We start from the raw sequence: 144,179 nt of genomic DNA on the forward strand, positions 1-144,179 counted from the left end.
AGAGTTCACTCAGACTCATGTCCATCGAGTCGGTGATGCCATCCAGCCATCTCATCCTCTGTCGTCCCCTTCTCCTCCAGCCCCCAATCCCTCCCAGCATCAGGGTTTTTAAGTGCATCTTACAGAGTTGATGTTCCATAGAACATGTTTTGGGAAATGCTTTCACATGCTAACAAAAAGAATTGTGTACTTGTACAATAGCAAGTTCAATTCTGGTTGACTCTTTTCTTCAGTTCGTAAATTAGACACAGCTTACACAAAGAGCAAGGACACACACATCACATACATCAAAGCACTGAGCTGAAGTGGGTCTGGACTTCCCGAGTTTGTGCTGGGAAGTTAGGGGTCAGATTCAAGTAACCCTCTCCCATACACTCACAGAGGAAAGATGACTTCACATAAGCCAAGCAGAAATATCATCCACAATATTTGTGATGGGAATACATTTCTCTGTGACACTTTGATGTGAGAAATGACATGTTCCTTAATTTTTTAAAAATCTTCACCTAGCTCTTTCTCAGCAGGACTGGTCTTTCTGGGAGACCACCACTCTTTTGGATTATTCATGACACCATGGGACTTATTCAAGGCCCAAATAGCTGGTCTCTAGGGACTGGTCATCTTCATCACTGCTGTGCTTTCTGGGTGCCTTCACTGGGTTCCTGAGAGGTGCCCCGCCCCCCGTGGTGCTCTTCTCCGCTGACCTCATGCTCAGCCTAGGACTCTCAGCATGGCTTCCCAAATCTCTTAGCATCTGCCTCTGACAAGCAGAGCTAAACCCAAACTCCCCTTGCATGTGGGTGGCGCAATGGAAGGCTGGGGTAGTCCCATGGAAGCCACATCCCCTCCCCAGGATATGGGATTCCAACCCCACTTGACATTGAGTCATTTCTCTTTCTTACTTCAAGGCATCAATACCTCCATCTCCTCTTCCTCTGGTTCTTAGTGATCCAGCAGTTGGGGTAAGGGGAGTGCAGCTCAGTAGTGGAAGTTCAGTCTCCTGCAGGTTTTGGAGCTCCCAGGGTGCTATCTGCAGAGGTTCTGATTCAGTTCCAGAGCGGTGGGGACCAGAACACACTGTCAGAGAGTCTGATCCAACACATCTTCTGACCATACTTGATGGGCTGTGTCCTCATCTTGGGGACAAAAACCAGACAAGTCTCCTGGGCAAGGGTAGGGGGTAGGATAGAAAGAGTTCCGTCTTTGGAGATGTCAGAACTGGTCTCCCAAAATGGACAGTGTGCTTCTAAAGGAGCAACATATCAAAACAACCCATATGGTTAAATTTCCATATCCTCATCCAATTTGCCATGACTCACCTCTGTAGATCTGTGTTTTGGAACTCCCCATAAACACAGAGAAGAGAGCCTCTGTGTTTCTATCATGTCTCTGTTTCTCTGTGTCTCTGTTGAAGCCTGGCAGGTATCAGCAGGACTTTGGCCGAGTGCCTGGGTTGCTAACTCTTAGCGTCTGACAGGCCGCCGGCTTGAAATGGGGGTGGGGGCGGTGTCTGTGTCCATGGGTGTGGCTTGTCTTCCCCAGGGCACAGTTGTGAATCTGTCATTGATTTGGGGATCTTTGTGACTTTCAGAAGAGGTGTCTATTTTGTTGCCAGCACCCTCTCTCTCCCAAATCCCACGCAGGCACCATATTTCTACTGTTTCACAAACCCTGGTGTTCGAGAAATGAACGGCTGTCCACAAGCACTGCAGCAACCTCCTCAGCTCAGGAAAGGGGCAATGATTGCTTTTTAACTCCAAAACTTAAGGCCTGGTGGTCACTTCCACGCTTCAGGATATTTTCCTCTAGAAAGCGGGAGGGTTGGGCCAAATCTATTAATTCAAAGATGAACATTTACTGAGCTTGATGATGCACTCGGCTCTGTGCTGGAGGGATGTGACGTTAAATAAACCTGATGCATGCCTTTGTAATGACGCTTTCCAAGGTCTTCTGGCACGCTGGCATTCTGTGAGTCTAGGAGCGATGCCTGCTCACAGCAGCCCTCGAACACTGCTTTCACACACATTATCACATCTGCACTTGAGATGAGTCACCCTTCCTACTGCGTGGGGGTCGAGTGACTTGTCTAAGGATACACCGTTGTGAAGCAACAGGGCTGGATTTGAATCCCGAGTTTCTGTTTCCCAGTCCTGTGCTCTCGGCTCTTTAGCTTGCTGTCTGTGACTACTCCTTCCTTCCAGATTTTTTTCCACCCAGTGAAATAATAGCTATCATTTGAGAAGCGCTTACTTTGGGTCCTGCTATATACATTATCTTGTGGAAATCTCACAGCACCGTTACTAGGTAGTTATTATTACTGTCATTTTACAGAGGAGGAAACCAGGGCTCAGAGGTTGAGAGCCTTACACAGAGTCACACAGCTTGTCAGTGACATTGGATCCCAGGTCTGTCTGGGGCTGCTCAACTGTATTGCCTTCTGGGATCATTGAGAGAGAAGACTGGGAAGACCCTGGACCCTGTTCTTTCCTAGAGAATTGAAGGTTGGGCCTTTGTGTCTTCCTTGGTTCCCTCTGGAGAAAACTGAGAAAGCCAGAGGACTTGAGGGAGTTGTGAAGAGGCCTTGGTCAGTGCCCCCTCCTGGGCTGAAGGTCCTGAGTTTGGGGGCTTCATGGGGAAATATGACAGACTTCCAAGACTCCAAAGACATTCCAGGTCTCAGGCCCAGAGGCCCCCGTAGGCATCAGCTGAAAAGCAGGAGCACCCTGTCATTTTCCAGAAGGGGTGATGTGGACTGGCTGGGGAAGACGCTTCTGGGGTCTTGCGGAAGCAAGGTCCTCCCTCCCCCCCAGCCCCGGGCCTGCCATTCTGGGCTCCCTCTGCCCACCCTCAGGACCCCAAAAGGCCTTTCCTCTTCCTGAAGCCTGCCTGTGGTGCTCCCTTCATCCAGTGCTTGGAGGCTCTGGAGGCAAATTAACCTCTCGCTGGGCAGTGCCCTCACCTCAGGGCTTCTGCTTAGCCTCATGACCTTGTGGGAAGGCTGAAAGTAGTAGAGTGCACTCCAGCAAACAGATGAGGAGTACGTGTGGGCTTAAAGGGGAAGGAACTAGCTCAACTCACTCACTACCAGCAGAAATCAGGCCTGAAGCGTGGACTTGGTTCCCAAGGGCGGGGTGCAGAGCTGGCCCCCGAAACCTGGGGTAACCATGGCTCACACCTTAGTTTATTTTTTAGGTGCTTAACTCATCTACAACCACCCAGGGAGGCCAGTAGTACTGTCTCCATGCTACAAATGAGGAGCCTCAAGCCTGGAAAGGTTAAATAACTTTCCCAAGACCACTTGGCTAGAGAACTAGGGAAGGATTCAAGCTCAGGACCCTCTGAGTTCCTCCGCTGCACCTCACTGTCCCCTCCCCTCACTGCCACCCTGAGATTTTCCTGACTTCCGGTTCACGGTGTATGCACGCCAAGTCGTGTCAGTCATGTCCAACTCTTTGTGAACCCATGGACTGTAGCCCCGCTAGGCTCCTCTGTCCATGGGATTCTCCAGGCAAGGATACTGGAGTGGGTTGCCATGCCCTCCTCCAGGGGATCTTCCTGCCCCAGGAATCCAACTCAAGTCTCTTCTGTCTCCTACATAGAAAAGCGGGTTCTTTACCACTAGCACCACCTGTGTTCAGGTTCAAGACCCTGATGCTGGGAAAGACTGAAGGCAGGATAAGGGGACAACAGAGGACAAGAGGGTTGGATGGCATTATCCACTCAATGGACATGAGTCTGAGCAAACTCTGGGAGATGGTGAAGGACAGGGAGACCTGGTGAGCTGCCATCCATGGGGTCGCAAAGAGTTGGACACGACTGAGTGACTGAACAACAACCAGCACCTGGGTTCACAGTAGGGAGCAGTAAACTGGACATGAGTGAAGCCTGGATGGGTCCTTATGGAGGTTGGCTGGGAACTGGAGGACTAACTACCAATTGAAAGCTGACCCTACAGGCCCTGGATTTTAATTATCAGCAAGCAGCCAAGACAAGCTTAGACTCATTCCTTAGCAACAGGAAGTGTGTGGGATGTGCAGAGGCTTTGGAGGGACCACCCGCAGCTAAAGGGGAGTGAGCAGAACTGCCTAGAGACAATCTACTAGCCGCAGGGCCCCAGGAGAGGAGACTCTGACAGCTGGTGAAGTCACCAGCGGGGGACAGATGCTAATGGACAAAGGTCACGGCCTCCGTGGAGCTGGGCATGAGGCATGCATCTGTGAGTCACGGTGGGAGAGACTCACAGGCTTACTCCCAAACTCAGGGACACACACCGAGCTGTCACCAGAGCCACCCTCCTATAAAATACATGATTAATTATGACAAAAGCTTCTTACAAATGAGAGGCTCCAAGCTGGGTTTGCAATTAGCATGAAGAGAAGGTGCTTCACGTTCAATTAATTTTAATCTGACCTGCCTGATCTCCCGGCAACAAAGCTCGCCTCCCGCTGCTGTACGGATTCGGTTCTCTGCCAGGGCCGGAGGGAGCTGCGGCGCCGGGTCCTCCCGGACTGGAAAGCAGTATTTGTGAGACGAGCAAATGGCGCAGATGGTGAATACTGAGCGTCACTGTCCTCTGTCCCACCCCCTGGAGAGCTGGGGAGGTTTAAATAGAGCCTGGTGGATTTTTTTTTTTTTTAATTTGAAAAATAAATCAGGTGGCACGGTTTTTGTTTTTTTTTCCTTCAAGAAAGCATACTTTTTTTAGGGGAAAAATTCTCTAGTATCCAGAGATGATGTTGACCCTGTAGTGGCAGAGTGAGGGGGGGGGGGGGCGGTAGGGTGCACAAGCCCTGGGTTCCTGATGTTTTGTGGGACTTCCTGACTTTGATAGGCCGGGGTCTTGGTTTCCCCCTCCCCTGCTCCCCGCGGAGGGTCCGGCTCGCACGCTGGAGAGCGGGAGGCTGGCACCAGGCTGCGCGCGGGCTCTGAGGGAGAAGCGCCGCCATCTTGGAGCGGAATTGCGTCACTGGAGAGAGCAGGGAACGCTAACGTGACCCCCGGGGTGGTTTCCGGGTCTGAGCGCCCAGTCCTGCAACGTCGTCTTCGTCATCCTTATCGGGGAGGACTGGGCGGGGGTAGTGGGGAGTGTCACAGGAACCCTGAAGCACTGGCTCTTGTTGAAAGTAGGTGGATGGGATGGGGGGCGAGGGGCGGGGGCGTTGGGATGATGCTAAAGCTGAAACTCCAGTACTTTGGCCACCTCATGCGAAGAGTTGACTCATTGGAAAAGACTCTGATGCTGGGAGGGATTGAGGGCAGGAGGAGAAGGGGACGACAGAGGATGAGATGGCTGGATGGCATCACTGACTCGATGGACATGAGTTTGAGTGAACTCCAAGAGTTGGTGATGGACAGGCAGGCCTGGCGTGCGGCGATTCATGGGGCTGCAAAGAGTCGGACATGACTGACCGACTGAACTGAACTGAACTGAATGAAATTGTTCACTAGAGAGAAAAATCCCAGGGCTGGTTTGGATGGTGCTTGAACGGAACGCCAGCATTTGGGGCCTCTTTTATTCAACCACGGTACAGCGGAATGCCACATCCTGGGAAGCCCGGAAGTTTGGAGTTTCAGGATGAAGGGTTCAGAACTCTTACTTCCTAATCACATTTTACTCAAAAAGCTTGAGTCAGATCTGGTTCCACACCGCCCCTCTCTCCTTCCTGTTGAGTCATCCTGGGGAGGTTATTTAACCTTCTATCTTACCCTTATAATATGAGGGTAATAAATATCTCCCTGTTAGGGCTGAAGTGAGAGTCAGATGGAATCATGTTGTACCAGCTTACCCAGCTGCAGGGGTGTCCTGAGGCCTCCAGCCCCGAGAGACTCCCCATTTTCCTTGATATCCCAAAAGCCTTCCCTGAGGTCCAGTCCACAAGGCTGTGGCTCCTCCCATCTCCCCTCCTTTATGGCTCTCAGCATTCTTGGGGGAGTTTTGTTTGTCTCCTGATGATTTCTCTCTCTGATTTCCTGTCTCTGCAGAATTTTCAAGCCCTTTCTGCAGCTTTCCTGCTGTAACTGACCTTCTGTGACTCAGCACTCTCCTTCGCCTTTAGTTACTAGGAAAATGATCATTAGTCTAGGTGGTTGTGTTTACTGAAGATCTGGGCCTAGTTGGGCCTGATTCAAGAGAGTTTACAACACAGTCCAGAGAACAACCTAAAACTGAGCAATAGGTAGGACCCTTCTATTGTCTCAGCCATTCCACAGGCCATCTCACTAGTCATCTGTATCAATTAGCTATTGCTGCACAACAAATTACCCCCAAACATAGTGGTCTCAATTCTGTGCATTGGCAACTGAGGATCAGCCATGTAGTTCTGGTTTCATCTGAACTCTGATACAGATCATCAGTTAGCAGTGGTCAGTTTGCTGTTCCTGGTTGAATTCTCACATGTCCGGGAGCTTGGCTGGGATACGTTGGTTCTATTTCACGTGGTCTCTCAACTTGTAGCAGTTAGTTGTTCATATGGCAAGTGAGTGGAAGCATACAAGGTTTCTGAGATGTAGTCTTAGAAATGGCACTCCATTACTTTTACTGCATTCTGTTGGTCAAAGCAATTCTTAAAATCAATCCAGATTCAAGTAGGGGAAAATAAATATATTTTTGGATGTGAGGAGCTACAGATCCAGATGGCAAAGGGTGTGGATGGAGGGCAGAGTGAAGTACTGTATCCCTGTTTTTTTAATCTCCTGCTCCATCTTTTCCCCTCAGGGTCTCTCCTATTATCTTATTGTTGGATCTTCAGTCCCTCCTCCTGGACTGTCTGGATCTCTTTCCAAAGAGATAATTTCTCCCTCTTCAAATCCCTCTTCTGATTTAAAGAAGACTCTGATTTCCTGTAACTTTATTATACAGAATGTTTATTTTTCTTTATTGACAGTGTTTTCTTTTCCAGTCACATTCTCACCAAAAAAAATGATCCTAAGTGTGTTGATTAAAGTATACCACTGGTGGGCATCAGAATCACCTGCTGCTGCTGCTGCTAAGTTGCTTCAGTCATCTCCAACTCTGTGCGACCCCGTAGACCTGGGATTCTCCAGGCAAGAACACCAGAGTGGGTTGCCATTTCCTTCTCCAATGCATGAAAGTGAAAAGTGAAAGTGAAGTTGCTCAGTTGTGTCTGACTCTTAGCGACCCCATGGACTGCAGCCTACCAGGCTCCTCCACCCATGGGATTTTCCAGGCAAGAGTACTGGAGTGGGGTGCCATTCAGAATCACCTACAGTGCTTTTAAAAATTACTGATATCTTTGGTCCCACCCCCAGGTCTGGGCTAGGTTTTGGATGTTGATATTTAAAAAAATTCTCTCTAGGTGGTTCTAATATGTAGCTAAGGTTGAAAACCACTGGAATAAACAAAAGAACCATGTATCCCTGAAGTGGATTTTACTCTATCTTTAAAATATGGGCATCTTAGAAGCTGTTTTTTTTTTTTTTTTATGAGCAAATTCCCTCTTCATGTTACACTGTGTAGTGTCCAGTGCATTGAAGGTACTCACTAAATATGAGCTATTATCACTGTTACTATTGCCATCAAGGATAAGACTGTGGTAGTAAGGAATGTGGTTTCTAAAGTCAGACCACTTCACCTCTATCTGCCTCAGTTTCCTCATTTGTAAAATGAACATAATTAAAATGATTACTTCATTAATATTTACTTACCTCCAGGATTGTTATGGGGATTAAATGTCTTAATGATTCAACTTCAGCACGGAGTAGATGTTCAATAAATGGTGGGTACTATGTAATTATTGTTTTATTATTTCAGAACCCCATTTTTTATTTTTCACAAAGCACAGTTTTCTTTCTCTTTGGACCAGTTTGTTTCCAAATAAAATATGATGATAGTGGATGGGGAGAAGTGGTGTAGTTTTACTGGAGCGTGCTGGGGTTGGGAAGATAAAGAAGAGAGCTTGCTTGGGGGAATCTCTCAGATCTGCCAAGTCTAGATTAGTCATGGCATTAAGAAAATTCTCTGGCAAACCTGGGAATCTTCTTTCTTTTCCAAGCTGAAGTTTTCCTCAGCCCAAACATTCATTTTAATGGAGGCAACTTCAAACTTGTGCAATTACTTGAGGAGTGCATAATTAGCACATTTAGCTCAGTTCAGATGTCCTGGAGATAATAGATGTGAACAAGGATGCGAGAATCTGTTAGGAGCCTGGACCAGGTCTGAGTGCCAGCCTGGGTGGTGGGGGTGCAGTCAGCACACTGAGGGGGTGGTGGGTAGGACGGAGGACATCTTGGAATCACAAAGAGAGTCAGTGGGGCTCTTTGATGTCTAGACCCACATAAAGGAAAAAGAATCAAGCATATCTAGAGTCACATTGCTTGCTGGTGACGTAGAGCTCAGACTAGCGGGATTTTAACTGTTACTGTGTCCTTTCTTGTTCCAGGCTTATGTTGGGTCTTCATCTTTACTACTTCAGTTGTATCTCACAGCTTTAGAAAACAGGGAATATTGTCTCCATTTTATAGCTGAGAAAACTGAGGCTTCAAGAAATTACGATGTTACTGCAACTAAATTAAAAGTTAAATCACCATACGGCTAACCTGTGACAACACAGGGCAGTTTAAAGCCATTGGAGTGACTTAAAATTTTTTCTATAAAATTTCTATTCCCCTTTCTGAAGAGGCAGAATGAGATTAGCTCCACAGTATGATTTTAGGAAGACTCTAAGGGGGAAAAAATTCTTTCCAAAATCTGAAAATCAGAAAACCCAAATCTTACTTCAGTTTCCTCTCACCTTATTCACTCATATGCGAAAATAAATTGGAGCTTAATTTAAGGTTTTAATTTCTGATACAATGGGATCATTCTTGAAAGAAGCTAAAACTCAACATGACCTGAAAGAGGCAACATAGTGTGGGGTAAATGAGCGCTGTGATCTCATGTTTCAAAAAACTAATCTGGCTTCAAACTTGGCAAGCCCAGTACAAGTCACATATATGGAAAATTCTGGAAGAAAGGGCACAGACAAGATATTTGCTGGACAGAAGGCCAAATTATAAAATATTTAGAAAATATGCAATTTTTATTATTTTCTATATTATACACCAATGCATGTGATATTTTTATGCAAAATGAGATGGGGAAAAAGAAAAGAAAAGTCTCAACAGCCTTATTAGTGTCTCATAGGCATAAAAAATTTACAAAATTAGGGTGCCATGTAAGTAGAGTGGTTAAGTCTTTAGACGTGGGAGTCGTACTTCCTGGTTTCATATCCTGGTAGTATCATGTTACTAGTTGTGTTACTTTGTGTAAGTTTACTTAACTTCTCTGGGCCTAGTTCCTTATCGAGAAAATAGTGCTAATGATATATTCCTGCTTCATAATGTTGTTTTGAGATCTGAATGAATTAATGCCTTCCTGTCTTCTTCCCAGTGCAGGATTCTCTTAATAGGAATCCTCTCTGAATTATTGCCTTATTGCCAATAACACATTTTTTGAATTAAGGCAACTGCGTTCCTGGTTTCTGGTTATTATCTTTGTATCAGACTAGGATTACGTCTTGTCGACTTAAATTTACCACTTGCCCATGATTGCCTTGGCTTAGTTTGACTGCCCTTGCATTATTTTTCACATAAGTCATGATTTGCAGAGCTTTGGCAAATGTACACTGGCCTACTGTTGTAGCAACAGCAGGGGAGAAGGCAGGATCTCCTGTTTCACCCCGCCAGAAGGTGGCCACAGCAGATCCGCTTGCTCTGGATGTGGCTGTGGTCACGCTCCACAAATGGGTGTTTTATTTTCATGTCCGCACCCAGCAAGCTCATGACTCTACCAAGCACTCTGCCTCTTACTCCTGGTCGTCCTGGAGACCAGGCACTGGACTAAAGCAGGAATACGGTTATCTGGGGGCCACAGGGAGAATACAGAGATAGACTGCTTTCCTAGTCCAAATACCAACACAAAGTTTTTAAAAAATTGATTTTTAGTGGAGTATGTGTACTTACTCACTCAGTCATGTCCAACTCTTTGTGACCCTTTGGATTGTAGCCCACCAGGCTACCCTTTCCATGGGATTTTTCAGGCAAGAATACTGGAGTGGGTTGCCATTTTCTCCTCCAGGGTATCTTCTTGACCCAGGGATTAAACCTGTGTCTCATCTCCTTTGTCTCCTGCATGGCAGGTGTATTCTTTACCCACTGAGCCATCAGAGTTGATTTAAAATGTTGTGTTAGTTTCTGCCGTACAGCAAAGTGAATTGGTTATACATAAATATATACTGACTCTTTTTTCGATTATTTTCCCATATAGGTGATTACAAAGTATTGAGTAGAGTTGCCTATTCTATACAGTAGGCCCTTATTGGTTATGTATTTTATATATGTAAGTGTAAATGACAGTGTTAGTCACCCAGTCATGTCCAACCCTTTATGACCCCATGGGATGGTAGCCCATCAGACTCCTCTGTCCATGGAATTCTCCAGGCAAGAATACTGGAATGGGTTGCTATTCCCTTCCCCAGGGGATCTTCCCTACCCAGGGATCGAACCCAGATCTTCTGCATTGCAGGCAGATTCTTTACTGTCTGAGCCACCAGGGGAGCCCATTTTATACATAGTAGTGTGTATATGTCAATTCCAATCTCCCAATTTAGTCCCACTCCCCATTACCCTTCAGTTCAGTTCAGTTCAGTCACTCAGTTGTGTCCAACCCCATGTCTTTGCAATCCCATGAATTGCAGCATGCCAGGCCTCCCTGTCCATCACCAATTCCTGGAGTTCACCCAAACTCATGTCCATCGAGTCGATGATGCCATCCAGCCATCTCATCCTCTGTCATCCCCTTCTCCTCCTGCCCCCAATCCCTCCCAGCATCAGGGTCTTTTTCAGTGAGTCAACTCTTCACATGAGGTGGCCAAAGTATTGGAGTTTCAGCTTCAGCATCAGTCCTTCCAATGAACACCCAGGACTGATTTCCTTTAAGATGGACTGATTGGATCTTCTTGCAGTCCAAGGGACTCTCAAGAGGCTTCTCCCACACCACGGTTCAAAAGCACCAGTTCTTTGGTGCTCAGCTTTCTTTATAGTCCAACTCTCACATCCATACATGATTACTGGAAAAACCATAGCTTTGACTAGATGGACCTTTGTTGGTAAAGTAATGTCTCTGCTTTTGAATATGCTATCTAGGTTGGTCATAACTTTCCTTCCAAGGAGTAAGTGTCTTTTAATTTCATGGCTGCAATCACCATCTGCAGTGATTTTGGAGCCCAGAAAAATAAAGTCTGACACTGTTTCCACTGTTTCCCCATCTATTTCCCATGAAGTGATGGGACCAGATGTCATGATCTTAGTTTTCTGAATGTTGAGCTTTAAGCCAACTTTTTCACTCTCCTCTTTCACTTTCATCAAGAGGCTCTTTCGTTCCTCTTCACTTTCTGCCATAAGGGTGGTGTCATCTGCGTATCTGAGGTTATTGATATTTCTCCCACAACCTTGATTCCATCTTGTGCTTCTTCCAGCCCAGCATTTCTCATGATGTACTCTGCATATAAGTTAAATAAGCAGGATGACAATATACAGCCTTGATGTACTCCTTTTCCTATTTGGAACCATCCCCCTTGGTCCAACACAAATTTTTATAAGTAAACAGCACACACAATTCTGTTACTATCCTCCTGTTATGTAACTCCAACTGAGTGTTTCCACACTCAAAGCACCCAGCCACAAACAAGGGTGATTCTGAGCATGAGCTGAAGACAGATGAAGACCTGATGTAGGTCACCCAGGCTCTAGAAGGGGCCACCTTCTAGATCAAAGTGCAGCCTTGCCACCAGCTGCCTGCCTCTGAGCAAGCAGGTCTTTGGATTAGCTCTGCCACAAGCCATGAGCAACCGTTAGTCTAAATTTGGGGTTGGCAGAGATAAGAGGCCAGGCAGATGGCCTGGATGAGAGCCTTTCCAGGGCCTCAGTAAGAATCTACAACTGACAATTGTCAACAGGCTTAATGGACTGGAAACATGGGCATGTCCTGCTAACAAAGGCATCCCCAGATCCCTTTAGAAGAGGAGGTATGGGTTTCAGTCTACAGGCTTGGTTGTTTACCCGAGTGAGTATTCCTCCCCATAAGACCCCTAAACAGAGATGAATAAGGGACTAGCATGGCATATTGCACACTTACCATCACAGGTTTCTTCTGTTAGAAGCATTTTTCTGATTTTCTTTCTTCCCTTACCTCTTGGGCAGCATGAAGAGAAATCACAAGTCATGTGGAGGCTAAGGACTCCAAATGTAGGTTTAAATTTAGGTTCTTCTATTAGCTGATGGATGCTGGGGCAAGTCACTTAACTGAAGAGTTTGTGAAAATGGGGTTATAGCAATATTTACCTCGGAGATGCTAAAAAAAAAAGCATTTTAGATAAATAGTGCCTGTTTTCTGAATCAATGGATTATTTTTATCATGAAAGAAGAAAATAAATCATATCTTGAAATTGATATGCTGATTGTCTCATCAGACAAGTAGCCTCTTTGGAGGGCTCCAGAAGACCCCTGGTGCTTGGCATTATGACCTAGGTACTTCCTTCCTCACTTTGTGATGAATCATGATCAAGTGTGCGTGCACGCGCGTGTGTGTGTAAGAGACAGAGACTGTGACAGTTAAGGGACAATTTGGTTGTGCTGTGCCCAGATATGTTGTCAAACATAAATGCTTCTATGAGATTGTTTTGAGATGGGGACAGGGAGGCCTGGCGTGCTGCAGTTCATGGGGTCGCAAAGAGTCGGATACGACTGCACGACTGAACTGAACTGAACTAAAATTTAAATTAGTGGGATCAAATAAAGACAGTTGCTTTCCCTAGTGTGGTCAGCCTTACTCAATCAGTTGAAGGCCTGAATAAAACAAGACTGATTTCCCTGGGTCAAGCATGAATTTTGTCATTCAGTTGGCTTTGGACTTGAACTGGAACATTAGCTCTTCCTGATTCTCCAGCTTGCTGACCCACCTTGCAGATTTTGGGTTTGCCAGAGCCATAATTGCATGAGCCAGTTTTTTAAAAAAGAAGTCTTTCTGTTGGTTCTACTTCCTTGGGGAACCCTGACTGATTCTGGTGAGACAAGAAGACTATCAGCATTCCCTGCTGGCTTATATCACCTGAGAGACTTCACTTGTCAAACCTGCTCACAGCGCTTTTTTTCACAGTGATTCTGCATTTTAGAAATACTGCAGTGTTTCTGTCTTGTGCCTGCTTTTCATTATTTTCTTATTTGGGATAAATTAAAAGTGTAAAACAGGGAATACAATGGTCATTACTTGACTGTACTATGTTCAAGGGAATCTTAATTCAAACTAAGACCAAAGACACACACCCACTCCTGAAGACAAAAGACAATACAAGATAGTTTCTGTCAACATAATTCTATTATAAGGACCTACAAAACAAGGATTATTTTAATAATTATGATAGTAATAACAATAGTTGACTCTTAGAAAGAAAATGAAAGTGAAAGTCGCTCAGTCCGTTCCAACTCTGTGACCCCAAGGATTATATGGTCCATGGAATTCTCCAGGCCAGAATACTGGAGTGGGTAGCTTTTCCCTTCTCCAGGGGATCTTCCCAACCCAGGGATCGAACCCAGGTCTCCTGCATTGCAAGCGGATACCAGCTGAGCCACAAGGGAAGCCCTTACCAGTTATTGGCTATATACAAGAATTTACATGTATTATTTCCTTAAACATGATAATAGTGGTGGGAGGCCTTCCCAAATGTACTGGAGAATCACTGCAGGCCCCTAAATTTTAGTGTTTAATTTCTCCCTGCAAATGATGCATTTCTTTGAATTTTATTTAATTATTTTTAAGTTTTGACTGTGCTGGGACTTTGTTGCTGTGTATGGGCTTTCTCTAGTTGCAGCGAGTGAGGGCTGCTCTAGTTGTATGTGGACTTCTCATTTAGGTGGCTGCTCTTGTTGCTGAGCTCTGGGACACTCGAGGCTTTAGGACACTCGGGCTTCAGTAGTGGTGGCATGTGGGCTTAGTTGCCCTGAGACATGTAGGATCTTTCTGGAACAGGGATCAAAACTGTGTCTCTTACATTGGCAGGTGGATTCCTAACCACTGCACCTCCAGGGAAGTCTTAAATGATACATTTTGAAAGGACTGTTTCTTGGTTATTTTCTGCCAGATTCATTCCGTTCAGTTTTATCTGTCTTCAACTCTTCATGTGGTAGAATAACTATGTACGGTGGAGGCTGTGTTTATCATTATCCAGTGGCAGAAAAGCCAGCATGCTCAGAGAGCATGTTTATTCTGGGTAATCATGTATTCTGGTTATATAGATTTCACATAACCATATGCGGCTGAACAGTTGTCAGATACATTTAATTCAATAGGATATATTTATTGCTCTGCCTCTGGAATGTAGTAGCATTTTGGTGGGTCATAAACCTCTTGAGGATATCTTTCTGCCTCTGGGTCATCTTCACAGTCATCAGTTCTCACTGTATGTATCATTACTTTCTGGTTTTTTTTTTTTTTTAAATTGGAGTATAGTTGCTTACAACATTGTGTTAGCTTCTGCTGTACAATGAAATGAATCAGCTATATGTATACACGTATCCCTTCCCTGTTAGAGCCCTCTCCCAGCCTGCCCCCATCCCCACCCATCTAGGTCGCCACAGAGCTTTGGGCTGAGCTCCATGTGCTATATGGCAGCTTCCCATGTGTCTGTTTTCACACACGGCAGTGCACTACTTGCTAATCAGCAGGACGCTAAATAAATGAGACTTTACTGCATTACTTGCCACAAGAGACGAAGGCTGCATGTGTCTATAAAATATCATTTGTGGTCAATTTATTTAAAAGTGATAGAAGGTGATGGGAAAAGGAGCTGTGAAACATACTTTCTCCTTTCTCAGTGCCCACCAGCCCCTGCCGGGTTTTCTGGCTGTTTTTGTCCTGCATTTGCTGCCCAGATAAGTGACTGAGGCATCAGTTGTCTTCTGAACTCATTCGCCTTTGGTAACAGGTGTTCATCCTTTTCCTGGTGGTGCTGTTGTCCTTATTTCAGTGGGCAGGATTTTCACACAGGAAATGCTCTGGGCATTGGTGCCCACAAAATACCATCTGCAGCCTGCCAAACCCAGACAGTGGGGGAAGGCTTTTGAAGGCCGAATTCCCTAAGTTAGAGGACAAATGAAGTCACTTGCTGGCTGTGTGATATTGAGAGAATAACTCAACCTCTCCGAACCTCCTTTTTCTTACCTGTAAAAGTGTGGTGGTAATGCCTGTGCCATGGGAGAGGGGAGACTGTAAAGATTCACGGAGGAAATGAATATGAAACACTTAGTACTTGGTCTGGAATGATAATTCATGAATGGCAGTGGATCTAAGTGCTTGTAACCCTGCCATCAGCTCAGATTTCTCTGACCATTGGAGACACAGAATCTCAAGTCTAAAGACACCCCCAAGATACCTGCAGATGACTGAGACCTAACCTCAAGTCAGACAACCTGCCCCTTCCTTCTGCACCCCTTTTGCTTCCAGGTCACCAGCTCCTGTGTCTACAGATGTGCAACTTGTGTTTCACGCTGTGTCCACTGGTCGAGACCCTTATATCCTTGAGATGCTAACAAAGGAGAACAGTTCTTATGTTTCAATACTAATATTGTAGTTCTCTAAACTCCAAGTTTACCTTCCAATTCAGGAGGCTTCATTTACGTTTTCTGAAAGGCCAGGTTCAGAATGTGAAATGAGGGCCAGCACATGGTGTTGTGGTGAAACTGTCTTCTCTGGAAACTGTCCAGTTGAGAATGTGCTCAACACTGTCTCTACAGAAATACATGCCTCGATGGTTTGAACAAAAAACCCACCACTCACCCCTTATTGACCCAGATCCTTTGCTCAAAACAAGAATAAGAAGTTAGGGAAAGTCAGGGTGTGCCTGCATATGTGTGTGTGTAACTAAAGTGTTCTCATTTTAAAGTTTACTAATAGAACATGTCAAAATAAAAAAAAAATAGAATAATGTAATAAACTGCCATGTGGCATCATTGCCCAATTGCCTTGGTACTTAGCTTGTGCCTAGTCTTGTTTCATTTCTGCTGCCCTGTACCACACTACCTTCCCTTACAACCAGAATGGATTCTTGCAAAGCACATCTAAGACAGCAAATCACTTCATCCATAGCTCTATACATATCACTAAGTAAGAACCCTTAAAGAACTGAAACCACATCACCATTTTCACACCCCAAAATGGAATTTACCTATTTATAGAACTTTTTTTAAAAAAGAATTGGTTTGGGGAATTCCCTGGCAGTCTGGTGGTTAGGACTCTGAACTCTCACTGACCTGGGTTCGGTCACTGGTTGGGGAGCTAAAATCTCCCATGCTGCATGAAAAAACAAAACCACAACAGAGAATTGGTCCATGCCTTCTTTCAATTTTCTTTTAATCTATAACTGTTTAATCTTTTTTCCTTTTCAATTTATACATGGAAGAAACAGAGTCATCTGTCCTGGAGTATTTCTATTTTGCAACTCCGAGTGTCATTTCATCTGTAACTTGTTCCTCTCACCAGCATTTCCTGTAGACTAGTTCTTTAGACCTACAGTCTAGAATGGAAAGTTTGATCTGCTGTTTCTATTGTACCTATTAGATACAATAGATCTGCTGTATCTATTGATAGATACAATTTTCTATCAAGAAATCTTCATAAGCATACTTCTTTCGGGGGCAATGGTGCGACATGTTGTCTGTTTGTCGTAGTTCATCATTTTGATAGATTCATTTTTCACTACAGGTTGCAAAATGATAATAGTCTAATTATATCATTCCTTCATTTATCTGATGGAAGTCTTCTATAAAGAGGAAGTTTCCCTTAAAACTCTTTGGTTACCCCAAGGTACAGTTTGCACAGTAAGGGCAGGTTAAATCCTTTATTCTTATCTATCAGAAAATGAAGATCATGGCATCCGGTCCCATCACTTCATGGGAAATAGATGGGGAAACAGTCGAAACAGTGTCAGACTTTATTTTTTTTGGGCTCCAAAATCACTGCAGATGGTGACTGCAGCCATGAAATTAAAAGACGCTTACTCCTTGGAAGGAAAGTTATGACCAACCTAGATAGCATATTCAAAAGCAGAGACATTACTTTGCCCACAAAGGTCTGTCTAGTCAAGACTGTGGTTTTTCCTGTGGTCATGTATGGATGTGAGAGTTGGACTGTGAAGAAGGCTGAGTGCCGAGGAATTGATGCTTTTGAACTGTGGTGTTGGAGAAGACTCTTGAGAGTCCCTTGGACTGCAAGGAATCCAACCAGTCCATTCTGAAGGAGATCAGCCCTGGGATTTCTTTGGAAGGAATGATGCTGAAGCTGAAACTCCAATACTTTGGCCACCTCATGCGAAGAGTTGACTCATTGGAAAAGACTCTGATGCTGGGAGGGATTGGGGGCAGGAGGAGAAGGGGATGACAGAGGATGAGATGGCTGGATGGCATCACCGACTCGATGGACGTGAGTCTCAGTGAACTCCGGGAGTTGGTGTTGGACAGGGAGGCCTGGCATGCTGCGATTCATGGGGTCGCAAAGAGTCAGACATGACTGAGCCACTGATCTGATCTGATTCGTAATGATAACTTGGTTCTTAGTCATCCTCCAAGGGTGATCAATGAGTTTTTGTTGTTGAGTATAATTATAGCCTCATGGATTTAAACATGTTTGATGTCTTTCAGTTCATTTCAGTCATTTTTTGCCTCTGAGAGCCTCTTTCTGTTTGCTGAATTCTTTGAATACAACTCCAGTGGGTTTTGATAACTTCTTTGCTGTCCATTATGACAAATGTTCTAGGTACATTTTGTACATTTCCTGCTCCAGACCAAGAGTCAGCAATTTCTTCAAGGAGACTTAGCTCTTTTTGTGAGAAATGATGTTTAAAGATCACAAGATGGCTTTAGGGCTGCTCATTGCTTATGAGCTGGTCATTGTTTCTAGGCTGTTTCAGTGGACAGAATGATAAAAATTATTTAGGAGAAAATACATCATGAGTTCCTGCTAAAATTTTGAATTTGGACTTAGTATTGTAGGACTGCTATTTAACTTCTTTGATTTTGTATTTGTATATTTTTGCTCTTCTGCCTAAAATCTTGACTCCAAGCAGTATTAATATAATTACTTTGGCTTTACTATCTGTGTTTCAGAATGATGATATTAATATCATTGCTAGCAGAATGATTTCTGAAAACAGTTTAAGATTTTTAAGGTGATTTTTGTTCTTAGGATCTAACCCACCATGGTTCACAGTGATATTGCTGTTTTTAAATTGTTTGAATTGTTTCCTCTCAGGCTATGCTTCTCATTCAATACATAATGAATTTTGTTTGTTTCATTTGCTTTCCATTTAAGAGTAGCTTTCTTTTAATTTTGACCTAAAGTTGTTTTGTAGTTATGTAAAGAATTTGCATGGTTCTAATGTCAAATCTATACAGTTATATTCAGAGCAGTTCTAGCTTCTGTTCTTATTCTCTCCACTTTGATCTCTAGCTTCCCCTATGATAACTATTAAACAAATGTGCTTTATCCTTCTATTTTCTAAAGTATAAGTAAATGTATATCTGGATGTGTTTATATATGTGCATAATTATATAAATTATATGTATATAAATAAATATATGAATTAGTATCTTCCCCTTCTTCAGTATTAGATAAATGCTTCAGTTCAGTTCAGTTCAGTCACTCAGTTGTGTCCAACTCTTTGCGACCCCATGGACTGCAGCATGCCAGGCTTCCCTGTCCATCACCAGCTCCCAGAGCTTGCTCAAATTCATGTCCAATGAGTCGGTAATGCCATTCAACCATCTCATCCTCTGTTGTCCCCTTCTCCTCCTGCCTTCAATATTTCCTAGCATCAGGGTCTTTATCAGGTGGCCAAAGTACTGGAGTTTCAGCTTCAGCATCAGTCCTTCCAATAAGTACTCAGGACTGATTTCCTTTAGGATGGACTGGTTGGATCTCCTTGCAGTCCAAGGGACTCTCAAGAAACTTCTCCAACAAGAATCTCCTCCAACAAGAATCTCCAACACCACAGCTCGACAGCATTGATTCTTGGGCGCTCAGCTTTCTTTATGGTCCAACTCTCACATCCATACATGACTACTGGAAAAACAATGGCTTTGACTAGATGGACCTTTGTTGGAAAAGTAATGTCTCTGTTTTTTAATATGCTGTCTAGGTTGGTTATAGCTTTCCTTCCAAGGAGCAAGTGTCTTTTAATTTCAGGGCTGCAGTCACCATCTGCAGTGATTTTGGAGCCCCCCAAAATAAAGTTTCTCACTGTTTCCATTGTTTCCCCATATTTACCATGAAGTGATGGGACCAGGTGCCATGATTTTAGTTTTCTGAATGTTGAGTTTTAAGCCAGGTTTTTCACTCTCCTCTTTCACTTTCATCAAGAGGCTTTTTAGTTAGTCTTCACTTTCTGTCATAAGGGTGGTGTCATCTGCATATCTGAGTTTATTGATATTTCTCCTGGCAATCTTGATTCCAGCTTGTGCTTCATCCAGCCTAGCATTTCACTTGGTGTACTCTGCATATAAGTTAAATAAGCAAGGTGACAATATACAGCCTTGATGTACTCCTTTCCTGATTTGGAACCAGTCCATTGTTCCATGTCTGGTTCCAACTGCTGCTTCTTGACCTGCATACAGATACCTCAGGAGGCAGGAAAGGTGGTCTGGTATTCTCATCTCTTTAGAATTTCCCACAGTTTGTTGTGATCCACACAGTCAAAGGCTTTGACATAGTCAATAAAGCAGAAGTACATGTTTTCCTGGAACTCTCTTGCTTTTTCTATGATCCAACAGATGTCAACAATTTGATCTCTGGTTCCTCTGCCTTTTCTAAATCCAGCTTGAACATCTGGAAGTTCACAGTTTATGTACTGTGGAAACCTCCCTTAGAGAATTTTGAGCATTACTCTGCTAGCATGTGAGATGAGCGCAATTGTGCTGTAGTTTGAACGTTCTTTGGGATTGCCTTTCTTTGGGATTGGAATGAAAACCGACCTTTTCCAGTCCTGTGGCCACTGCTGAGGTTTCCAAATTTGCTAGCATATTGAGGGCAGCACTTTCACAGCATCATCTTTTAGGACTTGAAATAGCTCAGCTGGAATTCCATCACCTCCACTAGCTTTGTTGCTAGTGATGCTTCCTAAGGCCCACTTGACTTCTGACTCCAGGATGAGCCCTAGATGAGTGATGGTAGCATACTATTAAATATATACATTTTCTTTTGGTTTTCAGTTCAGTTCAGTTCAGTTCAGTCGCTCAGTTGTGTCTGACTCTGCAACCCCATGAATTGCAGCACGCCAGGCCTCCCTGTCCGTCACCAACTCCAGGAGTTCACTCAAACTCATGTTCATCAAGTCGGTGATGCCATCCAGCCATCTCATCCTCTGTTGTGCCCTTCTCCTCCTGCCCCCAATCCCTCCCAGCATCAGAGTCTTTTCCAAAGAGTCAACTCTTCGCATGAGGTGGCCAAAGTATTGGAGTTTCAGCTTTAGCATCATTCCTTCCAAAGAACATCCAGGACTGATCTCCTTTAGAATGGACTGGTTGGATTCCTTGCAGTCCAAGGGACTCTCAAGAGTCTTCTCCAACACCACAGTTCAAAGCATCAATTCTTCGGCACTCACCTTTCTTCACAGTCCTTATTTTATTTTAAACTTTTTATTTTGTATTGAGGTATAGCCAATTAACCAGCAATGTTGTGATAGTTTCAGGTGAACTGTGAAGGGACTCAGCCATACATATAGATATATCCCTTCTTCCCCAAACTCCCCTCCCATCCAGGCTGCCACATGACGTTAAGCAGAATTCCATGTGCTCTACAGTAGGTCCTTGTTGATTAACCATTTTAAATATAGCAGTGTTCTGGGTAGCAGCAGCCAAGCAAAGACTCAGCTGCTTGGTTAGAGCCTGAAAGTCAATTCCTCTCAGTTGTTGAATTTTCAACTCATGAATTTCTGTGGTCCAGAGAGCAAAAGTTCCTCAAAATTGTCTACCACAAATAAGCAATGTTAAGAGTAACTTGCATGGTGCCTCTTCAGACCCTAGCTCAGACAGTTTTGGAAAAAGCCTCCAAGAGCCCAACCAGCTCAAAAGTAGAAGAGCTGCTATTCGTTGGATGCCAGTCAGGTAGAGAGAAAAGCTGATGTAATTTTATGAATTGAGAAGCTTGGCCTATAGTCCAGGTGATGCAGGATCATTTGACTTCTAGTAGAGTTGACCATAACCTTGACTAGACGGATCTTTGTTGGCCAAGTAATGTCTCTGCTTTTCAATATGCTATCTAGGTTGGACATAACTTTCCTTCCAAGGAGTAAGCGTCTTTTAATTTCATGGCTGCAGTCACCATCTGCAGTGATTTTGGAGCCCAAAAAGTCAAGGCTATGGTTTTTCCTGTGGTCATGTATGGATGTGAGAGTTGGACTGTGAAGAAGGCTGAGTGCCGAAGAATTGATGCTTTTGAACTGTGGTGTTGGAGAAGACTCTTGAGAGTCCCTTGGATTGCAAGGAGATCCAACCAGTCCATTCTGAAGGAGATCAGCCCTGGGATTTCTTTGGAAGGAATGATGCTAAAACTTAAACTCCAGTACTTTGGCCACCTCATGCGAAGAGTTGACTCATTGGAAAAGACTCTGATGCTGGGAGGGATTGGGGGCAGGAGGAGAAGGGGACGACAGAGGATGAGATGGCTGGATGGCATCACCAACTCGATGAACATGAGTTTGAGTGAACTCTGGGAGTTGGTGATGGACAGGGAGGCCTGGCGTGCTGTGATTCATGGGGTTGCAAAGAGTCAGACACGACTGAGTGACTGAAATGAACTGAACTGAACTGAACTGAGAGTTGACCAGAAGTCTGCTTCTAGGCAAGACCAGTATTTCTTTTTTCCTAAGAAGTCAGTTTGAATGCTCTAGGGTGAGGGATCAGGCCATGTGTTTCAAGGGAAGCACAGATGGAACAAAGCTGGACATGAGCTGTTAACTGCTAAAGCTGGAGGTTGGTACATGTGTTCATTACATTAATCTCTCTACTTCTGTTTACGTTTAATTTTTTCCACTGCAAAATGTTACAATAAGAGAATTCAAGTCGCGCGCACACACACACACACACACACACACACACACAGCCTGACTGAAGCATTTGGTATCCAACCATAGACTACAGATACTCCTGTGGGCCTTCTACATCAATCCTTGAATCAAATTAATCACCAGCAGAAAGATTATCCTAGATGGATCTCATTAATTTAAATTCCAGCGGAAAAGCCTTTTTACTAAGTTAATTTTTCATGTTATATGCTTTGCTTTTATCAATGGTGGATGTAAGAGATACCCTTATAGAGAATGTACATCTTTTATACAGTCAATGCAAAAAGATATTACATTGTTGGATGTACATTCTAGAATTGAGGTTTAATCTGATTCAGGTATATTTTCCCAGGAATAATCCTGTATAAATGGTATTGCATACTTCTACCAGAAGGCATCTAGTGACCAGTTTGCCAACATGTGATGGGACAGTCTAGTCTTTACCTAGACTCATTATTTCACTAGGCATTTGAAAATGATAACATTCAGATTATATCATCATCACTTCATTTGTTTGCTGGAAGACATCTATAAGAGAAGCTTTTTCTTATCACCCTAGAGTTCCTCTGCTCGTGGAATGGCTGGCATGCTTTAAGCCTGGAAGATGCTAAGAGTGGTTACCACCTTCCTCAACCTCAGCAGAACCTTAGTAAACTTCTGAAATGGAGAGGATGGCATTTGGACAGAGCAGTCTGGATGAACTCATATAAATATGTCCTGGAGGGAATATAGAAGTAGATGAATAAACAGGGCTGGTTTAACATTGCCTACTTCAACATTAGTGAGTTTGCCCAAAGTAACAATTTTGGCTTTGATGTAAGTTCTCTAGAACTTTTTTTAAACTATGTGAAACAGTTAGTTGTACACTAAGGCCTCTTCTGTTTAGTTGAGACACTCAAGTCCAAGTAATAGGAGAAAGGATGTGGTCCTGGTGTCCAGGGTAGAAGCTGTGACTAGGACACCTCTATAAATCAGGAGCGGTGTTCACAATGACAAAGATCCTGAGTTATCTGAATCCAAATCTTAGCTCTGTAACCACCAGTTATGTGTCTATGAACAAGGTATTTGACTTCCTTGAAGCTCAGTTTCTGTAATTAGGGTTGGAGACTGTGATCTACCTTTCAGTCTTGCGTACATTAGAGATAAGATAAGCCAAGCACTTTGCCCAGCATCTGGCACAGAATAGATACTTGCTAAGTAGACCTCATCATCATTTAGAAGTAATTCAGAAAAAGGCAAACAACATGTGATACCACTTATATGTGGAATCTAAAATATGACACAATGAACTCATCTAGCAAAGAGAAGCAAACTCACAGACACAGACAATAGTCTTGTGGTTGCCAAGGGGGAGGTGGGGTGGGAGAGGGACGGACTGAAAGTTTGGTGGTTGGCCAGGAGGGAGAAGGAGAAGGTGTAAGTAAACAAATAAATGGAAGAAAGACAAAGGAACTGCTTAATGATCAGACTAAATAGTCAAGTCGGAATTGGGGACCATCCCTAAATTCAGGGCTGAACACAATGGGTGGCAAAACAGCTTCTGGAGCAATCACAGGGGCTACATTTGAAAACTGTGCAAGGTCCCTACTGGGGAGAGTTGTATGTCCACCAAATCCAAAGACATTGCTGCAGGGTTGTAAAGTCAGGGCAACTCTCTAGTCAGCTACCCATAGAAATCAGAGTTCTCACTGCACTTTCAGAAGCCATTTGGTGAGAAATATGTCCAAATGGTGTCTGCTGAGATGCTAACGACTTCTTTCAAGCTTTCTCACTGATGTTTGCTGTATTTTAGCTTTTAAAATAGAAACTTAAATGAGAATTTGAACTTAGCTTTCTGTGGCTTCCTTTGTATTTGGTTTGCTTATCAACGACACCAATTTTAGTTTCCTAGCAGCCTTTGCAATACCACGAGATTAGGTTGATTAAGCCTTCTAGGCTTGCGGTCAGTTCAGTTCAGTTCAGTTGCTCAGTCGTGTCCGACTCTGCGACCCCATGAATTGCAGCACGCCAGGCCTCCCTCTCCATCACCAACTCCCGGAGTTCACTCAAACTCACATCCATTGAGTTGGTGATGCCATCCAGCCATCTCATCCTCTGTCGTCCCCTTCTCCTCCTGCCCCCAATCCCTCCCAGCATCAGAGTCTTTTCCAATGAGTCAACTCTTCGCATGAGGTGGCCAAAGTACTGGAGTTTCAGCTTCAGCATCAGTCCTTCCAATGAACAACCAGGACTGATCTCCTTTAGAATGGACGGGTTGAATCTCCTTGCAGTCCACAGGACTCTCAAGAGTCTTCTCCAACACCAGGCTTGTGGTAGATGAGGCTAATTGCTGTTGGTTCCTGGTCTGAATGAGGTTGGGAGGCAAATGGCAAAACACTCTCAAGGCAGGTAGAGTAGGGTTGAAAGGCTCCTTAGAAAAGTAATTAATGGAAGATGTTGGAATCTCCTCTTTCTACCTTCAGTATATTCTTACGTATCTTGGTACCATTTTTAAGCAGAGTTCAGAGCTCCCTACAAACACCCCTATTGCACCTTAGTTTTTTTAACCCCTTAATTGTGCCACTGCGGTTATGAGCACAGAGTAGGCGGTTCAGTTATGGAAGGTCTAGTCTAAGATTTCCAAATCTTTGTTGGCGATAAATATAGGAGTCAAGAATAGCATTGGAATTGGGATTCAGATCCTAATTTGCCAGTCCCCAAAAGCTGTGGTCTTAAACACTCTGACTCAAAGAAGAGTGTGCATATGTTAGTCTCTCAGTCGTGTCCGACTCTTTGTGACCCCATGGACTCCCCACAGGCTCCTCTGTCCATAGAATTTTCCAGGCAAGAATACTGGAGTGGGTTGCCATTTCCTTCTCCACAAAGAATAGTAGACTAATAGTTCATTAGGGAGCTGACTAAAAATGGGGAGAAATAAGTTCTCATTGCCCGTGTCAGGCTCAGGAAATGTGTCCTTGACCCTGAGAGCCCTGGGACTGGCTCTGTGGTAATTCTCCCTCCAGTCTTTTCCTCATGATCAACAAAGAAAAAGACCAAAGGGTCCTCTATTCCAAAGACAGAAAATTAATTTCAAAGTCCAAAGTGAAACTCACTCAGACTCTTTGCAACCTCAGGGACTATACAGTCCCTGGAATTCTCCAGGCCAGAATCCTGGAGTGTGCAGCCTTTCCCTTCTCCAGGGGATCTTTCCAACCCAGGGATCGACCCCAGGTCTCCCGCATTGCAGGCGGATTCTTTACCAGCTGAGCCACCAGGGAAGCCCAAGTCCAAGTCAAAGTCCAAGGCCCCTGTTAAATTCCAGAAGGAAAGTCAGCACATTGGCAATGTTGTACTGGGAGCCATGTGATACTCCAGTAATGGAGAGGATGTTCAGTTATTGGGGGAAGGGGCTTCCCAGGTGGCCCACCGATAAAGAATCCACCTGCCAAGCAGGAGATGGTGGTTGGATCCCTGGGTCAGGAAGATCCCCTGGAGAAGGAATTGGCAACCCATTCTGTACTCTTGCATGGAAAAGCCCATGGACAGAGGAGCCTAGCCTGCTGCCGTCCAGGAGGTTGCAAAAGAATCAGACAAGACTGAGTGACTAAACAACGAACAATATGTGAAAAACCCAGGAAGTCAGGGATAATTGATTGACTGCTGGGGCAAAGTGCACCTGGCCGCGTGTCTAATTCTTTGAACAATATTGGCTTCTGGGCTGGGCTGGTCTGAGCTGAACTCCAGTAAAGCTAACCACTTCCTCATTAGCTCTGAGACAGGGTGACCTTCCTCCAGACCAGCTGAGACAGAGACTGGATCCAAGTCGGCCAGGTGATGCTCTCCCTCCACGCCGAGAAAGGTCAGGGGGATGTCTAAGAGGATACCAGCTGGGGAGGAGATCTGGGTGGAACGTGCTCTAGGGGGTAAAGTAGTTGGTGTTATCTGGGAATGGAAATGACACCAGGGCAGGTTTCGCGGCCAGGGGAGGATTCCCAGGGAAGGAGCTCTCAGAAAAGGTGGGGCGAAGGGACAGCTGGTAGGAATGATGTCGGGGTGGGAGTGTGGATGTTTGGGCTGTGGTTCTGTGAGCTGATGCGTCTAAACTGCCTCTGATTCTGGTGCCTGGTGGATAAGTAGAGCCGCATAGGAGAGGCACCCTGCGGGTATTAAATGCTCTCAGCCCTGGGTAGCTATGAAGTGCTCTGATATATATATATATATATATATATATATATATTTTTTTTTTTTTTTTTAATTCACACCTGGATTCAAGCCTTGCTGAGTCTATTTTTATCTTCTTTTTTTCTCGGTTTCTTTATTTGCAAAGTAATACAAATAATGACCTCACAGCATTGTTGTGAGGGTAATACGCTGAGACCAGTTAGGAAAGTGCCTGACAAAGGGCAGGCCTTGGATCGGTGAGTCTCAAGCTCAGCTGAGCCTTTGGTACCAAGGAGAACATAGAGATGGCTATTGTCAGATTATCAAACGCCAATCCAATTAGAATCACTTTGCTTCTGTGCAGCCAGGGTTAAGAAGCTCAGTACTAAAAATTAATTGTTTTCGGAAAGCTCAGAGGATAGAAAAGAGTGGTGGTTTTTGGTTAACTTTTAGTCAAGTCCTGTGTTGTTAACTGGGATTAGTTTGCTTTTATATAAAATGGTAACTTGGAGAAGGTACAGCCACCTCTGGCTTGTAAATCAATCTGATTGGATATAGTGCTGGTTCTAGGCGATCCCCTTTGCTTCTCACACTTAGGAGCAGAACTGGGAAGATATGGGAGTAAAACAGTCTCTTTGGAGCCTTGCCTCTGGGACTCACCGGACAAGACCACAGGGTTTGAAATAGGGGCACTGAGTGAGACTCCAACAGTTTAATCAAAGACGGTCTGGGGCCTCCCCATGCTTTGTGAGGGGACCTGGCATAACCTGAGCACTCATTGGTGACCCTCAAGAATCTTTCCCCAGTGGCTTCCCTCTTTCCTCCTCCTTCAGGCTTCTCCTGAAGAACAGCAAAGTGGATCTCAGGTGTGAGATTTCATTCCTGGATTTTCTCATGTAGCAACTGGAAAATTTCAGGCTTAAGAAGAGAGAGCTTTTCCAGAAATTCTCCTGCGTTATTATTGTGTGCGTACGTGACCCTAGGCTTAATATTACCCTGAGCCGGAAGACCAAAGGGAGAAAAAAATTTCTCTTTTGTTTTCCGAGTTACTAGATTTGGTCACGTCGAAAGAAAGTAGACTTCCCTTTTTGGGGGGCAGTGAATTCAAAGAGTTTCTCTAGTGCTGAACTGACTGACCTGAAGCGCTAGGAGAGAGACGGAAAGGCCTGTGGTCGCCTGGTCCTCTTTTCCCTCCTTCTTTGCTCAGGGCAGAGAACTTTCAAGAATGGAAATGTTCTTATATACACTTTTAAAAGTAAAACATAGAAGATGAGATCAAATAATAAGTAAAATAAGCAAAACAAATACACTTAGGTGAGACTAACATGATTAAAATCCCTCAAATCATCTATGATAATAGAACACAATGAATTTGTTCTGAAGTTCTTTGTTTGAGGTAACTGGAAATGTTTAAGCCTGTGTCTTGTATTTCATATCAGGGTGAGTTTGGCTGCAGGAATTACCTCTTCCTTTTTTTGGTAACAGCTTTACTGAAATAAAAATTAATGTATGTAAAAGTTACCAATTTAAAGTCAGAACTCAATAGTTGTTTTTAGTATATTTACAGAATCATGCAACCGTCACTGCAACCAATTTTAGAATATTTTTATCACTACGAAAAGAAACTCCATATCCTTTAACATAAACTTCTAACCCCATCGACCCACTCCCTGACCTCAGGCAACCCTGAATCTACTTTCTAGCTCTATGAACTTGCCTGTTCTGGGCATTTCACATGAATGGAGTCATACAGTGTTTGGCCTTTTTTGTCTGGCTACTTTTACTTCATCTATGTTATAGCATATGCCAGCTCTCCATTGCTTTTTGTGGCTGAAGAATACCCTATTACCTGGATACACCACATTTTGTTTATCCGTTTGTTGGTTGAGTGGACATTTCGTTGTTTTCACTTTTAGTTATTATGCATAATGCTGCCATGACCACTCATGCACCGATTTTTATGTGGACATATGTCATTTTTTTCTTAGATACATACCTAAGAATGACATTGCTAAGTCAGATGGTTTAAGTTTTTGAGGAAATTTCCAGATTTTTTTTTTTTCCAAAGTGACTTTATCATTTACATTCCCACTGAGTATACAAAGATTCTGATTTCTCTATATACTCTCCAATACTTGCTATTATATGTCCTTTTTGTTATAGTTATCTTAATGAGTATAAAGTAGTATCTTACTGTGGATTTGATTTACATGATGTTTATGCCTAATGATGTTGACCATTTTTTCATGTGTTTGTTAGCTATTTGAATACCTTCTTTAATAATATCTGTTCTTAACCTTTGTCTATTTCTGATGGATTTTAATCTAGTTATTTTTGAATTCTAAGAGTTTTTTTTTAAAATGTGTTCTAGCTACAGCTCCCTCCTCAGATATGTGGTTTACTCTCATCCTGTGGTGGCCTTTCCACTGTAAAAAAATAAAATTATTTTTCTTTATTTGCTGCACTGGGTCTATGTTGCAGCACGTGGAATCTGATTATAGTTGCAGCACGCAAACTCTTAGTTGTGGCATGTGGGATCTGATTCCCTGACCAGGGACTGAACTTGGGCCCCTTGCACTGGGAGTGGGGGGCCTTAGCCACTGGACCACCAGGGAAGTCCCCCACTTTTAATAGTGCTCTTTGAAGCACAAATTCTTAACTTTGATGAAGTCCAATTTGTTTATCTATTGTTGTTTGTGCTTTTGCTGTTATGTCTAAGAAACCATTGCCAAATCCAAAGACATTCAGATTTACCACTGTTTTCTTCTAAGAGTTTTATAGAGTCCCTAATTTCAGGTCTTTAATCCACTCTGAGTTCATTTTTCTGGATGGTATGATATAGGAGTTTTGACTTCATTCCTTTGCATGTGGGTATGCAGTTATTTCATCACCATGTGTTGAAAATACTATTTTTCTCCAGGAAATACTTCTTAAGAACAACATTTTCAGAGGCAATTCCAATGTTTTGTTTTCCCATGAGAAACCCGTAAGTAGAGAAGGCAATCCAGAGTTCACTGAGCCCTCGTGTCCAAGTCACGGAGTCCTTCCTAGGCAAGGTGGGTGATTCCCAGGCGTATTCACTGCCAGCCTCCTATTTGTACCCATGGCAGGAATTACCAATCAATCACAGCACCCTGGCTAAGGCTTGGTGACTACCAAGGCTAACATGAAGGGGTAGTGTTCCAAGAGATTCAGTTTGGGAGAGAGTGAAATGGTGAGGTCAATTTCGGATATGTTGAGTTTGTAGTGCATTTGGGACATATAAAGGGAGCTTTGGCAATAATTGGTTGGTGTAAAAAGACTGAAACCCAGGCCGGGGGTGGGGGGGAATCTATGCTGAGAGACTTGAGACTTTGCTGTACAGATGGGAACAGATCCAACCTTCTAGAATGAGTGATAAGGTGAGATAACCTGGCATTGACCCAAGGAGTCTGGTGAGGCTACAAATGGGACTGCCAGAGACTGGCTCGAGAAGTAGAAAAGAAATCAGAACAGTATTTGAAAATAAACTAAGGATAAAGGGCAGTTCAGGGAAGGCTATTGATAGTGTCACATGTTGTGAGAGATCTGGTAAAGTGCAGCGTTTCTGATTATCAAACGGGGTTGTTATCGCCTTTGTGAATGCAGCTTCCATGGGATACTGGAGGTGGAAATAAGATGCAATAGTCTGAGCATTGAACTGGATGTAAGCCGAGACCAATGCTGGTGAAATCTGGTAAGAGATACAGAGATCAGACTCAGAAAAGCAACAAGATTATTGTAATTTCTTGGAATTAAGAAAAAAATTTGAGGTCAAATGAAATGTTCAGTAGACTGTGAAAAAAATGTCTGAGGCAAGATAAGCATCTTTGTGTTTGCCAGATTCAGTCTACATGGACGACATCAACTCAACTGCAGTGTTGTCTGAGACAGGTCCTGCAGAAATGGTGGGGGAAAATTATTATCAAGGACAGACCTTGTTAAAGAATATTTACTTGCAGATAGAGCACAGAATCACTAAGCTGTGTTTCTCAGAGAAGGGTCCATGTGATTACTTGCATCAGGAATCCCGAGGGGTTTAAAAAAATATTGATCCCTGGGATGCATCTGTGATCTCCTGAGTCAGGATCTCATCATAGGAGGCCCAGTTTTAATAAACTGCCCATAGTCAGAAAGCTCCAGAAAGCATTTGTCCAATCTATGTCTGATGTGGATAGTTATTAACCATTCCAGTCATAGGGTTCTCCAGAAGTTTCCTGATGGGGTAACTGGAGCCAGATTAAGGACCTAGTGCCTATTAGGACCAATTGCCTCCTAGGCAATTGTCAGAAGTAACCCTCTATAGATGGAGTTAAAGTATTCCTGAAATAAACAAATGCAAACCGGATCCACTTCTGTCGAAATTGAAAACAGGGAAAAAACTTTTCATTAGCTTCAAACTGTCTTTTTTGAATATTTTTAGGATGAGCACAGGTCATAGCTAAGATTTTGAAACTTCATTATGTATGGTTCAGTGTTTTTTCCTTGGCGTTAGTGTTTTATTTTAATATCTAAGTCTTAAATCACTTAGTAATTCCTTAGAGTGTTCTGGTTTGGGAAATTGCCTGAAACGATAACATGAAAAACAATAAAAAGCCCAAATTCAAACAAACTCAAGGACAAGAATAAGGGCAATGTAAGAGTGGGGGCTATGTTGCTTACATTTATCAGAAAATGGACACTGCCTTGGCCGGTGAAAGGAATTAGAGAAAATTCTGCTTTGGTCTAAAACATTCACCAGCAGAAAATTAGTTTCATGTCATTCCACTAAATAAATGTGGAATAAAAGATGTAAAACATAGCCTTGAGAGGATCCAAAATCATTCACGTATCTGGGTTCCCATTAGCCTTGGTTGGGCCTGCATGCAATCCTGACTATTTGGAGTTATTGAATTAAATAACTCAAAAGAGTTTAATTCTAAAAAGTATTTACTGAGAATTTCCTGGTGGGCTAGTGGTTAGGCCATTGCACTCCCACTGCTGAGGGCCCAGGTTCAGTCCTTGGTCTGGGAACTAAGATCCTGCAAACTGCATGGCTTGGTCAAAAAACAAACAAATAAAATAATAAGAATTTATTCAGTGCTAATGGAAGACAGTTTCTGCCACCAGTAACATGGGTAAGACAGATATTAAGTAATTAAAAGTATTATTATGTATATGTATTATATAACTCCTATTAGATGAGGCTCTATGTTGATAGATGCATGATAAAATGTTCTTAAAATGCATGATATGTAATGCAAATAAAGTCCAAGTTAAAGTGCAAGCAAATGAAAAATGGAAAAACTTAGCATTCATAAATTTATTTTGAGCTTTAAATAATAAGAATATTAGAAATGTAACATTCTTTGAAATTTAAGAACCATTTCCAATTTTCATCAAGCTTTTTTTTTTAATTTAAGTTTATTCATTTCAATTGAGGCTAGTTACTCTTCATCAAGCTTTTGTCTGGGAGGCTATCCAAACTTTATTCCTTGCTAACTAGCTAAGTAGCACAGTCCATAGATCAAACACTGCTTATATATTTTCTATGGCTAATGTTGGAGGAATGGTTGCTGCTGCTGCTGCTAAAAAAAACACTATTAATATTAATTGTTAATATGTTCTAATACCATGAAGCTGTTAGTCAGAAGTATTTATCCTAACTTTTCCAGTTGTTCACTTGTTTCCATCATATAAACAATTTATATCTACTTTGCTCTGATAAAAGGAATTAGTAATCTTTATCACCAACCTAGATAGCATATTCAAAAGCAGAGACATTACTTTGCCAACAAAGATTCGACTAGTCAAGGCTATGGTTTTTCCTGTGGTCATGTACGGATGTGAGAGTTGGACTGTGAAGAAGGCTGAGCACCGAAGAATTGATGCTTTTGAACTGTGGTGTTGGAGAAGACTCTTGAAAGTCCCTTGGACTGCAAGGAGATCCAACCAGTCCATTCTGAAGGAGATCAGCCCTGGGATTTCTTTGGAAGGAATGATACTAAAGCTGAAACTCCAGTACTTTGGCCACCTCATGTGAAGAGTTGACTCATTGGAAAAGACTCTGATCCTGGGAGGGATTGGGGGCAGGAGGAGAAGGGGATGACAGAGGATGAGATGGCTGGATGGCATCACTGACTCGATGGACGTGAGTCTGAGTGAACTCCGGGAGTTGGTGATGGACAGGGAGGCCTGGCATGCTGCGATTCATGGGGTTGCAAAGAGTCGGACACGACTGAGCAACTGATCTGATCTGATCTGATCGATTAAAATTTTCTTATTATTACTGTCAGTGTTAAACTATTGAACTGGAAATGCCTCATTTTTACATAAGAATGGGTTCCTAAAATGCAAAGGTGTTCACCCTGAAACACAGGGCAGAATTTAATCTAGAATTATAAATCCAGATGACTTTAATCTAGAATTGTAAACCCAGATAATTTTATAACTTATAAATTTAAATTTAATGTATGAATGGTGAACACACAGCTCTGAAAACTATGCTAACCAATTATCATGGAGAGCACAAGAGAAGCCTTTATAATACAGAGATGTAATTACCTGTTAATTTCTCTGATGGGTGGTTTTGGCCTTTTTAGAATTTAATCAATCTGACTTGAGAAGCTGCTGCTGCTACTGCTGCTGCTAAGTCGCTTCAATTGTGTCCGACTCTGTGCGACCCCATAGACGGCAGCCCACCAGGCTCCCCCGTCTCTGGGATTCTCCAGGCAAGAACACTGGAGTGGGTTGCCATTTCCTTCTCCAATGCATGAAAGTGAAAAGTGAAAGTGAAGTCACTCAGTCGTGTCCGACTCTCAGCCTACCAGGTTCCTCCATCCATGGGATTTTCCAGGCAAGAGTACTGGAGTGGGGTGCCATTGCCTTCTCCGGACTTGAGAAGCTAGGAACCTAGAACATAAAATATATAAAGGGAAGCCCACTTTAGGAACCTGGCTATCTCCCATCAGGAACTGGGTCACACAAATGGATTTCTTCCTAAATGGAACCAGAAGAAAAACAAATTGGCAAATTCAACAGCTGTGGTGGTGAATAGGTTAGGCTTTGAATCAGACAGACCAAGGCTGGAGTCCTGATTCTATAATTTTGATCATTGCTAAGAATCAGTGATTAAAAGTGGTACATATATACACATTCTTTTGAAGAAAAGCTTATAGATTTAAACGTACTTTTTGCATACATTATTAAAAAGTACCACAAGTTTCTGAAGAAGAAGCAAAGTCTGAGCAACACCTTGAAATTTTTGTCATTGATTCAGGAAGTAAAACACACAAGTGAAAGTTCTTTGATCTTGTGGAACAAGGTCATTTGATTTGGTTCACGGGAGGGCAGAGGTGTTAAGAATGTGAGAGTTGCTTAGCCTCACTGACCTCATTTTTCTAAATGTAGCTATGTTGTGAAACAAAGGAAGAAGGATCCTTGCTGGGCCTGCCGGTCCACCGAGCATGCTGACTGCTGACCCACAACCAGGTGATTTCACTTCAGGGTCCCCAAGACAAGTGAGGCTTAGTCTTCTCAAGGGGATCAAGAAGGAAGAAGCCCATCTAGACAGTGGGCTGTGCTCTTGTGCTTTGACTGTACCAGATGCACACTAGAGACAGATGGAGAACGCAATGCAGCTCAGGAGCGGCCCAGAAATGAGTATCAGAATGACTATCACATTTGACATAAAAGCGACCTTGATCCACATCTTTAGTGTAGGTTTCCAGAGTGACTGAGGGGTGGGAATGAGGAATCCATCAAAAAGAGCCCTTGACTTTGGAAAAGGCCATAGGCTTTTATTGTTTAATTGGAAACCTCATTTTGAGTGGAAAAAGTGGTAACTTGTTCTTAGTAAGTCCAATCTCAGAGAGTGAGAAAAAGGACTTGATTTGTGTTTTGGGGGAAGGGTACTGCTGGCTGTTTCATGCAGACTTTAAGAGGACCCTTGGGCTTCAGAAGCGGGTGCTGTCAGATTGCACCCTGGGTTGCACCATCTGAATCATTTCCCCCGTCTCTTGTGCCTGGTTATCAGTGAACTGAGTCATTGCTCAGACATGACATCCTGTACTGGTCTGTGTTTAAGATGGAATCTACACAAATATCTGTTAATTATTCTTCTGTGCCAAGTGGTGGGAAAGAGGACTTCCTCTCTGGCTCACTGGGTAAAGAATCTACCTACAATGCAGGAGACACAGGAGGTGTGAGTTCAATCCTTGAGTCAGGAAGATCCCCTGGAGAAGGACATGGCAACCCCCTCCAGTATTCTTACCTGAGAAATCCCATGGACAGAGGAGCCTGGGGGGCTACAGTCCACGGAGTCTCCAAGAGTTGAAAACGACTGAGGGACTAAGTGCACAAGGGTTGGGAGAGCAAAATATGGAGGAAACTCAGAGATGTCAGGGAACTTACACTCTACAGACAGTTGAATACACAGAAAGTTTTTCCATGCTAACTTCCTCTTGTCTTCTATTTTATTTAACCTACATTCTGATATTCAGAAACTTGTTCTGAGATGTATTAGATGTGAACGAACCGCTTTTGGTACAAACACATTTCTTTCCTGGATTACGATTCCATTTATGACATCTGATGAAAATCAATAAAACCAGTCGATGGTTAATGTTTGACTGAAGGGGAAGGGAGAGGCTGGGGAAGCAGAGCCGTGCACTGGGTGTGGCCTCTGGGGAAGACACTCCAGTCCCAGCAAGGGTCCCAGCAGCTGAATGGAAGAAAATAACCTTTAACCACCATTTTTGTTACTTACAGAAAGGTAAGCTTTGGTATGTCTTAACTATGCTGATAATGTATTTCTTTAAGGAGAGCAGAATAGATGGCGAAGGGCCTTACTTAAGTTGCTGGATAAAAGTATTCCTTGAGGGGTGCTGGGTAGCATTTGCTGGGAAAAAAAGTTAATTCCTAGTGTAATAAGTTATGCTTCTGGAGCATAATTTCTTTTGCAGGTTCTTTTGATTAGTCTATATCTTCTATAAATCCATTTCATGAAGTGGTTTGGGTTAAGTCAAGCTTGGGAGTAGAATTAAAGGAAAGCATAATGCTTTGGATGTTTACGTGTGGATCACACCCATTCTTTTCAATTAAAATATAAAAAAGTGCCCAGCCCTGAGAGGACCTGGGACTCTCATACTCTAGAAATCAGGGCCAGAATCTCATTTTCACAAAGTGTCATTTCTCAGGGGTGATCTTTAAAAACTGTGCATTTTATTTACTTCTTAGAGAGCGAGATTCAATTTAGGATTCATAGGACTGCCTGGGACAGAGCAGAGAAAAGGAAATGCATAGGAGGAAAAAAAGTCCTTTGTTAAAAGTAGTGGAATAGGAATTGAAAACAGAGAGACAGATCTGCCTTCCCAATTGGGAAAGCAAGGTTGGTGTGTGTATCGGTCAGGTTCTGGTCCTTCTTTCGGCCACATCGATGGGTGTAATATCAGCTAACGAGTGATTATTTTGAGATATCAAGACATGTACAGCTTGTCAGTATCTTCAAAGGTCCAGTCCCTGTCTTTGTCCCAGTTTTTTATTCATTGTGAGTGACTTTGAAACAGATGCCCTCTGGGCTGGCAGACGCCAAGCAGCAGACGGGCAATGCATTCTCTAACATTTTCTTGTCTTTCTGTTTCTTCAAAAACTCAGATAGCAAGAGAGGAATAACTTGAAAGAAGAAGAAAGCATATGTTTCGATGACATGGAAAATGGATGGCATTCACCCCTCACCAGGAAATGAAATGAGTTTTGCTGAGTGAGGGTTTATCATGGACTGTAGAGTATATAGTTTATGAGTCTTCAGGGTTGGGCAGATGGGTTAGGCCAGTTTCATCATTTACCAGCCAGCGGACACTGAGCAGATTGCTTAAGCTCCCTGTACCTTAAATTTCTCACCTACAGAATGGAGATACCTGCCTCACCAAGTAGTTATGAGAATAAGTTAAAAATTAGATCAGCATGTCAAGAACTCAGTACATAGTTTGGCACCCAATAGATGTTTAATGAATGTTAACTATTTTCCATGAGAAAAGATGTTGACTCTACCTTTTAAGTAGGTGATGCAGGTCAGACTGAGAAGTTGCTCTTTCAATCCCTAGGGAAAGAAACCAACAGTAATGTTGCAGTAACTACATCTACCAGTATGCAAGGGAGAAACTGATTCTATGCCAAAGAAGTGGGGTCCCAAAATATGAGATAATGAGAAAACACTTGAGTTTTGCTTTTTTTCAAATGAAGCATTTTAAAGCACGTTTGATTTTTCACATATATCTTGGGTGAGAAGGGGGTGTGGTATCCTCTGAGACTTGCTAAGATGTCCCCTGGGAAAAGTCATTGCTGTCGTTCAGGATGAAGATTGCATTTCCAGTACCTCTTCCCTTCTTTCATAAAAAGGCAAAATATACCCCGGCAACAACTCGACTTCCTGTTTGTTTGTCAAAGGAACTCTCTGGAAAGGAGAGTGGGGTCCCCCTTTTCTTCCTGATCAAGAGAGGTGACTCTGCTCAGGAGGAAAGCTGAACACCGCTGTGCTCCTTTCTCTGAAGGCTGACAAGTGCCTTTATGGCTGTTAGTTTACACAGGTAGAGACATACAGGTTTATTTGTTAGCATGAAGTTGTATTCCTTCAGAAATCCCTGGTGTCGAATTTAGCAGGGGTAGTTGTTCTGTGTTCTCCTGCGTGATTAAACAAGAAAAGAGGTACTGAAGTTTGTTAGGGGAATATCAATCTACCTAGTTGTTACTTGTGAGAACAAACAAGGGTGTTTATTTAGGTATAAGAAGTGTTAAGTTAGCAAAAGCAGATACTCACCCAGTGGTTGAGGTTTAAACTCTTGTACACTCAAGCTGAGCTTTTCACTTACGCGTGTGTAACAGACCAAGCTGTCCATGGTTATTGTGTATGTGACACAAATAAAACCTAATTTGTCTTAATATTCTGTAAGACCGACATTGAATTCTCTCATCCATGATATTCTGAATCAATGATTTCTTACTGCATTTTAATTATTTTAAAGCATAGGACTTGTGTTTATGAGTGAGAGGCAGAGAAATCGGAAAGGTAGACTTGTGCCCTTAGGGAATGTTAAACTCAGGATGAGCACATCTTCCTCACGCAGAGGGTTCCATGCTTGGTCTCTTCGATCAGACTGATGCTCCTTCCTCAACCTCCCTGAGCTGTTCTGCCCTGTAAGATGACATCAGGTCCTGCCTTATGGGAACGTTGTGAAACTAAATGAAATAAGTCATCCAAAGTACATAACTTAGTAAATGTTCACTAAATGCTAGCTTTTTTTTTCTTTTTAAAGGTTACAATTATAAAAAACCAACTCATGAGTGAGTTTTCATAGTGGTAAAGCACCCTTTACGAAGATAGAATTAAATTTATTTTCCCCTTATTCTCTTGCCCATCCCAGTTGTCAATTACAACTTAATTACAGAATCAGAAAGTTAGCCTGCCACACTTGAGGAGGACTGCACATTTTTGTTTTTAGAGGCCTTGTCTGAAGGTCACCTCGTACATGAGCTAGTATTGTAGCAAGTCTTTTGTTTTGTTTAAATCTCAGGGTTTAAACCATATGTGAAAGTTAAAGTGTTAGTCACTCACTCATGTCCGACTCTGCGACCCCATGGACTATAGCCTGCCAGGCTCCTCTGTCCTTGGAATTCTCCAGGCAAGAGTACTGGAGTGGGTTGCCATTCCCTTCTTCAGGGGATCTTCCTGACCCAGGGATCGAACCTGGGTCTCCTGCAATGCAGGCAGATTCTTTACTGTCTATCCACCAGGGAAGCCCTTAAATCATATGGGATGGGATCTAATTTAGATTTACCTCATATTGAATTTCTAAGGCCAGAATGTATTATCTTGACAAAGTATTCACCTGTGCACTTCTTAATACACAAAGAAATGTTGTATAAAGCATGAAGAAACACTTTGTCAAAAATAATTAAGATGCTCTTTTGAGAAATATTGATTTCTACTCTCCTTTTGGTGGCTCAGTCAGTAAAGAATCTGCCTGCAATGTAGGAGACCCCCTGCAGCATAGGAGAGCCAGGTTCAATCCCTGGGTTGGGAAGATCCCCTGGAGAAGGAAATGGCAACCCACTCCAGTATTCTTGCCTGGAGAATTCCATGGACAGAGGAGCCTGGTGGGCTACAGTCCATGGGGTCACAAGAGTCAGACACCACTGAGCAACTACACAATGACAACAGTCCTCCTTTTAGGCTAGAAAAGACCCTTGTGATGTTGTTGTGCTAGATATGGAGGAAAGAAGTCCTATCTCTGCCTCAGGTTTCTGAGGTGGAAACCGAAACACCTTAGAGAACTCAACACTGTCGTCCTTACTGCCAATCTGCTTAAGTCATCCAAGTACCATGGGGGTGAGTCGCCATCTGTGACCCCATGCAAGGGCCTCCCTTCCCTCTGATCTCCTCACCCCAGCTGCCCTTTTCCTAGCTCACTCTGGGGGGAGTGCTGGGTGGAGGTAAGTATGAGCACACTTCCTGAAATAGTCCTTAGAACTCATTATTACTTTCTTTAATAATTAGGTTTAAAATTTGTATTTAAGTCAATCAGAGAAATTTAACATATTTTAAGAGGAGCCCTCTACCCTCTCATAAGACTGTATAACCAATTATTCACCTACTGATTAAGTAAAAAAATCACCCTCAATTTTGCATACGTGTAAATACAGATTTTCGTATGCTGAAAGATGGGCATATTTCAATTGCAAAATTCAGTGCGAGAACAAAGTGCCTGCCTTTATGTGTGCATTGGGTGGGGAGAGGGCAAGCCACCCTTCCTTTTCCTTCTTTGGACCTTCCTTCCTCCTTTCTAATCAGCATGAAGTGGAAGGCAGCAGCCCAGATTTTACACCTTCCTGTTTGTTTCTAGCTTATTATTAGCTGCTTTAATTTGGTCCTTAATTTGCCAAGAATGCAAATTGGTCAGATCCTCTTGTGGTTTTTTCTAAACCTTAAGTGATATAATGGGTGCCAGAGATTTGTGAGCAAGAAGACCACAAAGATGGGCATGATTGATCTGAACATTACTTGATGAACAATGTGAGCAAGCTTTTAATCTGATTTTTATTCATATCTGGCCTTGCTGTCCAATTTATGCTGCTCTTAGCAATATACAATGCAGAGGTGAATTAAATGGCTCACAGAATATTTGGCTCTATTATTTGGTCCTGATGGTGTTATGAATTCTAGTCACATTCTTTCCTTGGCCACATCACCTCTGATACTGGAGAGCAAATTTTGCAGCCCTCTCCTTCTGTACCTTTATTGTTCTTTGGAAATGCATTGTCCAGCCTTAGAGCATGGTGAATTACTTTAATTCAAAGCCTTTAACTTTTCTTTTTTTAAACAAAAAGGATGAGTATGGCTGACTTGATTTAAGGTTTGCCTATCACTTAGCTTTTTGTAAGAGGGGGAAGAAAATCAATGCTTGTGTATTGATTTACTTGCAGGTTTGGAGACCTGGGACCTAGAAATTCCTCGTCCTTACTCAGATAAATGGGGAAACGACAGGGGAGTCTAAAAATACCTCTTGGAGGCACTGGAGCCCAGCAGGAGACTCAATCAGCTTGGAGTGGAGCCCCTGGGATGCAGTGGCCACTGCCTATATAGTAACTGGATGAGGCTCCATCTGAGGCCACCTCTGTCTTAGGATGGCAGTGCCTTTGTCAGTCAAAACTAGGGCCCCTTGATGTATTAGTTTGGTAGGGATGCTATAACAAAGTACCACAGATAGAGTGGCTCAAGCAACAGAAATTTATTGTCTCACAGCTCTAGAGGCCTGAAGTCCAAAATCAAAGTGCCTGAGGGGGTGACTCCTGCAGACAATGAGATCTGCAGCCTCTCGCCTTGGCTTGTCTTTCCCTGTGGCCCTTCATATTGTCTTTCCTCTACGTGTGTCTCTGTGGCCAAGTTCCCCCTTTTGATGAGGACACCGGTCATATTGGAGCAGACTCACCCTGACGACTTCATTCTAACCGCATTACCTCTGTGAAGACTTGAGTCTCCGAGTCAGATCACATTCTGAGGTACTTGGCAGTCAGGACTCCAACATGAATTTTGAGGCAAGGGGCAGTCTTCAACCCATCACACTCAGCTCGACTGAAAACTAAGAAACTAGGGGGGTGAAGGTCAGAGAGTGAATGAGGAGAGGGCACGATAGAGAAATAGTTGTGTGGTAGGAGCTGGATCTCCAAGGCTGATGGTCCTCTGAGAAGGCGGACACATGTTAGTGTCTGAGGAGGAAGCGCCGCCATGGAGCGAAAAACAAAACTTTTTGAAATTTTAGCAAGATACGTAACCGACTCAGTGACACCAGGAGTCTTATTTGTAAGGATGTTCGTGCTTTCAGAGAGACTAATATATGAATGAGCGCATAGGTGTGAAGTTAGCCAGACGGTGTGATCTTGGACCAGTGTCTTGTGACTTCTTTGATTTTTGATCTTTATGAGGTAAATTTTTTTACATTAAAAAATAATTTCATATTTATTTTCGGCTGTGCTGGGTCTTATTGCTGTGCGGACTTTTCTCTAGTTGTGGTGCACGGGCTTCTCATGGCAGGGGCTTCTTTGTTGCGGAGCACAGGCTCTAGGGCCTGGACTCGGTAGTCGTGGCTCCCGGGTCTAGAGCACAGACCCAGTAGTTGCGACACATGGGCTTAGTTGCTCCAAGACAGGCAGGTGGGATGTTCCCAGATCAGGGATCGAACCCATGTCTCCTGCATTGGCAGGTGGGTTCTTTACTGCTGATCCACCAGGGAAGCCCCTTTAAGAGATAAATTTTAACAGCGTCTGCTTCATAGGGTTCTTACGAAAAATCAATAATTATATAAAAGTCTCAGCATGTGCTGAGACAAAGGGCTTCCAGGAAATGTTAGCTGCCTTTGTGTCGTTATCCTGGCTGGACACAGATTCAGGACATGGAGGGGTTTCAGTGTTTTCTGGGCTGTGGTAAGTTAAACGAAGCCGTCAGCCCTAATTGTCAAGGCCAGCAGACCTGATTCCGCGTTTGTAAATTGTTTACGGTTAAAGCAACTGGTGGTGACTTTTCAAAACTCTCCCAGACCTCTGACCTCTGTTGCTAAGGATGTACTTGGCCTCTTAGATAGTTGCATAGAAACTGTGTGAATTTAGTCTTTGTGCCTGAGGGAAACTCTGACAGCAAAAATTCCTAGCAGAGGGTTGGATCAACTGTTTCAGATAGTTCAGACAAAACATCACTGAATTATCTGGAAATCTACTCCAATCCTTTGCCAAGTAGGGTTGGTGAAGTAGTCTACCAAGTGTGTATGGCTTGGTGGTTTTAGGCAATTTCAGTTACAAACCATGGTTTCCCTCCAGCCAGGATGTAATATTCATTAGTGAAATTATGTCTGTGTGAAGAAGAAAGATAGGCGAGACTTGTTTGTGAGGACGGAGTCCTCCTCTGGCATAATCCTAGCAGTGGGGTACCTTGCCTTGGATCATTCAGACAAAGGCTTTACTTGGCCGCTTCTTTTGGCCGTGAGGGTGTTGTTGTGAAGGCTGCGTCTCGAGTATCCTTGTGACCAGGGCCATCGAAAGCTGGGAATTGTGACAGGAACTGTCTTGTAGGACAACATTTAAAGTTCTGACTAATAAACTTGGGTGGCAGAAGGAAATTTTATTTGACAAAAAATATTAACTGTTCAAAATATTCACTTATTGAGGTCCCCAAAGTAGATACTATTATCCTCGCTTTACAGAGGCGAGTCGGTGGAGGAGCCAGGGTCCAAACCAGCCAATCTAACAATTGCATTGTGTGGCTGATTCATCCACAAAGAAATCACGAGACCCTAGGCATGGGAACGGAAAGCAATTACTTCTGTTTCCCACTGGAAACCTTTCTGTGAGGGGTGAAACCAAATGTAAATAACAAAATAAAGGATGAGTTTAATGCTTTGTTTACTTTTTAGGTTTCATTAAGCACCTCAAACGGTGGCCTGTTTGAGCATCTAGCTAAAATAAGGCATTTATTTTAATTTGCTTTTCTGCCATTCAACTTACATGTCTTTGGAAGCTTGGAAGTGCTAAGAAATCATTTCAAGTGCAGATGGTATATATCGATCAGTTCTTAACCAATTTACTGAGAAGAAATTTGTTTGTGTATTTAAAAGAGAAATAATCCTTATCATCAACAATAAAAATGTATTACTGTGCATCAAAATAAATCTTTAGATCTTGTTAGTTTCCTTTAATGTTTTCTGTTTATTCTGAAAGCTCTTACTAATTGGAGAAATTCATAGAATACCAATGTTGCTGCTGCTGCTGCGTTGCTTCAGTCGTGTCCGACTCTGTGTGACCCCATAGACGGCAGCCCACCAGGCTCCCCGTCCCTGGGATTCTCCAGGCAAGAACACTGGAGTGGGTTGCCATTTCCTTCTCCAATGCATGAAAGTGAAAAGTGAAAGTGAAGTCGCTCAGTCGTGTCTGACTCTTCAAAACCCTATGGACTGCAGCCTACCAGGCTCCTCCGTCCATGGGATTTTCCAGGCAAGAGTACTGGAGTGGGGTGCCATTGCCTTCTCCGATACCAATGTTAGACAATCACAAATGTTTCAGAATTTAATAAACATCTGTTGAGAGTGTAATATATGCAAGCCATAGTATGAAGAGCTGGGAGAGGTTAAAAATATATAATTTTAAAATAAGGCCTCTGCTTTGAAGGATTTTGTTTTCTAGTAGAGGCAGCAACACAGACATGTAAATAAGCGATAAAAAATAAAATGCAGGTAGGAGGGGCTTTGAGAAGGCAGTGGCACCCCACTCCAGTACTCTTGCCTGGAAAATCCCATGGACAGAGGAGCCTGGTAGGCTGCAGTCCATGGGGTCTCTAAGAGTCGGACGTGACTGAGTGACTTCCCTTTCCCTTTTCACTTTCATGCATTGGAGAAGGAAATGGCAACCCACTCCAGTGTTCTTACCTGGAGAATCCCAGGGATGGGGGAGCCTGGTGGGCTGCCGTCTATGGAGTCGCACAGAGTCGGACCCGACTGAAGCGACTTAGCAGCAGCAGCAGCAGCAGCAGGAGGAGGGGCTTTGAGAGAGCTTCTGGCTGGAAAAAAGAGAGATTGCATGAAGGACGTAATTTCTAGCTCCATGAGGCTGATGCTATACCCCTTATTTTGTTTTCCCAGATTTTAGCCCAGTATCTGGCACATAATAGAATTGTTAAATTCAGTGATTTTAAAATAAATAAATTGGCTCTAGATGGTCAGGTATGTAAGGAAAAATGAGAACACATAATCTCAATCCAGCTTGATTCAGCAAATATCAATTGTCATTTACCCTGGGTGGGGCCCTTTGCTGGGTGGGAAGAACAGCCAGTGCCGAAGCGTGGAGACAGGGAAGCTGGGTGCAAAGTCCACGGAGTGCTCGCGGCATTCCTGGGTGCGGCGGGTGTGGGAGATAAGGCCAGAAGAGCAACTGGGGACCAACGTTTAAAAGATCTTGATGCTGAGGGTTCTGAGGAGAAAGATCCCCAAATGCTACTTCTCTTAAGCAAATATTGGTTGATAGCTGATCGTGTTCATTTTACTAATATAAAAAAATGACTAGTTAGATTTAATAATACCAATTTATTCATTTTAAATATATTTGTAGTATGCTAGAACCTGGGCTTGTTATTTGTTTCCGTATGTTTCCAAACCATGTAAGTAGTCTAAAGCCGTAGAAAAAATGTCTTGTTTGTGTTTGACAAGGAGCCAATTCTAAAATGATGTTTGGACACATAGACCAGACTAATTCTATTGCAAAAGCTCATTTCTAAACATTCACAGAATTTACAGATCTAACTGTCCTGAAGGGTTTCCGTCCTAGCTCTTTCTTAAAATAGCTGTAGCCTTGGGACAATTGGTCTCATTTACACAGCATGCGCTAACAACACGCACATCTCTATGCCTGTATCTGCCTCTCTTGGGCTATCACACAGTACAGAGTAGAGCAGAGAGAGGAAAGTTCTTTGAACTTTGGCTTCTGACAGATCTGGTTGGCAACAGGGCAGTATCACTTCCTAGCTGTGTCTTAAGGTGAATGGCTTAACTTTGGACTTCAGTTTCCTCATGTATAAAGTAAGAGTAACATTTCCTAATTCGTTATGACTGTGAGAAACTCGTAAAAGTGTTCGCTCACTATTGAGCAATTGCTATGTATTTTTCATTCGAGTAAACTGAGGCACAGAGAGAGATTAAGTAGTACCCACGTGGCCACACAGCTAACGAAAGGCTGTGCTGAGTTTCTGACCCAGACTCGCTGACTCAAGAGTACACCTTCTGGGCCTCTGCCATTCTGTCTGTAAAGGTCCCTCCACTGATCTACCCTATGTGCTGTGCTGTGCTTAGTCGCTCAGTCGTGTCCACCTCTTTGAGACCCCATGGACTGTAGCCCGCCAGGGTCCTCTGTCCATGGGATTCTCCAGGCAAGAAAACTGGAGTGGGTAGCCATGCCCTTCTCCAGGGGATCTTCCCAACTCAGGGATCGAACCCAGGCCTCCCAAACAGCAGGCAGATTCTTTTTTTTAGCGTCTGAGCCACCAGGGATGATCCTTAATAAACACTATTTTCTATCTTTATTTCCCAGGACATTTGTTAAGCTAAATTGTTGTAGTACTTTGATCTTTCTTAAAGTTCAAATAGAAGGTGTCCAAAGGTAAGGAATTAAAAATTTTCAGGGTTTAAATTTTTAGATAGTTAGAATTTTATAACCATTTTCCCGTGCCGATTATATTAGCGATGTAAGTTCAATGTAGAAAACTTTAAAAAATTAAAAAAAAAAAAAGTAAAACAAGATCATCTACAATTCCTCGAGGCAATAAAATAATTGGAATTTTAGTGAAGTGAATGCATTCTTCATTTCCTTGTTTTTTTTGTTGTTTTGTTTTAGCAGTCCAATATTATGATAGGCAACAGTCCTGCTTCACAGACCATGTGGAAAATTTGTCTCAGATCTTAAAATCAGTTAGTCATGAAAAAATAAGAATAGGAAAAAAATCAGTTAGTCATGATGTATCTTAGGGTGAAAGGTATACTTTTTGTGAAACGTGAAGACACAGGGAAAGAGGAAAAATAATACTGAGTAGGAGAGAAGAGGGGCAGAGTGTGGATTCTCACTGGGTTGCTTTGGGAGTTATAAATACATTTTTTCCTTTGGTGTATTGTACAGTTAACAGCAAGGTTTAGAAGACCAAAGAGGTGGCTGGTGAGGTCGTTGAATGAAGGATTGGGAACATGCTTGGGTTCTTCCTCCTTGAAGACTCTCACATATTTGCAGCTGTGAATCAGAACCACTAAAATTTTAGCATCTCGTTATTTTGGCATTTGGCGCATCTCCTCCATCCATATAATGAAGGTCTTCATTGCGGCACATGGGGGCTTCTCTAGTTGTAGAGCAGAGGCTCAGTAGTTGAGGCTTCTCTGTTTGCCCCCGGGCATGTGGGCTCTTACTTCCCCAACTAGGGATTGAACCCTCGTCCCCTGCATTGGAAGGCGGATTCTTAACCGCTGGACCACCAGGGAAGTTCCCACTTAAGACTCTTTAAGTGAAGAAGAGTGATAAAGTGAAGCGGTAAAATTGGAGTCAGCACAAGCTTGTTTCGGGATATTGACTTGTGGTTGCTGTGGATGAGGTATCAGGGGGCTTGGGGAAGTCCAGGCTGTTCCGAAGAGGAGAGGCTGGCCTTCAAGGATGCCATCCTACGAGGTTTACAACTGAATATCGTCCAGGGATCCTTTGTGCTTGGATAAACATGGTTTTAATAGGAAGGGAACTAATCAACTTATCTCCGGTTTATTCACAGGAGTTTGAATAAGGAAAATTATGACAACGCAAGCCCAGCTACACTGCTTGTGTCTCCTTACACTTTACTTGGTAAGAGAAGAGAAATGTTCTGTCTTTATTTAGTGGAATATTTCTAGCCCATACCGGGGAAGCAACAGCTATCATCACTTAAACAAAAAAGTCTATCAACTTATTGTGAACAAAGCACACAGCTTACACTAATGGGCCATTTTTGATGAAATGGCTGTAAGTTATATGTCTAACTTTCAACCAGGGAGATGCTTTCTCCTCAGCTCTTATAAGCCAATGCCCCTTCACGGGCAAGTTTTAAACCATTCATCTTCTCAGTTTTAGGCTTTTACATCCAGCTCAGGGAATCTGGAAAGAAAAGTATACTGATACATGTGTTAGTCTCTGTCCCTTAGTCTTGACTTTATTTATTTTGTCTTTAACCATCGTTAAATTACCACCGAAATTAAGAAAAGCATTTTCTCCAGTTTTGACTCTGCTCTGCACTTTTGTTTCCATATATGGCTTGGACTTTTTTTGGCCAAATTTGCCCTTAGTCACTTGTCGAGCTAACCCTATCGACTCAGGCTTCTAGAAGTTGGAGCTGAATGGAACGTGGGGAGACCAGCCCAGGCCTCAGGTGGATAGAGGGATGCGGTCTTCCCTTTTGTCGTGAGGTTCCTAAGGGTCATACATGTGCCAGATTTGCTGTGTTATGAAGCAAAATTATGGGGAAGCATTTGCTTTCTCCTTAGAAGGAAGCTACTAGATCCTCCTACCTCTAATCTTGGTTCCTTTCTTTGAAAACCCGAATATAACATCAGATTTCAAGTTCCAGAGAGCCCCTGAGAGTCTACACAGTTCAAAATATTTAGAGTGACATACAGCTGTACTTGTAAACTTACCAAAGCGTTCCTCTTGAGGGGAAAAGCTGAAGTCTGAACCTTATGAGCCTCGTGCATCCCCACAGCCTGGGGCTCGAAGCTTGTCCCCAGGACTGCCAAGAAGCACCACTTGGCTTCGCTCCTGTTGCTACCTTCTCATATGTGCTTTGCTATCTGTATTACGGCAGAACGGTGAAATCAGTGCCTAGTTCAAACTTGGCACTGCTGTTGACTGGTGATAGGAACTTGGGTGAGTTACTACACTCTGAACCTCAGTTTTCTGCCTTGTGAAATGGGTCTAACAAGAGGACTTGCCTTATGTGGCAACTAAATGAGATCATACGAAGCCCTTGGATCAGTGACTGGCACAGTCTAAGGACTTGATAAATATCAGCTATAATTATTACTACCACATTTTAAATATTCAGGGATTACACTCATATGGACCCTGACCTCCATGAGGAAGACTGTGTTTTAGTCATCTTTGCATCTTCAGCACATAGCACAGTGCCAGGAACAAGGTAGAAATTAAATACATAATTATGGATTTATATTAAGAAACAACAGTGAGCTCTAAGAAAGACAGAGAAGATTCTTTCATGATAATTTAACATTAGCAGGTTCAACAGCTTCTGATCTGAGATGGGGATATGCATTTTTCTTCCTAGATAGAGGATGGAAAGCAGTTTTCCTTTTCCTTCCTTTTGTTTTCCTTACTCTCACCATAGTGAAGTTTCTACCCGGAGTGAGAAATGCGGCCCAAACCACTGTTGGCAGCAAGAGCGTTGCCTGGGAGACGGCCACGTGCACAGCTGTCTCTGGGTGAAGGAGGGAGGCTGCGACCTGTGGACTGGGGTCTCAGGGCTGTTGGGAGGAGCCATGTCTCTTCTGCCCCCACCCCTGACCCCTGTGCCCAGACCCTCTCCTGTGAAGACTGCAAGTTCACTTGGTGCTTCTTTCTTTCGGCATCAAGCTTTTATTTAGCAGAGGATATTTACCATTTATTCCATACTATAGTGGCTCAGCCGTTCTCTTTTGAGAACTGGTTCTCTTAGGGGATTAGAAACACTGCGTGAACACATTGGAAGGGCACTGAAGAGAGGATTTGGGAGAGTGCTGAGTAGGGATGCAAGGAAATCAGGGAGAAGCCAACTGTTTTAGAATTGTGCCTGGGACTCTGCTTCCTCCAGAAGGAGGAGAGCTTGAAATACTTACTGTATAACCAACACAGAGAACTCTTGGTGTAAAGCGCAATGAAGGTGGCTACTAGGCGGGCAGATCTGACAACTGCAGGTGTCCTTTGCTGGCCTGGAAGGCAGTGGGCAACTTGCAGGGGGTGGGGCTTGGTAGTCCAGCCCCCTCGGCACCATTCCACTGTAACACCAACTATCTGTGCCTCTGCTAGGGGGGTTCTCTTGAGAGACTTCCCTGATAGTGGTGAGGATCTTAAGAAATGACATGTGTGGAGGGTCACATTCCATAGCAGGAAACACAAAAATACCAGTTCCATCCGCTTCCTACCTTTCACCTCTTTATGTAAGATGGTGGGTTTTGTTCCTCCAACTCTTTCACAAGTTTTCACTATAACATTCTTCCCAGTTCTGGCAGTATGGCTTGTTGACTCATGCATTTTGAAATCTTTATAGCTCAAATAGCCCTGATATGAGAACCCAACCCTACTTTGAACCTTGCCACTGAGACATCTCCTTGTTTCCTGATAGGTGAGCCGGCTTGTCCACAGAGGAAAAATGCAGGCTTGTGGGTGAGGTGTGCCTGACTAACATAGTTTTCCTGCAGGGTCTGTCACCGGTGTGATCAGCTGAAAGACAGACTGCTTATTGATGTGAGCAGAAAACTGATGAAATGAAATGAAAGTCACTCAGTTGTGTCTGACTCTTTGTGACCCCAAGGACTATACAGTCCATGGAATTCCCCATTTCAATTCCATTCTCCGTGGAATTCTCCAGGCCAGAATACTGGAGTGGGTAGCCTTTCCCTTCTCCAGGGGATCTTCCCAACCCAGGGATCAAAGCCAGGTCTCCGGCATTGCAGGCGGATTCTTTACCAGCTGAGCCACAAGACAGACTGCTTCCTGGTGAGCAGAAAGCTGGTGAAAGCACTGTGCTATTAAGCAGTAGCCCCTCAAAAGGCACCGCCCTAGCAGCAGCAGCATCCTGTATCCACCACAGCGCCCACTTCTTGTGCTCTGCCTTCCAGAGGGAGGAGAAGCTGGAGCTGGAGCTGGAGAAGATGTGGAAAGAAGTGGGAGGGAAGATGAGCCCTCAGAGGAAGACACACCTTGAAAGGAACTGATGAGCTAGGAGTCTGTATAGTTATTGCATCAGTTAAGAAGTCCTTTGCTGCTGCTGCTAAGTTGCTTCAGTCATGTCTGACTCTGTGTGTGACCCCATAGACGGCAGCCCACCAGGCTCCCCTGTCCCTGGGATTCTCCAGACAAGAACACTGGGATGGGTGGCCATTTCCTTCTCCAATGCATGCAAGTGAAAAGTGAAAGTGAAGTCTCTCAGTCGTGTCCGAATCTTAGCAACCCCATGGACTGCAGCCTACCAGGCTCCTCCATCCATGGGATTTTCCAGGCAAGAGTACTGGAGTAGGGTGCCATTGCTTTCTCCAAAGAAGTCCTTTAGCTATGAGCATATTTAGAGTGTCTCCAGTCAACAGGGATTTATTTTTTTGTTAGACAACAAGAATCCTATAGTGGGCAGTCCTGGGCAGGTTTAGCAGTTTTGTGATATTATCAGAGACCTGGGCTTCTTTATCTTTGCTCCACCATTATCTGAGCTGGTTTATCCCCCATGGTTTCATGACAGCTGCCACAGCTACAGACAGGGGACCACTGCCTGAATAAGAACAAGGAAAGAGGAAGGGCCGTGCCACCCACATCTGTCCTTTTTCATCAGCTCAGTTCAGTCACTCAGTCGTGTCTGACTCTTTGCGACCCCTTGGACTGCAGCATGCCAGGCCTCCCTGTCCATCACCAACTCCCGGAGTTTACCCAAACTCATGTCCATTGAGTCAGTGATGCCATCCAACCATCTCATCCTCTGTTGTCTCCTTCTCATCAGGAGAACAAAAGCTTGACTGGAAACATTCCCCCACCCACACCCCGACCCAGCAGACTCCACCTTTTGTTTCAATAACCAGAATGGAGTCACTTGGCCCTGATCTTTCCTGCAAAGGAGTCTGGGAAAGAGATCATTTGTCTTTCCAAGGGATAGAGGTTGACGATGGCTGCAGGGGCAGCTAACCCAAGAGTCCACTGCATCTCTGAAGGGGAGGGAAGTTCTAAATTCCAAAACCTCTGTGTTCTTGTTTATTACTGCTTTTTTGTTAGACACCCAGATCAACTCAGTCAAGGTTTAATGAGCCATAGTACAAGATCTTTTCTCCCCATCATTTTGTCCTAATTGTTTTGGGTTATTTATCTCCAGTGTTCTGCAGTAAGAGTGTACTTGCTCCATATAAGGAAATGGAGAATAAATCTCTTCTCCCCAGTTTTTCTTTTTTTGTTTTACCTGTCCAGTTCTCCAAACCATTAACTTCCCATATCATACTAATCCATCCCACCCCTGACTGCCACCACAGGAGGAGAGTGGAAGGACCACTCAGGAGAGGCACTGGCATTGGGTGTTGTGCTAGATACCTCGTTCCAGGGGTGCCCACTGTGGTGGGTTTATAGCTGGCGGTCCCTTCCTGCGTGCTGCTCTGCCTCGCAATTTCCTTCAATGATCCTCGTTGGTGGGAGACAAAGGGATGGCAGGAACTACCGCTGAATGTGCCCTCTTGCACACCCTCCATGCTGCAGATTTCCTGCCAGGCTGTCTCGGCCACTTGTGCTCTTTCTAGTGGGTAGTGGGGCATGAGTGGCTTAGAGCGGCTAAGAGTGGTCTGGAATTGTAGGTTCAAATCCTGCTTCCTGCACTGTGAGCAAATGACTTAACATTTCTGCATCTGAGTCTCATCGCTGGTGAAACAGAGCTAGTGATGATAAATGTAGGATTGTTAACGTGGTTAAATGTGCTTAGGACAAAGCTCAGCATACGCTAGCGTAGCGAATGTGAGCTCTTTTTGCTGTGTGTCAGGCAAGCATTGTACTAAACAGGTCCATGTATTTTTTTTTCCCCTTATGGATTCAATTGTCTTTGAGGTGCCTGAACTCTAGCATGCTGGGGAATCTGCCATGGATTTCCTTATAAACTAACAAGAGTGGAATGGAGGGGTTTTAAGAAGCTGGTGTCAACCAGGTAGAATTGAATGGCATAGTGGCACTGTGGGACGACGATCACCAGTTTTCCTTCAGCTATAACCTAGTGTGTGTGCCATGTCAACTGCTCGTGGGTTCTACTCCGGTCAAGTGACTAACTCTCTGTGAGCCTGATTGAAAACACGGCAGTGTTAATTCCCACCCCCACCCCACCCCCCCCCCCCCAGGGTGATTGCTTGAATCATCTTGAATGAGAAAAGCAATGCTAGGCTGCTGACAAACCATCTTGACATAGTGGAGCCTCAACAAATATTAGAACCCTTCCTGACTATTTTGACTTGATTTCACTTTTTTTTTTTTTTTGAGCCATTTTAGAATCTTAGATTTCATATATCAGTCCCAGAACCATAAGAAAATCATCAAGTGGCCCAAATACATTCATAGTACATGGTGTTGCTAATTTTCTATTTTTCTTTCATCTTTTAACAGACAACTGGATATGGCCAAGAGGGAAAGTTTAGTGGACCCCTAAAACCCATGGAGTTTTCAATTTTTGAAGGCCAAGAACCGAGTCAACCCATATTCCAGGTAAGGGCTACTCTTAGTCCCTGTCATCTTGATTTTGCAGGCTCTCTGTGGACTTTACTCCTTTATCTACTGGACACCCAGAAATAAAATAGAGGCCTAGGAGATCTCATTATGGAGAATGATTTCAGGAGCCAAGAGATGAGCAGTCTCAGTAATACCAGGCGTCCTCATTCAGACTTTCTCAGCGGTATCTGGGATATCTCCCGTCCCTGAGCCGGGGATCTTAGGGCCTGTAGGCTCCGCCCCTCTCCGGGGGTGGGCGGGGAAACAGTCTCGGAAGGGGGTGGTTATCTGAGTCTTGGTCTATTCCGTGAGCTGGCTGCTTGCAGCATTTGAAGATACGGATTCTCTGGTTTAGCGCTGGAATAGCCTGCCTTCCTGGAGAAGGAAATGGCAACCCACTCCAGTATTCTTGCCTGAAGAATCCCGTGGACGGAGGAGCTTGGTGGGCTACAGTCTAAGGGAGGAGCTTGGTGGGCTACAGTCTATGGGGTTGATAAAGTGTCGGACACGACTAAGCAACTAACACACACACACACACACACAGCCTGCCTTCCTCACTGCTCTGAGCCTGTCTCTGGGCCGACCCAGGCGTTGACCGAGACACACTGGGAGGCAGTCATCTTGTTCACTTGGTTCACTGAGAAGCCTCAGATTGAGGGTGGATGGCAGGGGCTTGAGGGCCAAGAGACTTCAGCTTTAGGGGCACTGAAAGAATCCTGGAAACATAATGGAGAGAGGGAGAAAAACATCCTACTGCATCGGTCAGAACCCCCTGGGGAAACCTGCTTGGCCCTGGAGTGGTTGAAGAGGCTTTGATGGGCCTTAGAGGATGCCCGTGATCCCCTGCTCCATGCACTGGGGGAGCAACAGGGGTTGCCAAACTACTGTCTGAGGTGGGTATGCCTTCTCTTAAGTGCCAAACATCTCTTTTGTTGGACAGTTCCCATCCACAGAGGAGGGACTGAAAACTGCCTCATCCCACTTTCTCTCATTTGGTACCAGATCAGTGCGAAGTGGCCCTATTATATGAGCTGGTGGGGGTGCACAGGTATCTCTGTGCCCCCGCCGTGGGGTGTTACAGAGGCTTTGACCTCTCCAGTTAGGGGAGTCAGGCCCTGAGGGAGGAGCAAATGCTTTGAGAGCTTAGACAGAAGAGCAGTCCAGCAAAGGCACAGCTGGGACACCTGCCCTGTGCTGGGAGAGGGCAGGGCCTGCCTGGGGTTCTGGCAGAAGGCCAGTGAGGCCAGGAAGCTGCGAGCCTGGAGAAGGAGGTAGGAACGGAGGCCGCAGAGACAGGAAGGATCCTGACTTCTGAGGTTCTTAGATTCCGCCCCCACCCCCGAGAGGAGCGGGCCTGAATCACATTTCTGTTCAGGGCTGCAAAGCGGAGGGGGCTGGGAAACGGGAGAGGATGCCAGGAAAAGGTGGGAGTCTCTGGCGAGGGCTCACTTAGGGGAAGATCTCGTTAACTAACTCTGTCTCCCTCGCCAGGGAGCATTTAGTTAGAGATTTCTCATTTACATTTGGAAAGTCCTTTTCATTTGTGTGTTTTATGCTTCATAAGTTGGTAAGAATGCTGTGGGCTGGGCACACATTCATCTCCTTTTATGAACTGTGCGGAAAGTGCCTAGTGTTACAAGATGCTGTGCTGGGTTCTGGGGGTGCAGGATGAGACCAGCAGCTTGGGTAGCAGAAGGAGACTAACAAGAAGGCAAACAATGCGCTGGAGGGTTCTGATTGGAGTCTGGTGGGCTGAGGAGGGGGCCAAGTGCAGGCGGAGAAAGAGTGGTCGATTTTAAGAGTGGAGGGTAGTCGTTGAACAGAAAAAGTTTCATTGGACCCTAGAACTGGGTATTTAAAGTTGACCAGGCACTCCCAAACAGAAAGCAGGTCCTGAGGACTAGATGGAAAAAAAAATATGGGGGCAGGCATTTAGCAAGAAAATGAAAGATGGCAGGTGGTTTAGGGTGGGAGAGGCTGTGAGGAGAAGGTGAGACTGCTGAGGGTGAGGGTCGGCGTGGGGGTCCTGACTGGCTGTTTAACCTGTGTTAGGCGGCAGGGCCCACTGGGACGTTAAGGAAGGGGTGAAGGAGTTAGGCTGTGTTTGCCCAGACTTGCTCTCTGATCACTTTGAGTGTATGATGAGGGGAGTGAGCCTGGAGGCGGGAAGGGTCTTGGGACACTGTTTGCCATAGAACCAGTGGGACATGACGGAGGCCTGGTTTAAGCAAGTATAAATGGGAGTGGAGGGGACGGGACGGGTGGGAGCAATGCGAGGGGGTCCCATGTGCTGGAATTGGTTACTGAGTGAGTGCAGGCAGTGAGAGAAAGGCGTTGAGGGTAACTCTAGGGTCTCTGGATTGCTTGACTGGCTGGTTCATGGTGTCACTCAAAGAGAGAGCGAGAGAAGGAGGGGAAGGAAAGTTTATGGGAAAATAAGTTTTAGGCTTATTGAATTTAATCTGTGGGGTTAGCGAGGTGGAGATGTTTAAGAGACAGTGGCCACATGAGTCTGGAGCTGTAGACTGGAGAGTCTTCCTCTCACAGTTGCTAATCCAGAGCTTGGGTTTGAAAGCCTGTCTGTAGCGAGTACCTCAACTACCCACAGGGGCCAGGTAGATGATGAATGGTACTATCTTGGGATCAGAAAGGCAATAGCAAAAAAACAGATGTAGAAAACCCCGAAACTGTGCAAATGTGAAATTAAAAGTCTTCTGACACTTGGTGTCAGCCTGTGGGACACAGGGAACAGTGGGGAGCAGGACTAACTGAGGGTGCCTCACAGGGCAAAGGCTCAGGGCAATTCCAGATAATTTCTCACATCAGAATTTGTGTATTACAGGATTTCATGATTTTTTCCACAAAAGTCAGACATTTTTATCTTTATGTAGAATTTCCTAAGAATCTAAATATTTCCTAAGAATCAAAATCTAAGAATATTGGCACAGTTAAAAAAAAAGCATCCTATAATCAAAGCAAAAGTTGTCTGTGGGCCAGAGAGTCTGCCGTCACTTCTTCGGGCAGAAAGGAATGGATGTTCTGTGAGTACAGGTCCACATCTCGTTGAACAGAATCAGAACTGTACATAGTTCTGATGTACTGAACTGTACAATCCCCAACTTACAAACATCGCAGACCTAGAAATTGCTTCTTAGGATCCTTTCACAGTCTCTGAGGATCCCAGCCAGTAAAATCATTCCTTGGGTTGCTCCACGTCGTTTTCTGTTCTTTTTCCATCAGTCATGCTACAAAGCTTATCTCTTCTAGGCAGGAAATGAGAGCCCCGTTGTCACGGCTGAAAGCTCTTGTGTATGGGTGTGTGTGTTACAGAGGAGAAGTAGGAGATGAAGGGGAATTCCTTCTAGAATCTCAGAGTCTTTGTGCTAGAAAACACCTTAGAGACTCTTTGTACCAATTGCTTGTTTTACAGATAGGAAAATTGACGCTTAAATAAATTAATGGCATAACTGATATTATAACACTGCTGTTCTCATGTTCTAGTTGAGTATATCATGCTACCTAACACCATATATGGCTTCCCAGGTGATGCTAGTGGTAAAGAACCTGCCTGTCAGTGCAGGTAGAAATAAGGGACATGGGTTCAATCCCTGGGGTTGGGAAGATCCCCTGGAGAAGGGCATGGCAACCCACTCCAGTATTCTTGCCTGGAGAATTCCATGAACAGAGGAGCCTGGCGGGCTATAGTCCATAGGGTCACACAGTCAGGCACCACTGAAGTGACTGAGCATGCACGCAACACCATATGCAAAAATTAACTCAAAATGGATTAAAAACCTAGATGTAAGACCAAAACCGTAAAACTCCTAGAAGAAAACATAAGCAGAACACTTTGATATAAATCATATCTGTCTCCTAAAGCAAAGGAAATGAAAGCAAAAATAAGCAAGTTAAGCCTAATTAAACTCCAAAGCTTTTGCACAGCAAAAGAAATGATTGTTAAAATGAAAAGACAACCTACAGAATGGGAGAAAATGTTTGCAAATGATATAACTGATAAGGGGTTAATATCCAAAATATACAAAGAGCTCATACAACTCAACGTCAGAAAACAACCTAATTTAAAAATGGGTAGAATACTGAAATAGACATTTTTCTAAAGAGGACATACAGAAGGCCAACAGGCACATGAAAAGATGTTCAACATTGTTAATCATCAGAGAAATGTAAATTAATAAACTCTAGAAATGATCCCTGAAAGTATAGTCTTGAGAAATGCACATTTAAACCACAAGGAGATATCACCTCAAGCTGTCAGAATGGCTATCCTCAGAAAGAGCACAAATAACAAAGGTTGGTGAGGAAGTGGAGAAAAGGGAATTGCTCGTGTACTTTTTTGGGGGAATATAAATTGGTGCAGCCACTGTGGAAAATTGTATGAAGGTTTCTCGAAAAATAGAACTACCACATGACCCAGTGGTTCCACTCCTGGGTATATGTGAAAAAAATGAAAACACTAATTCAGAAAGATACATGCACCCCAATATTCATAGTATTTCCAGTCGCCAAGATATGGAAGCAAGCTAAGTGTCCGTCAGTGGATGACGGATACAAAATATCTTGACACACACGTGACACACACACGCACAGTGGAGTACTACGCGGCCATAAAAAGAACTTCCCTGGTGGCTCAGGCCGTAAAGCATCTGCCTGCAGTGCAAGAGAACTGGCTTCAATCCCTGAGTTGGGAAGATCCCCTGGAAAGGGAATGGCAACCTACTCCTGTATTCTTGCCTGGAAAATCCCAAGGACAGAGAAGCCTGGCGGGCTACAGACCATAGGGTTGCAAACAGTCAGATATGACTGAGTGACTAACACTTTCACTTTCATAAAAAGAATGAGAATTTGCCATTTGCAGCAATATGGACGGACTTTGAGGGTATTACGTTAAAGTGAAATAAATCAGACAGAGAAAGAGAAATATTGTATGAAATTGTTTATAGGTGGAATCTGAAAAACAAAACAAACTAGTGACTACAACAAAAAAGACTCATAGGCACAGAGAGCAAACTAGTGGTTACCAGCAACAGGCTGGGGGAGAGGAGGGGCCGAGAGAGAGGCAGGGGATAGGCACAGAGAGCAAACTAGTGGTTACCAGTGACAGGCTGGGGGAGAGGAGGGGCCGAGAGAGAGGCAGGGGATTAAGAGGTACAAACTATTGTGTGTAAAACTCCCTTGAACAGCAATGGATCAAACCAATCAATCCTAAAGGAAATCAACCCTGAATATTCCTTAGAAGGACTGAGGTTGAAGCTGACACTCCAATACTGATGCAAAGAATTGACTTATTGGAAAAGACCCTGATGCTGGGAAAGACTGAGGGCGGGAGGAGAAGGGGGTGACAGAGGATGAGACAGTTGGATGGCATCATTGACTTAATGGAGATGAGTTTGAGCAAACTCCAGGAGATAGTGAAGGACAGGAAAGTCTGGTGTCCTGCAGTTCATGGAATCGAAAAGAGTTGGACATGACTTAGCAACTGAACAACAGCAAATAATCTACAAGGATATACTGTACAACACAGGGAATATGACCAATATTTTGTAGTAACTATTAGTGAAATATAACCTTTAGACGTGAATCACTATGTTGCACCCCTATAATTCATGTAATATTGTGTGCTGTGCTATGCTTAGTTGCTCAGTCTTGTCTGGCTCTCTGTGACCCTATGGACTAGTCCTCCCAGCTTCTCTGTCCATGGGGATTCTCCAGGCAAGAATACTGGAGTGGGTTGCCATATCCTCCTTCAGGGGATCTTCCTAACCCAGGGATCGAACCCAGGTCTCCCGCATTGCCGCTGAATTCTTTACCATCTGAGCCACCAGGGAAGCCCATGTAATATTGTGCTTCAATTTAAATTAAAAAGTAGGTTACATGACAAAAAACAAAATCTGACATCTCAGAAAAAAAAAAAGCATTTCATTCTCTCTCCATCTTTGGCTGTGGAGATGATGTGGGAAAATCGGCCTTGGTAAGATGTACTCTGAGCTCTTTATTCCATGGAGTTGTCCCAGTCCCCTCATCTGTACCAAAGAACTTCTTACCTGAAGTCAGGGAGGCACAAAACAAGCTTATTGCCCCATGAGGTTGACCCTTGCATTATTAACATATCCTCCAAAAAAGAAAGAAAGAAAGAAAAGGAAGGAAGGAAGGAAGGAAGGAACTACACATCTACAGACTTCTTTCACTGAAGATTTGCAATTATGCCCAGCTCTGTATTCTCAGGGGCTTCCAGATGAAAGAATTGTATGCTACATTTCTGAGATAGGTCATTTTTTGCCTTTTCTCTTTGTAATGTATGAGATGTAACTCACATATCTTAAGATTTGCCCTTTTAAAATGGCCAATTCTTTGGTTTTTAATATATCATAAAAATATGCAACCATCACCACTGTCTGATCCCAGAACACTTTCACCAGCCTCAGAGAAACCCTGTACCCACTGGCAGCCACTCTTTCGTCTCCTCCCACCCCCTGGCAAACACTAATTTATTTTCAGTCTCTATAGATTTGCCTTTACAGACACTTCATAAAAATGAAGTCATATAACATGTGGCCTTTTGTGTATAGTATCTTTTACTTAGCATCATATTTTCAAGGTTCATCCATATTGTAGCCGCTGTTAGTACTCCACCCCTTTTTTATAGCCGAATAATATTCCATCGTGTGAATATGCTACCTTTTGAATATCCATTTATCATTTAATGGACATTTATGGCTATTACAAAGTAATGGTATTATGGACATTCATGTACAATTTTTTGTGAGGACATGTTTTCCATTCTCTTGGATATATATGTAAGAGTAAAATTTCTGAGTCATGATGAATTTAATATTTAGCCTTTTGAATAACTGTAAAATTGGTCTGCAAAACAACTAAACTATTTTACATTCCAACCAGCATTGTATAAGTGTTCTGATATCTCCACATCCTTGGCAACGCTTGTTACCGTTTTTTTTTTTAATTAAAGCTATCCTAGTGGAGTAGAGTGGTTTCTTTGTGGTTTGGGTTTCCCTAATGATTAATGTTAATATCTTTTAATGTACTTACGTACTATTTGTATCTGTTCTTTGGAGAAATGTCTCTTCAAATCCTTTGCCTATTTTTAAATTGGATTATGTCTTTTTATTGTAAGAGCTGTTTATATATTCTGCATAAAGTTTCTTATACACATAATTTGCAAATACTTTCTCACATTCTGTAGATTATCTTTTCAGTTTCTTGGTAATGTCATCTGAAGCACAAAAGCTTTTAATTTTGAAGTTCAATTTATTTATTTTATTTTCTGTTTGTGCTGTTGATATAATATCTAAAAAACTACTGCCTCATCAAGAGTCATAAGGTTGTATGCCTGTGTTTTCTTCTTAAAGTTTTATAGTTTTAACTCTAACATTTAGGCCTTTAATCTATTTTTAGTTGTTCTGTGCATGGTACAAGGTAGGGATCTAACTTCATTTTCTTTTGCATGTGAGTATCCAGTTGTTCAAACATCATTTGCTGAAAACACTATTTTTTTCCCCTTGAATTATCTTAACACCTTTGTTGGAAATTAATTTGACAATAAATACAAAAGTTTACTTCTGTACTCCTGATTTTGATTCCACTGATCTATATGTCTATCCTTATGCCAGTGCCATCGGAGAAGGCACTGATGACCCACTCCAGTACTCTTACCTGGAAAATCCCATGGACGGAGGAGCCTGGTGGGCTGCAGTCCATGGGGTCGCTAAGAGTCGGACACGACTGAGCAACTTCACTTTCACTTTTCACTTTCATGCATTGGAGAAGGAAATGGCAACCCACTCCAGTGTTCTTGCCTGGAGAATCCCAGGGAGGGGAGCCTCGTGGGCTGCCATCTATGGGGTCGCACAGAGTCGGACACGACTGAAGTGACTTAGCAGCTGCAGCAGCATGCCAGTGCCATAAACTTATTGCCCCATGGGGTTGATCCTTAGATTATTAACATATCCTCCAAAAAAAAAGAAAGAAATTCTTACACAGTTCTATAATATTGTAGCTTTGTAGTAAAGTTTGAAATTATGCAGTGTTAGGTCTCCCAACTTGGTTCTTCTTTTTCAAGATTGTTTTGGTTATTTTGGGTCTTTTACATTTAAACCTAAATTTTAAGATCATCCTGTTAATTCTACAAACAAGACAAAGGTAATTTTGGTAGGGATTGTGTTGAATCAGTATCTCAATTTGGGGAATATTACTATCTTAAAAATCTTGTTTTTCAACTTTTAAGGATGGGGTGTTTTCCATTTATTTAGATCTTTAATTTCTTTCAATAATGTTTTAAAGTTTTCAGATTACAAATTCAGATTTTCTTGTATTTCTCAGGTTAAATTTATTTTGAAGTATGTTATTCTTTTTAATCTTATTGTGTGTGGAGTTGTTTTCATAATATCACTTTCAGATTTTTTTTTGCTAGTGTATAGAAATAGTATTGATTTTTGTATATTGATCTTTTGTCCTGCAGCCTCACTGTACTTGTTTATTTGCTGTAAAATTCTTTTTAGATTCCTTAAGATTGTCCATATATAAGATCATGTCTTCTGTGAATAGAGGTACTTTTATTATCCAATCTGGATGACTTTTATTTCTCTTCTTGCCTAGGATCTCAAGTACAATATTAGATAGGAAGTCCCCTCCATGCGAATGAATTCTGTTCCAAGAGTGCATTCTTAAAGTCCAATTTGTTCATAAGTCCAACAGAGTTAGCCTAGGTACCCAGCTAACACAATTGGCTATAGAGGACCATATTATAATTGGTTTATAATACTTTTCACACAAATAATATGCAAAAAACAAATATAAAAAATAAGGAAAACATTTTTACCTTACAGAATAGTACCCTGAAAAGTACAGGACAGCATCTGGCAAACAGGGGCTGGTACAGAGTGAATAGGCAAGAGGAGTTACCGACCTGAAGAGGGAGAGGAGGTGGCCGACGACAGAGCTGAAGGAGTGTCAGCAATAGGAGACAGAGGGCGAGCTGCAATTCCACTCCCGCCTGATGTTGGTAGCACAGGTTCTGGCTCCTTGCTGGATTCAACGCTACCCTTTTGATAAAATGATCCAGTGATGTCTGGGTAGTGCCTCTTTTTTTCTCATTGTAGATGATATCTTGGGCTTGAAATTAAGACATTATACTACTACACTCTATACAGTGCGTGCATGCTCAGTCATATCTGACTTTGCGACCGCATGGACTGTAGCCCACCAGGCTCTTCTGTCCATGGGATTCTCCAGGCAAGAATACTGGAGTGGGTTGCTGTTTCCTCCTCCAGGGGATCTTCCCAGCCCAGGGCTTGAAGTAGCATCTCCTGTGTCTCCTGCATCGGAAGGCAGATTCTTTTCACCACCGAGCCCCCTGAGAAGCCCATTCTCTACAGAACTGTAAAGTACACAAAGCACAACCACCCGCAGAGGACGCACACACGTGACAACGTGCGCCAGATAAGTGCACTAACTTAAGACACGGAAATGCACACTCGAATCTTTGAGAGCTCACAACTTGAAGCGGACTTACTATATAGAAGTGACAAGATTGGGCTTCATTTTCTTGTTCCCGATCATATGGGGAAAGCTTTCAGTCTTTCACCACTAAGTATAATATTAATATTAACTGTGGGTTTTTCTTATATATCCTTTATCAGGTTGAGGAATTTACCTTCTATTCCTGAATTGTTGCATATTTTTCATCATGAAAGGATATTGGATTTCGTGGAATGATTTTCTGCTTCTGTTGAGATACTCGTCTGGTTTTGTCCTTTATTCTATTAATATGGAATATTAAATTAATTGATTTTTGTATGTTGAACCAGCCTTTTATTCTGGGATAAATGCCACTTGGTCATGATATATAATTTTTTATAGTTGCTAGATTCAGTTTGCTAGTATTTTGTTGAAAATTTTTGCATCTGTATTTATAAGAGATACTGCTCTGCAGTTTTATTGTATTTTTTTTTCTGATTTACATATAAGGATATTGGCCTCGTAGAATAAGTTAGGAAGTGTTCCATACTCTTAATTCTCCCATTGTTAGGCAGAATTCATCAGTGAAGTTATCTAGACCTGGACTTTCCTTTGTGGGAATTTTTAAAATTACTAGCTCAATCTCTTTACTTGCTATAGTTCTTTTATTCTTTTGTCAATTTTGGTTAGGTTCAGTTGCTCAGTTGTGTCCGATTCTTGTGACCCCATGGACTGCAGCACGCCAGGCCTCCCTGTCCATCACCAACTTCCGGAATTTACTCAAACTCATGTCAATTGAGTCTGTGATGCCATCCAACCATCTTATCCTCTGTCACCCTCTTCTCCTCCCACCTTCAATCTTTCCCAGCATCAAGGTCTTTTCAAATGAGTCAGTTCTTCTCATCAAGTGGCCAAAGTATTGGAGTTTCAGCTTTAGCATCAGTCCTTCCAATGGCTATTCAGGACTGATTTCCTTTAGGATGGACTGGTTGGATCTCCTTGCAGTCCAAGGGACTCTCAAGAGTCTTCTCCAACACCACAGTTCAAAAGCATCAATTCTTCGACCCTCAGCTTTCTTTATAGTCCAACTCTCACATCTATACATGACTACTGGAAAAAACATAGCTCTGACTAGATGGACCTTTGTTGGCAAAGTAATGTCTCTGCTTTTGAATATGCTATCTAGGTTGGTCATAGCTTTTCTTCCAAGGAGTAAGCGTCTTTTAATTTCATGGCTGCAATCACCATCTGTAGTGATTTTGGAGCCCAAGAAAAATAAAGTCTGACACTGTTTCCACTGTTTCCCCGTCTATTTCCCATGAAGTGATGGGACCAGATGTCATGATCTCAGTTTTCTGAATGTTGAGCTTTAAGCCAACTTTTTCACTCTCCACTTTCACTTTCCTCAAGAGGCTTTTAGTTTCATGGTTGCAGTCATCATCTGCAGTGATTTTGGAGCCCCCCCCCCCAAAATAAAGTCTGTCACTGTTTCCACTGTTTCCTCATCTATTTGCCATGAAGTGATGGGACCAGATGCCTTGATCTTTGTTTTCTGAATGTTGAGCTTTAAGCCAGCTTTTTCACTCTCCTCTTTCACTTTCATCAGCAGGCTTTTTAGTTCCTCTTCACTTTCTGCCATAAGGGTCCTGTCATCTGCATATCTGAGGTCATTGATCTTTCTCCTGGCAATCTTGATTCCAGCTTGTGCTTCATCCAGTCCAGCGTTTCTCATGAGGTACTGTGCATGCAAGTTAAATAAGCAGGGTGACAACATAAAGCCTTGACGGACTCCTTTCCCAACTTGGAACCAGTCTGTTGTTCCATGTCCGATTCTAACTGTTGCTTCTTGACCTGCATACAGATTCCTCAGGAGCCAGGTCAGGTGGTCTGGTAGTCCCATCTCTTGAAGAATTTTCCACAGTTTGTGGTGACCCACACAGTCAAAGGCTTTGGCATAGTCAGTTTTTGTAGTTTTTGTCTAAGAATTTATCTATTTCACCTAGGTTGTCTGATTTGTGAGAAAACAGTTGCTTATAGTATTCTATTTAGATTTTTTAATCTCTGTAAGTTTGGTAGTGATGTTCCCTCTTTTTTTTTGGTTGTGCCATGTTTGGCTTGCAGGTTCTTAGTTCCTCAACCAGAGATTGAACTGGTTGAGGTAAGTCCAGTTGAAGATTTGTTCATTGTATTGATCTTTTTTTTTTTTTTTTAAAAAATAAAACCAAGTTTTGGTTTTGTTGATTTTCTCCTTTACTTTTGTATTCTCCATTTCATTAATTTCCACTTTATATTTCCTTCTACTTGCTTTGGGTTAGTTTAGTCATCATTTATTTAGTTTCTTTTTTAAAATAATTTTTTATTTATTTATGGCTGCACTGGGTCTTCATTGCTGCATGTGGGCTTTCTCTAGCTGTGGTGAGCAGGGGCTAACTCTTTACTGCCGTGAGCGGGCTTGTCATTGCAGTGGCTTCTTTTTTTGTGGAGCACATGCCACTATTGTTTAAAAAATATTTCCTTAGGATAAATTCTGTTTAGTAATTTTTGTTATTAAAGTCTATAAACATTTTTTTAAATTTAATTTTATTTTTAAACTTTACATAATTGTATTAGTTTTGCCAAATATCAAAATGAATCCGCCACAGGTATACATGTGTTCCCCATCCTGAACCCTCCTCCCTCCTCCCTCCCCATACCATCCCTCTGGGTCGTCCCAGTGCACTAGCCCCAAGCATCCAGTATCGTGCATCGAACCTGGACTGGCATCTCATTTCATACATGATATTTTACATGTTTCAATGCCATTCTCCCAAATCTTCCCACCCTTTCCCTCTCCCACAGAGTCCATAAGACTGTTCTATACATCAGTGTCTCTTTTGCTGTCTCGTACACAGGGTTATTGTTACCATCTTTCTAAATTCCATATATATACGTTAGTATACTGTATTGGTGTTTTTCCTTCTGGCTTACTTCACTCTGTATAATAGGCTCCAGTTTCATCCACCTCATTAGAACTGATTCAAATGTATTCTTTTTAATGGCTGAGTAATACTCCATTGTGTATATGTACCACAGCTTTCTTATCCATTCATCTACTGATGGACATCTAAGTTGCTTCCATGTCCTGGCTATTGTAAACAGTGCTGCGATGAACATTGGGGTACACGTGTCTCTTTCCCTTCTGGTTTCCTCAGTGTGTATGCCCAGCAGTGGGATTGCTGGATCATAAGGCAGTTCTATTTCCAGTTTTTTAAGAAATCTCCACACTGTTCTCCATAGTGGCTGTACTAGTTTGCATTCCCACCAACAGTGTAAGAGGGTTCCCTTTTCTCCACACCCTCTCCAGCATTTATTGCTTGTAGACTTTTGGATCGCAGCCATTCTGACTGGCGTGAAATGGTACCTCATAGTGGTTTTCATTTGCATTTCTCTGATAATGAGAGATGTTGAGCATCTTTTCATGTGTTTGTTAGCCATCTGTATGTCTTCTTTGGAGAAATGTCTATTTAGTTCCTTGGCCCATTTTTTGATTGGGTCATTTATTTTTCTGGAGTTGAGCTGTAGGAGTTGCTTGTATATTTTTGAGATTAGTTGTTTGTCAGTTGCTTCATTTGCTATTATTTTCTCCCATTCTGAAGGCTGTCTTTTCACCTTGCTAATAGTTTCCTTTGATGTGCAGAAGCTTTTAAGTTTAATTAGGTCCCATTTGTTTATTTTTGCTTTTATTTCCAATATTCTTGGAGGTGGGTCATAGAGGATCCTGCTGTGATGAATGTCAGAGAGTGTTTTGCCTATGTTCTCCTCTAGGAGTTTTATAGTTTCTGGTCTTACGTTGAGATCTTTAGTCCATTTTGAGTTTATTTTTGTGTATGGTGTTAGAAAGTGGTCTAGTTTCATTCTTTTACAAGTGGTTGACCAGATTTCCCAGCACCACTTGTTAAAGAGATTGTCTTTAATCCATTGTATATTCTTGCCTCCTTTGTCAAAGATAAGGTGTCCATATGTGCATGGATTTATCTCTGGGCTTTCTATTTTGTTCCATTGATCTATATTTCTGTCTTTGTGCCAGTACCATACTGTCTTGATAACTGTGGCTTTGTAGTAGAGCCTGACGTCAGGTAGGTTGATTCCTCCAGTTCCATTCTTCTTTCTCAAGATTGCTTTGGCTATTCGAGGTTTTTTGTATTTCCATACAAATTGTGAAATTATTTGTTCTAGCTCTGTGAAGAATACTGTTGGTAGCTTGATAGGGATTGCATTGAATCTATAAATTGCTTTGGGTAGTATACTCATTTTCACTATATTGATTCTTCCAATCCATGAACATGGTATATTTCTCCATCTATTAGTGTCCTCTTTGATTTCTTTCACCAGTGTTTTATAGTTTTCTATATATAGGTCTTTAGTTTCTTTAGGTAGATATATTCCTAAGTATTTTATTCTTTCCGTTGCAATGGTGAATGGAATTGTTTCCTTAATTTCTCTTTCTGTTTTCTCATTATTAGTGTATAGGAATGCAAGGGATTTCTGTGTGTTGATTTTATGTCCTGCAACATTTTATGCCTCAAGTTATTTCCAAAAGGATTATGCTAATTTATATTTTCATTAATAATATATGTGCTTTTTTCCATTCTTTACAAGAGCTTTTACAACATTGGCTATTATTGATTTTTAACTTGTGAATATAGAAAAATATATTAAAATTGTTAATGAGGTTGAATGACTTTTCTGTCTGCTTTTAAGTGAATTTTCTCTTCTGTGGTCTTAAAAATACTATAGCTATCCCATGAATGATCATTGACATTTTCTTCATTTCTGAAAAGTGAGATTTTCATACAGAATATTATCAAATAAAGTCACTTTAAAGTTGTTTTCCTTAACATTAAAGTATCTCTTAATCTTTGTCACAGTTTTTAGAAGTACTAAATGCTGTCTTTTTCATCCTAGCAATGAAACTACACTTCTTAATGTTTCTTAGAAGCTAGGAGTAATATAGCTCTCAGATATTCCCAGAAAAAAATCTCATCTAATTCTAGCTATAATGTAAAGTATCAATTGATTTTTGTAAATATATTAAATTATGTCATTTATTGTTTCTTGAGAGACATGTAGTTTGAATATTAGTTAATATTAAAGCAGACTTTTAGAATGTATCCCTTTAAAAGCTTAGAAATTTTTATTTTGGTGCTTGTGCAAATAAAAATGTTACCTGAAATTGGTGACTTACAACAAATTCTACAACATTGCTTTTCCTAATGACTTAATCTAATTTTTGCTTTTTCCCAGTTTAAGGCCAATCCTCCTGCTGTGACTTTCAAACTAACGGGGGAGACAGATGGCATATTTCAGATACAATCTGATGGACTTCTATATCACAACAAAAGCCTGGACAGGGAAACAAGAGCTGTTCACAGACTGCAGGTGAATCGACACCAGGCCACGGACACCAGCTCCAATCTCTGAGTGCTGGAGATGCCACTGGCACACTCCTCCCCAGCACAGAATCCCGTTTCCACTCTCCTTACCCTAACAACGTGTTTGCCAATCTCGTTTGTCCATATATATATATATTTTAAATCAACTAGAGAGTGATTTGGTAAAGATATCTTCGTTTTTAGGCTTTTTGACCAGGTAACCCAAGTTATATTGCCAAGGCTCTCAGATGAATCACTCATCAAGTAAGGCCCTACTTAGGCACCTGGATCAAAACCACTCAACACTTCTCTGATATTTCACTGGTGTCTTGCTCTGGCTATTGGGTGGGCTCTGGCTCTGCAAAGAAGGCAGCATTGGTGCTAGATGACGCACCTTTGGGCCTTGCAAGAAGCAGAAGTGACCGATGACCAAAGTCAGAGTCTGACTAAAGAGACCTCCTCCCTCTCTTTCTCCCTTAAGTTTCATGGTTTGTATCTGAATACACAGAAATGGTAGAGAGCTAACTGTGGGTAAAGAGCAGGCCAAAAGCTTTCTGTTAGTAAATATGCAGATTGACCACTAAAATGCCTCTGTAACAGCACGTGATGTTTCCATATCCTCAAGGGTCAAAGTGTTCTTATTTCACTGACTCTAGCTATTTAGAAAACAGCATGTCCAGTGTCCAGCATATCCCACTGCTGGAAAACAGTCATGATTAGCTTGGCTTAACTGATAGGGCCTCTATTTTAGCAGCTCCCAATTTGGGCTTTTATGGGTGTCTTTCTCCCCTGTAGTTATCAGACCATTGATTATTTGGGCTCTAATTTCCTTCAAGTGACTTTTGGGTGTATGATATGAGGTTCAGACTCACCGAGAAGCTTTCCTTTTCCTGTCAACATCAGGTCTCAGCCCTGGATGCTCAGGGCAATACAGTGGAGGGCCCGGTCCCTGTCACCATCGAAGTGAAGGACATCAACGACAACCGACCTGTGTTTCTCCAGCAACATTATGAAGGCTCAGTAAGGCAGAATTCTCGCCCAGGTAATAGGCAGGAGCCTGGAGATATTTGGCAGAATGGCAGATTTGTGTGGTTAACAGCTATAGCTATCATTCGTTAAGCACTTACTATCTTATTTAAATTTTATTTATCTTATTTAAATTTCACAGCAATCCTGTGGGATTAGTTTTATTATCCCCATTGCTCTAGGGCACAATTTCTCACCGTTGGCACTACTGACATCTTAGGCTCTATAATTCTTTTTTGTGTTGTTGTTGTTTTTCTCTTTTTTTGGTCAGGGGCTGCTGTTCTATGCATTATAGGATGTTAGCAGCTTCCCTGACCTATCTACACATCAGATGCCAGGAGCAACACTTCCTTTCCAAGCTTTGATAGCCGAGATGTCTTCAGACATTTTCAAATATCTCTTGGGGGCAAAATCACCCCCAGTTAAGGACCACTATCTTTGGATGAGATTTTAGAATACCTTACAGCTCTAGAGGGGCTTCCCTGCTGTCTCAGACGGTAAAGACTTTGCCTGCAATGTGGGAGACCTGGGTTCAATCCCTAGATGGGGAAGATCCCCTGAAGAAAAGACTGGCAACCCACTCCAGTATTCTTGCCTGGAGAATTCCATGGACAGAGGAGCCTGGCAGCTATAGTCCATGTTGTCATCAGAGTAGGACATGACTGAGCAATTAACACACACACACACACACACACACACACACACACACAGCTCTAGAACACTCTGAAAGGGTAAGCTTACTTCCCCACACCCTCCCAGAAATCCACATTCTCATGGTCACTGCTGGCTCCTAGTTCTTTTTCTTCTCTTACTTCCAGCTCCTAGCTAGGGCTCATCCGTTCACAATTCTCTTACCTTTTATCTCCAGGAAATCCCCTCATCAAAGCCTAGGTGTGGGCGGTTCAGTTCAATTCAGTTCAGTTCAGTTGCTCAGTTGTGTCTGACTCTTTGCGACCCCATGAATTGCAGCACTCCAGGCCTCCCTGTCCATCACCAACTCCCGGAGTTCACCCAAACTCATGTCCATCGAGTCAGTAATGTCATCCAGCCATCTCATCCTCTGTCGTCCCCTTCTCCTCCTGCCCCTAATCCCTCCCAGCATCAGAGTCTTTTCCAATGAGTCAACTCTTCGCATGAGGTGGCCAAAGTATTAGAATTTCAGCTTTAGCATCATTCCTTCCAAAGAACACCCAGGGCTGATCTCCTTTAGAATGGACTGGTTGGATCTCCTTGCAGTCCAAAAGAAGACTCTCAAGAGTCTTTTCCAACACCACAGTTCAAAGGCATCAATTCTTTGGCGCTCAGCCTTCTTCACAGTCCAGCTCTCACATCCATACATGACCACTGGAAAAACCATAGCCTTGACTAGACGGGCCTTTGTTGGCAAAGCAATGTCTCTGCTTTTGAATATGCTATCTAGGTTGGTCATAACTCTCCTTCCAAGGAGCAAGCGTCTTTTAATTTCATGGCTGCAATCACAGTGTGTGTGGTAGGCTTTACTAAAGATTTAGAGAAATGAAGGAGCATCTTGTCATAACAGTGCACAAAATAAACCTGAATATTAGACTTTGAGTTCTCAGAAAGACTCTTGGCCATTTCCATCGACTCACTCTCAAACTTCCTTCTGTGTTACTTAATGCTCTCTCTCATTTTTCAATGCCCACTTCCAATAACTCTGGAAGAGTATTCCTTTCACTGTATTATGTGGAGTAATTTCATGTGTCTCTGTCTCTGAGGTTGCATACCAAAGGTTCACTGCTGAACTGTGCTAAGTAATTATCTTGCAGGTCTTATTCTTCACCAATAGGATTTTCTAGTTCAGTGGTTCTCAAACTTTTTGGTCTTAGGGCCCTTGTATTCTCCTAAAAACTATTACAGGCTCTAAGGAACTTTTCCAAGGATATATGGCTTATATCCAGTAGTATGCTGGCAAATTTTAATAGCTGTCTATCTGGGAGTGGGAAAAAAACCTCAGATTTGTAGCATTTGTCAATTTCTGTGGTATAACTACTCCCACCATAACTCATTTTAAACTACCAATGGTGTTAATAATTGACTCACAGTATTTCTGGAAATTCAACTGGGTTGTACCAGTTGGCTCCACTATATCACTGGTTATATCTACCAATATTTATCATATTTGAAATCAAAACTGAGAAATTGAAAAATTATTTAGTAATTGATCTAAAGTAATTATCATATTTTAATAAAAAGAACTGTATTTTCAAAGACAGTAGGAATTATTAAGAAAATGGCATTGTTTTAGTCTTTGCACATCCTTTAATGTTTGGATTAGTTGAGAACAATTGGATTCTTATGTCTGTTTTTGCATTCATTTTGTGGCCATATACTGTTTTGGTTGAAACGTTTAAAGAAAAACTGTCCTTAGGCAGGTATGTAGTTGAAAAAAGGAGTACTGTAACAGTGTTTTCAGATTACTGTGAATAGTCTTTGATACGAGACAAAACTCAGCAAGGGATAGTTTATTGTTGATTGCAATGTGGAATCTGAAACTGTATCAATGTTTTTTTGGGTACTCCTTTATGCTAAAATGCATCAATTTATCTTGTGATTTGGATGGGTCTTTTATACATGTATGACGTTAAAAACAGTCTCAACGACCCCTAGAGGTTCCTGGACCACACTTTAAGGAATTTCATCCTAGGAAAAAGGAGCAGAATAAAGATTTACTCCACACTAATATGAATTATGGCACATTCCTCCACTCTATTTCTGCCCCTTGGAAGGCAAATGTGTCTATGGTTGGTTTAATATCTTTAAAAAATATCTTTTAACATCTTTTTTTAATATCTAAATATCTTTTTTTTTTTTTCTGGGTACATTTTGTTAAACAGGAAAGCCCTTTATCTATGTCAATGCTACAGACTTGGATGATCCAGCCACACTCAATGGCCAACTTATTTATCAGATTATCATGCAGCTTCCCAAGGTCAACAATGTCATGTACTTTCAGATCAACAACCAAACAGGAGGAATTTCACTTACTCCACAAGGTGAGTTAAGTGATGCCCTCAAGGGACTCTCTGAATCAATACAAATGACCTAGATCTATATCATCTTCAGAGACATTTCCTTTTCTCTTCTCTCCTACTTCCCATAGGATCCCAGGAATTGGATCCTTTGAAGAATCCTTCCTATAAGCTGCTGGTCTCAGTGGAAGACATGGGAGGCCTGAGTGAGCATTCCTTCACTGACAGCGTGCATGTGGATATTACGGTGAAGGAGAACATTTGGAAACCGCCAGAACCTGTGGAGATTGAAGAAAACTCGACTGAACCTTACCCCATTAAAATCACTCAGGTAGTGCCCAGGGAATGCTAACAGCCTGCCCAATCAATGCACTCACATTGTAGGGGCCCACTCTCATGGTCTTCACTGATGTTTTTGCATAGTATCATTATAAAGCAAACTAAATAAACAAAATCTCTGACCACAAGTCTCTGGAGTTTGCCATCATGGGTGAACTCTGGACTGTACCAACTTAGATTCATGTGCACTAAGTCACTTCAGTCATGTCTGACTCTTTGTGACCCTGTGGACTGTAGCCCACCAGGCTCCTCTGTCCATGGGATTCTCCAGGCAAGAGTAGTGGAACAGATCGCCACTTCCTTCCGTGGGGTATCGTCCCCACCCAGGGATCGAATCCAAGTTTCCTGCATGGCAGGTAGATTCTTGATCATCTGAGCTACTAGGGAAGCCCAACTTACATATATTTGAGTTTTAAAAGAGAACTTTACTCACCTTCATTTTCTAAGTAGATAATGCTATTTTCTTTTTCTTGTCTATAGTGTAGAATATGGCTGAGTTGTATAGGGTACATGTGCATGATTTGAATTTGAGACTGCAAATTAGTTTTGAAATGTTGCTTCTTATTCCGGTGGGGAAAATCTCAGTGTGAAAGATTTGCCCCATCATAGGCTGAGGGGCAGAGATAGGACTGGCCAAGAGTAAGAGCTGAGTAGACAACTTTTATCTTTGGAGCCCACCCCCTTTCCAACGCCATCCCCTGTAGGTACCTCCCCTCTCCCTTCAGACCCTCCCCTGGTCCCACCTGTGTCTCACTTTGAGCCTTCTCTTCCTGCTTTAATTCCTGGAAATCCACTCTGGGGCCCACCCAGATCTGATCTTTCCTGGGAGATCAGGAGATTTCTTGACACAGAAAGCTGTGAGTCAGTGGAAGATCGCTGGATTTGGAAGCAGATAAGCAAAACCACATTCTTGCTCTATTACCTCAAGGACTGATCATAAACAAAGAAAGTGAAAGTGAAGTCGCTCAGTCGTGTCCGACTGTTTGCAACCCCGTGGACTGCAGCCTACCAGGCTCTCCGTCCATGGGGTTTTCTAGGCAAGGATACCAGAGTGGGTTTCCATTTCCTTCTCCAGAGGATCTTCCCAACCCAGGGATTGAACCCAGGTCTCTCACACTGCAGGCAGACTCTTTCCCATCTGAGCCACCAGGGAAGCATAAACAAGTCATTTATTGTTTATGAGAAGTTGAGGCAACTTCTCACCAATAAAATGGGGATAATGACAGCTCTTTAGGGTGTGACAGAAGTTAATTAGTATCTGTGGAAGTAGATAAAAGTTATTAACGTTATGAGGCAGTTCTGGTCTCTAGTACTCCTATATATATTTTTTTAAATGGTACTGCTATTGTTAAGGGGTCCTGGGGCCCATCCTGTTGTATCTATCTTCTAACTTAAGATTTTTATTTATTGAAGGTTTTTAACATGAAAAATATTTTACCTCCTTTTACAAATTTACTTATTTATTTAATTGGAGGATAATTGCTTTACAATGTTGTGTTTGTTTAATGCCATACAACGAGAATCAGTCATAACTGTATATATATCCCTTCCCTCTGAAGCCCCCTCTCACTGCCACCCCCCTCCCCCCAATCCCAGCCCTCACAGAGCGCCAGGCTGGGCTCCCTGCGTTATATAGCAGCTTCCCACTTACTGAATGTTGAATTAATGAATTTCACCTTCAGAAGAAAAAAAACGAAAGCAAGAAGTATTCTGCTTTACCAGATAAGAAAGTATATCAGGACTCATTTCTCCAAGAATTTCAGTTTGGTTCCTTTATGAAAGTCTTCCTATTTATTATTCACGTTGCCTTCATAAGGATTTATAAATGCTAAAAAAAAAAATGCATATACTTAGTTTTTCATAGCACTGTCGAAGAAAAGAAAATATAAAGAGCCACAGCCAATACCCAGGCCTGGGAAAAGTACTCGGTGTGTCTTCAAACTGAGGAAGAAGAGTGGAAGGGGAAAGATGGAAGAACTTGGGCTGAATCTGTAGGGCGTAACGGGAGCTTGCTTACAACCAAGAACATAACCTTTGGCCTGGAGCTTAAATAACTAGAAAAGGACAGTGGTGGCTCCTTGATACCCTTCCCAAGTTGTCTTTGAGGAAACAGTTTAGTGTAGGACTTTAGGCAGGTCATTTAAACATTCTGCGTGCTAGTTTCCCGGTTTATAAGATTCGGGTAACAATAGTCTCTACCTGATGGGACTGTTTGCGGATTTAATGAGACACTTTAAAGTGTTTAGTATTATGTCTGGAATGGGGCACAACCCTCAATAAGTGTTGTTATTAGTAGTAAGTAGATTATCCCATAGGCTAGGCTCTGTCTGTAGCAAGTGGACAGGAATTACTATTGAGTTTATTGATTTTATTTTTTCCAAGTTATTTACAAAACAACACTGGGAGTTGGCAAATATTCTTATCCCTAAAGTCTATGAGATTAAATATTTAAAGGAGAGATGTTCTTTATTTATGTATCACTTGTTTTAAATAACAGCATGATGAAGAATTGAGAGTGTCTCCTGTCTTTACTGGGGAGTTTTGGGAGCTTGTCATTCATCATGGCTTGGTCCTCACATAATGCCAGACATTAAGTGCATCTTGTTTCTTAAAGTGGTGTTTCATGACAGGAAGTCTTCACAACCAGGCTTCCAAATGAACAACCTATAGACTCTTTAGAGGGTTCACAAAGAATTGCTTTAGGGAAGGGAAATACTGCTATGTGCTTATCTGGAGCAATACAACAGTGAAAAGGAAAAAAGGGGGAGGGATTATTTTAGGTTGAAAATGAAAAATGTAATTTAGCAGTTATAAGAAACCACAGACATCCAAACAAGGTCGTCAGAAATTTCAAACGGAGAGCTAGAAAATTGTTTATTTCCTTTCCAGTTCTGTCCGTCCGGGACTGTCTTTCCTCACATTTTGCTCTGGGCCCTGTAGGTGCAGTGGAATGATCCAGGTGCTCTATACTCCTTAGTGGACAAGGAGAACACACCACGATTTCCATTTTCGATAGACCAGAAAGGAGATATTTATGTGACTCAGCCCTTGGACCGAGAAGAAAAGGACGCAGTGAGTAAATCTAAGAGGAGGTTCACGGGTGACGAGACGAGACCCTGTGCCCGCGGAGACCTGAGGGCAGAGAGGATTTTACTGAACACCCACACCACCGCCACCAAACCCCCAGAACTGTGTTCTGAACCTCAGTGCCTTATTGCTCTCAAAGGCATGGAAATAACCCCACAAATTCAATCCATTTTATATTTTCTCATTTCGCAGTTCTAAATGAATGGAAAATAAAGGGATAAATGGAATAGTCTTGAAACAGTTGTTTTCTCTGCCTTTTAAAAAAGATGATGATGGAGTCATGTTTTACCTCTGTTCTTGTTATAGTATGTTTTTTATGCGGTTGCAAGGGATGAGCAGGGAAAATCACTCTCGATCCCACTGAAAATTCAAGTGAAAGTGAAAGACATTAATGATAATCCACCCACGTGTCCATCTCCAGTGACTGTACTTGAGGTCCAGGAGAATGAACAAATAGGTAAGAAAGTGTGTGTCTGTCTTCTTTAACTCTGTAATCCCTTTCTCCTCCCTGTTGGGTAAATGGTGGCAGATAAACGTGACTGGGGATCGGTTGTCCATGCCCAACACAGCATAGAGGTAGAATGCATTTTGGGACTCACACGGGTACAGTATTTCAGTTCAGGGAGTGTCTGAGAAGGGTTCTAAAACTGGAGTTTTCTAACTACCACCCCTACTCATAGCGCGGTTCCTGCCTCTACCATTACTACTACTCCTGTCGCTACTCACACCCCTACACCTGCCGTGAGCACCATAACCACTTGCACCAGCATCCTGTATAAATGTGTAACGTTATCTCATCTGCACAGTTTTCCCATAGATTCTTTTTTGCCTTCCAAAAAAGTCAGTGACAGATGTGATCCCATCAAATTTGCTAAATAATTTAAACAAACATTCACACTCCATGCCAGATACCCTGCAATTGACCCTCTCTAGGAAGCTGATAAAAGCTCATGGGGCTTAAAGATGAAGTTCAGTTTTTATCTGCTTTTGTCCTTCTATTCTTGACCTGCTTCATTTCTTTGTACTATTCCAGGATAGCTTTAGTTTTGTGCAGGGACAGCTACTATTAGAACACTGATTTCTGGGAGTTCTATGACTTCACTGGATTTGGGACACCTCTTACCTATTACTCCTTACTGCCGAGCTCATTGGTTGTGCAGAAGATCTTTGAAAACCTCTGTAGATGATACCTCAAGTATTTTTGTGTAGGGCCCAACATTTAGTGTATCTGTTCATCTATGATGCATAACAAACTGCCCCCAAATTTAGCAGCTTAAAATAACAAACATTTATTATCTCACAGTTTCTCTGAGTTAGGGATCTGGACATTCAGAAAGAGAGAGAGAGTTTAAAAAAAAATGGCAAGTAAGATGAAAGTCAGTCTTTTCATAACCTAATCTCAGAAGTGACATCCCATAACTTTTGCCATATTCATTAGAAATGAGTCACTAGGCCCAGCTCACACTCAAAAGGAGGAAGTTCCACCAAGGCGTCACTATCAGGGGTGGGGCGACTGCTGGGGGCCATCATAGTGGTGGCCTGCCTTACTAGGGAGGAGGACAGTACTTGTTTTCTGAGACTAGTTTACCTTGCTGGGAAAACAAATTGTTCAAGGGTGCAGCCTCTCCAAAAGTGATCATTTATTTTGTAACAATATTTCACAGTCTTGAGTTGTGGACTTAATGGATCAGGAATTCTTAGAAATCAACACAGAATGAGTCTATTCTAATATATATAGCCTAGAAGGATACTCCCCCAAAAATGCCCCTGCCTTTTGGGGCCCTGTCTAGCTCACTAAAATACCAGATTATTCTTTAGTATATTTATATTCTCCTGTTTGGTGTCTTGTATCAGCCAGAAACTTGTGAGACTCATGTACCCAAGTCTCAGCAGTGCCAACTTTAATTCTGAAATCCCACTTGCCACCAACGCCTTTGTATTCACACCAGAACTTTATCCTCTCATAAAAGCCCCACCTCCCCAAAGTATTTCTCGGTGCCCCAAGAGATACTGTATGTACCTCTGAATCAGTTTGGGCTGCCACTTATTCCTAGCTTTTGTCACTCGGAGACATGACACTTCTTTCACTCCTGGCTCATTCATGAAGTTCTCTGCTCCCACTGAGTGGCGCCCCCTACTGGAGTTTCCCTGTCAGTGATGCCAAACAGTCCTGGTGTCTCTGACCGCTGGAGGGTTCCCCCGCAGTGAGGGGAGACCGGTGTCCTCTGTGTTACACTCACTTGCCAAGGGAAGGGTCCCGAGCAGGGCTGCTCAGACACCAAAGTGAAAGTGAAAGTCGCTCAGTCGTGTCCAACTCTTTGCGACCCCATGGACTATACAGCCCATGGAATTCTCCAGGCCACAATACTGGAGTGGGTGGCATTTCCCTTCTCCAGGGGATCTTTCCAACCCAGGGATCGAACCCAGGTCTCCCTCATTGCAGGTGGCTTCTTTACCAGCTGGGCCACAAGGGAAGCCCTCAGACACCAAACCACCACAGAATTTAGTGAGACGCACTTTCATTCCAGCACGCAGATGCTTTTCTTACAAGGGCAGATGCAGGTTGCAAAGGTGACTTGGTTGCTTGTGAGGACACAGAAATGGCAGCTGCTACCATGCTAGACACATGTTCTGATGCCTCTCCTTCCCTGGCCAGGAGACACGTCTGCCAGGGCAACCCTCTTAGAGGCATAACATAGGTACTTTCATTCCTCCCCTCACGAAACCCTCCAAATCTCCCTGTGAATCAGTAGATGCAAAGTAACAGGGCGAGGGGATAAAGCCAACTCCACAAGGGGGATACATATTCAAGTTCTAGCCTTCATATGGAATTCTGGCTGTGCGTAGAGAAACACACAATTCCCATTTCATGCAGCAAAATGACCCAGCATCTATCAGAGCTCATCCAGACAGACCTGGGTAGAGCACTGCGTTGTGGCCAGACTTCTAGAACTCGCTGGACTGAGACACTCACAGACATAAAACTTAGGTCCATAAACTGCAGCGAGGTGGAGAGGACACCAGCCTGCTCTCGGCCCGTGCTGTCTTTATCTTGGGGGTGGAGTCAGTCTCTGCTGTTGTTCCAGAAACTTGCTTAGAATTCAGCACAGTTGGCTTGTCCTTGTTTAGTTTTACCATTTGCCTTGTGCATTAGTGTCTGAGGGTGGCCATAACAAATGACCACCAACTCAGAGATTTGAAACAATAGAAATGTATCCGCACACAGTTCTGGAGGCTAGAAGCCTGCAGTCAAGGTGCCCGCGAGGGGAGAATCCTGGCCCCTGGTGGCTCCTGGCATTCGTTGGCTGCTCATGGTGGCCTTGCCGCAGTCTCTGCCCTCTTCTTCACATTGCCTCCTCCTCTGTGAGTGTCTCTGTCGTCTCTTCTGGATTTAGGGCCCACTCCACATCCAGGATGGTTCAAGACCCTGACTTGGGTCCTCCCAAATTCATATGGTGAAGTCCTAGCCCCCGGCACCTCAAGGGGGACTACCATTTAGAGACACGGTCTTCAACGTCATTAGCGTGGGTCTTAACCCAATATGACTGGTGTCCTTCTGAGAAGAGAAAATCTGAATAGACACAGAACGGGGGAAGACCATGTGCAAACACACGCACCAGATGGCCATCTATAAGCCAGAGATCTCTGAAGAAATCAGTCCTTCTCACAATTGCTCTCAGACCTCTAGTCTCCAGAAACCGAGAAAATAAATTGCTGTTGTTAAAGCCATCCATCGTGTGGTCACTTTTTAAAAAATTTTTTTTATGGCAAGCCCTAGCCAGCTAAAAATGGACTTCCCTGGTGGCTCAGACAGTAAAGAATCTGCCTGCAATGCAGGATACCCAGGTTCCATCCCTGGCTTGGGAAGATCCCCTGCAGAAGGGAACAGCAACCCACTCCAGTATTCTGGCCTGGAGAACTCCATGGACAGTGGAGCCCTGCGGGCTACAGTCCATGGGGTCGCAGAGAATCAAATGCGACTTAGCGACTCACACACACATGCAGCCAACTAAGACGCTGCTCCACACACTGTACTACTGAAAAGGTGAGAAGCACCAGCATCAATCTAAGAACATTATTCTGCTTCTCACGGTTCCTTTTAGTGCCTTCTAGGAACCCGATTCTCCACGGAAGCCATTTTTTAATAGGCTAAAAAAATTAATGGACGGGTTTCCTTCTTTCTTTCCCTATAGGGAGCAGTATTGGAACTCTTACTGCTCACGACATGGATGAACAAGACACTATCAACAGTGTTTTAGAATACAGAATTGTGGATCAAACTCCCAAAGTTCCTCAAGATGGACTCTTCCTGGTCCAAGAATTCTCTGGAATACTCCAGTTAGTGGTGCAGTCGTTGCGTAAGTGGGACACTCCGCAGTACAACCTGACCATAGAGGTGTCTGACAAAGGTTAGTATCGCTTTCACGGTGTCGAGTGAAAACACTTGTTTTCTTTCTAGCTGTGATTGTTAGGCTGCTCTAATGCCTGGGTGTGTTACAGAGGCTACCATTGAAAAAGGTCTTGCTTCCCACATAAAACAAGCCCAGAAGCCAACATGGTAACGGCCAGAGTTGCAGCTCAGAAAATGTGATTATGTTTGTCTCCTGAGAAGCAGATGCCCACGAGGGGATTAAATATATAAAGATTTTATTAGGGGAACTGCCTATGAGAAAAAATGGAAAGGGATACAGAGAAGTGTGGAAGAGCCATCACACCTCAATTCGAGCCTGACCCTGAGTGAAGGAGGGAAGGAAGGAAAGTGCTGGGGAAACTCCCGGTCAAAGGGAAGTTCGGCAGGGTCATCGGAGGTCCGAGGTTGGCTGTGGAAGGAGTCTGTGGTCTCCCAAAGCAGGCCTACCTTAGCCTGCCTGCCTTGTTCAGGCACTGCTGGGGCAGCCAATGGGAAGCAAGGTCTTGGTGCACACGTGGTGATGGAGTTCAGAGCCCGGCAGCATGTTGTCAATTAAGATCCCTGTTGTTAGAAGTTGTTGGCAAGCCTCGTTGTCATGGCCACCGTGATCACAAACAAGACAGTTAGTTGTATTTCTCAAGTCTCCCTTTCAGACTCAAAGGCTTCTACTGTATGACTGTGAAGGAACTTTTGGAAAGCTTTGTCTTCTCCTATTAGCTTCTAATTGGCCATTTGACAATATCAGGAAACATTCATCCTTATACTTTATACAATTTCAAAGCAAGTGGTTTTTAATCTTTGCTAAGTCATGAGACCCTTTGAGAATCTGATGGAAACTATGAATTCCTAAACAAATGCATATGTTCTCAGATAAATTGCACAGACACACAAACATACTCGACCTCAGAGACAGGCCTGTTTTAGGGTCATTAGTACTTTTAAGTTAAGAATCTTTCTTCGAGTTAACTGGTCCTGAGTCTTAAAGAACCAAGTAGTTCAGTAATTATTATGCTAGGAAAGAGAGATTATATAGGTATGCTGTACTAAAGAGCATCATTTCACATTGTGCTTCATATTTTTTTTCTTTATCCAGATGTTGAGATACTAAAGAGAACTGAGAGTCCTGGGGTTTACCAGGCCCCCAAAGCAGAACATTTGAGACATAGTAATTCGGCAAATATAGAGGGCCTAACATAATGCTTAGCATTATGCTAAGAGGTACAATGAAAGTGGGTATAATAAATTATCCCTGTCTGTGATGAGCTGACAATTTCACACCATTAGCCAGCCATTCTTCCAGTGGTTACTGAGCATTTAGCTTGATTGAGGCACCATTCAAGGTACTGGGAATGCACAAATAAATAAGACCCGCTGTCTGGCCTCAAGGAGCACTTTTGGTAGAGGAGATGGACAAGTGAATAAATAAATTATAAGGAATATGTACAAGGTAGCCCATGAAAGCAATGAGTGACTCAGTGGAGAGGGAGAGAGACCTAAGAGAGCTTTCTGGAAGAGGTGTCATTAATCTGACTTTCGATGGATGAATATGACAAGTTACAAAACAGTGTAAAGGCTTATAGAGGAGAAGAAAGTCCATGTGCAAATGCATGGAGACCCAAAGCAGTTTAATGCCGTAAGAGCATAAAGTGGAAATCAGATGACAAATAGTCTATATACATGAATACATCTATAGAATATATGGACCAGATTATGCAATATATTTATATGTAAATATATGGGTGTATGTGTGTTGATGGAATTAAACATTCAATAGTATACTACAGAAAATTAGTCAGTAGGCTATAATTAGCATAGTTTTACATAAATTCAGGGAAGTGATTTTATTTACATGAAATCACAAGGCTCACTGCTGGTCCAAATGAGGCTTACATGGAACAGGCAAGTGGTGAGTTCAGGCCCTGGGACCTCTCCAAATCTCCAGCCGTTCTTGCTGTCTACAAATGTCCTGGGGGCTGGACCCAGCTTTAATTAGCATCCACTTATTTATAAGATGGTTATTATTAGGTTACACGCCTGGCCTTGTGTCTGGTGTGTTGAGAACAAGCTCTGGAGCTCTGCAGCCTGAGTATGTTTGTCAGTATCCCAGGAAAAGAAAGCCCTCTTCAAAGAAGTAACCAAAAAGAGATAAAGAAGGGATTATCTGTAAAGCTGTGGGTAGGGGTTACGGGAAGCCAGCAGGAGGTGTGAAGCACCATGGAGTCATTTTTACCCCAAGGTGAGAAGGGAAAGGGAAGGGCCCTTCCCTGAAGGAGCAGGCCCTGGGCCTGGGGCTGTGACTCTAGAGGAAGCTGCTGGCAGTGGGAGCCAGACTGACTCCGTGCTCCTGCCCTTCCTCAGACCTCCTGCCAGTGCTCCCCCTGGTAGAGCTCAACCGCTACCCAGAGGGCCAGGATGCCCAGTGATGCTGTTCCTAAGGGCAGCCCCAGGGCACAGAGCAGGGTGAAGGGCGGGGAGCAGACGGAGAGGACTGGCGAGCACGTGGACTCGAATTCTGGCTTGACCACGAGCCAGCTGCAGGACCTTGGTCAAGTTGCCCTGGGCTTCCTCGGTTGTGAACTAAATGAAAATGACAATCGTACCTACATCACAGCGTCAGAGTGAAGATGAAATGAGTCACGTAAGCAAAGCACTTAATGCCGCGCCTGATACGCACAGAGTGCCAGCGGTGTCTGTTAGGATGAGAACCTTGATTTTGTTGCTGTCTACATTTTATAAACTGACTGCCTCACACTGATTTCAAGTAACATAACCAACCTCTTACACATCTGATAAGTAGCAGAGACAGAATTTCAGTGGTGGGGTTCCAGAGCCCAAAGCCTTAGCCATTGTATAATACAGGCTTCATGGCTGGAATAATGGAAACCTCAACAAAAGATCCCATCCTGTTGGCCTTCATGTGGCTGTTTTTCTGGGGATCCCATCTCTACCGGTACTCCATGCTCACCTTGGATCCAGGTTGAACTGCTGTCTCTGACTAGGTCTCTGAATTGTCAAACCCACCCCTCAAAGCCACTTTCCAGGATTCTGTGAGCTGCCTCTGGGTAGGCATGCCCTTGGAAGAGGGCTAATTGTATCGTGGGCTTCCCAGGCAGTGCTAGGGGTAAAGAACCCGCTTACCGATGCAGGATATGTAAGAGACCTGGGTAAAATCCTGGGTCAGGAAGATTCCCCTGGAGGAGGGCATGGCAATCCACTCCCGTCCTCTTGCCTGGGAAATCCCATGGACAGAGGAGCCTGGCAGGCTATAGTCCAAAAGGTCGCAAAGAGTCAGACACGACTGAAGCGACTTTGTACACAGACACACCATTGTACTGTGCCTCCCTCACTTGGGCCTTCCCTTATGGGGGCAGAAGAGAGACAGCACAGTGAGAGCCAGAAGTGTTCAGAGAAGGAAAGACAACCTTCTCGGATGCTCAAAGAAGCTTTCTAGAAGGACAGTTTTGCACTGGGCTTTGAAGGCTATGTAGGTTTCACGAGCCAGAAAACAGAGGCTGCTTCCCAGGAAGCCTGGCTCAGGAACAAGCTTTTATGGAGGAGGAGGCAGGTGGGTGGAGCGGGAATCCCAGAGGAGCCTCTCCCAGGGTTTTCTTCCACCCCACCTTGGTGACCTACACGTGGGTGTTGGTGGGGAACAGAGAGACTCCTTGCTCTGCACATCGCAGGCCAATAGTCAAATTGTGGCGTGGCTGTCACTGTACTTGCCAACTGTTTTTCTTGCAGATTTCTGATCTCAATGCATGATTTTCAGTGAAAATTTTTGTGATGTGCTTTTGATTTTCAGATTTCAAGACCCTCTGCTTTGTGCAAATCAACGTTATTGATATCAATGATCAGATCCCCATCTTTGAAAAGTCAGATGTGAGTAGTTGTCACCTTGTTTTTGCTTTACTTTGTTTATATTACCTGACCCCCACTTTTGGAATAAGACACAAACAGTAGTTAGGGATAATGCCAGATTTAATATCTTAGTTAATGCTCTGCTAGTAAACTCAGGCATCGTCTTCAGTGGAAACCTTCTGGGGACAGTAATGTTCACTGTTATAGTATCTGCAAGCATCTGTTTATAAACTTTTGCCAACAGCTCATTTATTTCAAGGACTGCTTGAAAGCTGTAAGCACAGTCTTTGTCAAATTGAGATGAATTGAGTGGCTGCTTGCAGTTTGCCTTTATATATTTTGTGTGTGTAGGACAATAAATAGATTATTGCTACGTTCTCAAACAAGAATTTGTTGTCAAAATTTAAAATCTGGCAAAATATTGGCAATTTAAGCTCACCTTGCATTAATTGAATAAGAATCCAGTAGTCATATACAGATGTGAGAGTATCTGAAGGCTGAGTGCCGAAGAATTGATGCCTTCGAACTGTGGTGCTGGAGAAGACTCTTAAGTGTCCCTTGGACTGCAAGGAGATCCAACCAGTCAATCCTAAAAGAAATCAACCCTGAATATTCATTGGAAGGACTGGGGCTGAAGCTGAAGCTCCAATACTTTGGCCACCTGATGCAAAGAGTCGATTCATTGGAAAAGACCCTGATGTTGGGAAAGATTGAAGACAGGAGGAGAAGGGGACGACAGAGGATGAGATGGTTGGATGGCATCACCGACTCAGTGCAAACTCTGGGAGATGGTGAAGGACAGGGAGGCCTGGTGTGCTGCATGCAGCACGTGGGGCTGCAAAGAGTCGGACATGACTGAGCAACCGAATAACAACAACAAAGGCGAAGACAAAGCTGACCTCTGGTTTATGCCGAAAGAATGTGCTCAGGACACTTGCAAAAAAAGAGAAGAACTGGGCAGAAAGAGCAGGAGAAAAAAGATCAGTTGACTATATCAAGAAGAATTCAAGCTAATTTACTGGTAATGTGGGCTTTGAAGTTGGCAGTAGTTTTATCATTGCTTCCCTTAAAATGGATGCCTCTATTTATTTTGGAGGAGAGAGAAGCTGTTTTGACTAGATTGTTATGTTTGAAGTCAGTGATGAGGCAGCCCCGAGCCTTGTGATGATGTTCATAAATCAAAATAAGGATAAAGCTGTGGCAAAGAAAGGGAATTGATTTACAGGAGGGTGTGCAGAGGTAAAAGGTTTGACAATATAACTTGTGTAGCAGGCACTGAGGTTAAGTGAGCATGAGATGAAGAGCCTGTCTCTTCTCTGTCTCCATTCTCTTGGGTGTTTGATCTTTTCTGTATGTTATAGTCTCCTCGCATTACATCTAGACAGTGTTTTTAGACTGAGAACAAGAGTTCTGCTTTAGGAATCTCAGAGCTTGGAGAGGCAAACGGGGCTCTAGAAAGTGTGAGTCCACTTCTTTCGCTGCCGTGGTCCACTCCCGGACCCTGCCTGTTATCATCTTCATGATCGTGATGCCAAGAGACGTGACCTGGGGGATTTTCAGTGGAGGAGTAAGAGATTAACAGCGCCTGCTTTGGAGATGGACAAGCATGGATTTGAACCCCAATTCTGTGACCAACTGGCTGTGTGGAGTGGGTTTCAGCTCTCCAGGCTTTTGCTTCTCTGTCAAATGGAGGTGATGACACAGCTATTCGGTAGGGCATTTTGTCTTGCTGCTTACCTTTTTGAGCACTTATTATGTGCTAGGCATTCAGAGGTTCTATATGTATTATCTCTGCAAATCCAAACAGAAAACATAAAATAGCTTCCATTTTTATTATGTCCAATGGACAGAGGATGAACCTGAGACTTTAAAAAATCAGGTAACTTATTTCAATTCACCCAGGTAATAAGTGGCAAGCCTAGGATTCATACTGAGGCCACTTGACTCCAAAGTTCAGGCTCTTAACGACTATTCTGATTGATTAAGAATTAATTAAAATGATACATGTAAAGTGCCTGTCACATTGTAGGTACTCGATACATAGGAGCTATTTATCTGTCTCATTACTAACAACTATAATGATAGTTACAGTTATTAAATATATTGGATGTGGGTGGGAGAATCTGTTTTAGAATCCCATCAGTCGCTCTCTGAGACGCTGTTTCTTGGTATAACGGATATCAGTCTACAAGTGTGACTGATGTCAAAGCAACTGCAACCTACTCATCAACGGGAAAAACATGCTTGGTAAGTATTGATGTAAACGATGACTTGTGTCCATTCTGAAACCAGAGGCAGGTTTGCTTGTTGATAATTGTCCTTGATGACAATGGACATTCTCATTGTTTCCTTCCCCTATTTCCTTCTTAGTATGGAAACCTAACTTTCCCTGAAGACACAGCTGTGGGATCTGTCATCTTAACCATCCAGGCCACAGACGCTGATGAACCACATACTGGGAGTTCTAAAATCCTGTATCGAATCACACAGGGAGACAGTGAGGGACGTTTGGAGATTGAAACAGATCCCCAAACCAATACTGGATACGTCAAGCTTAAAAAGGTAAATCGCCCATTGAATGGAATTTGTCTTTTTCATAGATTAGTTTCCTTAGGACCATTCAGGGACCTATAAGCAGAGGTGATGAATTGGCGGCGACCTCTCAGGCACGTGATGGACTCCTGGAACCCCCGCAGTCATTCCTGTCCTCGTGAAAGACAGAGGCCGGGATTCTTGCTGAGTCTGTCACTAGCTGACCAAGCAACCTTTGCAGAGGGAGGTAGTATTTTCATAAAAATTATAGAACGAATCATTTTTAGTATCAGTATGTCCCATGCAATAATTGGGAAATGCTTTTACTAAAAAATCGCTTACTGTTTATCTGAAATCCAAATTTAACCAGGCACTCTTTATTTTTATTTACTAAATCTTGGGCAAGGTAGTGCTCAGGGCTTTATTTTTCCCTTTGCAGGTGTGGGATATTAGGCTAGATGAATCCCATGAACCCTTTAGGATGTAGGCTGTTTATTCAAGTGGACCAGCCATAGGTTCCTCTTTTTAATAATGACTGGAGGGTGGTAGGTCTCCTTTAATAGGCAAGTTATAATAAACAAATGTATTCTCTCATACCTTCTTCCCTGCCCACTCCTTACATTCATCTTTTATGGTGCTGCTAAGTCCACTGGCTCTTGCTTCGTCTCTCCCTTTGTAAGGACTGGGTAGCCTGGAAGCCAAAATCTTGATTACCCTGATACTTGCTTCTTTATACAGGGTCTTCCCATTCTTCACTCAATCTACTCCTATCCCCTACTGTATACACCTGAAGTTTGGCCCTTTCCTCCCTGGCTGCCTCATTTATGCATGTAAACTGGGTATCGGATGACTCAACAGGAAGTGGCACTCAATGTCATCCAATGTCTTTAGAACGAAAAGAGATCAGAGTTACAGCAATAGAGACTCTGCAGACATGGTTGAATGCGGAAAGTCTGTAGTACAGTGTGTGGGAGGCTGTATCAGAAAGCTCTGAAGGAAAGTTTTGACCCAGAATAAAGGTAGAAACTGAAAATGAAGACAAAAGAAAATAATTTTACAGAAAATGGATAGAAGCATAGGGGGAAAAAGTGCTGGTGCTGAAGGAAACCCTGGAGCAGAATCTCAGAATTCTGGTATCGTTCTGACCACACACCCCGCCTCTGACAAGGGGCCTCACTGGGTTTCAGCTGCAAGGTTTGTGCGTGGACCTACTTAAGCAGCAGTATTTTGTGTGAGTCTGACCTTTGAAAAAGGTGCCGTTACATCTTCCCCCTCTATTCATGGCTGCCTATATGGACACAAAGAACCCAGAAGGAAAGGTCAGGGCCCCGAGTTTGCAATGGGTGGTCCAGGCGGCAGGCCTGGTCCTGGGGCAGGATGCGGGGGCAGATAGCTTCCATCCTTCCCCAGGACCAGCACCCTCTAGGTGTCTAAGAGAAGATAAAGGCTTGTCCATCTCAGTATGAATGTCAGTAACTTTTCATGGTGGCTTGTTGTGAACTAATGTAAGTTAATTTGACCATCTGTGGCTAAAGGGCATCTATAGGGAACAGTTGGTAACCTTGATGATCAGCAGTAGGTGAAGGCTCTAATTTTCTTCCCACACCCTTAACATGAGAGGGTGTGTTCCTGTACAGCGGGCCTCTGGCCAAAATCTTGGTCACATCCTTATTTTGTTTGCGGTTATATGCCAAGTGTCCAGAATATTTGCACATAGTGGAGGTTCAATAAATCTTGGTTGCCTGAATACATAGTTGAATTCTGTCCCATGTGCAATTAATAACAAGCAGGTTTGAAAACCAGCATTCAACTTGTGCTTTAGGCTTTAGGTTTGTGCTGGCCTGGCTCTCTGTCCCTCAGGCGCTGTAATCACAGTAGTCTAGTGACAGGATTCATCTGACTGTCCGCAGAAAAGGTGACGATAGACCAGAACTGGAGTCCTGGAACTCTGAAGGGTGTAAGCTGCTGGACCAGCCAGATGCTACGCTCTTCTTCAAGAATGTATTTTTCCATCAAATTGCATGTCTTGAATACCACTGATATCACAAAAACCTCTTTGCAAGATCACTGTGCTAATTAACAAGCATTCCAGTGTAGCTTGAGACAGTGCTAGCTCAGAGCCTGTACCAGCTGCCTCTGGGGTGTGGCTCTGATTGGGGTCTTTCAAATGCTAAGTGCCAGCCAGCCCAGAGGTGTGGATCCCAGACCAGGATGCACTGATGTCAGCCAACCGCCCCTCGGGTGTGTGTCCTTGCCATGACAGGTGTGTTCATGCAGTTTTCAGGTTTTTAAACTTAGACTCTATTATGTGGTTTCTCTGGTGGCTCAGTGGTAAAGAACCTGCCTGCAGTGCAGGAGATACAGGAGGCATGGGTTCGATTCCTGGGTCAGGAAGATCCCCTAGAGGAGGGTATGGCATTCCACTCCAGCATTCTTGCCTGGAGAATCCCATGGACAGGGGAGCCTGGTGGGCTACACATCCACAGGGTCACAAAGAGTCAGACACGACAGAAGCGACTGAGCACGCACGCATGTGGTTTCTCACGCATAGCTTAGTTAACCTTACTTCTAACTCCCTCCTCATTAATGGCTTCAGAACCATTGTATTGGTCATTAAAAAAAAAAAAAATTAATCCCAGTGTTAAACTATCACGATCCTATCAGCACCTGTTCACCTGAATTAAATGTGCAAATGAAAGTGAAAGTCGCTCAGTGGAGTCCGACTCTTCGCGACCCCATGGACTATACAGTCCATGGAATTCTCCAGGCCAGAATACTGGAGTGGGTAGCCTTTCCATTCTCCAGGAGGTCTTCCCAACCCAGGGATCGAACCCAGATCTCCCCCATTGCAGGCAGATTCTTCACCAGCTGAGCCACAAGGGAAGCCCAACAACACTGGAGTGGGTAGCCTATCCCTTCTCCAGGGGATCTTCCGGACCCAGGAACCGAACTGGGGTCTCCTGCATTGCAGATGGATTCTTTACCAACTGAGCTATGAGGGAAGCTCTAAATGTGCAAATGGCAACAGGTAAAATTCACCGAGGAGCGCACACTCCACAACTGAAGCCCCTTTCGCTTCATGAAGCACTTCTGCACATACTCCTTTGCCTCTCAAGCTCATCCCGAGGGAGGCATAAACAGTCCCATCATCCAGCTGAGGTTCAGGCTCATGAGTTACAGTCAGCCGCTCTGCTAGATGAAGGAGCTGGGAACTTGACCCCTGGCTTCTGACTCCTTTCAGGAAAGGACTGCTGTGGCAGCCTGGGATTGCCATGTACTAGCTCTGCGACCTTGACACAAATGTTGTAACCTCTCAGACCTCAGTTTTCTGATCTGAAAACCTAAATTGGTAGAACCTTCTTGATGAGGATTCTGGAGGATTCAGTGCAAAAATACACACATAGCTTTTAAGACGTGTGAGGGCAGAAGCTAGGACTCTGGCTGTGGACAGATGAGACGTTTTCTCTTCTTGCCAAGGGTACCAAACTTGCCCGATCCCAGAGTGCCCTCTGGGGACAGCTGACTCTGGCTCTCTGGCGGGGGGCCTGGAAATCAGTCTTTTTAGCAAGTGCCCTGCAAAGGCTTTCTCCTCTACTCTTGAGTAATGACTGCACTTCAGGGTGGATACCAGGTGTGTGGGCTTTCCATCCATCGATTCTCCAACGCCAGCCTGGTGTCCTACAATGTAACTCAATTATGACACTTGTCTGTTGGGAGACAGCATCCGACCCCCCCAGGTTAAGGGCTCAGTCCCACTCTCCCACCCCACTTCAGAAGCCAGTAGTAAGTCCCAGGTTGTCCCCTGTTCTTCTGACTGACTGGCTATACATCAGAGGTTCACGACTCCCTCCTTAAGTTCCAACATTTGCTAGAACAGCTCACAGAGCGCACGGAAATGTATTTACCAATGTATCACGTAATAAAGGATATGATGAAGGATCCAGCGGAGCAGCCAGATGAAGAGATAGATGGGGTGAGGCCTGGGAGGACCCCGAGAGCAGGAGCTTCTATCTCATGGAGTTGAGCTGTGTGTCACTTCCCCAGCTCGTGGATGTGCTCACTAACCCAGAAGCTCTCTGAATGCCTTACTCTGGGGGTGTTTATTGAGGCTTCATCATTTAGACATGATTGATCATGAACTCAGTCTCCGGCCCCTGTCCCCTTCCTGGGAGGTGGAAGGGGTTGTGCTGAAAATCCCAAGCTTCTAACCATGCCTTGGTCTTGGTCTGGTAACCTGTTCCCATCCTGGTTACCAGGAGCCACCAAGAGTCACCTCATTAGAACAAAAGGTGTCCCGTTCACCCAGGAAATTGCAAGGGATTTAGGAGCTCAGTGTCAGGAACCAGAGGAAAAGACCAAGATATACTTTTTCTATGAATTCATATGCCGCAAGTGATGCTTGGGAATAAACACATTTTAGAACTGCTGTCCTCCCTGTCTTTACCGCCACCCTGAGCTCTGGCCTATTGAGTGATAGATCAGCATATTCTTGAGACCAAGCAGGTATCAGGAGCCAGGAAGGCTATTTCTCTGAGCCCTGCCAGACTCATCAATAACTCTCCTGAAATTGAAATTCGGAGGTTTGTTTTGGCTTTAATGTTTTTTTGATACAAATTTTGTCACTTCTTCATTATGGCTGGTCCTTTTGAATTCTCAGTACATGATGTATTTTTAAGCAGCTAGAATATCATGTGGAAAGCTAATGTGCGTTTTTTTCTCATCACTGATTATTGATGAAAATGTTAAATGTCCCCGGTCTCAGCTCCTTTCCTTCAGCACTTTATCTCTGCTTCCAGGTTGAATCTAAATCATGGGGTTGACCTTTCAAGCAGCCATGTACAGAAGAGGGATTGTGGCATAAGTGGGTGTTTTCTGCCTACCTGATGAGTAAGGTCGTGAGGGTCTCTTGACTTGACTCTGCAAGCATAGCCCTGTGTAGTGAAAGACAGGGCACATGGTTTGACAAAGCTTGTTCTTGATTAAACTCTGCTGGTTATCACTTGCTAATTTTAGTATCTTCCATTTCTAATTTTTTTCCTGGAAAATGTGGTTCCGTGTGTTTTCCTGGTGTGAAAGTTAAGTGGACTGACTGATAGCAAGCTGTTACTTCCATTCAGTAAGGGTTGAAGGAACACTGACACCGTCTCCTAACGGGCCTCCCTGCCCTGGTCAGATTGGCTCAAATCCACCCCTCCCCTAGCGGCTCCCAGAGTTAACTTCCTCCAGTACAAGTCCCACCTTGTCAGTCTTGTGCTCGCCGCCTCTCTCTGTTCATCAAGGATCAGGTCCCAGCTTCCTAGCTTGACGTGTACCATCTTCTCCATCACCTCTCTCTTCTCTCAGGTCACACATTCTGTCCTGCTAACTCCCGCTGCTCCTTATTTGCAGGTACACCATTTCGTTTCTGTATCCCTCACCTCTGTATCCCTCACCTCTGGTTTCTTATCTCTCACCTCACCTCACCCTCACCTTTCCGTGAAAGGATCGGAAAGCCAGGGAGGGGACTTAGGACCTGTTTGATGTAAGGATGAGGTGTGTGTCCTCTGCCCGAGCCCACAGAGTGCTGTGCTGCTTGTCTGAGCTTGGTCTTGGCTTGACCCACAAGGAACAGATTGACGCATCCTTGGTCCACATGGCCGGCTTGCTCTGGGGGCTGTTGGCTTCCTGCTCCATCTACCAGACTTTTAGTTTGATGGCCCTGCCCTCCTCCCCTGAGATGATGGGTGGATCCCTGGGAGTCAGACGCTCCAGGGTGCACACATCTCTTCCCAACTCCCCTGGGTGGGAAGCCCTATCCCACCATGAGATCTTGACCAAGAGGTCATCATGGGGTCATACCCTGTAGGCACTGGATGCTTATTTCTATGAAAATCCTCTCTTTTTACATCTCAGCTGGATTACAAAATTTTATACCCTGCATTTTAACAAGAGCCAATTCATTCTCAGATGACCTTGAGTCTTTACACATAATTCTTTCTCTTTCATATGAGGAAATTTTCTGTCTTACTTCCTTTTGAACTAGCAATTGGGTTGCGGATATTGTGTGTGTTTGTGTGTTCATGGAGGAGAGAGTTTCTAAAGAGTGAAGATTTTCTCCAGAATCTCTTTCCCACTGGAGCCTGCAAGGGCTTGAGAAGGACCAAGACCTTCTCATTTTTGTATTTCCTGATGGGTATACTATGCACACTGTCAGGGAAGTGATGAGAAGCAAAGAATGCAATACAGTTCCTCTTCTCAGACAGCTCATGGTCAGTAAGGATCTGGAATAGAGAAGCAAACAATTAGGATCCTGAGTTAAGTCCTATAAGATTACAGAAGGCATGGAGCTCATCTATTTGGGGATACAGAGTGGGATTTGGGGAAGATGGTATGCAGAGAACAGCACTAAGCCAACTTTTGACTGATGGGGAGAATTTTTTCAGATGTTGAGGGAAGAGTAGGCTGAGCTAATGCAGTCATGTGTCAGCTTTTCCTCTTTATGAAAGGAAAATACCATTTTTGTTTAACTGATGAGAAACTGATATAAACTAAAGTTAAAGAACTGACAGCTCCCCAAGAGATCCTGGGTCCTCCAGGCCTGGAAGAGTGAATAAAACAGGGCAGTTCCCAGAATCTATAATGTGCTTTTTGAGCTTTTCTCTGGTTCCTTCATCTTTTTGAGGTCATGGGTACCTTCGAGACTCTGACAAAAGCTACATTACCTCTCCTGATGAAAAAATTCATGTATGCACAAACATCAAAAATTCAATGGAGTAAGTTTAAGGATCAAATTGGCTTTATTAAATAATTCATAAATCAAGTGTCATTCCATTTAGCAAATAGAAAGGAGCTCCACCAAGCTGTAGCAAAGGAAAGATTTTTAAAGGTAGAATGGGAGTGGAAAAAGGAAATTATTGGCAAAGAATGTCTTGTTTCAGACAAGGTTGCCCTCCTAAAAGGAACAAAAGGGCCTACTGGGTTGATTACCTCACTAGGGCCGACCAGATTCAAGACTGACTGGTTAAAGTTGCATTCCTGGGGCAGGGATTGAGAATGCAATAAGTCAGGTATTAAGTTTTGTTGCTGACATGGGGTTTAGCACAAGTGATTCCATTTTGGGCCTGTTGTTTCTTTAAAGTGTGTACATGCTCAGTTGTGTCTGACTTTTTGCAACCCCAAAGAGCCCAACTCTTTGTGGACTGTAGCCCGCGAGGCTTCTCTGTCCATGAGATTCTCCTGGCAAGAATACAGGAATGGGTTGCCATTTCCTTCTCCAGGGGATCTTCCCAAGCCAGGGATCGAACTCACGTCTCCTGCGTCTCCTGCACCGCAGGTGGATGCTTTACTGATGAGCCACTGGGGAAGCCCTTTAACAGTTTCCCCATTTTGATCAGATTCTCACTTATCTGAGAAATGTGATAAAAACTTGAAGCATTAAATGCCACTATCAGATACTGCTCTTTAGTTCTTTCTTCTGTTGATCTTCTGTGTGATATTCACAGGTCATAATGGTTTTTTTTTGTTTTTTTTTTTTTCTACTTAATCCCTGTGATATTCACAGGTGTCAACTGCAGGTTTAGAGTTTTTAAGTTGGTCATTCTTTCTGTCCCCTTTCTGATGTTCTTAGTCTTAGTGAGACTTGGTAGTGAGTGGTTGTGAGCATGTATTTAAAGCTTTTGAGAGAATGCAGCACATGAGAGAGAGTACTCTGATTCTAACAAGCAGGATAATTCCTTGTGTTTGGAGTGTACCTTTGAGCCACGGCCCCCAAGACCCAAACCAATCAAATGCAAATAATTCAAAGAAAGACTCCATGGCAGGAGTCACCCTTTGAAGGCAAGTGGCTTGTTCAGTGATCTGATGATCCTGAATTTCTGCTGCCCCGAAAGTGTTTTCCAGGTATGGCAGGTGGTGTTGGCTACAGCATAGACATCTCCTTGCTCACCTGAAAGAGAATCAAGGGCTATCTTATATCAAGAACAACTTTGGCCAGAAAGTCTTAAGATTTTTGTTGGGCAGCTATTGCTCTAACAGTGAATTTTTCAATATTTTCAAGAATTAAGGAAAGGTTCCTAATCATATTCTGGTTTACATGCACTCTTAACCAAGGAGGGCTTCCCTGGTGGCTCAGACGGTAAAGAATCCACCAGCAAATCAGGAGACCTGGGTTCGATCCCTGGGTTGGGAAGATCCCCTGAAGAAGGGAAAGGCAACCCACTCCAGTATTCTGGCCTGGAGCATTCCATGGACTGTATAGTCCATGGGGTCTCAAAGGGTCAGACACGACTAAGCAAAATTCACTTCACTTCACTTAAGAAGAATGGACTGGCTAAAGAAAGGGAATCCTGAGTCATGAATACCTCTTGACAATTCCTTTCTAACTCATTTACTGATGTAAATCCAGGGAGTTCAACCAATGAGGTGTCTCAGTTGGTTTGTGAACACTCAGGGGCGCAGTTAGATAACCTAGGAGACGTTGCCTGATGACGATGTACCAGCCGTCTAGGTACATACAGAGAATGATAACCATCACAGACAAAAATAAATGCTGTCAGGACACAAATCGCTTCCATCGAGGCAGCACTGTTAGTGGGTTCACTCGTAGGGATAGTTAGTTGCATATGCCTGTTCAAGTTAGATGTCAGTTAGGTTTTCTCCCAGCCCCAAATCCTTGTTGTTTTAAATTTCAGAGGCTGCCTCCCTTAGCGACAGTCTGGGAGATACAGATGGTGGTTTACCTTTCCAGGCCAATGCCAGAGTGAAGGAAAGGGAAGGGAAAAAAAGAGAGTTTCATGTTCAGCTGAAATATGAAGTGTTGATCTGATGTCCTGGAAGGGAGCATCTGCCGCACTGTCAGCTGCCTCTCTTCCTAGTCAATCTGATTTGGAGATTCAGTATTTTTATAAAACCAGATGTCCGGTGGACCCCTCTTCAGCTGTGAGATGTGTATCTAAGGTTTAAGACTCTAAAGTTTGGCTGCCGTGTGGGGAGTAAGGAGGACCGGGCAGATCCCTTCCAAGGAGGTTCAAGGGCAGTCTTTGTTCTCACCGATTCCAATTCAGAAAGGTGGGAGACAACTGAAACATTAGCTTGGAGAGTTGTAGCCGGATATTTGAGGAAACTAGAAAAATTCAGGATCCAGTCCAGTTTATGGGTATATGTGTGCATGCCAAGTCGCTTCAGTCACGTCTGACTTTTTGCAACCCTATGGACTATACCTCGCCAGGCTCCTCTGTCCATGGGATTCTCCAAGCAAGAGTCCTAGAGTGGGTTGTCATGCCCTCCTCCAGGGGATCTTCCTGACACAGGGATCAACCCTCATTTTTTGTCTCCTGCATTGACAGTCGGGTTCTTTACCACTAGCGCCACCTGGGAAGCCGAGTCTAATGCGCTGTGCTGTGCTTAGTCACTCAGTCATGTTCGATTCTTTGTGATCCCATGGACTATAGCCTGCCAGGCTCCTCTGTCCATGGGGAATGTAAAGATTCAAATAGAATTTTTCTCTCTACAATTATTCCTGCTTTTTAAAAAATTCTTTATAAGGATAACCCCAGTAAAATAATTTTTTTTGCATTAAATTTGGCTTGATTATTTACATAAGCACAGCAAGAATAGTGATTGACCATGTAAGCTCATCAGAGAAGGCAATGGCAATCCACTCCAGTACTCTTGCCTGGAAAATCCCATGGATGGAGGAGCCTGGTAGGCTGCAGTCCATGGGTCGCTAAAAGTCAGATATGACTGAGCGACTTCACTTTTACTTTTCACTTTCATGCATTGGAGAAGGAAATGGCAACCCACTCCAGTGTTCTTGCCTGGAGAATCCCAGGGACGGGGAAGCCTGGTGGGCTGCCATCTATGGGGTCGCACAGAGTCGGACACGACTGAAGTGACTTAGCATAGCATAGCATGTAAGCTCATGCTGGAATCTTCAAAGCAAAGTACTCTCTGAGTCTATGCACATCTCTCTCAAATGTGACAATCCAGTCCAAGCCTTAGCAATGTAATCAATGTTTCCAAATGTGTTCCATTATGAGGAGAACAGATTCTTATTGAACATATGTGAATGACTACCTATATTGCCATGAAAAGAATATATTGAGAGTTTCTGAATTCTGGAAAGATCACCTAGAAAAAAAATGTCATTTTTGTTTAAAAAGGTATGATTTATCGATTGCTGTAAGTCATAGATTACTTAAAAGAAAACATTTCTTTAAATCTGGAAAAACAAAACATTAAGAAATATGTACTGTATTAGAACAGAAAGTCATACAAATTATAATCAACCTCCTCAGTTTATTTAGTTCAATGTAATTAATACTGGCTCTATTTTAATCTAGTTTTTCTGTTATTCTGGAATTCTTATCCAGTTTAGTTTTATGATTTTAAAGTGATCAGATATTGTAGAATACCTGTCAGAGTCCTTTTTATGGATTTCTCTGAAGATGAAATAGTTTTGTAGGAACATTTCTGCAAAAGCATCAGAATACAATAATTAACTATCTGTAAATGACAAAATCCTTAAAATGTCCATTATCAAATATCTGATAAGAATTCATTGTAATGGAATTGACAAGAAAATTTGGTAATTTTTGCAATGAGTAATGTTTAAGATAACTAGAATTATGACTGATAACATCATACCAGGAAATAATAGATTTCCAGGAATCTTGTATAATTTCTATAACATTTACATACCTGTGTAAATATAACATAAAGAAGGTTTGGACTTCCCTAGTGGTCCAATGGACATGGGTTCGATCCCTGCTCTGGGAAGATTCCACACGATACATTAAAACCATGCACAACAACTGCTAAAGCCCATGCACTTTAGAGCCCATGGTTTGCGTGAGAAGCCTGAGGATGGCAACTAGAGAGTGGCCTCCGCTCGCTGCAACTAGAGAAAGCCTGTGTGCAATGAAGACCCAGCACAGCCAAAAATAAATACATTTTTTTTTTAAAAAAGAAAAAAGCCTGAACACTCAAATCATTAAAAAAAAAAAAAAAGGCTTAGTATTACTTGTTTGACAAAGTTTTCCATGTAATTTAACATTTCAAATAATCTTAATTAGTGGAACATCTCTCTTTTTATAAGGAGAAAGAAAATGTCTTTTCTGATTTTTCCAAAGTACCTCTGGAAAATCCCAAAATTATTTCCAGGCCAAAAAGACTTCACTTAGAATTTGATTTTGGGAAGTTCTGTCAAAAAATTCAAAAGATTTGGACACAACTAAAAAGGATCACAGATCATTATGAAACAATACTTAATTATCCAATTAATTATTTCAAGAGCAAATGCAGTAAGTTACGTACTTCTGAGCCAAATTTTGCTTTTCTAATGTTGAGACAACTCAGTTTACTTAAATAATCAAAGACATGATAATAAAGATATAAAGCACAAAAAATTATTTTGATAAAACACAAAGTCTTTGCTTTCTAAACAGATTTTTTAAAGATTAAAAAAAGCTTTTCAAATTTCTCATAAAGAGTAGATCTTTTTTATTAATAGATCTAATAAAATTTGTCCTTTTAGCAGATGAAATAAAATTAAGTTTAGCCTTTTTTTTTTTTTTTTTTTTTACGTTGTGCTCTTTATTGCCAAAAATAAAAACTTTCAAAAGACAACTACTGTTAATAAATAACCCTTCCTTTCTGTACTAGATTTCCGGTTTTCTCCAGGCTTCTCCTGCCAGGTTGCCTAATTAACTGTGTTGGGTGTGTGCCTACCTACAGGGCTAAGGGTCAAGGCCAGATCTTCATTAAGGTCCTTGTCCTCTCCCCTGCCCCCACCACACAAATTAAATCATCTGGCCATTGTTGGTGAAGATTGAAACTGATGGGTAGAGAACAAAATACAAGGTTTACTGGGGGGAAGAGGGGGATAGCCTAGGACTAACACTACTCTTAAGAGGTTCTCAAATTCAGGACACTTGAGAATCTGAGTGAAAGGCCAGTAGGGTGGCCGAGGCAGGGACTGGAAGGGCGCTCGTGCAGCCCGAGTCAGGATTCAGAGTCAGTCCCTACACACGAGCCTACAATGGTGAGCGCTCCAACTCATGAACAGAAAGGGTTCGAAGTAAAGAGCTGAAATGACCCAAAGGTGCGAGTCCAGCTCAGTGGTTGTCAACAGGGGAGCCCTATGGCCCCCGAGGCACACTGGGAGACAGGGTGGAAGGAGTGTTTCAGGGAGCACTGCTGCCAACCTACAGGAAGGCCCAGGGATGCTAAATGAAGGGGAAAACTGTCCTGCCGGCAATGGCAGTGGCGCCCCCGGTGATCTGTAACCGATCGAGGCTGGCATGGACCTACCCCTCCCCGATGCTGCCTTGCTAATTGGTACTGAAGGCTTGCCAAGAAACTTGAGCAACAGCTGTCCAGTGCCCAGGAGCCAAAAAGAGTCTCAGAAGAGACCTGAAATCCAACTGTTTTGCTCAAACAGGTGAGCTGCAGCTAGTTTATGGTGAGGACGTCACTCTGGATCTCGTGGCTTAACTGGGTCTGTAAATCACTCAGCTTCTTCTTTAATGCAGAGAGGTTTTAGCTTTATGTAAGAATATTTTAGTATTTAAACTTATTTTAAAACTCTTGAAATAACAATTAATTTTTTTAGCTAACTTGACCGCACAGGATTTCCTCTTTTTTCCTCTTTTTCTTTCTTTCATTCTTCTTTATTTTCTATGTCCATAGTTTTCCCTTAATTTTTCTCCTTCCTATTTTAAAATAACTAGAGAAAAAAACCACTTTTATTTCCCTCAACAAAATATATTGCCATACCTCATACCCTTTTTAACCAAAAAAAAAAAAAAAAAAAAAAGCCTCCCAAACAAAAAATACCTCCTATTTTCCTTGCATACACAATTATTTCTTATTGTTTTAAATTACATGAGTGACTGAGCTTGCACACGTTAGAATTCTTACACTTAGAAGCCTTAATTTATAGTGAACACTTGCTAAGCAATTATGAACTGTTACCCTAGCATTCTTTAGACTAGCAAATTTATGAATATATTTCATAATTTTTAGAAAAACATGCTTCCTCATAGTAAACATTTTTAATGTGGCACTAGCCATATATACTAATAGATCCAAATATCTTTAGTTCCTCTGCAAAAAGAAACCAAAGTGGGTAAAATTTATGTTCAGTAATTAATGTTTTAGTATTTTATCTTACTTAGAAGTGATCTAGATGTTCAGTGAACTTCTGTGGAGGGGAGCAGTAGGAATTACATGAGTCCTGTAGTCTTTTTTGGATACCTTTTATATCTCTAATTTTTTATCAGGCTTTTGCAATGAAATTATTTTGGAATTTTGAAGTCTTTTGGAGGCTTCTTCATGCCAATTAAAATAGGTATTCCTTGCTTTTAAGTGCTCTTCTTAAATGTTCTTGTCTAATTGGAACATTCCTCTTAATGGCTGTTGTAATTCTCCTTATGGAGAAGGCAATGGCACCCCACTCCAGTACTCTTGCCTGGAAAATCCCATGGACAGAGGAGCCTGGTGGGCTGCCGTCTATGGGGTCGCACAGAGTTGGACACGACTGAAGTGACTTAGCAGCAATTCCCCTGAAGACTGAAAGCAGTTTGCTAGGAAACTTAGCAGCGTTCGGAGTTCAGCTTCCATTTCTTTCTGCTCAGCCATGTTTGGGGCCCCAGTTTGATGGTAACCATACCAAGTTCTCACGTACAAAATTTTAGGTTGTCTTTAGTAAGGTTTTGGCCATTTTGAGGGGTAGGTATTTATAGTTTCTGAGATAGTTTTTAGATGTAAAATGAGCAAGTATGCTCTAGTTTATGCTAACCTCTCCCACCCGCCAAGAGTTTAAGTTCTTTTATTTTGAAATGCGAATCCTGAGGTTTCTGGGAAATCATTCTCCATACAATCTGGTTGCTGCCGTGTCCAGCTCTGCAAGCCCATGGACTGTAGCTGCTTCAGCCTCCTCTGTCCATGGGATTCTCCAGGCAAGAATACTGGAGTGGGTTCCCATTTCCTTCTCTAGGGGATCCCCTGGACCCAGGGATTGAACTTGCATCTCCTGCATTGGCAGGTGGAATTCTTTACCACTGATCCACCAGGGAAGCCCCACACCATGTGGAAATCTCTGTATAAGCATTTCCCAGTGACTTCTGAGAACTGTCTTGAGAGAATCAATAAATTTCTGATGAATGAATGAATTATCCCAGGATTAAATAAATTGGAGGAGTGCTGTACTGATTCCCTCTTCTAGGAGAGTCAGAACACACATTAGCATATTCAAAGTCCTGGTAAGTCCCATAGCAAAAGCTTCTCCATGGCTCTGCTATCCAGAGAAAGAAGTTTTTGCTGACACTAGATTAAGAATGGATGCTCTGTCAGAGCGTTTTTTAGGGCGCCTTGGGGAGGGGGCGGATTTTAAGGGAGTTAATTATCCCCCAATTGATTTTCCTTCTTTTTCCCCCTGTACAGCCTCTTGATTTTGAAACAGTAGCCATTCATAATATTGTAGTCCAAGCAGAAAATCCTGAGCCTCTGGTGCCTGGTGTACAGTATAATGCCAGCTCTTCTACTACCTTCAGACTGACGGTGACAGATGTGAATGAGGCCCCGCAATTTTTCCAACAAATATCTGAAGCAAAAGTCAGTGAGGCTGTGGCTAAAGGCACAAAAGTGGGCAACATGACTGCCAAGGATCCGGAAGGTCTGGACGTCAGGTAGAGAGGAGCTGTGCTGGGAAGCTTGGCTGGGTGCTGTAGTCACAGCCCATGGGAGGAGGAAGGGCTGGGGGGCGGGTGGGCAGAGAAGCTGGCCTGACTTGAGGGCTCTCCCCTAAAGGAGCAGCCAGGGATCTGAAGCTGTGTCCCAGTGTGCTTGGTGAATCTGCCCTTGGTTTCGGCAGGTGCCAGTCACCTTGGGGGCATCGGGGAGCATCCAGACTTGGGAGTGGGAAGCAGGTCAGATTCCAGCCCAGCCTGCCTACTTCAGTTCCCAGCTGAGAGCTGGGGAGTCCAGGAGGTGGGGCTGGACCAGTCACAGGGTCAGGGTCCGGAGACAAGCTCCAGCTCCTGAGGCAGATGGGCGTTCTAGACAGCAAAATAAAGCAGAAACCTGACGGGGTGGACTCAGCCACCTGAGAGGGTGAAGGGAACCTTCTCCATGAAGAGCTCTTCAGAGCAGGTCCAGGGCAACAAGATTCACTCCGGAGCTCAGCCCTGGAAAGGTGAGTATGTGGGCTAAGACGGTTAGACAAGATGTGTAAGTATTTCCATTTTAGTAGTTCTCATTTGTTTTTCAGGGTGATAGAACCCACACAGATTTTCCTTAAATATATGCAACAATAATAAAAATTTCCAAGATAACAGATGTATGTGTATACATCCATGTCTGTATCAATACCTATAATCTTCTTAAGATCATCTCGTTAATAAGCCCAAGGACAGGACTTGATCCTGGATCTTTTGTTTCTATTGTATAACATCAGCCCTACTGTCCATGGCATGACAAATATTTTAGCATGGCTTAAAACCTATGCAAGTGATTATGAATGTTATGAATGACAATTCCTTAAGTGTCTCTAAATATTTGAGGGGAGTCTTGCCTTCCACTGAGTGATCCTTTTGGTACCTGGAATCAGCTTCAAGACGTTTTTCTGATTGTCGGAGTAAAGTTCCCACCTACTATTTTACACTGCAAGCATGTATCAACTTTCACAAAGACAGATAAGAGAAAGGAAAGAAGAGATGTGTTGTACTGGATGGTTAGTGTAGATACTACTGTGTACGTCAGAGTCACTAAGCCTGATGGGGCACAAAATGTTCCTAATTTTACAACAGTTTACTCTTTAACAAATGCTCCCATCTCCTTCATGAGAATGCCATGAGAAAGTCATTGGTCAAGGGCAAGTGAGTAAAAATTTGAGTTTATGAGTGGAGAAAACAAAGTTATTTAAGAACATTCCTCAGATGTTCATTCTTTCATCTGAGGAAATGATGTGATGTATGTACTATTAAGTTAAAATCAGGAAGATGAGTAAGAAAGATAATGTCCTGGCAGAAACAAATGAAAAGAGTACTTCATGAATGGAGAGTAATCAATAGTTGGATGCTAGGAGTAAGTCAGTTAAGATTTAAGGATAACTCCAGAGCTGCTGCTAAAACCTGAGCAATTTAATTCTCTTTCTTTTAGACCCACAAACTTGGAATCCATTAGCACCCAATGGATCCTAATCCAATCTATCAGTAAATATTAGTGATTCTTTCATTGAACTATATCCAGAATTGACCTGCTACTCATCACTTCCTCAGTGATCCAGGCCACATTATCAACTCTTCCACCCCACTCACTGCAATGAGAGTGGGTCTTTAAAAAAGTAAAATCACGCAACTCCTCTGAAAACCCTCCAGAGGGTTTCCATCTCACTCAGAAATCCCGACTACATCAGTTCAGTTCAGTCCCTCTGTCGTGTCCGACTCTTCGTGATCCCATGGGCTGCAGCACGCCAGGCTTCCCTGTCCATCTCCAACTCCGGGAGCTTGCTCAAACTCATGTCCATCGAGTCAGTAATGCCATCCAACCAAACACAGGCAATTATTAATTCACTGCCCATACACAGAGCCTAACACAGTGCTTGGCATATAGAATATTCTAACACTGGGAAACAATTAGTGTGAACCAACAACATTATTACTTTTTAATCATTCTCCTACTCCCAGACATGTAGGTTGTTTCCAGTATTTTTTAACTTATAGAAAATAATTCGTTTTTAAGACTTCTATTAAATTGTTTCTTAATTTGGAGAAAATTTCCAGAGGTGGGGTTTTTTTAAATTTAAAGATACAGACATCCTTATGGCTATGCGCTTTGTTCCCAAAAGGCTGTAGCCATCTGTTTTCCTTTGGTTCTAGACTTTTCTCGCTCAATTTCACCTTTCATGCACCTACCAATGAGTTCCACTGAAAACACAAACATGACTAGGTCACCATCCCATGCCTGCCCATCGCTTCCCACGACCCAGCTCCTTCCATCCCTTGAGCTTCATCCTTTGCCATCCACTGTGCCCTATTTTTATCCCTTCACTACTGGAATGTCTGATGCCCCCACATCCTAAGCTATTCCTTGGCCTCTCTGCCTTAGTTCCTGCAATTCCTTCTGCTTAAAGCATCCTTCTTTTTCTCGCTTTAGTTAATGTCTACTCTTTCAGATGTTTCAGAAAAACATCTATTTCTGCTTTATTGACTATCCCAAAGCCTTTGACTGTGTGGATCACAATAAACTGTGGAAAATTCTGAAAGAGATGGGAATACCAGACCACCTGACCTGCCTCTTGAGAAACTTGTACGCAGGTCAGGAAGCAATAGTTAGAACTGGACATGGAACAACAGACTGGTTCCAAATAGGAAAAGGAGTCCGTCAAGGCTGTATATTGTCACCCTGCTTATTTAACTTCTATGCAGAGTACATCATGAGAAACTCTGGACTGGAAGAAGCACAAGCTGGAATCAAGATTGCCGGGAGAAATATCAATAACCTCAGATACGCAGATGACATCACCCTTATGGCAGAAAGTGAAGAAGAACTAAAGAGCCTCTTGATGAAAGTGAAAGAGGAGAGTGAAAAAGTTGGCTTAAAGCTCAACATTCAGAAAACTAAGATCATGGCATCCGGTCCCATCACTTCATGACAAATAGATGGGGAAACAGTGGAAACAGTGGCTGACTTCATTTTTCTGGGCTCCAAAATCACTGCAGATGGTGACTGCAGCCATGAAATTAAAAGACGCTTACTTCTTGGAAGGAAAGTTATGACCAACCTAGACAGTATATTCAAAAGCAGAGACATTACTTTGCCAACAAAGGTCCATCTAGTCAAGGCTGTGGTTTTTCCAGTAGTCATGTATGGATGTGAGAGTTGGACTATAAAGAAAGCTGAGCACAGAAGAATTGATGCTTTTGAACTGTGGTACTGGAGAAGACTCTCGAGAGTCCCTTGGACTGCAAGGAGATCCAACCAGTCCATCCTAAAGGAGATCAGTCCTGGATGTTCATTGGAAGGACTGATGTTGAAGCTGAAACTCCAATATTTTGGCCACCTGGTGAGAAGAAGTGACTCATTTGAAAAGACCCTGATGCTGGGAAAGATTGAGGGCAGGAGGAGAAGGGGATGACAGAGGATGAGATGTTTGGTTGGATGGCATCACTTACTCAACAGACATGCGTTTGAGTAAACTCCAGGAGTTGGTAATGGACAGGGAGGCCTGGCATGCTGCGGTTCATGGGGTTGCAAAGAGTCAGACATGACTGAGTGACTGAACTGAACTGAACTGAACTCTTTCAGGAGAGGGTTCCCTGGTGCCTCAGCTGGTAAAGAATCCGCCTGCAATGCAGGACGCCTGGGTTTGTTCCCTGAGTTGGGAAGATCTCCTGGAGGAGAGCATGGTAACCCACTCCAGTATTCTGGCCTGGAGAATCTCCACGGACAGAGGAGCCTGGTGGGTTGCAGTCCATGGGGTTGCAAAGATTCAGACATGACTGAGCAACTAAACACAGCACAGCTCACTTTTTCAGAAAGTCTTCTCTGATTCCCATTACCTTATCTGGAATTCCACATGGACCTGACAATCATCACACTAGAATTATCTGTCTCTGTCTCCTCCACTGGCCTGACAACCCCCTTTGGTAATTTCCTCTCTTGGTCCACAGCCTGATGTTTGCTCTCTCTCAGCAGATGTCTGTTGAATGAAGAGTTCACCGTGCCTCTGAGTATTCACCTATTCACATATATCCACCAATGAGTGTTCACGTTTTCTTAGAGGGCATGGTTTTAATGGACAATTCCAGGTTGTTTTATTTGAAAAAGAAGTTTAACTTTTTTCACTAGAGGTTGTGACTCTACCTTTTAAAAAAAAAAATTAAAACAAGTACAAAAACCACTTTGTAGGGATGAACAAATCCTTCTTTTGAAGGCAGATGGTAGGCAAACAAAGCATTAGTAATATTAGATTATGCTTCTTTATATATGTTGTCAATAGTCTGCAAGGGACAGTGCTGATATAACAGCGTAGAGGTGCATAAACTATCTCCACGTTTTCATGCAGGGTAACGTGGGCTTTCTTTCGCTCTTTTCTCTTACTGAAGTTATTCACTGAGAGGCGACAAGAGAGGCTGGCTAAGAATTGACCCCGCCACTGGTGAGATCTTCAGTGTGGCGCTGCTGGACAGGGAAGCTGAAAGTCTGTATCGGGTACAAGTGGTGGCAACGGAAGTAGGTGAGCCAACACAAATACGGAAAAGGTAACACAAGTGATCAGGGGCTACGTCAACAGAAGTGGGAGGGAAGGCGAGGTGAGTGGGAAACTCCACTGGGTTGAACGGTCAGAATATCTGCCAGTGGAGAAACAGAAGAGGACAAACACGGAGGGAAGGGTTCACCCCGCCATGGCTGTGTTCCGGGTGAGAACCCTCGTGACTGCTGCGGGGCTCTTTCCAGCCGGGCTGCCCCTGGAGGCTGGCAGGGCTTCAGGGCTGCTGCTCCCTCTGTGGGGTCCTGCAGGGACCACGGCTTCTAGGAAGGTTCCTGTGACCCCACTGAACTACCCCGCCTTCCTCCAAAGTGGCTGTGGGTTTCTCCAGGGAGCGGGATCAAACCACCATGTAGTATATAGAATTATATGGTGGTGGTGGTTTAGTCGCTAAGTCTTGTCCGATTCTTGTGACCCCATGGGCTGTAGCCCACCAGGCTCCTCTGTCCATGGGATTGTCCAGGCAAGAATACTGGAGTGGGTTGCCATTCCTTCTCCAGGGGATCTTCCCGACCCAGGAATCAAATCGGGGTCTCCTGCATTGCAGGCAGATTCTTTACTAACTGAGCTATGAGGGAAGCCCCAGAATTATATAATATATAGTAATATACCTGCCTGACTTACCAAAAAAAAAAAAAAGAGAGAGAGAGAGAGAGAACTGAACAAAGTATGACTAAATAAACACAGATTTAGAGCAAAGAAAGAAACTTTCAAAATGTAGAGCCCAGGTTTGGGAGTAGGGGAATGGGGAAAATTCCAGTAGGTGGGAATCATGAAAATGGTCCCTGTCTGTAAAAAGCTGAAGAACAGCAAAGTACTGTAGTCATGTTAAACCAAGGAAGCTAGACCCGCAGATGTGTGTGCTGAATCTGAAATGGTTGTGGGTGAGCGCACGGACCTCGCTGAGGTGGGTTGGGGACTCTCTCTCTTGCTTCTAGTTAATGTGCTTCTAACACATACCACTATCACACTCTACACATTTAACTCTTGATTTTAAAAGCTCCCGATTTAATCAGCAGAAAGTTTCTGGTGAAATCTTTGTGCTCTGCCTTCTGCTAAAATGTACCGTGGGGTCAGCACTTCACTTTGCTGCTGCTGATGCTGCTGCATCACTTTAGTCGTGTCCGACTCTGTGCGACCCCATAGACAGCAGCCCACCAGGCTTCCCGTCCCTGGGATTCTCCAGGCAAGAACACTGGAGTGGGTTGCCATTTCCTTCTCCAATGCATGAAAGTGAAAAGTGAAAGTGAAGTCGCTCAGTCGTGTCTGACTCTTCGAGACCCCATGGACTGCAGCCTACCAGGCTCCTCCGTCCATGGGATTTTCTAGGCAAAAGTACTGGAGTGGGGTGCCATTGCCTTCTCCTAGACGTGTCCTAAAGCCTCTCACAGTTTAGAAGTGTCAGGAATCAAAAACAGGGTTCAAAACTCTGCCCGGTGTGCAGTTGTTGGCCCTGGACTGATCCGTGTCGATGAAATGACTTCAAGAACCCGGTAGCTCTTCCTCCTTTGGTTATGCAGACAGCTGGCAAGAAAAGCAGGCAAATAGAATTTACAGGAATTGAAGCGGGCTGGAGTCAGAAATTGTAAGAACATCAGGGAGAATGAGAACCATCAGCGTCACTGCTGTACTGACCGTCTCCTTCTAAGCACTTACCCCTCACACAACACTATGGGGAGGGATTATTATTGATTATATTTGATGTATGAAGAAACCAAGATACTGATAAGTAACCCGCCAATGATCACACAGTTACTAATTGTTCAGGCAGCAAGGTCAAAATTTTTACCATGGTACCCCAGCAAATAACATTTGTACAGCTCTGTACAATTTTCTAAGAATACTACATGTTGGATCCTCATATAGTCACATTTTACAGCTGAAGAAATGAGACTTAGAAAAGTTTTTTTTTTTAATTTATTCATTTATTTTTGGCTGCGGCACTTGGACTTCTCTAGCTGTGGTGTGCAGGCTCAGCTCGGTAGTTGTGGAGTGCAGGTTTAGGTGCCTTGCAGCTGGTGGGATCTTACTTCCCCGAGTAGGAATCAAATCCTCACCCTCTGGACTGGAAGGCAAAGTCTCAACCACTGGACCACAGGGAAGTCCTGACGCTTAGAAAACTTAACAACCACACCTAAGTCAGTGATGAGGAGCAATTGAAGTTGTGGGCTCTAGAGTCAGATCTCTTGAGTTGGAAGACTCTCCACTGCTGTGTGACCTTGGGCAAGTCACACAACTTCTCTGAGCTCCAGTCTTCTCATCAATAAATGCATGCAGAATTGTTTTGAAGTAACATGTATAAAACATTAGCACATAATTCTTGGGGGTGTGCGTGTGTGCTCAGTTGTGTCTGACTCTTTGCAATTCCATGGACTGTAGCCCGCCAGGCTCTTCTGTCCATGGAATTTTCCAGGCAATAATACTGGAGTGGGTTGCGATTTCCTCCTCCAGGGGATCTTCCCGACCCAGGGATCGAACTTGTATCTCCTGCGTCTCCTACACTGGCAGGCAGATTCATAATCCTTAGTTATTTTTATTATCAAGACTTTTAAAGCAGAAAATGAAACTAGGTCTGAATTGTAAAATTTTTTTTAAGGAAAGGAAATATCTTTTCTGATTGAGAGAATGAGAACAGACACCGTATTTCAATGATTCAATTCCTTAGGTGGATCCTACTTGAGCTCCACGGCGCAATTCCACCTGACCCTTACCGATGTGAACGACAATCCCCCACGGCTGGTCAAGGAGTACACAGGCTTGTTCTTTTGCTATCCCCCCAAAGCACCCGGAAGTCTCATTTTTGAGGCCACCGATGATGATGAACTGACATTTCGGGGTCGACACTTTACATTTTCCCTTGGCAGCGAAAGCTTACAAAAAGACTGGGAAGTTTCCAAAATCAATGGTGAGTTGTCAAAAGAACATTGAGAAAAACACTGATGGGCGATGAAATGAGTTTTTAATTTGCCTTGGTGTGTGTGCAGCACTCAACACAGAGCTTTCTTCCCCGCTCCAGAAAGGAAGTTCATGCTGTGGAAACTTGCACAGGCAAGCTCTCCAGAGGGTTGAAAGCCCCCAGGGTTGGGAAAAGACAGATTGTTAACACTCAGTGTCCCCTTTGGTGTAAACGAACAGTTGGACAGTAGTTGGTGTACATGAATTGTTTTCCAATCAGAGCAGCATTGCAAAACAACCAGTGGCAGCTGAGAAACAGATTTTGTCCTGATCTTTTAAAAACAGCTTTATTTAAATATAATTGACATACAATTAACAGCATATATTTAAAACATACAGTTTTATAAAAGTTGATATAAGTATGTGCCACTGAAGCCATCAGCACCATCAGGTAAGACGACTCCACCAGCTCCACCAGGTTTCTTCATGCTCTGTTGCAATCCCTATTTTCTACCCCACGCTGTTCATCCCTCAGTCAATTCAGTTGCTCATCGTGTCCAACTCTGCGACCCCATGGACTGCAGCAGGCCAGGCTTTCCTGTCCATCACCCCCAAGTAACCACTGATCTGCTTCCTGTCACTGTAGATTGGTTTGCATTTTCAAGAGTTTTATGTAAATAAAATAACAGCGTGTAATTTTTTTTGTTTGGTTAATTTCACTTAGTATACTTATTTGGAGATTTCACCGTGTTATTGCATATATCAACACAGCACTCATTTGTATTGCAGAGGAGTATTCCATTGTATATCATGATTTATTATTCATTGACTTATTATTACTTAAATTGCTTCCATTTTTTTGCCATTTCAAATAAAGCTGCTATGAACATTTGTGAAAAAGTACTTTGTAGGAGCCTGTGCTTCCATTTTTCTTGGTTAAATACCTGGAAGTGGTCATATGGTAGCTATATGGTCAAATTTTAAGAGGATATAAAATTGCTTCCCAAATAGTCTGTAATATGTTACATTTCCACCAGTGAACGAGAATTCTAGTTGCTTAATATTCTTCCCAATGCTTGTTATGCTCAGTCTTTTTAATTTTAGCCATTGTAGTGGGAGTGTAGTATTTCATTATGGTTTTAATTTACATGGCCCCAATGACTGATGGTGTTGACCAGCTTTTCATAAGCTTATTTGCCATCCATATATCCTCATCAGTGTAGTGTCTGGTCAAATACTGTGCCTGCTTAAAAAATTTAGCAAAGGTTTGACTTCTGTTGTGGTCTTTGTCAGATATATGTTTACAAATATTTTTTTCCAAGGCACTGTTATATTTTTATTTTGTAACAGTACCTTTTGGAGAGCAAATTAAGTTTTTTTGATGAAATCTAATTTATTGATATTTTTCCCTTATAATTTGTGACTGTTTTGCATATTCTTTAAGAAGTTTTTGCCAAGGTCACTAAAGTTTTCTGAGATTTTTTTCTTCCAGAGGAAGAGAAAGCTATGGTTTTAGCTTTTACAATTAGCTCTATGATCCATTTCAAGTTAATCTTTCTTGCATGTATGGTAAATGTCAAGGTTCATTTTTTTAAAAATATGGCTAATTATTTAAACACTGTTTATTGAAAATATCCTTTTCACATTGAATTGTCTTGGCAGCTTTGTCAAAAACCAAGTGACCACATGTACATGGGTGTATTTCTGGACTCTCTTCTGTTTGATTGAGTTCTTTGTCTATAGCAACACCATAATGTTTTGATAATTTCAGCTCAATAATAAGACTTGAAATCAGGTAGTGTCAATGTCCTCGTTTTGTTCTTTTTCAAGTTTATTTTGCATATCTATATAATTTTTCGAATTAAGCTTGTCTGTTTCTACCCCCAAAACCTATGCTGGTTGTGACTGAGATAGTATGAATCGGTGCTTGAATTTGGGGGACAATTTAAATCTTAACAAAACTGAATTTCCCAATCCATGAATATGATTATGTCTCCACTTATTTAGGTCTTCCTAATTTCTCTGAGCAATGTGTTTTAATTTTTTAAGTATAGTTTTACAAAATTTCCCCTGAACACTTCATATTTTTATGCTGTTATAAATACTTAAAATTTTTAATTCCAGCATATAGAAATATAACCGATGATTTTCTTATACTGATCTTGTAGCGTATAACATTGCTGACTTCACTTGTAAGTTCTCTCTCCCTTGTTTCCTTACATTTTCATAGTTTTTCTACATGTTGTCTGTGAATCATTATAGCTTTATTTCCTTTCCAATCTGGATGGCTTTTTATATGTTTAGCTTGCTTTCTTACTGGTTAAAATCACCAGGACAATGTTCAATGAAGGTAGTGAGAGAAGAAACAATTCGGCTTCTGATCTCAGGGAGAAGGCATTCAGAAGTCTCTCACCGTTGGGTTTAAGGTTAGCTATAAGTTTTTGTAGATGTCCTTTATCAGAGTGAGGACTTTATCTTTTACTCCTAACTTGCTGAGAGGTTGTTTTTTTTTTTTAATGAAGTATGATCCTAAAAATTTCAGGTGTTTTTTCTGCATCTGTTTAGATGATTGTTGGTTAATTTAGGTTTTTGTTGTTTTTGTCTGTTAGTTGGTGAAATATTTCAGTCAACTTTTGTATCTTAATTCAGTCTATTCCTGAGATAAGGCGTACTTGATGGTGAAATATTAGCATTTTTATGTGATTGGATTCAATTTGCTGAAATTTTAAGACTATTTCTGTCTATATTCATAAGGGATATTGGCCTGTATTTTCCCCTTATGGTGCCTTTGTCTGATTTCGGTATCAGAGTAGCACTGGCTGCACAGAATGATTTAGAAAGTGTTCTACCTCTTCAATTATCTGGAAGAATTTGTGTAAAATTGCTTTTTATTTTTTCCTTCAAGTTTGATAGAATTCACCAGTGAAGGCTTCTGACTCAAAGTTTTCTTTGTAGGAAGTCTTAACTATAAATTCTATTTCTTTAATAGATAAGGGACTACTCAAGTTATAGATTTATTTTTGGTTGAGCTTGCTAGTTTGTGTCTTTCAAATGATTCTCTATTTCAATAGATTTGTCTAATTTATTGGCATGAAGTTGTTCATAATATTTTATTACTTTTAATAATTACAGAGTATGTAGTGATATCACTTCATTCTAATATTGGAAATTTTTGCCTCTTTTTTGGTCTTGATCAGTCTGGCTAGAGGTTATTAATCACACTGAACAAGCTTTTGGTTTCATTGATTTTGCCTTATTTTTTGTCTTATATTTCATTGCTCAGATCTTTATTATTTCCTTTATTCTTCTTATGTTGTTTTTAACTTGCTTTTTGGTACTGCTTTTATTCAGATGGAAACTGAAGCAACTGAGAATTTTTTTCTTTGTTAATGTGAGTATTTGGTGTTATAAATTTATCTCAGTGTCGTATTAGCTGTATTCCATAAAGTTTGATGCGTTTTCATTTTCATTCAGTTCAAAACACTTTCTAACTTCCCTTTAGATTTCTTCTATGACACATGGATTATTTAGAAGTAGGGTATTTTGTTCTCATATATGTGGGGATTGCCCACATCTTCCTGGTTACTGATTTCTAATTTAATTCCATGGTGACCTGAGAACATGTGATTGGGGTACTTTTAAACTTACTCAGTTTTTCTTTCAGTACTTTACAAACATTGTGTTCTGGATTGTATTGGTTCTTCTTTGTTCTTTTGAGTATAATATCCTTTTTTCTCTGGATACCTTTAAGATTTTCTTTTTCACTAGTTTTCAGTAAATTGAGTATTATGTGTAATTGTTTATTTTTCTTTTTCCTGAGATTTGCTGATCTTCTTGGATCTGAGGATTTAGAGTTTCCATCAAATTTGGAAAAACGTTAGCAATTACTTCTTCGAATATGCTTTCTAATTCAGTGTTTTTGACCACTTTATGGAACATAACTACCAGGAGTAATGACAGCCTACTGCACTTGGTGTTTGTTTCTACAGCGAAGTCAGGAATTGAGAATTTGATGGATGCCTCAGCATCCTTTTTAACATTATGGAGGGTACCTGTGGAGTGGTGATACTTGGGGTAGTTTAACTCACACTTTCATCTAACCATTCATGTTTGAGGCAGAGATGAGCTTTATTCCTGCTCATCCAGGGGCCCACAGTTGTGTTTTCATGTCAGTCATTTTTTTCCCCTATTCTGACAGGAACTCATGCCCGCCTCTCCACCAAGCACACGGGCTTTGAGGAGAGAGTTTACAACATCCCAATCCGCATCGGTGATGGTGGCCGGCCACCCTTGGAAAGGACTGTCTCTTTGCCAGGTAGATATTTTGCTGCAGGCAACTTGGGATAATGTTGTCTCTCAATATGATAATTTGTGAGGATTCTTATCTTTAATACAGGATTCCTCAATTGTTTGCTTGAAAATTTATCTACCAAATATTATTCTGTTTCTCAGTTACTTTCTGCAAGTGTGTGGAAAATAGGTGTTTCCAGCCAGCGGCTCGCATGCCTGGGATACCCCCAGTGGGCATGGCAGTTGGTATACTCCTTGCCACCTTTTTGGTCATCGGTGAGTATAATTTCTCAGATTCAACGATTTCTGTCAGAAACATGAGCTCACATGAGGGTCTGACTTCATGGGCTGAGCTGGGGCTGCTCAGATGGCAGCCTGGGCAATAACCAAGCATACAGATCACCAGTAAACCTGATTGGGAGTTACTGCTTTGGTACTACCCTCCACCCATCACTGCCTTGCTGGTTAGTTTAAAACCAGCAAGTTTAAACCAGTTCATTTAAAATCACATAGGTGGCTTTAAAGAATAAATTATTGTATCTCACGCTGAGTCACCAAGCTTTCATGCTGAAGGGGAAATAAATGCAGTAGCTGTCCCTCTGCTATGCGTCAGGCACTGTGCCTGGTGGGAGACACGGTGACGGACATAAGCGGATCTTTCACTCACAGAGCTTAGGGCCTAGCCCGCCATTGTTGGAATAGGTAGAAGCTAGGACGGGGAAGCCTGGTGGGCTGCCGTCTATGGGGTCGCACAGAGTCGGACACGACTGAAGCGACTTAGCAGCAGCAGCAGCAGCCTTCCAGTGGAGATGCGGGCGTATCTGAAGGACCTGACATGTTGCAGAACTCCCCCTTTTATGTTTTTGTGACTGTGGACCTTGATTCTTTATTAACTCAGAATAATTCCACTGCATCACAGGCCTCACTCTGCCTTGGCCCCTAGACAGCAGAGTTCCCTGTCTTCTTTTTTGTAAACAGCTCAGTGTCTACTGTAGTCTTTACCCTCTTTTCAACAGGTGTTCTCACCGCAAATTACGTATTAGTAGATACTTCATCAGTTCACATGCACCTGAGCAAAGGAGTTGACACAGTTTCACATCCTTTCTCTTTTAAAGGAAGAGCTGGGGTTATTCTAAGTCTCTTTCATTGTTCTTTTGGCATCTGTGCTTTTCTGCCATCATCCGGTCTACCACTCTGGATTCTGATTCGTAGCTCTAACAGGGATCTCATTTCCTCATACCCTTCTGTTTGTATTCCTCATTATTATGACACAGAAAGGCCTTTGTGGCGTGACCATGGCCCATCCTAATATGTGCATAGTAGTAGTAATGTTAGTCGCTCAGTTGTGTCTAACCCTTTGCGACCTCACGAACCATAACTCGCCAGGCTCCTCTGTTCATGAGCCTCTCCCGGCAAGAATACTGGAGTGAGTTGCCATTCCCTTCTCCAGAGGACCTTCCCAACCAAAGGATCGAACCTGGGCCTCCTGCATTTAGGCAGATTCTTCATTGTCTGAGCTACAAGGAAGCCTAATATGTGCATGGTGACCATCATTTCTCTCTGACAACAGTTTGGTACAAACATTTTATGCTAATTGAGCTGGCTTTTGAGGTTTACTCACTTACCAAACTCCCCCCTACCTCTATGCCTTTTCTTATTCTATTTGTCTTCTCATCCTGAAAGGATTTTGGGGCTTGCATGCCATGGTTTTCTAGCATGACCATTTACTCTCAAAATTTTACCACAAGTTAAAGATTGGATGAGTTTGGTGATCTACAGACAGAAGTAATAGGGTCTTGTAGTTTCATATCCTTACTTTTTTTTCAAAATAGGAGGATTGGGATTATTGCAAGATTCTTAATGGGCCTCTGAGCATCCAGTCTTTTCTGCCATTATTCCTCCTGTGACCCTAATGCCAGGTTAATTTCCTAAAAACAATAGGTCTTTAGTTCACATTTTCCTTTTCCATATAGGTCTCTGGTTTGTAGTACACATTTAGTGCTAAAATGCACAATGTAATTTTGCAGGAGGTCAGAGATGAGGGAAAGCAGAGAGGTTAGGTAGTGTACTCAAGCTGGAGCCATGAGGAAGGTGCAAAAGAAAATGTGATACTTGGTGAAAGTAGGCTTTAGGTAGATGGATGAATCCTAGAAAAGCTCTCTGGTTGTTCTTATTGGCCTATTTCCTCCAGGGAAGAAGGACTGGAATCAACATCTATTGGCTGCGTCCAGACTTCAGGAACTCTGTCGGATGCTCATATGGTCTTCAGGGTAGTGCAGGCATAAAGTCCTATATCCCTTGACAGAGGCCTGGGGAGAGCCATCAGCTTAGATATAACTTGGGACTTGTTACACACTGACAGCAAGAAAAGTGATAAGCGTACTTATCCAAGAAAACCCATGCTTAGAAGCCCTTAATCACCATGACAATGAAGCTCTGTTGACCCACTCACAAAATGAAATTTATGAGTCATTTTTTCCTACCAGGGTGCTACTTTATAAATGAATGTGACAGTACATTGTAAGATTTCATCTATTTGACTCTGATTTTTCTCTTTTAGGCATAATTTTAGCAGTGATGTTTTTCCGGATGAAGAGGGATAAAGGCCAACATAATGCTGAAAGTGCTCAGGCATCTGAAACCAAGCCTCTGAGAAACTGAATGTGAAAAAGAATGTTTGAGTTTATGTACCAAGTGCTATTTCAGTAACATAACCATTTAGTCCCGTATTTTTACTTTTCATCCAACATATGCACTGGAAGTTTTACAGATAAACTCTCTTGTCTTTCAATATTTTATTACTTTTAGATATTTCATGTGCTATAGACATTAGAGATATTTTCCCATTTCTCATGACACTTTTCTACTCTGCAAAAGTTGTAGCTATTTTTGCAAACACAAAAATGTGTATTTTTCCCTCTTAGGGAATGAGGGGCTGATGAAATAGTCTGTTTATTTTTGCTTCCTCAAGAGGTTTTATCAGTCACCCATCACAGAGCTTTCTGGATTCCATTTATGCTTTTTTCTAATTCCATCCCATGTCTCCTTCCACCATATCTCCTTTGGTATTTCACTAATTTTAAAACATTTGTTGGAGAAAAGAACAAAGCAGAGTCTCAGGAAGGAAAAATAAAAGGGCAGACCTGTCCCTCAGTTTGAACAGAAACTCTTGATCGTTTGAAGAGGCCTGCTTCACAGACCCTGGTTGCAAACACCGGCCACTCACCATGTTTACTCACCACCTCCCATGCTCGTGTGCTGTGCCCACTTCCTTTGTGTGTATATTAATAAAGTTTTGGTTATTATATATTTAATGGTGAAGGAAAATAAGGAAGCATGAAAGATGTAGTGACAACAATCAAGAATAAACATTGGCTGTGGCTTTGTTTGTTTCTTGGATTTCTTTGGTTCTGCTTCCTGATTCTTTGCATTTCTTGAGGGAAGGACTAGCTAGCAGTGGTTAACTATCGTTAGTCAAAATTACCTCTCACGTAGAATCAACCCATAAAGAGGGGTCCGCAATGAAATAAACATTCACTGTGCTTATGATCATGGATTGGGATGTTCAAGGCAGATACATGAGAAATTTTAAATTTTTAAATAAGAAAACCTTAGATTTGGAAGCACTTCTAGGACCTGGGGCTGTTGTCTGGCTCCCGATTTGAGTCTTGAAAGCGTTCAACATTACACAGCCTCTCAGAATTTTCAAGAATTTTGGGGAAAAGAACTTGTATCTGAAAAGGCACTCCTACACTGATGGCTAAAGCAGGCCATGGAGTTCTGTTTTTCATAAATAACCCTCTTTGTGGGCTTTTATTATATATTTTTGAAAGCAAAAAAGTAAGACAAAAGAAATTATGTAAACTCTAAGACCTCAATATTACTTTCTTGCATAATGTTATCCTGTGCCCCAACATAATACTGAGCTTTTGTACCTGTTTTTTTTTTTTTTTTTTTTTCACACAAGACTCATTGGAAGTCTCATGATGGGCGAGGTTCTCTCTTGTCTCACCAAATGCTGAAAGACCAAACAAAAGAAAACAAAAATCTAGGAGCGCCAAAAGCAAATTTACTGCACAGATTTTACCCCAGCCTACAGAATGGTCTAACTCCTCAGCAACTTCTCTAGGAAGTTTTCTTGTGTGTTTTGGACCAAGGGTGACTGTGATTTAGGTCACTTAAAATTGCATCCTTGTTGTTGTTCAGTCGCTCAGTTGTGTCTGACTCTTTGCGACCCCATGGACTGCAGAACGCCAGGTCACTTTATCATTCCTGAAAGACAGGCAGTTCCGTGGCAGGTCTGCTCAGGCACCCCTCCTGCCTCAGTTCAGGGTTGTCCTCTCTGGACCAATTTGTATCACCTAATAGTAGACTGATCACACATAACCATCTAAAATCTAAAATCACTGCTTTTTCTCATCTAAAACCACTGATTAATATTCATGCTTTTTCCCCTTGGTGGGCCCTCCGTCTGAACCTTCTACTCCTTTCATGACCAGATCCTACCCATTCTTAGAGTCTTCAAGACCAATTTAAATACTGGTCCCTTTGGGAAGCCTTCTGTGAGGAAACTACAGAGACCCGGCCACCATCTCATCTAAACCTCTACACTGTGGTGAGGAAAATGCCAGGATCTATTCCCTCTGCTGGTGAGAGTGGTTGCATTTCCACTGGAAGACATCTTCCCCTCCCCGTTCCCCAGCTTTTCCACACCCCGTCTGTATAGTTTAGAGTCAACTTCCTGTTTTTCCCCATGTCCCTAGACTCACTTCTAGAATTTTGTTCAAACTCTCAGAAAACAGCTCTCTTTAAGTACAATTTGCAAAACTAGGCAAAAATAAGCTTAGAGCATTCTAGTCACCATAAGAGGTAAGCCTGTCTCAGAGCAAGGACCACAGAGAGTTCAGAGGAGACTTTGAAAATGCTGAGTGCCTGCTCCAGCTCTGTCTGGGGGCAACCTTGCTCTGGACTTTCTTATCCTGTGAGACGGTATGTTCCTGTTTTACTTAAAGCTCAGTGGAGTTCTGCCCTGGCAACTAGAAGAGTGGATGTTTGTACCTTACTTGTGGACCTTCTGTTCCACAACTGGAGCGCATTTGACCTCCCCAACTAGTCTGGGGTTTCTCTGAATCCTTTCAGCATCTCTCTGACAAGTGTTGGCTCATAGCGGCTCCTCCATAAGTTTTTAAAGAATGAATACATGAAACAGCTGATTCATTTAGCCCATTTATACCATTGTCATTTAAGAGGCAACCGTTAGACAAAATCGAAACTAATCCATCTGTGTTTAGTTACAGTATCCTCAGCGATACCTTAAACTCCCACTTCACCATGCTCTGATGAGCCGTTCCAACATCCTCACAGCTGAAAGCAGTGGTGAGTGAGGCCTGTGAGTGACAAAGCCTGCAGGAATTTCTGGATGATTGAGAAGTAGCTGTGAGAGTGAGAGGGTCTCAGGAGCGGGGTGGGAGGTGCTCCTGGGAGAAGCTATAAGGAAAGTCTTGGGGGTTTCTGCTGCTGCTGCTAAGTCGCTTCAGTCATGTCCGACTCTATGCGACCCCATAGACGGCAGCCCACCAGGCTCCCCCGTCCCTGGGATTCTCTAGGCAAGAACACTGGAGTGGGTTGCCATTTCCTTCTCCAATGCATGAAAGTGAAAAGTGAAAGTGAAGTCGCTCAGTCGTGTCTGACTCTTCGCGACCCCATGGACTATAGACTACCAGGCTCCTCCATCCATGGGATTTTCCAGACGGGTTTCTGGACAGCAGTAAATGAAGAGGAGAGATATCGGGTTGTGGAGGGGGTGGGGAGCATGGTCTAAATACTCACAGGCAGGAAGCTAAGGTTACCTCTGAAGTATCCAGGGCAAGAAGGAGAGAATTTGTTTCCAAGGTTCTGTATAATGCTATATGCATCATGGGAACTTGTTAAACTTGGAAACTTAAGAGTTACCTGAAAAGAAACAATGTCTTAAATTTTTATTTTTAAAACTCATTTTAAACTATTTTAAAAGGTACAGTTCAGGGGCATTAAGTACATTCACATTATTGGACAACCATCACCATCATCCATCTCTAGAACTTTTTCTTAAATGTGTAGAGTTTCTAAATGAAACTCTGCACATTAAACATGAACTCCTCATCCCTTCCTACCCCTAGTCCCTGGCAACCACTGTTCTAACTTTCTGAATCAGGTATCATACAATATTTGTTCATAATATCAATGTTTTAAAACACATTTTAAAATAGTAAGAGAAAAAAATAGCATTCAAACCTAGAAGTTATCTTATGAGGAGAGTGTCTCAAAGCTAATACTATTTTTGATTTTGCTGCATTCAAATGTGCCACACATTATACACTTAGATGTACATTTTACATACCTATGAAAATATCCATACAATGCATATACAATGCACGTGGGTTCTCCAAACACACATGCTCTCATTCTCCTAAATTTCTTCTCACCGAAGCCTGTCTCCTTCTGGCTGAATCCCGAGAATGTGGGCGGCTGTTGGATGGCCAGCTCTCTACCACAAGGGTGCTCAGTGGACACATGTTAGAATCACCTGGCGGAGTTTTTCAAAAATACTCATTCCAGAACCCCATCCCCAAATGAGTCAGCATGTCTGGGCAGGGTGTTTTAATGTTAATATTCTGAAAAAAACCATATATATATATATATATATCCCCACGTGAATCTAACGTGCAACCATGGCTGAGATCCCTTATTCCAGACAATCCTCAGAGGGGTTAGCACCAGGCTGGTGTGGAATATGATCCTTTGTGGGGTCTGAATCAGCAAATTTCTTCAGAACATCAGCTTCCCAAGCCTCTCAACTTTCTGGGCACCTTTAACCCGGGCCTGCTTCCATCTTTTCCCAGGTGGAAACACGGACCATGACCTAGAGCTCAGGGAAGGTGGGGGGTTGCTGTCAAGAGAGCCATTCCTCGGCCCTCAAAGATCCTTCCACTGAGAGCAGCCTGGTGGGTACAGTCCCAGGTCACTCTGTCAGCATGTCGGAGCCTGTGAACTCCAACGACGAAGCTGAGAAGAAAGACATGGCTTCTGCCTGTGGAAGAGCAGAACTTTTGTAGACTAGAGCAAAAATTACTCCGAAAACACACATTTCTGTAAAGTGATCTTCTTGTGCTTGGAGACCTGGTTATTTAAAGGGACATTCCTGACAGTCTTCCCTGTAGCTCACATGGTAAAGAATCTCCCTGCAATGCAGAAGACTGGGTTTGATCCCTGGGTCAGGAAGATCCCCTGGAGAAGGAAATGGCAGTCCACTCCACTATTCTTGCCTGGAGAATCCCATGGACAGAGGAGCCTGGCAGGCTACAGTCCACGGGATTGCAAAGAGTCAGACACGACTGAGCGACTGATACTACTACTTCCTGACAGTGTCAAAGACAAAGAATATTTCTCATAACACAATTACTTCCTATTTTATTGCTTTTCCACTTGTACCTCGAGCATGGTATGGGCCCCATTCGACATGTCAAAAGGACTGTATGCCACCTGTTGTCATGTGTCAGCCATCTGGGCCCTTTGGACAAGGAGGGCGGCATCCTGACATGGTAGATAATTCTAAAGGGGAAGGGACTGTTCTGGAACCCAGGGGTAATAATGTCCACGGCTAGGGCACAAGTCACACTTGGGGCCTCCACAAGTTATTTAATAATGTCTCCAACAGCCCATGGTGTTTTGGAACAGAAATCAAAGCCTCCCCCCCTCCATCCCCGCCCCACCTTTTTACACATGATCCTCATCCTGGGAGTGCGCGGTGGGACAGGAAGAAGACTGAAGCCGGGCTATGGAAACAAGGGTTCCTGTGATGGGGAGAGAGTTTTCATTCTTTCCATTGCAACAGCTGGGCTGAGGGGTAAGTCCTGGAGTTGGAAAGCTACACTGGAAGGGGAGGAGGGCAGGCACCAGGGAGGTGGGAATAAAAATAGCACCTGTGTGAGCGCAGCCTTTTAGTTACTTGGATTAAGCACAGGACTGGGAGGAAACAGAACATATTTTTAGTAACTGAAGTTAAAGTGAGACTTTCTGGCTCTTGGCGGAGAGAAGATCCCAGAGGTGGAATTTCCGGGGGTCTGCTGAGGCCTTGGTTGGTGGCAGACACAGAGAACCAGGGAAAGGTCCCCTGAGGGGCAGGAGGGGAGAGGCCCCGGGGGGCTCCCTGTCGAGTGTGGACCTCTGTGGGGGGATCTCAGAGCGCCTTCCTAGGGCCTCTGAAGGGGAAGCCTCCCCTGGAGAGAGCAGGCCGCGCGGCTCGGCGCTGGATCACTGCCTGGCGTCCCGGTCCGGCTGAGCCGGAAGTTGGTCCTGGGGTAAGGCCTCCTTGGGGTGTGAGTTCTTCCCCAGTTGCTCTACGTCCTCCCAGCTCAGTGTCAGTGACCCTTCCTTGGAAGGGCCCGTGTGTTCTCCAGGAAGGCCCTTCAGGAAGTGGAGGCTGAGAAAGAAACAGGCAAGGAGAAGTTCTGTGAGAGACAAGGCCTGTGAGGGATGGAAGAAAGGAGAGTAAGGGGAGCCCGGGCCCTGAGGGAAGGGTGCTAGGTGTTGAAGGAGCCAAGGAGGGCGGGAGGACCTTTAGGAGGAGCCTCAGGCCCCCCGTGCAGCTCTGAGGGCCCGGGGCCAAGCCCATGCTGAGCTCAAAGTAAAGACTGTTGGAGAAGCCCACTTTGGGCAGAAGCCTCGGATCTCAGAACCCCTGCTCAGCCAGGCTGCTGACTGGGGATGTGATCCTGAAGGTGGAGGTGGTGATCCTCCAACTCCTGCAATGAGGGGCTTCTTGAGGGAGCATCTGAGCCTACCCTGACCCCCCACCTTCCAATGGCCGTCATAGTTAGGTTGCAACCTAACTGGAGTGGGTTGCCATTTCCTTCTCCTGGGGATCTTCCCAACCCAGGGATCAAACCCGGGTCTCCTGAATTGCAGGCAGATGCTTTATCATTTGAGCCACCAGAGAAGAAGGCAAAGAGCACTGCAAATCAACTTTGCCTTTCATCCTTTTGCTTATCCGTAGGTCAGATATTTGTTGAGCCTCCACCATGGCTAGCAGTAATAAAGAATCCTCCTGCCCATGTAGGAGACTCAGGTTCAATCTTTGAGTCAGAAAGATCCCCTGGAGCAATGAAATGGAATGAAATCCACTCCAGTATTCTTGCCTGGAAAATCCCATGGACGGAGGAGCACGGGGGCTACAGTCCATGGGGTCACAAAGAGTCTGGCATGACTTCGAGACTAAAAAAATCTACAACCATATCATGGGCCGATATTGAGCTAGTCACTAGGAACACAAATCACATTAGTTAGTAATTTTTACAGCTTTTATCATGTGCCCCGTACTATTCTAAATGCCTTACAAAATATTGTCATTGAGTCCTTACAACAACAGTATGAGGGAGATACAATTATTATGTCCATTGTACAGATCAGAAGTTGTGATAGAGAAAGGTGAAGTATGTAACTTGCTCAAGGTTGCATACCAGGAAACAACCCCAGAAGTCTTAACTCTGAAGTCCATGCCCCAAACTACCATATATCGTCTAATCTAAGGAACCAGCTCTTGTGAGATGCATTGTTATTTCAAGTGACACTAAGAAAGAAAGAAAATGAAGTCGCTCAGTCGTGGCCGACTCTTTGAGACCCCATGGACTGTAGCCTACCAGGGTCCTCTGTCCATGGGATTTTCCAGGCAGGAATACTGGAGTGGGTTGCCATTTCCTTCTCCAGGGGATCTTCCCAACCCAGGGATCAAACCCGGGTCTCCTGAATTGCAGGCAGATGCTTTATCATTTGAGCCACCAGAGAAGAAGGCAAAGAGCACCGCAAATCAACTTTGCCATGCCATTATTAGTAAGATGCATCCTCAACTGCGGAGAGGTGAAAATATGAAAAAGAAAGCGAGTCTTGAATTGGTGGTTGTTACAAAGAGGCACGTCTCTGTTCAAGGCACAATCGCACAAGGGAGACGACTTCAATGATCGTCGTGCTGTGAGCTCAGCGTCGTCACACCAAGGTGGAGCACACACGGACTGCTTCAGTGGCAGAAAGGGGTGACCGTCACTTCTGTCTGAGGGTCTGGGAACCCATCGCAGAAGTGGCACCCAGCTCTGCCTTAGGGTTTCTCCAAGTAGAGAAGGGAAGGATAGAACTGGGGAACCTGGAGTATTTTAAGGGCCATGGTTGCTAATACGAATGCTAATGTTAATTAGCAGTAGCTAACAATAGCTAATCGTTCAGTCTTCACCACATGTCAGGCACCGTGTTTAGGGCTTTCCATGCATAGTCCCATTTAATCTTCACAGAAACCCTTTGAGAAAGCACCCTTACGAGGAAGAATCCCGAGGCTCAGGAGGTGAACAGATTCATCTCGTACAGCACAACTAATTGGTAATGTACCAGGATAAGGGTCTCTGGCAGCCCAGCTCCCAACTCTCACATTTTAACTATACTGCAGAGCCACCTCTAGGAAGCAGGTTAGTCTTATAACAATGTACTGTACAACTGAAATTTGCTAAGAGAGTAGAATTTCAGTGTTCTCTCTCACACACAAAAGGTAAATATGAGGTGATGGCTGTGTTGATTTAATTAGTTCGATGGGAGGAATTCTTTCATAACACATACGTATATCAACTCATCACACTGTACACTTTTAAGTCTCTTGCTATGTTATTTGTCCATTGTTATCTCTCTCAATAAAATGGAAAAAAAAAAAAGAAGAAGAGAATTGGTGATGAGACCTGCTCACCAAGATCACTCTCATCCACTGAGCTCTCCATTTCCTGGGAAAAGCATGTGTGAGGGCTAAGCATTGTCCAACCCAAGGGTTGAAGAGAGACCTTTGACAGACCGAAGACCTGTCTCTGAAGTTGGGCAGAGCATGAGCGATGGGCAGGAGGTTCTGAAAGTGTTGGTGCAAGATTGGGGCCACTCAGTCATTTCAACGAGCAAGTCTTTGCTGAAAGCTCATCTCAGGCAAAGATCTGTGCTGGACACCCAGAGGACTTTTGAATGAAGTCATGGACTGAGCGTCAAATGTTGCATGAATGAAATATAACATTGAATTCCTTTGCAGGCCTCTCTTATCCAACCCCTACCCGCTCTGACCTCATCTCCTGCCTCCTCCCTCTTACTCACAATACGTTAGTCACACTGACCATCTGGCACTTCCTTGAGGGGGCAGATTCCTTCCCCTTCTGTTCCTTTACATGTGCCTCTGCCTCAAAGATTCTCCTACCTCTAACCCCCTTTTTTGTGTCCGCCCTTTTCTCTTGCTTTAGGTCTCAGTGTAAAGTTGGTCTCCTCCAAGCTGTCCTGCCTGTTACTATCCACTGTTAATTTTCTTCCTGGCACTTTCATAGTGTATATTATGTCCTTTACTAGGTTTGCTTCTTTAGGGGCAGAAACCTTGTTCACTGTTGTGTCCCATCATTGAGCATGGTGCTGGCATGTAGGAGAGGCTCTGTATTCGAATAAGTGAATAGCTTAACTTGGAATCTAATTATGGAGCCAAGATGGACATCGATGGCAGCAAAGAGTTAGCTGCTGAACTTTCAATAAATGGAGAGATCGATGTGGGCAGAAAATGTCAAGGAGGTACAAGCATTGAACAGGGTGGGCAGAATCTAAAGACTTAGGGATAGCCCTGGAGAAGAACCAGCTAGGAGAGAAAATCCAGTCTGTGGGAGAACACAAAAATAGTTTTCCCTTCCCTACAGGTTTGAAGCACCTTCAGTTTCAGTACCTGCAATCTGTCTAGCTTTACTTACCTCATGAGCTCTCCTCCTACTTACTGGAACACGAGCAAAGGCCACAGTGGCCAGCTGTCCAGGCTTGTTTCTCCAGAGTGCTCTGGTGGACTCCCTTGGGGGGCTACACTCAACTGAGATTGAACTCGCCTATGGCTTCTCAGCCCAGGAATGAGGATGTTTGGGGGGAGCCAGCATGGCTGCTGCCTTCCCCATGAAGAGTGATCCCCAAAGTCCATGGCTCAGAAGGTGAAGAATCAGCCTGCAAGGCAGGAGACCTGGGTTCAGTCCCTGGGTGGGGAAGATCCCCTGGAGAAGGAAATGGCTACCCACTCCAGTATTCTTGCCTGGGAAATTCCATGGACAGAGGAACCTGGTGGGCTACAATCCATGGAATCGCAAGAGTCGGACACGACTGAGTGACTAACACACAAAGTGCAGAGAGGACCTCAAATGGTCATATTTTAGAATTCCTTCAAGGAATATAGACGCAGAGATGAAGGCAATGGCACCCCACTCCAGTACTCTTGCCTGGCAAATCCCATGGACGGAAGAGCCTGGTAGGCTGCGGTCCATGGGGTCGTGAAGAGTCAGACACAACTGAGCGACTTCCCTTTCACTTTTCACTTTCATGCACTGGAGAAGGAAATGGCAACCCACTCCAGTGTTCTTGCCTGGAGGATCCCAGGGACGGGGGAGCCTGGTGGGCTGCCGTCTATGGGGTCACACAGAGTCAGACACGACTGAAGCGACTTAGCAGCAGTAGCAGCAGTGTCTTCAGTCAGCTATTCTTGCCCACCCCACCACTGAGGTCTAATAGGGCACATTATTTCATTCTCTTGCTTAAGAGTTGTACTTGCACAACTTTGAATTTCATGAATTTCCACACTGTACATTTTGAAGGTTAAGACTTGTTAGCATTTTACCCATGTTCTGTCTTATTCATCTTACGTGTCTTGAAGGTGGTCTGTAGAGCATCAAGTCTTACTTTAATTGTTTATTCATGTGTTCACTTCCCCTCACCCCACCCCTATCCAGCACACACTGTGCAACTTGAGGGCAGGAGACCAGGTCTTATCATTGTAACTCTGCTGCCAGCAAAGAATCTTTAATAAAACAGTTTCTTGGTAAGTGTGGAATTAAACTGAAGCATTCTAAGACCTTCCAGAAGCTCAGTTCTCTTTTTTAGCAAAGTTGCCTCAATTAACCTGAGCCCGAGTTGTTTGCCCGTTAACTGTATAAACCAAAATCTGTGTCCTCCTTGTCAAAGACGATTAAAGGGCAGAAATCTCATTTTAGCTTTAACTGGTCTGTGACTTAATTTGGCAAGCCTCGTCTTACCCACGATTAGACATTACTGAACAAGAATACAGAAAAATGAAATGAAAGTTAAAAATAACTTTCTGCTATAGTGAAATAACAGTTTAAAACTCTAAGCAAAACTCTTTGCCACAAACCTCAACCCAAGAATCCAGCTATTTCAGAATTTGTAGGGATTTAATTGCCACATTTCTGCCAAGGACAATACCATGCAATGGAGCTAGGAATGAAGTCATTTGGGCATGTGTTTTCTGGAACTGTGCCCCAAATAGTTTTCTTCTTGACATATGCCCAGCTCTTTAATACAGCTTAGCATATTAGTATTAGTAATGCTCATAGTTTCTTTATAAAATCATGTTTAAAATATAAAGGGAGCAGGGAAAGATGCTCAGAGTAAGGGAAAGGAAAGAAAAATAAGGAGGAGAGCATTTGTTGAGGATGAGTGAACACTCAACAAGAGTGCATCATGAAAACTGTTCTGTCAATGAGAACCTTATCCAAAGAGTCAGCCCAGTGATTGACATGACATTTGCCCCCTGAATTAGGACACTCTGAATTTAGCTAAGGACTATCTTCTTTAGATTCATGCATGATTCACTTAATCCACAAAGGACTATTACTTTTTTTTATTCCTAAGAAGCAGGCAGAAGCAGTGATGACAACCCTCCACCTTTGCTCACGCAGTTTCCTTTCTGTCAATTGTTTCACTCCACTCCTGTCAAGGCTTCAGAAGGAATGTTCAAGGGCTCTTCCACCAAAAGGCTATTAAGTAAATGTTTACAGTAATCTTTGCCCACCTTGGACTGTTCCTATCTCTGATATTTCACCACGATCAGAGCCTAAGATCATTTGGCAAATATTTTAAGGAAATAAAAGGTATGAAAATCCCTATTGAGGTCAGAACTATGGAATTACAGAGAGACTTGGTAGACTCCCCAACAGCTGAGAACAGTCAGCTAGAGAGTGATGCAGAAATTCATAAACTGTATTAAAACTTTTGGTGCCCTGGAAAAAGCTCTGAAATGTTCCAATCATTAAATTACTCAACTGAAATCACTTTCAGCTGAGCAAATGCAGAACAAACCCAAGCTTTTAAACTACATCATATGTTCCAAAAGTAAAATGGAAAGCAATAAAGCAGAGTGGTCTGTTCTTACTCCCACCTGCTTATGCAGGTGATTTCAGATTTAATACAAAGACATCTCCAGTATGTCTGCCCTCAGAACCAAATATGTGAAAATAATAAGCTTGGACCACTGACTCAAAGGAGTGGTTCTGCCAATTAGAGTGGTTGATGTCAGGACACTTAATACGTGGTAGATTTCAGTAATGTTCATTTCAGTGATACACAAACACATGGATAAATAATATCTGTGGTGAGAATAAGGTGAAAACTCTTGGCAGAGTAAGTAGCCCCATGAAAGAATAAAAACAGAGGCCAAAAAATAAGACAAAAACTTGCAGACTAAAGTGCTGAAAAAAATCAGAGAAGAAAATCATAAAAAAGAGTAAGTGGTTGACAAGCTCAACTGTAGTGAGGGGCGTTGGACTGATCAGTGTCAAGCAAATTTAATAACAACCTCGTGATCTGGAAGATGATAGTTGCAATTTGCACACAAGATCAATTAAGTGTACGTTGCCTCCAACTCCCTGTGCATTCCCTGGTATCATCCCCTTACCAGGAGTGTGGTGGGATTTAGTGACACAGTACTAGTGAGTAGAATCTGGAAGAAGTGATGGGTGTCACTTCTGATATTAGGTAAGAGAAAGACTGTGGTTTCTCTCTTGGGCTGCCCTCTCATTCTCACTCTCTGATTTGCTTTCTCTGGGGAAGCCAGCTGCCACCCTGGAGCTGTCCTAAGGAGACAGTCATGTGACAAAAACCCTGCTGTTTCTGGGTGATAGCCAGGGTGAGCCCAAGGCCTGCCAGCAGCCATGGGCATCCAAGCACATTCCTGCAGTCATTTACTGTGTTAGGAATATGTATTAATAGACATGGATTGCTTTCATTTATCTCAAGAAGTACGACTGTGCTATTAATATTACTGAAAATCACATTGTAGCCATTCCCTAACCTAACAGCAAAGAGTGATGGCCCTGTGGGCTTAAGGATAAAGGTGGAAATATCCTTCCTCAATGACTGAGCAAAGAAGATAGAAGTCCTCTCACATTCAATTTACTCTTTAGTCTCCTAATTCATGGTTTCACTTACCATTTCAAGGTCTGTTTAGAAAATTCCAATCTGTTTTGACTAGATAGACAAAAATAGATGACTAAGAGCCAAAACAAAATATTTCAGAAACTATGATCTTTTAAAATGGGATTTGTTTTTAAGTCATTTTCTCTTTTGAAAAAAGATAACAGGAAGGAAAACAGTTTAACAGGACTGATTAACACAGCCATTTGGATGTGGTTATTTTGATTTAGGAAGTGTTTTGGTGTAACTATTTTGATCCCAGTATTCCAAAGAAAATGAAAAATGCTGTTTATTTTTTAAAATTTCCAAGTGATATGCCCAGTAAATTAGTGGATCTTTCTGTCCTGACCCTCCCTCACCCTGGGTCACTCTGATCTTAATTTCCAGGTAGTAGTTGATGATGAGATGAAACTTAGGGGTTGGGTAAGGATGACAATTTCAGAGTACTGCAGAATGATATTTAAAATGTAAAATTTTAGTGGCACAATTTTGGGGGGATATTCAAATAATCTGATTATCAATATGGCCATTGCAAATTGTCAAGTACTTGGGGGTATATTATTTTTGCTAATATCTCTTTGCTTATGTGATCTTACTCAAAATGTGTAATATCCACTAATATAACTTATGTGTTTTCCAGATTTAAATGTAGATGGATAGCAGTTACATGAAATGCTCTCTGGAATGCACTGTAATGTAATGGTTAAGAATACAAGATAATGTACTCTATAATATGGTATATAATACTATACACTATATTAATACTCTATAATAAATAAGAAAAGGAGGTCAAGGCTGTATATTGTCACCCTGCTTATTTAACTTATATGCAGAGTACATCATGAGAAATGCTGGGCTGGAGGAAGCACAAGCTGGAAACAAGATTGCTGGGAGAAATATCAATAACCTCAGATATGCAGATGACACCACCCTTAAGGCAGAAAGTGACGAGGAACTCAAAAGCCTCTTGATGAAAGTGAAAGAGGAGAGTGAAAAAGTTGGCTTAAAGCTCAACATTCAGAAAACGAAGATCATGGCATCTGGTCCCATCACTTCATGGGAGACAGGTGGATAAAAAATGGAAGCAGTGACAGACTTTATTTTGGGGGGCTCCAAAATCACTGCAGATGGTGACTGCAGCCATGAAATTAAAAGACGCTTACTCCTTGGAAGGAAAGTTATGACCAACCTAGATAGCATGTTGAAAAGCAGAGACATTACTTTGCCAACAAAGGTCCATCTAGTCAAGGCTATGGTTTTTCCTGTGGTCATGTATGGATGTGAGAGTTGGACTGTGATGAAGGCTGAGTGCTGAAGAATTGATGCTTTTGAACTGTGGTGTTGGAGAAGACTCTTGAGAGTCCCTTGGACTGCAAGGAGATCCAACCAGTCAATCCTAAAGGAAATCAACCCTGAATATTCATTGGAAGGACTGATGCTGAAGCTGAAACTCCAATACTTTGGCCACCTGATGCGAAGAGCTGACTCATTTGAAAAGACCCTGGTGCTGGGAGGGATTGGGAGCAGGTAGAGAAGGGGACGACAGAGGATGAGATGGCTGGATGGCATCACTGACTCAATGGACAGGAGTTTGAGTGAACTCTGGGAGTTGGTGATGGAGAGGGAGGCCTGGCGTGCTGAGATTCATGGGGTTGCAAAGAATTGGACACAACTTAGCGACTGAACTGAACTGAATATAATATTAGTGTAAGCCACTCTGTAATATAGTGGTTAAGAATACAAGATAATATAATCTTATGTATTGTTATCAGAAATGCATATGTTTAAGTTGAATCTGGGAAGGCAATTCCATTGATAATATCAAAAGCTGATAAAATACAAATGAGAAGTATTAAGATGTCCCTGGTGGTCCAGTGGTTAAGAGTCCAGCTTCCACTGTGGGCAGCATGGTTTTGTTCCCTGGTTGGGGAGCTAAGATCCTACAGGCTCACATGCCATGTGATGAGGCCAAAAAAAAAAAAAAAAGAATTATGTAAAGTTGTTAATATTAGGAATTCCCAAACATGGCTGCATATCAAGAACCATCTAGAAAGATTTCACCTTCCTGTGAAGATTAAGGAGAAAAATTTCACTCTTTTTGTGAAGAGTAAGGAGGTTTGGATTTAATTTCAGACCATAAACAACTAGAAAATAGGGTAAAATAGACGAAACAGTTGTTTTCATACATTGGACAACAGGCAGCACATTGATTCTTGAGAGAAGGAAAAGAGATAAGATGAGCCCTGTGAATCCTGTGAAGCCCCCAACCTTCTGCCCACAGGCAATTTATGGATCAGTGATATGGCAGGAGGGAATCCAGAGACTTGCTGAGTTGGAGAGATAGAGACAAAGTTTGGGGGAGACTGAAGTGGCTGAACTTGTGGGACAGAGTTCCAGAAAGGAGGGAGTAACACAGAAAAAGAACTTACTTGTGTAGGGATTCCTTTGCATCTTTGCTGAGTATTATGCTGTATAAAGTGTGAAATTCCACAAGCCTGGGTACAGAATGACCAGAGTTATAAACTGAATAATTCCCAAAGCTCACACAGGGAGGGAAAAGTGTGAAATCTGGTTATTCAGTCTGATGATCCTTTACATCATCTACAACATTCAGTAGAGGGCCCAGAAGAATCACATCATAGTAATAGGACTCTATTATTTTGGAATGAATAATACTCTAGACTACCCTAGCTTCCCTGGTGGCTCACCAGTAAAGAATCTGCCTGCAATGCACAAGATGCGATAGACATGGGTTTGATCCATGGGTCAGCAAGATCCTCTGGAGAAGGAAATGGCAACCCACTCCAGTATTCTTGCCTGGAAAATCCCATAAACAGAGGAGCCTGGAGGGCTACAGTCCATCTAAGGGGTCACAAAGAGTCGGACACAGCAGAGTACACACACACACACACAGTTATATTAGAAAAGATGGCCAAAATTAATGATCTAAAATCTCACCTTAAGCAACAAGATGAAGAAGAGTAAGTTAGTCCCAAAGTAAACAGAAAAAAGAAATAATAAAAAGCCAAAAACAATACATTAAAAAATGGGGGGGGGGGAAAGGAGCTAAAATCAGTAAAAGCTGATTCTTTGCAAAGATCATTGAAACTGATGAACATTTAGCTAAACTGTTCAAAAAGAGACACACCCCCCCCCCCCAAGAGACACAGAGAGAAGACACACATTACCAATATCAGAAATGAAAGAAGGAATATCACTATAGATCTTACGGACATTAAAATGAGGTTATGGACAACTTTATACCAACAAACTAAAAAATTTAGACAAAATGGACAAATTCTTGAAAGACTCAAATTGTCAAAACTGTCTCAGGAATGGATATCTGATTCTTATGGAGTCAACCTACCACTGATTCACTGAATATTATTGAAAATCATTGGTTTTGATCAGATTTTATTTAAATACATCAGTGGACCAAAATGATGGAAGATTTGAGCAGGAGTGTTTGTTGTTTTAGTCACTAGGTTGTGTCCTACTTTTTGCGAGTAGGACTGTCGCTTACCAGGCTCCTCTGTCCATGGGATTTTCCAGGCAGTAATACTGAATTGAGTTGCCATTTCCTTCTCCAGGGGATCTTCCTGACCCAGGGATTGAACCCATGTTTCCTGAGTCTCCTGCATTGGCAGACAGATTCTTTACCTCTGAGCCAACAGGGAAAGCCAGGATTAGGGTGTCCAAATAAAGCCCAAACCATTAAACAATAAAATATGCAACTGCAATTGAAGGCTGCACCACCAAACACAGCTCCAAATAGTTTTCATCGAATTGCGGAACGATTTGAGTCAATTGTCTAGGAGTTTTACAAACTTAGCCTTCAAGATTTAGATGTGAAGACACTGGGTTGGCTTACTTGACAGCCATTCCCAATCCCCTTCTCTCTTGCTTATTTTCTAAGCCTTCTTTGCAGCTAGATAAAGGTGGCCAAATGCACCAACCTGGCAAGAATTACAAGCAGATATCTGCTAAAGAGTGGGGGAAGCACCTTGATAAAAGGTGAAAAAGTTCAGCAGCTCTCTTGCAAATGAGCAAACGGCAGGGACAGTAGTCCTAACATCTTTTAGCTGTTGAATTGGCAATGGAAGTAATGGGCTTCTTATGGATTTTTTATTATTGGTATGTAAGGAAAAAAATCCCTATTTCTTTGAACAGTTGATATTGAGCTTTCATTTACTTGCAACTGAGCAGTCTTAACAGAAGACTTGCTGTTACTATTTAGTTGCTGAGTTGTGTCCGACTCTTTCCCGACTTGATAGATTGTAGCTCACCAGGCTCCTCTGACCATGGAGTTCTCCAGGCAAGACTACTGGAGTGAATTGCCATTTCCTTCTCCAGGGGATCTTGCTGACCCATGGATCAAACCCATGTCTATCACATCGCTTGCATTGACAGGTGGATTCCTTACTGCTGAGCCACCAGGGAAGCCCAAGAGAAGACTAGGGCACATTTATATACCCCCATAACCGAGGAAACAACGAAGATAGAAAGGGAGCTGTCATTCAACTCTTCCCTTGATTGGCTGTAAAATCTTAGAACCATTCCTTAGCATCAGTGAGCCTGAGTTTTGACACCAGTAGATTAACAGCAACACTAATAGCTATGTAGTAAAAACAGTGCTGAGAGAAGAAATAAACAAGAGGCTTCAGTATCCCTTTTGGCCACTGGAAAGACACTATGCCAGTACAGGAAGTTCCTACACATCAGAACGGCTAAATCAAGACTGAGATTCTCCATGTGGCATAATGAAACATCATTAAGCATCAGTTTTAGCATGAATATGAAGAGTCTGGAGGTTTTTTTAGAGGTACATATGCTAAGAAGGCGTCAGCTCCTAAGAGGATCAGGAAAAGTAAATGAAGTGCATTCAGTGTTTCCACAACAGAAGCCTGTGACAATATTTCATATGAAGGAGTCTTTGCCTCTATGATTCACTGCAAATCCCATGACCCATGTTTCTTTTTACATGAAAAACCACCAAAGTTCCCCCCAGAATAACTCCCTGTTTAGCAGATATTTGTGGTCAAGGTTCAGAGAAGATTTTTTTCCCCATAAATAGCTTGTGCTCTATACACTTGGAGGAAAGTAGAGCTCACACAGAATTTCAAAAGGCTGCGAGTGCCCAAGGAAATCCATGCAGACTACCTGGGCATGTAAGCAAATGGAGCAAGAAAGCCATGCGCCACTTCCAGGTGACAAGGAAGGGCAGTGAGATTGGAATCCACACAACCACGGTGCCTTACCTTTCTTTCTTATAAATAAGCATGGAGCTTTATTTGCTCACTAGTCTAATTGCTTTTTGGCTTCCCATGTGGCACAGTGGTGAAGAATCCACCTGCTGACACAAGAGATGCGGGTTCAGTCCCTGGGTCTGGAAGATCCCCTGGAGTAGGAAACGGCAACCCACTCAGGTATTCTTGCCTGGGAAATCCCACGGACAGAGGATCCTGGTGGGCTGCAGTCTCCACGGGGTTGCAAAGAGTCTGACACAATGAAGCGTGCACTAACTGGCTTCTTATATGAAAAACGGCTCTGGTACCATCCAGCTCCACCACTTCCCACCTGGCTGTGTTGACCCTGGGTAAAAAAACAAGTTGTGTCTCAGTTTTGTCATATGTAAAATAAGGATGATAATAGCGCCTCCGTAATAATAATGGGCTTCCCTGGTGGCTCAGCGGTAAAGAATCTGCCTGACAATGCACAAGACACAGGTTCAATCCCTACGTCTGGAAAATCCCCCAGAGAAGGAAATGACAACCTGCTCCATTATCCTTGCCTGGGAAATCCCATAGACAGAGGAGCCTGGCTGACTACTGTCCACGGGGTTGCAAAAGAGTCGGACACTACTTAGCAGCTAAACAAGTTAGCAACTTTAATAATAATACGTTTATTGAGACTTACTTCATACGGAACACTACTGTAAGCACATTAAGTATATTAAACTCCTGCAACCTTCACAACTCCATGGTGTGGACTCTATTATCGTTATTGGATTTTAAGTTGAAAAAAGCTGAAGAAAGGGTAAGAACCTTCCTGAGGTCACATAGCTAGTAAGAGACAGAGGTTAGCTAGAGGGTGACTGCCAGGATTGAATGCGATGGAGTGTGCATGTGAAGCCCTGCCTGGCATATGGTGTGCATGTGCCGCTATAAACACTAGTTGTTACTTCTAGGTCACGTTTTGCCCATGATGTCACCTTAGAAACAAGTATAGGAGTCCATTGCAAGTTACGAGTAGGGAATGTAACATAAATAAAAGCACTGAACCTTTTTACGGAAATCCAATTTTGTAGGATAGGAACATGCTGGGTAAGGCAGTTCTAATTGTTTTCTAGGGAGTCTTTCTGGAGAAGCAGCCAGCACAAACCAGTCACAGAGACATTGTCAGTGGTGAACTAAAGTCAAGCTTAGGAGAGAAACAAATGCTGAGTTCTCACAATGGCAGGGGAGTTATAAGAGAATATAAAGGGATAAACCTGTAACAGACACAGTCCCACTCCTTTCTAAAATAATCTAGAGTCACCTAATCCTTCTGTTTTTCTATTTCATAATAAAAGAGTCATTGGCTATCTATCTGCTCCTCAGATAAACCCATTCTATTAATATGAACTCTTAGAACATTTTTTCCATTCCCTGAGATACACTTAATTCTAATCCACTTTTGATTTCAGCTTTAGCCAAGCTGAATTTTATGCATCTTTACTTGTATTGCCTCCAATTCTGTTTAAAACTATCCACTGAGCTCCTATTTTCTCCAAGATTTTTCCTGCAATCAAAAAGATTTATTCTTTAATGAACTTACATGGAAATACTTTTACGGGTTCTTTTTCTTTCTTTTTACAACTCTCCAACACAACTTTCTGTCTGACATTTGTTAGAAATGAGAACTTTGTGGATTGTCTTGTGATTTGTGATATTCTCAGAGAGATGATTCTTTCCTTTTCCAGAGGTCTCCCCTGAGGCTAAATAAATATTTCTCCAAAGAACACATACAAATGGCCAAAAAGTACATGAAAAAGATGCTCAACACCACTAATTATTAGAGAAAAGAAAATGAAGTAGCACTTCACACCAGTCAGAATGGTCACCATCAAAGCAATCTACAAATAGTAAATGCTGGAGAGGCTGTGGAGAAAAGGGAATCCTCTTGCCCTGTTGGTGGGAATGTAAATTGACATAGTACGGTGATTCCTTAAAAAAAACTAGGAATAAAACTATCGTATGACCCAACAATCCTATTACTGGGCATGCACCCTGAGGAAACCATAATTAAAAGAGACGCATGTTCCCCAGTGTTCACTGCAGCACTGTTTACAATAGCTAGGACATGGCAGCAACCTAGATGTCCACTGACAGGTAAATAGATAAAGAAATTGTGGTACATATATACAATGGAATATTACTCAGCCATAAAAAAGACCCCATTTGAATCAGTCCTAATGAGGTGGACCAACCTAGAGTCTATTACTGAATTAGTGAATTTAGCCTATTAGTGAATTTGATCAGAAAGAGAAAATCAAATATTATATATTAATGCATATATGTGGAATCTGGAAAGATGGTACTGAAGAACCTGTTTGCAGGGCGTCATTGGAGAGGTGGGCACAGAGAGCAGACTTGTGGACACAGTCGGGGAAGGAGAGGGCGGGGCGGATTGAGAGAAAAGCATGGAAACATGTATATTACCATGTGTAAAACCGACAGCCAGTGGATATTTTTTAAAAGATGTGGTACAGATATACTGTGGAATATCAACCAACCATAAAAAAGAATGAAATAAGGCCATTTGCAGGAACATAGATGGACCTAGAGATTGTCATACTGAGTAAAGCGAGTCAGAGAAAAGCAAATAGCATATGATATCACTTATATGTAGAATCTAAAAAATGTACAAGTGGACTTATTTATAACATAAAAATAGAGTCACAGAGAAAATAAACTTATGGTTACCGGGGGGGAAAGAGCTGGGGGAGGGATAAATTGGGAGATTGGGATTGACATATACAGACAACTACATATAAAACAGATAACTAATAAGGACCTACTGTATAGCACAGAGAACTCTGCTCAGTACTCAGTAATGGCCTATATGGGAAAAGAATCTAAAAAGAGTATATAAATGACTCAATTTGTTGTACACCTGTAACTAACACAACGTTGTAAGTCAACAATGCTGTACCAATATACCAACTATACAGATAGAAGTTAAGAAGAGGCATTCATTCATTCAGTGTTCAGCACCAATTATTTCCTAGGAGTGGGAATACAAAGATAAATAAGATATCATAACTGTCTTGGACAAGATACTAAAAGTAACGGAAAAAAGAATAAAGGCAGAAATCAACATTGTAAGTCAACTGAGAAGGCAATGGCACCCCACTCCAGTACTCTTGCCTGGAAAATCCCATGGGTGGAGGAGCCTGGTGGGCTGCAGTCCATGGGGTCTCAAAGAATCGGACATGACTGAGTGACTTCACTTTCACTTTTCACTTTCATGCATTGGAGAAGGAAATGGCAACCCACTCCAGTGTTCTTGTCTGGAGAATCCCAGGGACAGGAGCCTGGTGGGCTGCCGTCTATGGGGTCGCACAGAGTCGGACACGACTGACGTGACTTAGCAGCAGCAGCATACTTCAATAAAAAGCTGAGCTTTAAATACAGAACTATCTGGCTCTAGCACTTGTGTTCATCTCATTGGGTTAGACACCCATTCATTGACTTACTCAGAGTCAGGTTCTGGGCGAGGTGACATGGCCAGGAAGTCACCAGGGCATGCAGCAGCTGGGACTTGACCCCAGATCTTCCATACGGGCCCATTGTTCCTCCCACACCACTGCAGTCCTTGACTGGGTAGTTGCCAAAATTGGGCAAACACCACGATAAACGCTAGTGGTAAAGAACCTGCCTGCCAAGCAGGAGACATAAGAGACACAGATTTGATCCCTGGGTCAGGGAGATCCCCTGGTTGGGCATGGCAACCCATTCCAGTATTCTTGCCTGGAGAATCCCATGGACAGACAGAGCCTAGCAGGCTACATCCATAAGCTCGAAAAGAGTTGGACATAACTGAAGCTAATTAGCATGCACACATGTAACATGATAAAGACTGAGTGGGGTTGGGGGTGTGGTCTCCCTTGGTTCAAAGGTGCCCAACAGAATGTGCAACCCTTTCCAGGTCCGCCTTCCCTCCCCACTGCTGCAAATGGACACCCAATTTGCACCTCGTCCTTTGCTTCTGCTTTCTTCCTGGGCTGCCTGCAAAGCACCAGGGACTTAGTGCAGGCTTTATTTATTCTTGTATCCTTGGGGTTTTGCTTGTGTATACTTTCTAGTTTCCAAAGTGCTGAAAGATATATTGGGTTTTTTTTTTCTTCCTTCCATGCAGTTTATTGTGAGCCGCTCACAGAATAACTCATTTTAGAAAGAGGTTGCTACAAATGTATCACACACTTTAATTTAGGATTCTCCTTGCTGTCCTGTTAGAACACCAGTCTTGACCTCTGAAATTTGTCTCACCTAATGAAGATTGCAGCAAATACGATTTTTGCCTGAATGTCTACTGTTTTAGAAGGAGGTTTGGGATTGCTTAAATACAGATTAAATCCATTTAATTGAGCAAGTGTATAAGGTCCATTGAAATGCAATCATCAATACTGGAATCTCCCAGGTTGGAGGCTGAGGGGACAGCCAGGATGAATGAGACAGTCTATGCCCTCTATGAGATTTTGGTTTAATTTGAAGGGAGGCTGATGGAGATCAGGGGTTAGCAAACTTTTTCTGAAAAGAGTGATATAGTAAATATTTTAGGCCCTGTAAGCTATAACATCTCTGTAACAACTACTCAATCCTGCCTCTGTAGCACAAGAATAGTCGTAGACAATAGTAAACAAATGGAAATGGCTATGTTCCAATAAAACTTTGTTTATAAAAACAAGCAGTGGGCCAGATTTCCCCCACCAGCCGTAATTTGCTGACACTTGGTTTAGAGTGAGGTTTCTGCCATGAGACTGCCCATGTTACAACCCACTGCCTCCAACTGTGGGACCTTGGTCAACTCACTTAATCCCTCTAAATCTTAGTTTTCTTATCTGTAAGTGGGAATGGGGATAAAAGGTGATTCACAGAAATGTTCTAAAATTGAATGAGATATGGCTTACATAGGGCAACGGCTGACTCCTGGTAAGAACTCAATAAATGTTAATTATTCCCACTAAGCCAAGAGCCCAATCAGAAGCCTCTCTCTGGTGAGGGCATCACAAGGATAGAATTAGAGAAAGGGGATCGTAAACCATAAAGTGTTGTAAAGAAATTCCCTTAGAAATGAAAGGCTTACACAAGGCCCTTGTGAAGAAGGGTGTGAGGATCAGAGAGATTGCCGAGGCTTTTTCTGATAGTCTCTTCCCCCAGCACATATGCCTGGCTTTGCTCTGCTCTCATTACATCTTGTGTGAACTTCTGTTAGGGTCATTGATGGTTCCTCTGAGGAAACCAAGAGTTAACACCTGTCCTCACTCCACCGTGAGCCTCTCCTGGGATTCCAGGACCTCGAGCAGGGCTGGGCTCAGTGTCAGGTGGTTAGTGAGTATTGTTTTTGTATACTTTTCAGTGTTTAGGATTCTAGATGAGTGAAGAAACAGCTCTGCTATAACAGCTCTGAGCTCTCCATAGCCAGTCCTGTTTTGAGGGGTTTTTGGAAGGACCTTCCCATCATGCTGCTAACATCCGTCCCCCTTTCATGGCAGTATCTAAGCTGGCTCTTACTCAGTCTCTGAAAGTCTGTTTTCTTTATTTCTAAAAGTCAAGGACCGATCCTGTAACACTTACAGAATGTTCTTGAATAACCAATTGACCCTGATTATTCAATGAATAATCTTCTTTTACTCGTAGGAATGAAAAACAAAGGGAAGTGCCAAAGGGGAGCAATCCTAGCATGGCAGCTCTGCGGTGGATGGTCGCCTTGCCACTAGACAGAGACCCAGACAAACAAAGTGAGTGGGAGCCAGACAGCCAGCTTTCCAGCGCACCCCCGGGAGGCATCCTCCAGCGCCTTTCCGGCACAGCTTGGAAGGGGCACCAAATGGGGACACGGCTGACATCCGCCTCAGTTCTAACCGCCGCAGATCAATGAACCTGGCACCTAGCTCATCTTTATTTGGGTTGCTTTTGAAAGCCCAAGATAGGGAGAGCCACCGGGCTCTGCAGCACAACGTGCTGGTGGCCTTGGCCACAGGCTCTTCTGCTGGCTGCCTCTCCGCTGTGCTGAGTCATTCTCAACAGGGGAGGCAGCAGGAGGAAAGGGCCTCTTTGCAAAGATGTGGAACCAGCCTAACCATATCCCAGGTCTTTGCGCAAACTGGGTATTGCTGCTCACTTCTGTCTGAGCCATGGAGTCAGGAATGTAGCAGAAGCGAAGAATGGGGGCCTCGTAGAAGAACAAGCCAACGTGTATCAGTGCTGGGGCAAGCTTAGCGCCAGAGGCTGACACACACACTCACAGGAAATGCCCACAGAAGCTCTGAAAGCTTCACACCAGAGCCCTTCTCTACCCTGGATCCCAGGTATGAAGGCTGCTATCCAGTCTTAACCTCTGCAAGCCTCCAAGAGGTTCTGTCACTGCTTCACGCTCTCCCCGAGACCAGGCAGCACTTGCTGGGCTTGCTTTTCTCAAACTCGGCCTCTATCTTTCACCTCAGAACCTTTCCAAGTGCTGCGCCTTCTCCCGGAGCTCTCTTCTCCTCCCAACTCCGCTTCCTCCAGCCTTTTATCTTAGTAACTCAGTATTTAGGTCTCAGTTGAAGTTTTCCTTTATCCAGCTTCACCTAACCCTGCACTGTGGGTCTGTATCTCTCTTCAAACCTCTTACCTCAGCTTGTAATCACATTTATTAGCAATAAGTCAGTAGTTATTGCAGTGAGTGTTTTATCCCCATTGTTAACACAATTCCTGGCTCTAGAGCTGACCTGTTGGGATTTAAATCTTATCTCCAACACCTACAGCTGTATAACAGGGGCAAACCACATCTGCCCATGCCTCAGTTTATGCATCTATAAAATGGGCATTAGAATAGAACTGATGCTTTTGAACTGTGGTGTTGGAGAAGACTCTTGAGATTCCCTTGGATTGCAAGGAGATCCAACCAGTCCATCCTAAAGGAAATCAGTCCTGGGTGTTCATTGGAAGGACTGATGTTGAAGCTGAAACTCCAATACTTAGGCCACCTGATGGGAAGAACTGACTCATTGGAAAAGGACCTGAGGCTGGGAAAGATTGAAGGCAGGAGGAGAAGGGGATGACAGAGGATGAGATGGTTGGATGGCATCACTGACTCGATGGACATGAGTTTGGGTAAGCTCCGGGTGATGGACATTGAAGCCTGGCGTGCTGCAGTCCGTGGGGTCGCAAAAGTCAGACACGACTGAGCAACTGAACTGAACTGACATCATAGAGTCGTTGGGATGATCAATCAAGTGAACCCCTGAGGGGCTGGTTCTGCCTCTTCTCCTTGGTGTTGACACCTGTTTGGACTTCTGCATTCACAGGGATCAGTCAGTTCAGTCGCTCAGTCGTGTCTGACTCTTTGCACCTGTGTACATTCACAGGTATAGTCTGAACCTAAGCCTTAACCACTCCTGACTTCTTGTTTCCACCAACTGGTTTTGCTGTCAGATTGGCTCATTTCTGCCTGCTCAGTCCACGATTTTTCGCTTCAGTCCTGACCCTGTTTCTAGCCCCAAAGCGAACACAGACAATCACCAGCCCTGGCTCTCATCCAGGTTGTGATGCCTGCTCTGGAGGAAGGGGCACAGAGGTGACAGCAGGGAGGAACCGGATGGACCGAGCTCTGGCCTGAGCCAGCACCACCAACAGGCTGGGAGTCCCTGAGGGGCAGAGATGACACGCAGAGCAGTGGTGAGACTCCTAAAACCTGCCTTTCATCACATTTTCCCCTGCTCCCCTCCCTGACCTGGGCAGCAGGCTGTCACGCTCCCCTCCCTTGTGACCTGAAACAGCACTGAGAATTATGTCGGTGGTGTTTCCCACTGTGATCACTCGTCTACTATGTTGTGATGACATTTTACATGTTTAATTTTCATTTTACCTCAAATTAGTTTTTTAAAAATATTTATTTATTTGGTCGTGTCAGGTCTCAGTTGCTGCACACCGGTTCTTCACGTGGGATCTGTCATGTGGGGTATTTCGGGGCAGCACGTGGACTCTCTAGCTGTGGCTCACAGGCTTCGTTGCTTCGTGGTATGTGGGATCTTAGGTCCCCAACCAGGGATCAAACCCATGTCCTCTGCATTGCCAGACAGATTCTTAACCACTGGACCACCAGGGAAATCCCTCAAATTAGCTTTTAATTATAAAAGTAAAATAATTTTACATGAGGGCTTCCCAGGTGGCTCAGTAGTAAAGAATCCACCTGCCAATGCAAGAGATGCAGGAGACCTGGGTTCAGTTCCTGGGTCAAGAAGATCTCCTAGAGGAGGAAATGGCAGCCCACTCTAGTATTCTTGCCTGGAGGATCCCATGGACAGAGGAGCCTGGCTGGCTCTAGTCCATAGCATTGCAAAGAGTCAGACAAGACCGAGGGACTGAGCACACAAGCAAATTTACATGATTTAAAACTGATCAGAAGCATAGAAAAGTTATGAAAAAGCTCTCTCCCAACTTACCTATACTTGAAAGTCCCAACCCTTTCTGGGGGGGGTGTTCACAATCTATTGTGTGTCCATATAGAAGAAAAAGAAGTCACTCAGTTGTGTCCAACTCTTCGAAAGTCCATGGACTGTAGCCCACCAGACATCCACCGTCTGTCGATGGAATTCTCCAGGCAAGAATACTGGAGTGAGTTGCCATTCCCTTCTTCAGAGGATCGTCCCAACCCAGGGACTGAACCCAGATCTCCTGCATTGCAGGCAGTTAGTTTCTTTACTGTCTGAGCCACCAAGGAAGCCCTGTCCTTCTAGAAAAATGTTTGCCAAATATGGATTTATGCAAAAATATCTGTGCAAATGATATATCATACATATTGCCCTGCACAAGGGCACTTCTTTTAATAAAGTTGTACCTTTGTTTCATTTTAAAAGAGACTGAAGGAGAAACAAAGATTCAAAATACCACTTGTCAACCTATGCTGATTTTTCAAGTATTATGGATATATGACTCATTCTTCTCAAGGCAGTAGCATTCTGTTCACAAAATTCAGAAAGGTCATCATTTCAAAACCAAAGAAAAACTTTGGTCTTAAATGGATAATGGTACTTGTACAGAGTAGGCATTTATAACCCATAGTGATACCACAATTGATAACATTATTAGAATATTCTAAAAGAGAAAGCTGCCTAAGAAGAGTTGGTTATTCCTTCGCTTGTGCCTTGTTATCCCTTGAATGCTATAGTCACATCTATATTCCATATTTATAATTGTGTGTTTGCATTTCTTTCTTTTTGAGTCTTATTTAGTTTTCAAGCCGCATGGACTCAATAGTGTCTGGGACATAATATGCAATCAGTCTTTGCCCTGTCAGTCTCTAGGTAAAGGCATAGCTTCAACTCTTAAATATAAACAAGCAACCAAGGATGAGCAGCCTTGAAGAAAGCAATGTCATAAGATCCAGGAAATAGGGGACCTAGCACGAGAAGGAGGTGGAGAGAATAACCAGGATGATGGCAGAAGTCAGTCCTAGGACCACAGCTCTGCAGGAGGCCTTCTAAGAGATCAGAGGTAAAGGAGCAAAGGAACAGAGGATATCTCCAAGGAAAAAGTGTGATTAATAGGTTACCTGGGGCTTCCCTGGTGGCTCAGGGGTAAAGAATCTGCCTGCAAGTGCAGGAGACATGGATTTGACCCCTGGTCTGGGAAGATCTCACATGCTCCACACCAGCTAAGCAGCTAAGTGTGCCCCAACTACTGAAGCCCATACACCCTCGAGCCCACGCTCTGCAACCAGAGAAGCCATCCCAGGGCGAAGCCCACACACCACCACTGGAGAAAAGCCCCCACAGCAACAAAGACCCAGAACAGCCAAAAGTAAATAGATAAATAACATTATTTTAAAAAATAGGTTTCCTGATGTGTTTGATCATGTTGAGGGAAACTTTACAGCTTTGTAAGTGAGTCTGGCTGTAAATTGGTGATAAACACACAACATAAACTAAAGGAATAAAAAAAAATAATAACACAATCCTTAACTCCAAGAAAAACAAGCCCTTCTACAGGAAAGCAAAATAAACAATGCTTGACTAGACATAAAAATATAAACACAAAATAGTAATTTAACAAAAATTTGGGATATAAACATACTTTGGATATAAATATACTTGGAAAATATATGGAGATGGAAGTGAAGTGAAAGTGAAAGGCACTCAGTTGTGTCTGACTCTTTGTGACGCCATAGACTATACAGCCCATGGAATTCCCCAGGCTAGAATACTGGAGTGGATAGCCTTTCCCTTCTCCAGGGGATCTTTCCCACCCAGGAATCGAATCGGGGTCTCCTGCATTGCAGGTGAATTCTTTAGCAACTGAGCTATCAGGGAAGCCCATGGAGGTTGAAGTATAATATAGCTTATCTTTCAGGGTACAAAGTCAAGCAATAATGTCTATAAAATTGGGAAAAATAGCAAAAATTTTCTGTTAAAGCATATTACTTAGACACTATGGTGATTCCTTAGAAAATCAAAATATTAAAAAAAATAAAAAATAAAATCCCCACATAATTCAGTAATTCCTCTTCTAAATATACATCCAGCTTCCCATGTGGTGCTAGTAATAAAGAACCCGCCTGCCAATGCATGAGACATAAGAGACACAAATTTGAGCTCTGGGTTGGGAAGATCCCCTGGAGAAGGAAATGGCAACCCACTCCAGTATTCTTGCCTGGAGAATCCCATGGACAGAGGAACCTGACAGGCTATAGTCCATCGGGTTGCACCAAGTTGGACATGACTGAAATGACTTAGCACACACAACACAAATATATATCCAAAAGAAGTGAAAGCAGGGTCTTGAAGAGGTATTTGTATGCTAATGTTCATTGCAGCCTTATTCACAACAGCCAAAAGTGAATATCCATAGCTGAATATATGGAGAAACAAAATGTAGTGTACAAACACAATGGAATATTATGTAACCTTTAAAAAGAGGGCAGTTCTGCCATTTATGTTCACATGGGTGATTCTGGAGGACATTATGCTAAGTGAAATAAACAAAGAGACAAATACTGTATGAGTCCACTTATATAGATAACTAGTCAAATTCATAGAAACAGAAAGTAAAATGGTACTGTCAGGGGCTGATGGGGAGGAGGGTATGGAGAATGTTGTTCAGTGTGTATAGAGTTGCAGTTTTGCAAGATGAAAAAGTTCTAGAGATCTGTTGCACAACACGGTAAATATAGTTCACACCACTGAACTGTACACTTAAAAATGGTTAAGGTAAATTTTGTGTTATGTTTTTTAACCCAATTTAAAAAGAATCATAATTAAAAGACACTTGCTCCTTGGAAGAAAAGCTATGACAAACCTAGAAAGAGTATTAAAAAGCAGAGACATCACTTTGCTGGCAAAAAGTCTGTATAATCAAAGCTATGGTTTTTCTAGTAGTCATGTATGGACGTGAGAGTTGGACCATAAAGAAGGCTGAGCACCAAAGAATTGATGCTTTCGAATTGTGGTGTTAGAGAAGATTCTTGAGAGTCCCTTGACAACAAGGAGACCAAACCAGTCAATCCTAAAGGAAATCAACCTTGAATATTCATTGGAAAGACCATTGGAAGATGCTGAAGCTGAAGCTGAAGCTGAAGCTCCAATACTTTGGCCACCTGATGTGAAGAGCCAACTCGTTGGAAAAGACCTGATGCTGGGAAAGACTGAGGGCAGGAAAAGAAAGGGGCAATAGAGGATAAAATGGTTGGGTAGCATCATCAACTAAATGGACATGAATCTGAGCAAACTGCTGGAGATAGAGAAGGATGGGGAAGCCTGGTGTGCTGCAGTTTATGGGGTCACAAAGAGTCGGACACAACTTAGCAACTAGACAACAAAAAACCCTCATCAACTGTACAGTTAAAATACATGTATTTTATTGTACACAAGCTATGCCTTAATGAATTTGAAATCAGCAAAAATGAAGAAGCGTGTTACTTAGAGAAAACACTAGAAGAAATAGCTCTTTTTAAAAATCTCTTTAAAGAGGTCATCCCTGGAGATGGGGGAAGTAGAGCAGGGACTACTACTTCATCCTACAATTAAATGTTAAATGGTATATTTTGTTCATATATTGCTCAGGAAAAAATAAACAATAAACTTAAAAAATCCATTCAAGGACATGAGTAAACATTAAGTTTTCAACATAAAAATAGATCAAGACTACAATTCAAGAAATACAAAGAGCTAATGAAAATTTTAAAAATTCAAAGTTATTAATAGCCAAAGAAATCTAATGATGTACTATTTTTCCTATTAAAATAACAAACAGTAATAAAAAAATGATGTCATTCAATGAAGGCATAGAGAGAATGAGATGAAGG

The 144,179-nt window shown here is 43.0% G+C and overlaps 1 protein-coding gene and 1 long non-coding RNA gene across 6 annotated transcripts in view; both read left to right on the forward strand.

Moving 5' to 3' along the window:
- Window positions 1–25,806: 25,806 nt before the first annotated feature.
- CDH17 (cadherin 17) lies at window positions 25,807–114,752 on the forward strand. 5 transcript variants are annotated; one of them, XM_061439362.1, is made up of 18 exons: window positions 25,807–25,916; window positions 46,081–46,151; window positions 51,669–51,767; window positions 66,549–66,683; window positions 67,580–67,718; window positions 70,558–70,716; window positions 70,824–71,023; window positions 73,972–74,103; window positions 74,425–74,575; window positions 78,312–78,527; window positions 82,332–82,408; window positions 84,758–84,949; window positions 99,341–99,585; window positions 104,005–104,135; window positions 106,834–107,073; window positions 111,262–111,378; window positions 111,516–111,629; window positions 113,914–114,752. In XM_061439362.1, the coding sequence occupies exons 2-18, from the start codon at window positions 46,101–46,103 to the stop codon at window positions 114,012–114,014; spliced, it is 2,499 nt and encodes an 832-aa protein (XP_061295346.1). In that variant the 5' UTR covers window positions 25,807–25,916; window positions 46,081–46,100; the 3' UTR covers window positions 114,015–114,752. The 5 variants fall into 5 exon arrangements, with proteins under 5 accessions (XP_061295346.1, XP_061295345.1, XP_061295348.1 ...); XM_061439361.1 differs by having other exon boundaries at window positions 25,836–25,944; XM_061439363.1 differs by lacking the exon at window positions 25,807–25,916 and adding an exon at window positions 34,911–35,016.
- A 22,847-nt stretch (window positions 114,753–137,599) lies between these two features.
- LOC133260719 (uncharacterized) overlaps window positions 137,600–144,179 on the forward strand; it is a 21,238-nt gene continuing 14,658 nt past the window's right edge. The window contains exons 1-3 of the long non-coding RNA XR_009740942.1: window positions 137,600–138,204; window positions 138,860–138,991; window positions 139,420–139,555. This is a non-coding gene — a long non-coding RNA (uncharacterized LOC133260719). The remainder of the gene's footprint in view (window positions 138,205–138,859; window positions 138,992–139,419; window positions 139,556–144,179) is intronic.

This window comes from Bos javanicus, chromosome 14 (assembly GCF_032452875.1).
Source record: "Bos javanicus breed banteng chromosome 14, ARS-OSU_banteng_1.0, whole genome shotgun sequence".
Taxonomy (NCBI): domain Eukaryota; kingdom Metazoa; phylum Chordata; class Mammalia; order Artiodactyla; family Bovidae; genus Bos; species Bos javanicus.

Excerpts from the sequence above, each read along its gene's own strand:
- CDH17 (XM_061439362.1), top strand. The coding sequence starts at position 46,101 with ATGACAACGCAAGCCCAGCTACACTGCTTGTGTCTCCTTACACTTTAC. Across the intron at positions 84,950-99,340 it reads GATACGTCAAGCTTAAAAAG|CCTCTTGATTTTGAAACAGT; the intron begins GTAAATCGCCCA and ends CCCCCTGTACAG. Across the intron at positions 107,074-111,261 it reads GGAAGTTTCCAAAATCAATG|GAACTCATGCCCGCCTCTCC; the intron begins GTGAGTTGTCAA and ends CTATTCTGACAG.